Consider the following 144,179-nt stretch of genomic DNA (forward strand, 5'->3'; position numbering starts at 1 on the left):
CTTTTGTCAATGGATAAGATATCATTTCCGAACTAAACATCTTTCACAAGGTAAATGAGAAAATAATAGGCTTTCCACTGATACCAAAATTGCCATTTTTATGGTGAAAAAGTGATGTTGTTGATTGGATCATCTTCTTTTACAGTCCGCTCTTCCAATTGGTTCAATTTTCTTTTGGTTACCCAACCTTTTCTCCTTGTTTTTGCCAAATATATCAATCAAAACCTTATAAATTAATTCTTAAGTCCAAGCTAATTGTTTCTTATGTATCATCCATTCGTAAACACAAATTCTGTTATCTTCTGGCTTTAACACTTTTACTGATTATTTATGGATGAGTTTACCGATGTACCAATGATGCAATGTGAACTTTGATCAGATCCATAACATGGACAATGTTTACAGTCACTTATCATAGTTTCTACAAAAGTAAAGATATGGCTTCATACTGACTGTCTACATAGACTCCTGTCTATACAGAAGTTATTGGGATATCTTTTTGCCATCAAACTAGATTTCAATTTGAACATCCCTAAATGAAAACCAAACTGAAGACTAGTGAAGAGCTTTTTACAAGCTCCATTTAAGAAGTAAGGTGATCAATATCCAAAAAGGAATAAGTTACTAAGTAAATAAATGTATGACATAATAAATAAACAGCTTATTCAAGGGTGCTCTATTTTGAAGAAAACAGTTTCATTGAATCAAATTCAGTAGCAGTAGTCAGAGTCAGCTGTATTAATTACAACTTACATATTCTATCAAAATATTGATAAAATGAAAATGAAAACAAAAACGAAATGGTCTGTTAGCACTGTCTGCTGTTTATACACCATGAGCATGATTTCAAAATTTGAAATGCCTTGCTCACACAGAGAAAGAAATTACCAACTTTGTACTTTTTGAGAAAATGAAAATGAAAATGCACAAATATATTATTTTATGTACCGGTATGTGAAAAACCTTAATATTGCCAATTTTAAATACAATTCGTCGGTCGCAACACATAGTGGCGTAGAGTGATTTTCAAAATTTTCCGTTTCACATAGTGGCGTATAGGTTTAGAGCTAGCTATTATCCTATAATAGTTATTCCTTGTTGACTATTGAAGATATAGTTTAATAGTTTGAACCTTAAACTTCAATTTCAAATTGAATCAGGTCACTGAGAGATAACAGTGGAGGAGTCTCGACCCCGTTACTAGTAGCATATCCTTCAAAATTGTTTTGATCAGAAACGTATTTTGTCCTTCACATACGCCACTATGTGTTGCTGCCGACGAATTACTGTAAAAGTGGAAGTTTTCCCACGTTTATTTTTTCGCGCTTTGGACAATTTTGAACTGTTTCCCTTATTTTTTAAATTTGCGATTCTAAGTTTCCTTACATTGATCTAAACACAAAAGGAATATTGTTATTTTCATGGTAGCAGCTTGGAAAGTGTAAAGCGCAAAAATAAATGTAGTGCAAATATTTCCACTTTTAGTAAACAAAGCAGTTCAAAACTGGTAAAGCGCAAACTATAGAACAAAATGAATACTATCTTACCATCACTGTTGTTTAACTGTGTGAAGTTTCCGTTGAAGGTGACTAGTTCATACTGGACGGGATCAGTGGGTTCATGGGTTCCAATCCGCATGTGACATTGAAATGTGAACTTCTTGGTGAGTACATCTGGATTGCCAATTTTCTCATCTGCTTCAGCTAGAATCTTGTAGATATCGGGTCTGTCATCCTCATGTACCAGTTCATATATTGTCTGGTTGCTTAAATCGGACTGATGATATAAGGAAAAAACAATTTGAAACAATTATTATCTTATATGGATGTAGTCTACAACAAATTGAAATACTGTATTCTCTATAATTAATGCCAGGGTATTGCATTTTACAAAAGAGCTGAATATATGTTTCTGTCATATGGATACTGAATACAAGGCAGTTAGATTTTGCTGCAACTTTCAAATCTTGTATGCTACTACGTCAATATTGGGACCATTGCAAAAAATGACTATGAGTTGTCATTTAGTTATGCGCATAAATAAATTCTGCTTCAAATGATTTTTAGCAATTCGGCATTAACCTATTTTGGAATAATGGTCATTTATTAAGGGGAGTAGTTAACTTTTTTTGATGTGTTTAGTTTGGAAAAACAGTCAAAACCCTTATTTACATATTTTAACAGGCATAAATTCACAGACTTTTTATACAAGTCTAAGCACTCAATATCTTGACTACAGGTTGAAAATGCAAGGTGTTAGCAATTTTCTCCTGAAAATTGACTGAGCATTAAAGTTTTTTTAATTCCAGTTTCAAAACTAAAGAATTAGGATTGAACCTTACAAAACATTAAAACAAACCCTGAGTGATTCATATCACAAGGCCTCTCTCTGCACCCTTAAAAAATCTAATATTTTAAAATCCTAAAAAGTGAGCATTTTAGTGACTATCAAAATGAGCTTACCGGAAGATGTCTTAAGAGTGATGTAATGCTATCTGATGTGTATAAAATGTGGCCTTGTTGTGAGAAGACTATCATGAAACCATCCAATGCCTCCAACATGAGCTGACTGAACTCATCATCTGATAAAAATGACGGTTTCCAATTCTCTTTGATTGTGTTCTTCTCTGACTTAAGTGCCATGTCTGAAAGGGAAAAATGGAAAAAACTAAAATATTTGTTATCTACATCTCATATGGTCTAGCACACAGTTGCACTTGCTTAACCCTAACAGGACGGTATACTACAAAATACTACTTGATATATGCGCTGTTCGTGCATGCAGCCCACGTGGTGTGATGACGCAATCGCCTAAGTGATATATAAACGCAGTTTAAGCTGGCCAGCGAAGCCCAAGACCCGTGGCAAAGTGTCGCCGACCCAGTGCCTGGCATGCGAGGGTCTCGGGTTCAATCCCATCCAGAGCAAACAACTTCTTTCCTTCTTTTCTCTCTTTATTCCTTCCTTCTTTCCTTCCGTCGCCAAAAAGCCCTTAGGCGGTTAGGGTTAGGTTACCACTATCGAAACTCAGTATAGGCTTCCTTAACCCTAACAGGACGGTATACTACAAAATACTACTTGATATATGCGCTGTTCGTGCATGCAGCCCACGTGGTGTGATGACGCAATCGCCCATAAGTGATATATAGGCACGGTTTCGCTGGCCAGCGAAGCCCAAGACCCGTGGCAAAGTGTCGCCGACCCAGTGCCTGGCATGCGAGGGGTCTCGGGTTTGAATCCCACCCAGAGCAAACAACTTCTTTCCTTCTTTTCTCTCTTTATTCCTGAGTGTAACCAAAGCCATTTTTATACCAGGAGATTGAGGAGAATTTAATTATTTACCAAATTAGTACCTAAATATATGTCCTTTCAGTTATTGCAGGTTACTCACTTCTGCATTTGAAGGGGGGAAGCCACATGGCCCAAGAGAGCTGCAGCAAGGTGGTGGGATAATTCGCCAGCGAAGTTACGTAATGTTACCATGTCAACTGGATCACGCGCCTGAGTATTGAACCACGATCGAAACAATCACCCCACAAAGTATATGGCACTCAAAGGCATACCAAAATAGCGTGATCTGGTAACCAAGAGAATTATGTAACTACTTTGATGGCGAATACAAGTCCAGAATGCTCAAACATGACACAGCGCAATCATGCACATAGATGTCGCAACAGCAACAAATATAATGAAAATAAAAATGTGTTCACTATTTGGGATGGAAACATATATCTCCTTTTAATCCCGCATCTTTATTTAGATTTTCATTGTTTTACCACTTTCCATAATTACAGGGCTAAAAGACCAACCCACAGAATTAGAGAAGGAGAACCGGAGAACCTTGATAGTACCGGCATGGAGCAAAAATTGGGGCTATTCGGTTTCGCTCGGAATGCACTCGAGGCAATTGTTGTCATGCATGCGCGACATGGATGATCTGCGCATTTTAAAGACAAACTTGATACGACCCGCTCGCGAGTACCAAGATGCTTCAGATGAGATGCATTTGTCTCCGCGCGGCGCGCACTGTCGGCAAGGACCCAAATACCCCCAATTTTCTCACCATAGCTGATGGCGCGATTGTATGTGGTGGTATAGGGAGTCCCGCTTCTCCTTCTCTAATACCATGTTACAACGCACACGATACACACAACAGTGCAATTCAATATGCACCCAGCTGTACTCTATTTAGAGAATAAAGGTATCATTTTTAGCTGCTGTAGTGCATCTATCGTCTCATATAACACAGGCGCAATCATTATTTCAAGTAAAACAACAAGGCAAAGCCGAATTGTTTTACGCCCATAATAATAATGTCACCCGTGTTATATGAGACGATAGATGCATGACAAACAGCTAAAAACAATAACTCTATTCTCATTCGTAAAAATACTTAAATTCAAAATATTAATCATTTAAAGTATACCAAATTTAAATCAAATTAAATCCTACGTTATACAAGGAATTATTACCAAGGTCTTGGAATTGATCAGTCCTGTTGTTGCTATGCACTTTCGTTGGCTCAAATAGCGCGTATGATTATCGCGTTGACGCGCTGCACCATGTTATATCGTGTCATATCACATGGCTAAGAAATAATAAGATTGCAGGAACTTTCTCAAGTGTTTTTGTCTTAACAGAATGTCTCATAATAACACAGGCAAGAACCAATGAAATTAAAAGAAAATGACATCAGTTTAAGAATGCTTTTTGAAATCTACACAAAAAAGACAAAGTGAAATTGATACACAAACTGCTGTGTTTATAATGCATGTATTCCACCTACAGTCAACAGTCACTGATTCTATCTCACAAATATATTAGCTGCCTTGTATAAAACCGGGGTGATGCATACTACAATTTGAAAACAAAAGCTTATGTTTGGACCTAATCAATTAAAAGGAAATAATCCACTTTTGCATAAGGTAGCTATTGCACTCGATACAATTTAAATCTGATGTAGCGATAATAAATTGTGATAAATGGTCAAATGGAAATGTTCAATCATTTTTGTATTGTCTCTTTTTCAGCAATAGGATTAATAGGAACCTTGTAGACTGGTTCTATTTAGGACAATTTGCGACCAGCTAGCAACCAGCTAACTTTTTGTTAAATCTGCTAAATTCGGTGAATTCGAATTTGGCGTCTGCATTCTCTGCAACCAGTATTTTTTCATTCCAATTACACTTTCTATAATTATTTGTCTGGTCCCATGAATCCCAAAAATGTAAACTTTGTTCACATAAGACCTAAAGTTAAGAAGATATACAGCACAAATAGGTCAATTTGTTTGTTGTACCTGTCAATAGTAATATCAAGGCAACTTTGTTAGTATAGATGAAAAAAATAAAATGTCACTTTACCATTGTGTGCCTTGAGGAAGCTAATTGTGCAGCGAAGCACTGCCGATTTGTCCATCTTGCGATTCTTTGTCGACACCATTGAACACAACTCCTGAATGAGACTGTTGAATTGGTCTCTTCGCTTCTTCTCACTGAGATTTCTTGAAATTCTGAGGACATACAAACATCATAATTGATAAAGATGCAACTTACCCAAAGTTTTAGGTGATATGAAAAGTACTTTATAAACAGGCTTTGAAATAAGCTAGAGTTTCTGAGAGCCATTTCTTGATTTTAAATGTTTGAGGGCCCTCACAAATTTTTGTGGGCCTGAATTTGGACCAGTGGTTTTAACCTATGAACCCCACAAAAAAATGAGAAAAATGGTAAATTTTTTACGGGCCATTTGGGCCCACTGGATGTATCTTTTGCGGGCCCTCACTGATTTTTGGGGGTTGAGGGCCCTCCTTATTTCGAGGCCTGTTTATAAATCATGATGCAAAAATATGAAAAAATGGACTTATTACACTGAACCAGTGTATGAACTGCATTAGGCAGAAAAATTTATTTCTGAGCAGATGAAAGTCACGTTGTGCATGTACAATGTACGGTACCTTGTTATGCATTTACATGTAAGATCCGCACTTTGGTAGTCATGTCATGATTTTGAAAAGAATTCAATTTTTTTTCCACAAATCTGTGGCTGACTTTAAATTATATATATGTGGCTCAATATAAAATTGAGAGATGAAATGCAGAACCACATTGCCTACAGGAATACTTTTAGAACATTGGCCTCATTTTTCTTGACTGGGTCACACATACTACATTGCTCACAACTTACCGCTTTCCATTGCCACCACGCACTTCCTCATCCTGGTCACCCCCATTGTACATCTTATTCAGTAAATTCTCTCGTCTGAAATCATGGAGAAAGAAAACAAAAACAAAAAAACACTCAGCTTTCAATTGCAATGAAAAGAAATTGCATTCTAAGAGATGAGATATATTTGGCATACAATACGTAGCAATATTAATGGATCTGCTTCTAAGAAGCAGAGCCATTCAAGGTAATAAATCACTGACTCTATTGCTTGCTTCGAGGTATCTTCTGGATCAAATTTAAAAGATGATAAAGAAAATTATTTGTGCATTTTCTGTACTTTTTAAGACATAGTCTTGTACAACATGTACAGTGCAACCAGGAGGGTGAGAGTTCATAAGGGCAATGTCGGTACCCCAGGTCACACCATTGTTTGATTATGCTATTTTGTAATTATTAAAGTATGGTCCTTGTTTGTTATAGGGTTCCACCAGATAGTCTATAGCTAGGCTGTCTAATCAACTTTAGAATACATATGTAACTGAAGTACATACATGTAAGCCGTGTTCAGATGCATGGGTTTACACCCGGCGGAAGGTTCGGAGGATGGTCTTGGTAAGCACTAGTCCGCGGAAGGTCGTGGGAAATGTCGGAGTAGTGCCAGTGTGAACGCTAGTTGTGATAAGCTCCTCCGACCTTCCCACGACCGATTTACTCCTGACTTTTGTCAGGAGTAACGCGTAAACATGACCTGGTGGGTCGGAGTAGCTGCCCGTGTGAACAATTATAACATGACCAGTCGGAGTAAGGTGAACTTTCACAATGAGCTGGTGACTTTTTGTTTGCTTTTTGGGAAAGATCACCATTAAGCAAGATGCAAATAGTGCTCAATGCGATATCAATGCACTATTTCATACTTTTTCATCATTCTATTTGCCACTGATGCATGGGCTATAGGCGTGGAGAAATTAGTAAAATGTCGAAAAAAAGAAGAACAAATTGCGGCTGACCAAAAAAAGTAACACACTGTCAGCATCAATTTGTTTTGACCAATAAATAAACAAATTTCGTTTGGGCGTTTCGATGATACCCAACATAGGCCTACTGGAACTCGTGTAACTTGTTGAAAGCAACGACATGAATATGCAGCACTGCCACTTTACTTCCAGAAGTTACTCCGAATATTCAATGGTCCCCTGCGAAGGTCGTGTTAAATTTGTCTGCGAGCCCGTGGTAAAGTTGTAGGAGTAAGCGTGTGTGAACGTGTGTGTGTGAAATTAAGTAAATTCTTTGGAATGCCGGTGTAAATTTACGCCGACTAGTACCCACGTCTGAACATGGCTATATTCTGATAAGTCAAGAAGAAAACATGTACCGTATTCATTCCAATAAGCGCCCATGCCCCAATAAGCGCCCACCCAGAGTATTGTCAATTTGCTATTTAAAGGGGTTCCACTAATGTTGAAGTGGCAGATAGACGTCGATACAGTGAAATAGTTGGGAGATTAGAAGTCCAGTGTAATAGTTACATTTTCTGCATTTATAACGTACATAAATTTGTCTCTAATAAACACCCCTTACGGAAAAATTAGGTAAAAAATAAGCGCCCACCCAAAATGACTTTGTTAAGCGCCCAGTTGGAATAAATACGGTACCTCAAAAGTCATTGTCTTTATGAATATAGAGAATATAGTTTGTTTTAATACTATATTCTATTATAGTACTATATATATTGCTCCTGCTTTGTGTCATCTTTTCAATGAATGTATGTCTAGGGGTGATATCTCCTCTGCTTGTGCCCTTTTTAAGGTCCGGTTTGCCAAAGAATAATATTTCTAGCTATCGCCCAGTTTCATTGACATCAATTCTGTGTAAAACCCTTGAGAGATTGATTTGTAGACGTATTGTTTGTTATCTTGATGAGCATGATATTCTTTCTGACAATCAATTTGGGTTTCGTCATGGAAGCAAATGTTAGCAAAATTGTATCATTTTCCTCAGTGGATCATGTCATTAGTATGCCAAATTCTGCACCTATATTACGCACATGTGTCTATCCTGCAGAAGTCACATCTTTTTCTCTCCATGAAGTTGATACATTATGTGAGTGGTGCAAATTATAGATGCGATGAACAATTTAACGCATAACTGTTCTTTTTTTGGCATACAAATTTTATTTTTGTCATGAAATTTCTCATCTCGATTAACATGTTCAGTGAAACAATATATAGCCTACCCTTCTTCATTCTATTATTATTATTACCCATCCAAAAGACTGATGAACAGGTTGGCTAACACCTTCAAGCTTGTTGCTCAATCTTGCATGCCTCATACAGGTAATGCAATAGGCCAACCAAAAAACACCCCATGCATTAGTACAGCCAAAAAAAAACCCTTTGCCTCAAAGCCGCAGCACACGTTTGTTTTTCTTAACACAATTTTATGCTATGAACACTCAAAAATGACATCTTAATTCAAGATTAAATTTTTAAGAATGTTTTAGAAAAAATTGTTTGTAATATTACCATGGGCTTTGATGCATTTACTAAGTTTTGTTTTGTTTAGCCTTATTGAAAAATTTACATGTTTTATCAATTTTATAATTAGGCCTAAAAAAGAAAATTGTTTGATTGGTGTAACCCGACCGACCTTAGAAATAGGCCCGACGCTAGACTTTTTTATTATTTCTTTTTGCAAAAAATTTTATAAAAATTTATTAAAAAATTCAATTAAAAAAAAGTAACAAAAAGGTTCCAAGGCCTGTATCATACGTAATTTACTGCTTTTAAATGTGTGTAAAAAAAAAAAAATTTTAAATGCCGACCGACCTAGCCTAATTTTTTTAATGTTACGCCAATCAAACAATTTTCTTTTTTAGGTCTTAGAGGAAACTCACAAATTTACTAGCTGGAGTAGCAAAGGCATAAAATAATGTGAGGAATCTATGAAGTCCTGATAATCTTTTGAAATTTTGGAAGAATGTCAGCGAGTACACATGAAATTTCGTCTTCCCACGACAGATGCCCATTGAACTATATACCATTACCCATGAACAGCTCTACTCGGAGTAAAATTTATAAAAAATTCAAATTAATGGGAAATTTTTATATTGTGTTATTTGGACATTACATCAAGGATATGAGCTAAAACAATAAATGAAAAGTCAAATTGCAGATCAAAGAGCCTGAAAAATGGTAAAAACAGGCCGTGGTCAGCACTCCCCATCAGCGAAAATGCAAAGTACATGTACGAGGGGGTATCAAAAAGTTTTAGAAATCGTCCAGAAGTGAAAGAGCTATATCAATGCAATTTTGTCAGTGCAATCACTGGTCCTTATGTACACTATGGTGAAAAAATGGTCTCATAAGTATGTTTACTTTTTTTTACAGGCGACGCTAGATGCTAATAACCTGCTGCCCCAGTTACTGCACATAAACTGCAAGATTGAGAAAATTGAGGCAAGCAGCGTTATTAAGATCCTGCATTTGAAGGGTTGCAGTGCCTAGAAAATCGATGATGAAATGAAGGTTATCTTCGGTGGTGATTGTGATATTGTCACTGTTGCTTTTTGGAAAATGAATTTTTATTTCATCACAGATTTTTTGGGCACTGTAACCCTTAAAATGGAACTTAAAATCATGCTACATGCCTCAATTTTCTCCATTTTGCTGGTTATGCGGTTACATAGGCAGGTACTGACATCTAGCACCTGTAAAAAAAGTAAACATTCTTACGAGACCATTTTTGCATCATAGTGTACATAAGGACCAGTGATTGCACTGACAAAATTTCATTGATATAGCTCTTTCACTTCTGGGCGATTTCTAAAACTTTTTGATACCCCCTCGTACAAGACCCATGGTTAAAAGCGTCATGAAATATTTGCATATCACTCCAGGTCTGTTTTTCAGTGCAGCATGAAATTAAATTGAACAAAACATTTTTAATGTTTTAAAGAAAAACAAATTGTGAACACTCAAAAATGACATCTTATTTCAAGATTAAGTTTTAAAAAATCTATAAAAAAATTGTTTGAAAAACTGCCATGGGCCTGTTTTTCAGTGCAGCATGAAATTAAATTCAACAAAACTTTTTAAATGTTTTACAGAAAAATCAACTGTACAAAAAAGTTAATATTTGTTTTAGTTGCAAGCAGCAGTTTATGCAAATTTGAATAGGTTGGCCTAGACGCAATTCAGTGCAAATATATCGGGCATCAGATTTGCGTTAAATCTGAAGGCTTGCGCAGCAGTTTGCCGCTTAATTTGCAAAATTTATGAAAATAAATCTGTTGCAAAAATTACCACTTTACTGTTAGGCTAATGAAACTTGATCTTGAGTTTAGCGTCCCATTTTTTTTTCAGCTCATAATGAGGCAACTATTTCATTATTCATTATTCATTATTTTCCAGATTTCATTATATTCATAATAAACGGCCTTTTTCTCAATGCAATGCTTATGCGCATCTGTTCATTCTATTTGGGTATCTTGGGTCCCAATATAATGTCAGTAACACACATAACATTCATAAAAATATATCTTGCTTTTTGTTTTTCCAAACTTTAAATCAAGTCTCCAATTTCCACTGACCTCTCCGTATACATTTGAGGATGGGGAAAATGTGGGGGTGACTCATTTATATAATAATAACAACATCATGCAGAACATTATGAAATAATTATTATCGTCACCAATTTGTTAAAAATATACATGTCTTTCAATAGTATCTTCTAGTTAAATTATTTATAACATAAATCCACCTGATGAACATAGGCATAGATCCCGGGGGGATAAATCCCCCCAATATTCTGCTGGGATGGTCCATACAATCATCCCCCCCAATGTTGAAGCCTGTATGTGAGCTTCTGATGAAATTAACCTCATATTTGGCCATTTTAACCTTAAAAAAACCTTCATTCCACTTTTGTACCATATTTCGCCAATTTAGCTTCAATATGCCAAAAAATGTGCGCGCTAAGAAAATTTTCCAACCCCATCCACCTGGGCCACCCCCCCATGTCAAAAAGAAATCTATGCCACTGCTGGTGAAAACATTTGGTCAGGTTCGGTTCAAATCTAGTCTACCCTGGTAACCCAAAGGTATAATTGAAATAATTGGATAGAGCAAGGGTCAAACATTGGTATATTTTCAATGCTCAAATATTTAGATGAATTCTTCTAATAGTTTTTGAAGGCTTAAAATACAAAAGAAAATGGGTTTTAAAAATTTTCAGAACAAATTTTCTTGCTGGTTTAGTAGCAATTTGCACAATAATCAATTATTTTCAGATTTTACATCTCAAATGCGGCACAAAATTCATAACGCGGGCGGCGGACGCTAAACTGATAATCAAGTTTCAAGTGCCTTATAGGGTTTTTTTGCAAGGTCCTGGACTACTAGTGCTTCAGGTTTTTTTTTCCAGAACAATCGGAAAAATGAAAATGAAATATGAACAATTACTACAGGGTTGAACATAAAATGGGCTGGGGGCCACTTGAAATGCTGGCTGACCAGCTGAAAATGACCTCATCTGGCCCAGTGGACCAGTTGTTAAGTCATAATACACATGTCACTTGTATGACCCACCCTATGACCCCCGGGAGTGGTGAGTCACTTTACATAGGTGCGTCGGATTTAACTATACCATGACCCACATGTGCGTCTAAACAATGACTGACATTTGCCGACAATGACCGAGCCCCTGGTCAAAATTGTGGCCTTTTATGTTAAGGATTATGACTGTCCTCATGGCATAAATTTGACTCACCATTTTAGGCATTTAGGTATTTTGACTGACACTGATCGCCTAACCATTGGCGCACCTAGGTAAAGTGACTGACACTGGCGCACCCCTCGGGGTATGTTGTGACGCAAATATTGAGTAAATGACCGGACCCTGCGTCACTAATTGGTTGGTAAATGACCCAACCATGACGCACATCCCCCGGGGGTCCTAGGGTGGGTCATACAAGTGACATGTGTATAACTCTGAATATTGAGTATGACCTTGGCCTTACCAGGTTAACCTCTCCAGTATGACACCTCCTATTCATTGCTATGCAGGCAAGCCTAATGAATATTAAAAACAGGATGTAACACCCAGATAAAAGGTCGATCCCAGATATCCATTTCTGTCAGTACATGTGAGACATTAAAACACCTGTAATAATGATCCAGGGATGCCGACACTTCAAGTCATTCAAGTATCACCAATTGAGCAAATAAATCCAAGCAATAACAAACAAACAAGTATAACCATCCAGCCATTAATTAACATGTAGTTAGTAACTTTTCCAGGGCTGCATTGCTATCTGCTACTTCCTCCTTAAGTCCCCATGGTGCACATTTTGATGCCACTGAATTTCTCAAATCACATCCCCTTACACAGCTTTCAAACAGAAAACGACTGGCAAAGTAGTCATATTGTATACTGAATAGGATGCCATGTGGCCGGTTGCCAATATATAACAGGTTTGCTTGCCTGCCTGCCTGCCTGCGTACAACCGTTACCTAAGCGATCTGTGAGAGGCAGTCTAGCTATATAACATACCTGACCTTATTTCTGCAATAGGGTCACAGCAATTTCTTTATATGAAATGACACTGACTTGGCCTTGGAGCTATCATATTTACTAATCAACATTGTAAACAATTCAATTACCAAGTTCTGGAAAATATTAAAAATAACTTAATCATTAGTTTTTCAAAATGCAGGCAAGGTATCTTTTCCTGATGAAAAAAATTGTGGCTAAGAGACCTGTCCAAAAATGGGATTTTTGCTGCACAATGTAGGCTATATGAAGCTCTATGGAAGGTATTTTCTTTTCTGGCTTCTGCAAAAAACAGGAATATCTTGATAGTGTATTCCTTACAAGTGTGTGTATGGTAGCTTTCATTTTTAACCACACACACAATGCACAAAGATAGAACTCCCATCCATCCATCACCATACAGGTGTGACCACCAATTGACAAATTTTGACACCTGAATTTTTTTGTTGGAAAGTTCACCTTGGAGATGTAAGTAGTCCTGTAGAAAAAAACCCTGAAAATCCACAAAAATGAAGAAAAAGCGTTTCATTTTGAGCTAAAATGCCCCCCAAACGGCTGAAAATATAGCCTATAAAATTGTGAAATTTTGACAAAAAACAATCAGGAATTCCTGATTAATCCTGAAAACTTACTTACTCCCCTGTCAAATTGTTTGAAAACCGGAAAAGCTACAACTATAGGCTTTCCTGTTCTTTTTATGTTGAAAACAGGACACACACCCATCACAATGTCTTTCCATATGCTGGAGTGTCTTTTTAAAACATCAAGTGAATCACAAAAACACAGACTCAAAGGAAGCAAGTACTAGTACTAAAGTGTAGGTTCACAAGCATAGAGGGGCAGAGAGAAGAAACTTATCTGATGATCTAAGGTCATGTGATGGAATATATAAATTGATAGTTCACTGATAAAAGAAGGTGCCATGTCATGGAGCACTTTTCAGGTGAGAAGGAGTAAACTTGAAATGAATGCGATACTGAATTGGTAACCAATGATGCAGACGTTGTAAGACGGTTGAAATATGCTCAAATGTTTTAAAGTCCTTGTGAGCATGCATGCAGCAGCATTTTGAGCCTGTTGAAGTTTAGTTGCCTGTTGAAAATCAGAACCAGGATCAAACCAACATACTTAACATTTCCACATCTAGAGCTTTCCAACTGCACCACATGGAACTAGAGCAAATTTGAGTCCAGGGCAGTTTTGCAATACATAAAGTTGCAACATAGACAGCGTGTGAAATTACTTGACTTCTACAAATGACAATGCTTTTTTACTTCTTGATTAAAATATTCATGAAGAAAACTTTATATGATTATGTCCTACGTAAAGCATCCATCCAGGGCTGTCAAAGTTCCCTAGATAAACCTCAACTGATCAACTCCCCCACATGGGATGAGGGGAATCTAAATCAAACATGAGTCAGCAGGACTACAAAATGAAAAGGATGCATTGCCTGCAAATGTACTATTATTTCTAGCAATATACTTAACCTGTAAGTAAACCAAACATCAGCAAGTAAACTAATAAAATGTGTCTCAACCAGAGGGGCGGTTTTCATGCTTTCATGGCTCATAAAAAATAAATAATAATAATAATATAATTTGCAAAATGACATCAAGTGACCACTAGGGGTGTAAATTGACGGTTATTTGTCTAACCATTTAAATGGACCACAATCCGGTCGGTTAACCATGTAAACGTATGTAAAAAAAATTTCAAACCCACCCAAGCCCAACTAGCCTAACACCCTTGCCCCAACCCCCAAAAGGGAACCCCAAAATCGGACCTGTATTAGCATGTTTAGTAAATGCATTAATAAGTTTCAATTACTTTATTTAGCCTCATCTCATCAAAATGGCAATATTTTTATGGCTAATTATAGGAAGGAGAACCCTTTCACATAATTTTGGAAATTAAAAAAAAAATCCAAAATTCTGAAAATACAAAACAAATAAATTTAAATGCACAAGCTTTTTTCTTTTGGGTAAGAATTATTTTCTTGCATGCAACAGCTTTTTTCTTGCAGGTTAGAAATTTGATAAATAGGTCCATGCATGAATTTTGCATATGATGACCTATTTATCAAATTTCTAACCTGCACAAAATATACTGTTGCATGTAAGAAAATAATTCTTACCCAGAAGCAAAAAGCTTTTTTGGTATGATAAATCCTTGGCGCTGCTTAACCCTTTTGAAGGGTTTTTTTTATTAGAAATATTTTAAGTTATATGAGAGGTTTTTCTTTTATTTTGTTTAGCAATAAAAATAACAATTTCGATGAAATGAAATGAGGGAAAATAAAGTATGTTAATTAAAACATTATTAACACATTCATGTATTTAAAAACATTAAATATATATTTTCAGGTGAAATCAATTTCTCCTTCTCTTTTGGGGTAAGGACAAGGGTTTTGGGTTAGGTTTTTTAGTTTTTTTTATTTACAAAAATGGTTAGCGATTTTTCTAAACGGATACTGCATTTAACGTTTAAACGTAGACACCCTTAGGTCCGTATGCACAAAAGAGTTAGACTGGGTCTAAAGTTAGACCTGGTCTAAGTGGAATTTAATACCAGGAGAAAGGATATTTTTGCTTTACATTTTCTTAAGTTCTTTTGTATTATTTTTGAACTTTGCATTTAAATCTTTAAAATTTGCTAGCTACTTTAGGAAGGAAATAAGAGTAAAGGTCCATTCCTGGTGGAACTAAATTCTGCTTAGTCCAGGTCTAACTTTAGACCCGGTATAACTCTTTTGTGAATACGGACCTTAGTGACCACTAGATGACCTTTGACCTCACACATGTCAATGTACCATGTGTACCTAAGTCATTGTGTGCAAGTCCTATAGAAATACAGCACAGAACGCGGAAACAGCCATTTTGCTTGATAAACGGCAAGTTGCCGTTTTGGTCTGTTTCTACAGAAAATCTACCCGCTTCGTCAACGGCAAAAACCTACTCCAACGAGGTTTCCGTTGGTGTTAAAAAGGTGTTGCAAAAAGGCGTTGGAGGCTGTTTCCACAGAAGTGATAAACGTTTCCATACCGTTTCCATAACGGTATTTGGCTCTGTAGAAGCACGCTCTATGGTGTATTGCCAGTATCCCATTATATGGTGCACTTATTTGATCACCTTCAGAATATTCTACCTGGTCATTCAATCTGAAGGACCTCCTGTCAACCAAACCAAATGTGCAATGATCAATATGCCTTTTGTTTTCAACAGGCAAATCGGACATACACAATGTACTATTTTTTTTTGTTAATGAGCTAAAATGACTGAAAAGGCTCATTAATATTATTTTTGCCAATATTTTGCTAAAAATCAATGTCGTTGTTATGCTGTGAGACATAATCAAAGCATAAGCCAATACAACACTTGAAACTGGTCTTAACAGGAGTTCTATCTATGAATATCAATAATGAATAATGAAAAGTGACCTTGCCCTTATGTATGGTAGGTGACCAATAGGGAACTAATGATCCATTTCCATTCACAAACAACACATCAAATTTGAGTGTCTAAACACTCGATAATTCAATAATTAATTTCTGCTACAATTCAATAAATTTCAAAACAATACTTACTTCTAATGTTCAATTATTTCAATCAAATTTACACTGCTCCAGCATTGATGAAAAGCATCTGCCTGAAGTCATTTAGAGCATTTCTTTATTGCTATCAATTATTTCAACCTAATGCCAGCCCAATAGGGCTGATTCACAGTGGCCTCAGCAGGTCAGTTTGTGTGTAGAATGTGGAGAGAGTACTGTACAATTTATCAACTGCACCTGAACATTTCAGATTTATCTGCATGTGATTACTTTGGTTCAACTTCAAATGTTACTCTTTGGGCAAATTTCTGGACGGGTGGCTTAGCAGTTGGCTTGTCTAGTCTCAAGGCTTAAGAGGTCGTAAGACCAGGCTTAACTGAAAACGTGGTTCCCGAAGCACAGCTACCATAGCCTCGAGGCTTTGTTAGCCTGTGGGCCAGGCTTGTAGGATTAGCCCCAGGCTTCAGTCAAATTTGCATTTCTCGAAATCAGTGCTACTCCTTCCCTCATCACAGCACCGTGACATCACTTGCACACATGCATCGTCTATAGCCAGTGTCTAAAATTTGTACACAGAATTGGGGTCAAAGGTCATTTAGGGGTAATTTCTGGTATTTAACCAAATACCTTAAATCAGCCATCATAGCCATATACTTTCTGCCATGTTGACCATAGTTGGTCACTAGGATCATTGGGTGGTGCCACAAATGTCATGTGATCATTGCGGTTAAAAAGTTCATCCACTTACGGTCAATGTCCCAAAATGTAATTTTCACTAAAATTGACTATGACCACCCCCCATGATAGATTTGCACACAAATATGTCATCCATACAGCAAGAGTCCCTACAAGCCCATTGTGGTTCAATGAACCATGTATAATTGGGCTCATCAGTTCACATTACGTCACAGATTCTCAACGTTGAGAATCTGTGATTACGTGTACTTTAAAACTATCCATTATAGTAAGAATCTACAATGTAGACTGTAAACAATCTTCACAAAGCCTTCCAAGGACATATCTGTGTATTTACCTAGCTGAGCTAGGTCCTGTTTTCCTATCCGATTCTTCTTCTTTCTTTACCAAATACTTTCAAAATGCTGCTCCTCCCGTAAATTACATAGTAGGCCTACAATGTCGTCACCATCATGAACCATGGACTGGTGGTACATATGTCACATGAACAACTCTAGGTCAAAGGTCATAAAAAGATCAACATCACTGGCTAAGGGCCATGCTCTGTGAGCACAATGTCTAGTTTGTATTGTTTTTTTGTTGTTTTATTTTTATGTGTCAGTACAGGATTTCGGACAAGAATTTTGTGCAAAAATTACCCAATGTTGCAAATGTTGGAATAGTAGACAAATAAAAGTCACTGCTATAAACTATTATTCTTCTCTTTTATTGGTTTTGTGTCCAAAATTTGCAAACAAATCTGAAACTTGTGATCGAATACGAATTTTGAGTTTTATTTTCGCCTTTCTTGATTTTCAAAGAGGACTACACGCACGATTTTACTAACACGCACGGCAGCTGTGAGGAGATTCCTATTTAGACAATAATAACTGAGCACCATCTATTTTGAGGTCATTAGGTGAAATCGGAGGGTTTTGTTTTGGGCTGAGGTATTTTCCGCTCCCTCAGAAAAATACTGAGACCAAAATCAAAACCTGACAATTTCACACAATGAACTGAAAAAAGATGGTGCAAAGTTATTATACATTTTGTAGTCATTCATTACTGTCGTATCTGATGTTCTGAACAAATCAAAATGGCATTTTATGTTATTTTATGCCATAAAACGCTGTAAAAATAACCAGTTTTAATTATTGTTATTACCTAGACCGCACAATTAGTGCGCGGTCAGGCAATCAATTTCTTATGATTGGATCACAGGCTTCGCGTATATTAATGAGATTTATGAAGAATCCTTTTTAAACAATGTTTTATTACAACAAGATGAGTAATTACTAAAATAGGGTTGATATTTTCACATGCTCCAGGTCAGTGTCCCTGTCACACTTTTACTGCATGCGGCATGATGTATCAGCCAATGACAAGCATTGATTGTGAATGATTGTCCAGCGGCAAGCGATGACCAGAATTTTAGGGGATGAAATTTGAGGGTCTGCTTGAGTTAAGAATGACAACACATGAAAGTATGACCCCCCCCCCCAGATTCAGCATTAACTGAATTCGATCATTTCGATGGTAGTTGAAGTTTGTAATATTATTATTACACTTCAGAAAAATTAATGTGAGAATGACACCAGATGGCTACATTGTGTGTCAACACTATGGGTGGGTGATTAGCACTAATTAGCACTTGAATTAAACAATTGATGAGATCTTTTGTTACAAATGCTATTTCATTAGTCAAATATGTTATTGATTACAATACCTGAGAATGTTGAGACCCTCTTATGGGATGGGGTATGAACGTTTGGACAGTATTTATTGTGGGCCATTAGAGCACATCAGACATATCGAATTGCATTCTGAGTACGAAGAATGTCCTTCTGATATCAAATAATTTTGATTTTTTGACATTTGCAATATGTAATACTGATACATATTTTATGGCAAATGATTAAAAATTGATATTTTTGATATTTAACAGTACTCGAAGTAAACTTTATAAATCTGATGATCTATACCCCATGATAAAGTCAAAAGACACCAGTGGAATGCTAGACGTATGCAAAAATAAATCAAAACATGTTTCAAAGAAAAATAAATTGATAAAATCATGGGAAAAAACCTGTTGAATTCTGCACCTTGAGAATGTTTTTTTAGCAATTTAGATAAAAGGACATCATACTAATGAAAGGTATTTAACTGTATCCAAAAGGTTCTAACTATTACAATAAATACAAATGAAGTAAAACAGTCAATTCAAGAAAGAAATAAACTTTAATTGATCAAAATTGGTATTTATATTCGAGACAAATTTACCAATGTTAGGGTCCCGAGATGTTGTAGTACAGCTTTTCTGATGCAGCAAATGTATGGCAAGTTTACACAGGACTTCAAATACTACATGTACGTATGTGTATTTCACTGTAATTTGTATCAATGTCTATCAGTCACTTCAACATCAATGGTACCCTTTAGCAAATTGAATACACCCTGGGTGGGCGCTTATTGGGGTACATTGTATGAGCGCGTAATTAGAACGAATACGGTAACAAAAATCAATGTGCTTGTATTGTGTGTAATTATATAGCTAAGCTGACTGACACCTGTCAAACTGGTAGTCTCATCAACAGACTTGCGGATCAAAACAAAGCACCAATTATAGGCCCATCATGCCTCATGTAATGCCCATCAACGCCAATGAATGCCCATCAAGTCATCATGATCATACAAAATAATTCAACTAGGCATCCCGTTTATTTTGTTTACATAACATTCACTGTCACTGGCGTTCAGTTGTATTTATCCGTGATCATCCAAGGTCACAGAAATATATTTTAAGAGTGATGGTGTTCCCAGAAAATTTTCAGATAAATGGAATGATATTCTTGGTACCGTATTCATTTATAAGACAAAGATTGGTTTAACATGTTTAACTGGAAATGTACTCAAGAAGTTAAACTTTGTTGGTTCCAATTCCGTCTTCTGAACAGAATACTATGTACAAATACTCTTCTGGTTAAGGGCTGGGGTATGAACGTTTGGACGGTATTTATTTTGGGACATTAGAGCACATCAGACATATCGAATTGCATTCTGAATACGAAGAATGTCATTCTGATATCAAATAATTTTGATTTTTGAAATTAGCAATTTAATACACATTTTATGGCAAATCATTAAAATTGATATTTTTGATATTTAACAGTACTTGAAGTGAACTTTATAAATCTGATGATTTATACTTAAAGTGTATGTAGGTGGGATGAAAAGCCGACGATCAATTGAAAATTTTGACCTTTCGTATTGAAGATATGGATTTTTTTTCCCAAAACACCAAACAAAATTAGGTCTTTTTGGGAAAAAAATCCATATCTTCAACATGGAAGGTCAAAATTTTCAATTGACCGTCGGCTTTTCCTCCCTGCTACATACACTTTAAGAATATATCATTAGATTTATATAATTCACTTCGAGGACTGTTATATATCAAAAATTTGAAAAATATCAAATTTTTATAATTTGTCATAAAATTTGTATTATATTGTGATTTTCACAAAATGAAAATTATTTCATATCAGAAAGACATGCTTCGTATTCAGAATGCAATTCGATAGGTCTGAGGTGCTCTCATGTCGCACAAAAAATACTGTCGAAACGCAATAAACGCTCATTTTAGATCCCTTAAAATTGGTAGAGCTGATCAATCATTCTAAATGTACATTTTGTACTTTGTAGTGAGGTTGAAGAAATTATTATTCATTAAAGGGATTTTAAATTCACTATTGAATACTGCAAAGATTTCCAAAACTGGATTAAAAGTAATCCATCTTCAAGTGCAGGTTTTTTCCCCATGCTTTTTTCTTTGAAATTTTCACATAAAAACATGTTTTGATTCTTTGTAAATACCTGATAGGATTGTGCGTATCTTTTAACTTGATCATGGGGTATAGCAGTTCTTGAAATTGAAGAAATCAATTAAAATGTTAAAAATCCGATTTAAATCATTATTATGTTTTGTTGAATCCAAGTGTGTAAAAATATTGATCCAAAACATAATAATGATAAAATTGGATGCTTTATGCCCAATATTTATTGGTCTCGCTATGAGTTTTAAAATATACTCATAGCTCGACCAATAAATATGGGCTCAATCGATCCAATTTTATATCAAACAAATTTGATTTTTTTTTATTAAAAAAAAAATCAACAAACCTGCTAGATCGATTGATCACCATCACTGCAGCAATATGATACTGTATGATTCCGAAAAAGATGCCTTTTAAATATGTATGATTATCAGCTGATTAGGCAAAAAAAAAATTGTTTGTTTGTCCACGTCCGACCGACCGTGTACCCTGGTCCCGACCGTGCTTCTTCTTTTCTTTTTTTAATTTGCATTGAATGTGCTAGTAAAACAGTGGTTAGTATAAATTTAAGGGTACTACACCCTCAATAAATTTAGACTCTTTTTGCATTTTCTCAAAAAAGTAATAACACACTGGTAACAAAAGTTCATATATTATAAGGCAAGGTATCCAATTACTACACTGAAATTTCAGTGACCCAAGAGAAGCGGTTCGATACTTATGATAGAAAATGAGGTACCGCTAGGATGTACCTGATTTCCTATCATATTTACTGAACCGCTTGTCTTGAGTCACTGAAATTTCAGTGTAGTAATTGGATTCCTTGCCCCAATAATATACATAACTTTTGTTACCAATGTGTTATTAATTGTTGAGAAAAATGCAAAAATAGTCACAAATTTACCACAGGGGTGTAGTACCCCCTTAAAGAAAGAAAATGTACAGAAAATGAACAGTATAAGTCATGCAGAACCATCTCAAGAGTTAAACCAGTACAGTGCTGTGTGTTTGACTTATTTACCAGTCTTCAAATTGTCAGTTTCAAGTGCAATATCTGTAAAAAAAATTAAAAAAATCCAACCTACCGACCCAACTGTTTCATGTGCCTCTATGGACAAACAAACCTTTTTTTTTTTGCCTTACGGGTGTGTTATAGATTCTGGCCGAGGAGAACGACAGTTGTTTACATTTATGAGAGCATGCACAGCATTTTAAACAATGAAGTGGAGATTTGATTGGCTGATTAAATCATCTACAATCATAACAACAAACTGCTGGTCGTCACAGAGAGGCACTCTTGAAGGGGTTTGAGGGAACACAGAGCTCCGTGTATGTCTCTCATTAAATAGGGCACAGTGGGCGCACAGCCCAGTGACCTAATTTGATTGATCCGATTGTTTTCACCGGCACTTGGTTGTTTTCACCGGCATGACGTAGCTCCGTCCCAGCCTATTGCACTGCGATACATAGTGCCCGGGCCCGTTACAGTATATGACGCACCAAAAGAATCCACCATGTCAAACATAAAATGGATTGGCTAGCATCAGAGCACTGATTTTTAAGCTTCATGAGAAGCCTAAATAGCTAGTTGCAAAATGACATCAGAGTGGCTTATCTTTGACCCACATTCTGATTTCTCAATCTCTTATGCCAGAGGTTTAAAAATAAAATGATCAGATCCCTAACTAATTCTCAAAAGATGTTGAAGGGCCTTAGCTTATTGTATTTGTATTGTTTGTTAATTTATTGTCATGATCATTGTCTAATAAAGATAAATTTTATTTAAAGACAGTGAAGTAAACTGCATTTCGCAAACTAAAATTAATAATTTTTGTCAAACTAATCCTTCACAACATGAGGAAAACTCTTGAGCTTTCATGAATTCTACCTTTTCCTTCTTTCCTAATTGCTGCCCAGCCACCGTTTTTAGTGTGCGCTAGTGACTGTGCGCCCTTATACCAACTCCCGAGTCTGACAGACAGACCGTCGCGTGTAGTTTATGCCGAGCAAAGGGCTGACGCCAAAGCGTTGCCTAGGTACGATACGCGCTTTTTAAACATCCGCAGTAAGCGCCAGAACTTCAGATTATTATCGCTTGCCGCTGCGGCATGGCGTATCAGCCAATGACAGGCCTTGATTGTATCGATCCGTTTGTTACTCAAGAACTCCAGCTTCAAATTTGCACACAATAGTTACGCATTGGATGCTAGAGTACCGTACCGTATGTTACATGTATATCATTTTTCTGTCGGACAGCGTCAACTGACATTTTTGCACCGGATGTTATTTATTGTGTAATATTGAAATCTGGATGAAACTTTAAAGTTAATATTTCGATGAGTCAACTCTATCTTTTGATTTAATTTGCCTAGATTTTGAACAATGGTAAAATTTTGTTGGAGGTGCAATTTCAGCAACATTGTTAAACTTGATTGCCCGTCTTGATTGGCTGAGCTCCTGTGCTAACTGCTTTAAAAATATAGCTTCCATCAGTTTACCCCGCGCTTTACAATGTCAATACTGTAATGCTTCAGCTAATCCGACTAGATTTTGATTGCAATGGTCTCTAGCCTCAAATATGAAGAGCAGTGAGCAAAGCAATCCATTTGCAATCCATTTGTTGTCAAGCAATACATTTGTTTTGTAAACATGAATGCTCAGCCTCATGCGCCACGCTGCTGTTCACACCTAAAACTGTATCACCGATATGACTGGGTGACATGATGCCGATCTAGTGAAGCTGAATTTATACTTGATCGCTTAAATTGCAGAAAAGCGATTCTCACGCATGCTCAGTGTTTACTTCTGTTTTCAGAGCGTCAAACCGATCAATCGTTACAAATTGATTTTGTGAGTTTTTGAAGAAATCTCAACTTTCGAGTGATATCGCTGACACGTGAATGCATCAACCAATCATTTACAACCAACAGGATTTATTATTTTGCTAATTAATTTAACTTTCTCGATTATTAACTTTCGGTAATAAATTCATTCAAACTAAAAGCAATAAATATCAACAGCAATGGACATGATGGATGTTCTTTGTATTTTGGGCATTTAGAACATTTTAATTGTCGTCTGCAATTGCTACCGCCGTGAAAGTACATGTATCTAGAGCTGAAGTTATACTCCATCGAGAAAAGTGTGCTACCTCAATTATCCTGATTGGTTAATGGTACCAATCATGCAATCGATCATCGCTCAGCAGTCAGCAGTGTCCGAAATAAGGAAAATATGGAGGTTGTCCCGAGGACAACTATTTTTAAAGCATAAATTCTGCTTGTCCTCAAAATATTTTGGTTGTCCCCAGAATGTGTCATATTGAAGAGGTAAAATATAGTGTAGGTAACCTAGGCAAACCTTAGTTAACGCATTTACTAGTCAGCGAATTCGCCGAGACCGGGGCCCCAACACAATGCATATTTACATAGAAATTTGAATTTTTTTCGAGAATAGGTGGGTGAAGGAAACCTACATAAATATGTTTTCTATACTTCATTTGACCCAAATATATGATTTTTATGGTGATAATCAAGTCGCATGGAATTTTAGAGGATTTTGATAGCAGTTCCATTAAAAAGCTGCTATCGCCATGAGACTAAGATCTAGAAACACCCCGAAATGCCGTTTTGGGGAATTTTGCTAGCTGAATCTTTTTGATGAAAGTCAATCTTTGACAAGATGTAACTTTGCTACGGAAAGTGCTATGAAAAAAGGTTTTCAGTTTTGGCTTAGTTTACTCAAGGGCTTTAATTTGATATATAAAATGATGCAATTTGATGGCAAATTTGAATTCACCTACATGTAGTATACCTATATAGTGGTTGTCCAGAGGATAAGTAAGTACATACCGTATCTCAATATGGTTGTCCCCCCAGTGATTTTTGGACAAGAGGACAAGAGGATTTAAAGTGCTTATTTCAAACACTGTCGCTCAGCGATGGAGTAGAAATTCAGCTTATTATAGTAGGAATTCCAAATGAGTGAACGCAGCTTTCAGCAGCTGTACTCGATCCAACCGCGATCGTATATCGCGTATTTCAAATTACAACACGAACGTATAACGCACGACCTTGGATACAATGCTAACCAATCACGAGTGCGTTGCCATGGTTGATTCACTTCTGCGTTACTCACGCACAGTCGCTGCACGCCGGGCGCACATCGCGCAAAGTGCATGAGTGTACGCAAAAATTAAATCACGCTATTGAAAGCTGCGTTCATTCAATTGGAATTCCCACTATATAATAGTTATAAATGCAAAAGCGACAAGCGATGCTTCGAAAAACCTGGCGATTGCCCATCGCTTTCCAAAAGCGTTGCATCACAATCGCTCAGCGATTGAGTGAGTATAAATTCACCTTGCTTGACAGTGAATGCCAGTGCCGTACTATTACGCTGACTTTCGTATTCGGCGAGGAGGACGATTTCGACCTCCTGGTTTGTTTTTCAAACAAGAGGTAGACAAAAAACCGTTCCGCTTGTCCAAACACTCAAGTATCAGAAGGATGGTCCACAATAGCGTGATTCACGTAACCTGAATAGGGATTAAAAAGCTGTCACGTGAGAACCATGTGCTTTTATTGTCCAATTTGCCATCAAGATTTCATATGGAAACAGTTCAGACCCAGTACACGATCATGTCAGAAATTAATATTTTGTTCTGGGTCTGATTATTCGGACTAAGTGAATGCCATGAGTGACATAACCATGTAAACTGGACGGCATCGGCAAGAGCCAAGACCGTCCCGTGCGGGAATGAAGGAATCACATTTGAGGGTCTTGTGTACATAGACTAGTGCACAATTACTACAATATAAAGATGACACTGATAGTGCTGATTCGATATTTAATTTATCTCAGTCTTACCTCTGTTTTCTTGCTATTTGTGGTATTCCGCCGAATTTTGGTAAGGAAAGCCGTTTGCCGTAGTTCATATTGGAAGGGCTCAACACCCCTTCAAAAAACAATCCAATACAGAGCAACCTTACGTACTAGACATTTCTTAAGAGTACATATGGTATGCCTTAAATGTTGCTGATACAACAAGCCACAAACATGTCACCTTTTAATGAAAATAAACATCCTACGCTCATATTTCTGACGGCTCTCATACACACACAGATGTTTGTTCGTGTGTAAATCGCCATTGTATGCAAGCCTGTATCCAACAGCCTTCGCATTTAATTTGATTGGACTAATTGATGCGTACAATTTTTGGTTCTACAAAACTTATCCTTCGTAATTTGTAATTTTATTCCTTTTCTAACTTGGGCACCAGCACCCGCAATGTTGCGTAACAAGCTCCCCGGTGGGGGAGGGGGGGGCAACTTCAATATGAAATGAATTATTATAGTGGATAGGCCTAGGTGTAGGGCTGGCACTTTCACAGTAGGGTCATTCGGTGAGAGCAACATACAAAAATAATAATTCTTTTAAAAAAGGAATGGGCACCCAATGTCGAGTGGTGATGTGCTGAAAAGGCTTGAAATGCACCGTGGATACCGGTAACATTTTACTTCTATTTTGTATAAACATTAGGGAGTGTTCAGAAATACTTGGGGGGATGGAAAATGTTTTATTTAATGTCAAAAATGTTTAACCCCCTCTTCGTGGACCCAAAACTTTTTGTCCCGCGGTAATGATTCTTGTAATTTCTTTATAATGGTTTTGTATGTTTTCTTGTAGGCCCTAATATTGGTTTTGTATGTTTTCTTGTAATATTGTGTAATATTTAATTAAATTACACCCTGTATGTCACAGGGCCTCCAAGAATAACAGTGCTCTTACACTGAAGGAGCTACCCTGTATAAAGAAAGTTGAAATAAATAAATCGTTTTTTGTGTTTTTTGCCTAATTTTTAGAAATGGTTTTTAGCGTTACATAATCAGTTATGTTTCATAATAGTTTTTTACTTCTGTACCGGTAGGCTACATTACTAAGGTTTCTGTTTTCATTTTGGTATTTATTTTAGGATGGTAATCATTGCTTGTACATGTATCATGTTTTTAAATGTTTCTTTAATTATGCTATGTGTGTATTTTTAAGGTTTTGATTGTTTTAAAAATGTTTTTGTATTTCTTAAGGTTGTTTTGTACAGCGCTTTGTCCTTTAGTAAAGGCGCTTTATAAATGCCGTTAATAATAATAATAATAATAATACGGTTGCAATTTTCGCATATTTTGGTCAAAAACATTGTGTTTTCGGGCTAAAAAGAAACATGGACATGCCCACATTGGGGGCCCCCAAACTTTTGGGGCCCTGGGCCCATCTGGCCCAATGGTAAATCCGGCCCTGCCTAGGTCAATCAAATTAAAAAATCACCCACCAATAATTGCAACAGAATCCATTTCGCATCTCCCAAAAGCTGAGACCATAGCCTAATACCTAAAGGTACCGTGCGCGTATTGTTTTTTTTTGGGGGGGGGCTTTAGAGGCGCCAGCCCCCGGGAATAAAGCCAGGGGCGGCCAAAATGAAGGGCAGCGGAACTGGGAAGAAGGGCCGGCAAAAACAGGGGCGGCAAAAACGAAGGGGCGGCAAAAAGAATTGGTAAATAAAAAAGGGCGGAAAATATGATAAAGCATAAAAATATTTGAAAAAATGGTATACATACATCAAAATGTGCTGCTTTTTAGGGCGCTAGCGCCTGAAATCCTTTTTTTCTTTTTTTTTTGCTCTTCACTTTTTCAAACGACCGAGAAAAAAAATTGGGTCAATCTTTTCGGGCTGTTGAGGAAGGGGCGGCAAAATAGAATTTTCTTCAGCCCCCGGGGTTGGGGCGGCCACAGTATACGCCACTGGGTACTATTATGGTCTCAGCCCAAAAGCCCAACACAAAAACATATCAAAAGTCCCCCAAAATCAATGGAACAGTGCACAATTTGCATACATCCAAAATGGCCGCTATTATCCAGGGGTGAAATTTCAAATTTGGTCAAATCTTGTAATAAAAAAACCCATATAAGCTCATATACCGTACCAATGTATTCCTCTTATCATTCATAATGATTCAGAAAAAGCATACAACCGAGGCGTATGGGGTCTTCATGGTCTTAGACCTATACGAGAGCTGTGTATGCTGTTTCTTTGATTTTTTAGTTGTACAGGTTTCTCCTCATGAGACCAAGGACACGGCACGCGCCAATTTATTCCGCTTTTGCACCATATTTCATTAGTTTAGCTTCAATATGGCAAATTTTTTCGCGCGCATTTGTACCATAGCTAATTATGTCGGCAAGCTTCGACAAAAGGTGTTCAGTATATTTCCAAGAAATGTTTCCAACCCATCTCCCCCAACCCAATGTCAAAAAGAAATTTACGCCACTGAGTCCCAATATGCCAAATATGCCAAACATGTCTAATTATTTTCAAAGTTTTAATCCCTTTCAGTTTCCTACGAGATGAAGAAATTGTGGTATCACTTAAGGTTTTAGTTGACTTGCCACTAAAGTTGAATTTGTATAGGTGCCTTGGGTGATGAAGTGGCTAATGGTTCGGGATGCAATTGCGAGTATGTAACAAAACATCAATGCAACTGTTCTTATTTTGATTTATTGCCAAAGGAACAATTTGAGACCAGTTGGATTAAAATTGGAGCATATTTCCATTGTAAATGACTGGTGACCCTGAATTTGACCTTCGACCTTTTTGCCTATAACTCAAGAACTGTATGTCGGAGACTGGTCATACCACAAAGACCCGCAAAGACTAGAACCGCGAAATTTGGATATCCAACTAAAATTACCTCGCAGGCCTACAAAGAACCACAAACTGCGAGATATGGATATCCAACAAATTAAAACCACAAACAGCGAAAGACCGCCAACAACCGCAGCTAAATATGGATATCCGACTAAATTGCCCCGCCCCAGGGCTACAAAGAACCACAAGCCGCGAAATTTGCATATCCAACTAGATGTGCTACAGAACCACAAACTGCAAAATATGGATATCCGACAAATTAAATCCACAAGCCGCGAAAGACCGTCAACAAAAACCGCTCAATAGGGATATTCAACTAGCTTACCCCACATAAGGGCTACAAAGAACCCCAAACCGCGAAATTTGATATCCAACTAGATTGCCCCCTCAGGGCTACAAACCACAAACATTGAAATATGGATATCTAACAAGCTTAAACCAGTACAAATTAGCCAGGGCTTGAAGATTACAGAGGTTACTTTCCCTTCCTCAAAGCCATCTTCGATGTGCTGGGCGAGGTTGAGTACTTGGCTCGTAGTGGACTTGTCAGTGTAGCAACCAACTTGCTCTGGGATGAGGAGTTCATCTTGGGAATTGATGGGTCTTTCACGGACTTAGCGCCAGTACAAGCTAGTTCATGTGATTCCTTCAGTGAAGTTGGTGGGTAGACAAGAAGTTGTTATACTACTGCAGGTATAAACCATTCTCGCCGTGTAAGGATTTATTTAAGATTCATTTGTTACAGACTGTGAACAAAGTTTGAACAAAGTATCATGATATTGGTATAGTGATCTTAGTGACTTAACCGTATGAATATATAGGCCTACCTACAGCAAATTGTTAATGACAATGACTTATAATATATACAAGAGAAGATGCAATGATCCTTGACCTTATGCTCACAAACCAAGACTTATTACTAAAAACATGTTCCATTGTCACCAGTTGGCAAGAATGACCATCTGTGTGTCTTCATACTCTGAAAATTTCAGAAAAATAGCATCGCCTCGTTTTTTAAGAAATTGAATTTTTGTTACTAAAATGGTGGTTATAGCGCCCTCAACGGGTACTCTCTCCATAGAACTACATGTGAAGACCAATTATAGAAAAACAGCCCTAAAATAAAAACGGCTGGTTCTTTTCCCAAAAATGTTGTATAATGATGTAGGTTTAACATCTCTATTAGTGCAAGAGGTGTCGTTGCTGTTATTCTAAATTGATTTTTAATGTCCGCCCAGACCAAGGTGAAACACAAAAAGGATATGTATCCGTCCCGTTTCTCGGCCATTACGTGAGTCTGGAGTACCCGTTTCTCGGCCATTTAATACGTGAGTCTGGAGTACGAGTTTTTGGCGTTTGAGCTCACGATCAGGATTGGCATGAAATCTTACAGCCTAGTGATACTCAAGAAAATGCAATGTGTTCTATGAAAAGCTTGAACAGACTGTTGACTTGTGTTTTCCTCTTATATAATCAATAATGCACTCTAATGACAAGTCATGACTTACAGGCCGTGGCACTTCTCAGCGCTTCTCATGCCTTTGCGTCAGGTAACCATGAGCAGTGGCGTAAACTCAGAAATCAGGTTCAACGTGAAATTAAAAAGGTCAAGGAGTCTTACCATGCTAAATAGGATCAGAAATTTACAGAAAACTGAACCCCCAAAATGGCACCAGCAGATAAAAGGTGTTATTAACTCCAGTAAAACTAAGCTCAGCATGGACATCCCAGGTATTGACGATTCTGACTTGAAAGGTAAAGCTAATGCCATCAATGCCAAGTTTGCTCAGGTCTTCTGAGGGTCTTGACTCTTTAAATTTTAGTCATCTGCCTGTTTACGTACCTGCCGAAAAACCTCCTCAGTTGTATCTCTGGGAGGTATTTGCTGAGCTTGGTAAACTGAAGTCGTACAAAGCCGTGGGTCCTGATCAAATTCAACCACGGTTGGTAAAAGAGTTCGCTTATGAACTGAGTGTGCCCCTGACTGATATATTAAATAGTTCTCACGCAGAAGGTAAAGTTCCCAAACAGTGGAAACAAGCAATACTGGTGCCCATTCCTAAGCAACCCCCCCCCCCCCCAACACACACACCCCACACACCCCACACCCCCGCACACTATTGAAAAACTAAGACCAGTGTTACTCACCTCTGTTTTTGCTAAAGTTGCTGAAAGTTTTGTTGCGGGGTGGGTCCTCGATGATATTCAGCATAAAATTGATAAACGCCAATTTGGCAATGTTAAAGGTGTCTCGACATCCCATTACCTTGTTAGCCTTCTTCGCCATCTGCATCAAGTCGCAGAAGGAGGCCACAATGTTGGAACGGTGGTCCCAACGGATATTTCTAAAGTGTTCGACTTGGTCAATCATACCACCCTTCTTGATAATCCGCTTGGGAGTCCGTGGGTCCATCGTTCCATGAATTTGTGATTTCCTCCATGATAGGCAGCAGCGTGTTCGCTTTAATGACACTCTTTCAGCCTATGTTCCACTTCATGGGGGAGTACCTCAGGGCACGAAACTCGGTTCCATTGGTTTTCAGGTTCTCATAACTGATGCTGCTCAACATTCCACTTCTAGTTGTTGGAAATACGTGGATGACCTGACATTTGCAGAGAATGTAAATGGATCACAACCCTCTAGCTTTTTACAATCTGATCTTGATCAGTTTACTGAGTGGTCCAAGGGTAATTTGCTCAAATTAAATCCTTCCAGATGTCAGGCCCTCCAGATTTGCTTCAGCAAAAACAACCCCCAGATCGGCGACTTGAGAATTGGTACAGAACCACTGTCATACGTCACGGAGGCCAAGGTCCTTGGCATTTATCTTCAGCATTCAGAACAACCTCAAGTGGGACAATCAGGTTAATAACGTGCTTTAAAAGCCAATAAGAGGTTGTTTATGCCAGGTCTCTCAAGAGGTTTGGCGTTGATAGTGAAGAGCTGAGTGTCGTTTACAGTGGTTATGAAAGACCGATTCTTGAGTATGCCAATTTTGTGTGGCATTCTATAGCATTTCACTTAAGCAATCCAAAGAACTTGGTCTATCCTAAGAAGAGCCTGTAGAACCATCCTGGGAGGAGATAACATTTCTTATCATGATGCGCTGCTTAGCTGTAAACTTGACTCACTGTCTGATAGGAGGGTGGGGCACTGTCATAGGTATCTGTATCTGTATCGTTACTGCTCAACACTCCTATTTTGCAGTCTTGCAGGTGGAGTAAGCCGAGTAGGACGGTGAGTGCGCATTGATTTGATGATTTAATTTCTTAGGTGCTTGTAAAGTTGTTGTTTGAAATCTTTCTGTTCCTGGATGGATGTGATGCTTTGTGGCAGTTGGTTCCAATCTGTAATTGTCCGAGGAAAGAATGAATATTTAAAACAGTCTTTCTTGGGTTGAAGTCTCTGGTATGTATTGCTGTGAGATGATCTTGAAGTGCGTGTGGTCGGGCGTAAGATGTTTCCTGCCGGGATGGAGAGGAGACCATGAGTTGTAGAAGACGTTAAGGCGGTGTTCCTTCCTTCTGAGAGCGAGGGAGTCCCACTTCAGTGCTGCGATCATGGATGATGGGCTGCTGGTGTAGACATAGTCGTTGTACACAAATCTAGCGCCTCTTCGCTGCACAGCTTCAATTTGACTTATCTGGTCTTTGGTGTAAGCATCCCACACAGCCGAGCTGTACTCCAAGTGGGGCCTAACAAGAGTGTTAAATGCGTTGGCTTTGATTTTTCTTGAGCATGTAGAGATGTTACGCCGTAGAAAACCCAGGGTGCGGTTTGCGGAAGCTGTGATCTTGTTGACATGTTGGTTCCACAAAAGGTTTGCTGAAGGGCTGCCTAAAATGAGCGAACGCAGTCATTAATCCCTCCTACCAGACTTCAAGGCAAGGTTACAATTTTGTCCAATTCTGTGCCAGAACAGAGCGCTTTCGGATGAATCCTATCCCATAATTTTGTTGATCTCTTAAACTAGTAATCTCTTCTTGGGATTGTTGTTCAGTGCCATGAATGCCTTTTTTATAGTCTGGTGCAGCAGTTTTTGTCATTTGATTTTCAATACCTGTGCAATATTTGGTCAAAGTCAATTTTTTTTGTGCAATTTGTTTTTGATGTCTTTTAAAGTATTTAGTGTTCAATAATTTCAATGTTTTTATAATAATATGTCTGTTTGAACTGTAATTTGGCTATTTGGCCACGATATGTGAAAAAATAAAATATCAATGATAATAATGACAAAAAACTTCTCTCTGGTGACAAGTCAAACTGGGCTAAATGGAAATGCCTCAATAGACTGAGAGCTGGTACTGGTCGATGTAAAATAACTCTAAAACATTAGGGATATCTAAGCACCGAAGATTTGACTTGCGTATTTGGAACTGTGCGACAAACTATGGAGCACCTGTTGTAACTTGATGTCCTCTATTGGTGCAAGAATGCAAAGCTGTGGACCATGCAGAGAACAATGATGTACCGCGGTATGTCCCCAGCTCTGGCTGAAACACAATGTGTGTGTGGACACGATAAGAAGGCCACATACAATAAGGGTCAACCACGAATTCCCCCAATTGCAGATTTCAACGCCGCTAAGGATGTTGCAGATAGTATTAACAATCACTTTGTGTCCATCAGAGATGAACTTGTGCGTGTAACTTGCCTAGATCATGTAGATTTAGACTACCAACTATGGACAATCCCATTGTAGTTCCACTGTGGAATGTTTCCAAAAATTTGCTTACGAATTGAGGTCTCCACTTACTGAAATATTGAATACCTCCTATCAGGAGGGAGTAGTACCTCGTCAAAGGAAGGAGGAAAACATAAAGAACATTGCAACTCATCTGCATCTATCAAACTCCCATTTTGACCACATATTAACCTTATGCAACCTTGGAGAAGATAGGTGTCAGAGACACAGATCTTAACTTGTAAATACTGGGGCCTGCCAGGACTTGTTGGAAGTGGGACAACAATTGGCCTTCTCCGATTATGAGGCACTACCCCGCCACTGAATCGGGCTCTGAATGGACTAATAAATATGCAACTGAATCTTTCACTACTTGAGAACTGTTGAGGTATTCCGATGAATAGGGCCTGTTTTTTCTCAGTTACCGACTATACTCATGCAGACTTAGACTATGCCATAGTCGATTTTTGATAAATAAAAATGTTATTAATCATGATGAACGCATTCAGTTGAACTCGAAATTATACTGATATTTAGTACATCAAAATACTAGTATAAAATGGTTATGAAAAAGTTTAGGCTATATAATTATATTTGTGACAGTAAAAGTAAAGTATAGGCCCTACGTAGGCTTATATTATTGAATGCAACATATCATAATGGCATAATTATAATGACACTTCAATACTGAACAATTCTAATTTTAGAATCTGCCAGTTTATTATCCGAAAAACCTTGGAAGCTAACAAACAGAGGGCGTACGGTGACTGAAAAGATCAGTTGTGAAAATCTATCAATTGTGCACTCATTAATTAAATCAGAGTTTTAAGCTTAAATGTAATAGCCAGAGTAGTGCACAATTGGCAAGTGGACTACGGAGAAGTCTAATGCAGACTCTGATAGCTCAAAAAAGATTGATAGCGAAAGTCCACTAACCGCCCCCGGGGGGGGGGGGCACTCGAATTTTTTTTTGGTAGGGGTGTGCCACCGCCAGTTTCGAACTTGAGGTCTAAGGAACTGATCGGCCAGCCAAAAAGGAGGGTCTAGGGAACTGATTGGCCGGTCAAAAAGGGGGGTCTTGGGAACTGATTGACTGGCCAAAAGGGGGGTCTTGGGAACTGATCGGCCGCCAAAATCTGAAAAATCTCGGAAACTAAACCCGCCGGCCAAACCAGGGTTCAATTTTGTTGCGTTTTTGCCACAGATTTTTGAAGGAATCGATTTCACTTTGAATTGTGCATTAAATTATTAATCAGGAAAATCATTAATGCAAAATAGGTCTGGTTTGGCCCATTACGATGGAAACCTCAACAAAGCAAAACAGCATTCAAATCAAAATGACTAGACCCTGTAGACCTACAATCTATGCTATTAGCCGACTGATAATTATAGCAGCATTACAAAAGCCCACCATAAAAACAAACCCACAAGAATTATTTTTTTCAGTGCCGAATACAAAAACATTTAGACTACATTGAACTGTCATGTTTATACCATGAGATGATTGAGTGAAGTGTGCAGAATTTGACAGCCATTCCACTCCCGATTTTACTAGACCAGTAGATCGTAAATTACCTTTTAATTCATTGTTTATGGAGAGCTGCAAGGATGTGTACATAATTATTAAGGTACTTTTCCTCATATTTGGCAATTTTATTCCAAAAAGAGATCTCAAAATCATTTATTTCTAGCTAAATGTTCACCAGCTGGACTCTCGCGATCGGCATTGCTGCAATGTTTATTTATTATCAGTCAACCAGTGTTGCCACTACTAAAGGAGCCCAAAATCCAACCCAAAGTTCACCTTATTCCTTACAATGTGTTTCAATGGGAAGAAATTAATGGAAAATTCCCTTTGAAGTTTTTGGGCTCGCAAAAGTAGCTTTTGGGTCTGCTTTTGGGCTTGAAATAGTAGGACAGAAAACACGTCTCTCAAGATGCCGATGAGAGCGGAAATCGATGATCTGAGGGTCTATGGAACGGCTAGAAAAATTTTGGGGCTTCAGAGCGGGCAAACAATGAATTCAGAGGGTCTAAGGAACGGCCAGTGGCTCTGAAAAAGGGGTCGTCGCCGCGGCACATACCCGTATAGCTGGGAAATGTGAGTGCCCCCCCGGGTAACCGCCCCGCCCGAAACGGACGGCGCGGTAACTGGAAGCCACTGGACTTTCTCGATTCGTCTTTCTTGCGCCATATGAGATACTAGTAGTGATCATAGTGTGAGCTGATAGTCTGGAAAATAAGAAAAAAGGTCATACTCGTTGGACTATGTTGAAGCTTGATGCCATCTCCCGGTGCCATCTGGACCTTCTTTTCGGCAAGCAGGTATGCCATAAATCTTTTAGTGGAAGTGGCTCAATGTGGCAAAACCCAGGGCAAACACATTGCGAACTAAATATGGTGTTAACTTTAATAGCATTTTCATTACCTCTACAGTCGAGTCGTCATCATTAACATATTTTGTAATTACTCGGATCTGCTGATGCTACTGACATACGTATATTTAATTCACTGATAAGATGTTTTTGCTTTAGTTATCATGGTTACATCTTACCTCCCTCTTAACATGTTAACCATATAAACAACATTGTGTAACCACTCAATTTTAGCACCTTCAAAATGTTTTGTTGAACTCAAATGAGATTCTTAATAATGACCTCTGACCCGGACATGCTCATCATAGGAAGTCTACAAGGAAGATGATAATATACGATTGGGTACACAATTTTTCTTATATTTTTGTTTACAACATACATTTCATAAATTTCAGTTCAGCATACTCAAAAACGTAAAAAATTAAAGCTAAGTAACTATTACCATGATTACACATGTATGAGTGTATGAGTATTAATTTGTCATGTTTGTCAGGACAGTTTATATCATGAACTTACATAATAATTAATACAGGCCTATGTAACGGTTGCATAATATTACAACTTCAGTAAATAAGTTTGTCAAATATTTACGGTCTCTTTATCTGTTGTTGAGATATTGGGAACCAGTCCGTACATACCCGCCCAATACAACAGTCTTGATAGTGGAGGAATAGTTGCATGAACTGATTGGTAAATTGACCCAACTTACTACCAAAACGTCTTTCCTGGTACATCGTTCCCCTCCATAAACTTTCTGACATCACCATGGACAGCAGATTGGTACTCGCAGTCACTGTGTTCGTCGTGTGCTGTACATCTTTAGTGGAAGGCTATGGCTCCGGTGCACCTCCTTCAGCCTGCGTGACAATGGTACCAGGACATCTGAATGCAAGCACGTTTGACCCCATTAATCCGTCAAATGATCCTTCACCGTATTCTTTGGACGTTGACAAAATGATGGTCGGGAGAGGAGGAACTGTTCAAGGTAAACAGACTATGAAAAATCATTATTTTGCATTGGCTGCGGAAGTATAGGGGACGAGCATATTCTCTTCCGGTTTCACTGGGCCAATTTTCAATTGCAGATTATTTATTACACATTAATGAAGGGTAAATTGTGGTATTTGGAGGGCTCGTGCGATTAAAATGGTGCAATTAATCATATTTAAGCCCAAAACATGGTGCTCATCACACTTAAAAGAGGATATACAATTATTATTGCTTTATTTTATATTTTTGTTTATTAGGATTTTTTAAGGAGGAGTCCCCTATTGAAAAATGTCTCCTTGGTTAAAATTGTACGATGCATGTGCCATGGGTGGGGTACCTTTTCAGCGATATATCCAGGTATATTGATGGGTGAAGTCCAATGCGCCTAATTGGGCGCATTTGGACAAAAGAGCCGTTTAAAGCACTCGATTTGGGCAGAATCAGTACACATGTATCTGCGGTCATGTATCACACCGCTATTTATCGCCATTTACAAAATAGAGTTGACATTTCTATTCGCTCCTAATCGATAATAAATAGCCTATTGTTAGTAACGACCAAACAGAATAAAAATCCTATATTCTTGAGAGGACAATAAAATAAGCAGTGTCTCACTGTCTCTGTAGAATTTCTGAACAATTAGACCACATGGTGGCAATGAGATAATTTGAAGTAACCGCTCGCGCTCTTTCCTTTTCTATATGAGCATGGGGAATTGGGCTAGCCGAGTTGTGCATGGCGTAGAGTGGTGTATCTGTTATTTGATATTCAGACGATAGATCTTTGAATACCGGGGTTATTTTTGGTTTCTATAAAAACCATTTTGTAAGGCTTGCATCTTCAGTGTGCGTATTGAAAACCAAGCCCGTGGTTTGAAATCAAAAACTGACAAAAAGTAGGATTTTATATATACGTCCTTCAAGCAGACGAGGGGCTGCCGCGCATGCGTAGTGAGGAAGAAACGTACCAGACTCACTGACCTCTACAGAGTTCAGTGATATTCCAGAATCCAGAATATTGTCAACAGTCTTAGTCGGAGGTCCCTCGGCCCATAATATATCTCAAAACTATTAAACAGGTCGGAACAAAATTGCCATGCGTGACTGTTGAAGAACTAGTGGATTCGACCGACTATCATGGGGATTTCTTCCGTGAATATATCGGGGTGATGACACTGTGCGGTTGTTACCAACTGTAGTTGTTGTTATACAGTATTGTTACTACGCCACTAAGCATGCTAATGTATGAAAGCATTTTGGCTAAACGTGTTACAATGTTTTAGTCCATTATCATGGTTTTGTCTTACAGTCACCATTAATGGCGGTACATTCCAAGGATTTATCCTTCAAGCCAGGTTGGCTGATGGTTCCAGCACGGTTCCAGTCGGAACATTTAGTACCACAGTGGAGAACACAAAGACAACAACGTGCACAGCAACTGATGACAGCGTAACTCACGCAAATAAAGAAATCAAGCCAGATGGCACGACTGTTACATGGATGGCACCAAGCGTGGAGTTTGGAGATATCAAGTTTATGTAAGAGAAACTATTACAGATTCGCAAGTTAAAGTTTTGTTGTAATGCATATAAACCGCTTCTTAGGTGACAGCAACTGAATTATCATGAAAGTAATGCAATATAAAATGTGTCTGAATATTTTTATGGAAATTCTGTTGTGTTTATCATCCATAGTACACCGGCATTGAATGCAGACATATATTTCTCTCGTATGTGTTTCTAATTGCCTTTTAAAATGGGAGTCTAATGGGTGCGTCAATTAAAGCCTTAATGTACGATTTTTTCAGAATATACCTTTATTTTTTCAAAACCGATTTTTGGCATATTTGTAATACTTACACATGTTCCAACTTAAATCTATGAGCAAACTGTCAAATTCGCCCTATTTGTAGTAAAACGGGATGACTTTCTGTTGGTCCGACATAATATCATAATTTATGATTATGATAATATGTTTGAATGATCGCAAATCGTAGTCTCCTACGAAGCCAGTTTGGTTACGCTCCCTCCACACGTGGAGGGAGCGTAACTAAAGTGGCTGCGTAGGAGACTAACTCTGAGGCCGCACTCGCCGTCCTAATCCAAAAAGTGCGAGATATTTCGAGTGATGTTTATGATGTTGTTTCTTTGCAAATTTGCAATGTTTTTCGCTTCCAAATGTATTGGGAACTTTCATAATGATTGCATATTAACTATTTTATCATTTTGGAAGAAAAAAGAAAAATCAAAAAATTTAAAAAGTTTAAGGATTTAAGTTGGTGAATTTCCCCCCCAAGGAATTATATTTTGATGTGGCAATCTTGTCCATATTTATGGGTACCAATCATTTTGGTACAGTCTGTACAATGTACATGTATCACATACTATTCAAGGAGGTAAATAACAGGGGCAGTAAATTAAACTTCTTACCCATTTCCCAAAATTGCCCGCCTAGTAAATTATTTTGCCTACAAAAAATTGGACACCCAGCAAACACACCATGTTTTACAAAAAGGGTTTAAATGTCGGGTTATACATGTACAAAGGGTATAAATATTGTTCATAACATTCATAAAACATTTTTGAAAAAGTGATGCAAAACATTCTAACTGAATGTTATTTAACTGTTGAGAAAATATTTTGCAAAAACGTACGAATTCATGATCTTTAGATAACCTGACCTTTAAAATTTAAATATTATTAACACGTTTTTGAATAAACGTTTAAAGAACATTTTTGTGTTTGCTGGGTATCATCATATAAATAGTATTTGCCAATTTTATTTGATTAACGTTCAGTTACCAATTTGAGCAGGAAATTAAAGTGTGGGAAGCTAAAGTAATTATTGAGCAATTTCCACACACAACCTGAAATAATTCACGGAGCCCGTAGAATATGAGATAAATTCTTGAATAATTGGTGTATTAATTTGAAATGAATATCGTCAACTTTACACCAAACCAAGCGTCGTAGGAAAATTCCCTGTCTAAACATTAATAGCGGCCCTAACAAATGGTTTTCACCAGGGTTGTTAATCACAACATGAAGCCCCGGCATGAAGCACATGGGCTCAAAGTCAAGACGTGTTACTTGTTCAGACTCCCTGTTCATGTAGCAGAAATAAACTGGAAAGTAACTTTGTGCTAGAATATGCGTCAAATGTGGTGACAACATTAACAAGTTCGGTAATGACGGAAGACATAATACATAAAGTTCCCTTCAAATGGCACTGTTTTGTTATCAGTATTGAAACAGCTAAACTTCGCCAAAATTTTGAATTGCCCTCATGATTGCTACTATATGAGTGCTTATTATACAACATTGTACAATGTACCGAGTATGACATGGGGCTTAATCATTGTTTTTAAATAACCGTACTAAAACATACTTTTCTTTACAAATATGGAGGGGAAATTACAAAAACTTTATGGGTAAAATAACACTTTGTTTCAGTTTCTATAGTGGATATATTAAAAAAAAAAGTCCATTGAGTTATTCCAGAAAATAAATGCGCATCCCATATAGAGGAGTAACTTTTCAATAAAAAATAGAAGTGTCTAAATTTCCAAGTTTTCTTTCTGAAAACTGCTGGAATTCAAGCTGCCAATGTTACTGGAAAAAGCTTGGAAATAGAAGTAAGTGAATGATAAAACAATCACGGAAATGTGAAAAGGTGAAGAGCTATAGGGGCACAAGATTTATCAATTACTTTCTGACCTTTGGGAAGTTTGGGGAGATATTTGGGCTCAAATCTTTAGTATTGAATATAGTTCAACCTTTGTAGCCCATTTGCTAGAGACAAGTTCCATTGAGAAGCTCCAAAGTGCCAATTGTGACAAACTGAATAAACTGCGCCTTGGCATACAATAATTATTATTTTGCAACTCTTGTCGCAAAATTCTTAATTAGATTGACATAGCCCTAATATGTAGAACCCTGTATATATAGTTCTATTGTGGAACGTAGGGAAACTTTGTAAATGAGCTTAGTTACCAAACATAATCTTTGCGATTTTCAAGTGTCTTATAATCATCTGTGTTTGTTTGTATATTTCAGGGTGACTATGGCAGAAAATCATGATGTATTTTGGGTTGGCCAAGAATCATCTACTGTTTCATACGACTCAACAGGTAATCACTTATCAAGGATGAAATTAGAAGAAGTTAGATTAAGGGTGGGAAACTTTTGGTCCTCATAACTGCTAAATATTTGGTCGATATTTAGAATGACAAAGACTTGATGAATTCATCTGTGAAGTCACATTTTGGTCCAAATGCTCATTTTTGGAGAAAATTAAAATTAAAAGTTTTCATTTATTTTTAAAACCTAGATAAAAATATCTAGGAGAGACCGGATTTTTTTATTTTTTTTGAATTTTGACCAAAATTGAGAAATTTGCACCCAAAAAAATCATAAAAAGCCTCATTTTCGCCCAAATTTCAAATATTTTTGGTGAATAATAGATATTTAAAGTGTTTGACAAATAATTCTTACAAAAACAGAATTGCTACTACGATACAAGTTAATTTGTTGTATGTCACTTGCATTTTGTTCAGGAGCAATATTATTGCACGGCATTTGTTTGTTTGATTTTTGTTGTTGAAATAAAGAAAGAATAAAGAATATTTTCATGAAAAAAAATACAAAAAAATTACAACAATACCATGAGGCATAAATAGATAAATATCAACCATAAATATAAAAAAGCACACCCCCCCCCCACACACACACACCACACACCCCCAGCGGGTACATTGAAGTTGTATCAACGTTGAAAGGACGTTGGAGTCACGGTGTATTTGCAAATTGACATCAACGTTGATACAACGTTAAATCAAACGTCGAAATTACTAGTATACTGAACCTGTACCCATTGCCAATGTCTGGCTAATGGTCTTGTTCCTTGAGTACGAATGTCTAGTTTTTTGTTTGTTTGTTGTGGGTGTGTTTGTTAGTTACCGTGATTATTGAGATTGTGAGCCTTATGCATTGTGCAGATACTGGCCAAAGCATTGTGCATACATATGCAAGTGGCGTCAGTGTGCTATGTTATTTGTGGAAGACATTTGGATGACCTTTGATCACGAATTGGTTGATCTATAGACGAATCCATTTTCACGCATTCCTACACCTCAATGGCAGCCATAGCTGGGTCCCCCCTTAGGTCTATCCCACCTAAAATGTGAAATGATGTGGCCTTGGTGGGGATATTAAACTGCATTCCATCACCCGTGTTACACGTACACAAAAGAATGATGAAAGTTTACAACACAATACAATTCAACATCGATTTTTAAGCGGATTTAATCCACCCAATTGGGCAGTAACAACATCAGGTGCAGACGGGACCCAGTAATGGCCGACGGAATTCTGACCATCACTTGGCTCGATGGATTCGTTTATAGTGACCAAATTTGATATTAAATTGGCAATATTTTATGAGTACGGTTTTTGCGATTGACAGAAGAAAAAAGAAAGAGCACGGCAAAAACAGGCCCTTAATTGGTCAAGTGCTACTTGGGTATTAAGTGAAAGTAGACGAATCCAATTTCACGCATTCCTACACCTCAATGGTAGTCCCCATTGAGTCCATCCCACCTAAAAATGTGAAATGATACGGCCTTGGCGGGGATTTTAAACTGCATTTCATCACCCGAGTTATACGTACGTAGACAATAGAATGATGACAGTTTACAACACAATACAACATAACATGTTTAAGCGGATTTAATCCACCCAATTGGGCAGTCACTACACCAGTTTGGTAGCTTTTGGTGCGGCGCTAGACCCAGTAAATGGCCGAATGAATTCTGGCCATCACATGGCTCGTTGGATTCGTGTATACGCATTTTGCATTTGGTAGTTTTCAGTGGGGTTTTCAGACCACCTACACGGAATTCCTAGAGTGTTATTCTTGTTGAGGGGCTAGTTGTGCAATAATTAGCTGTCCCCGGGACCGCGGCGGCCAAATTTCAAAATTACCTGCCAAAATATGCTCTCCCCTCTCGACCTGCCAAAATCCCACTGCCAAAAAATTGCTTGCCTCCTACTTCGACCTATTTTGCATTATTAGAATGTTTCCGTACTGTTTTCCTAACAATTTTAGAGCATACGGAATAAAAGAGTGTGATGGGGTGCGGTGGTAATGGATTGTGTGGCGTTGGTGTCGTTTTGTAGGAGTAGGCTAGGGAATTATAGGAATGATGATTGGTTAGGATTAAATGCCAGGGGTTGTGTAATATTTACATCTATATTCACATCTTGTTCACAGCGCCCACAGATGAACCTGAACCAACCACACAAAGTGGTGAGTAAACTTTAGTTATGTTATTATCATTGTTTCATTCTCGTCATTATCAGCTACTTTCTCCATATTTTGATATGTTATTGTTATCAAAACCACCATGAATACTAATAAGACCATCGTACATGTATCATCATCTAGAAATCGTACATGTAGATAGCCGACGAATCCCACATTACCTGTCCCGTTAACTGCTTGATCATTTTAGCTTGAAATTGTTCCAATTTGTTCCAGTTAATCCTGGCATGAATGCAAAAACACCAATTACCACCATCATTTTCACTCGTCGATGTCGTCATCGTTGTCATCGTCAGCACAATAATAAAAACAACGACAAGGACCAAGACGATCATCTACAATGATCAATGACATTTTGCTATTGTTCTAACAGGATGTGTGTAATTGGTTTACTTCTTCTTTTCCCTTTTCAGCCACCTGGATTGCACCAAGTCTTTCAGCGATGATGAGCCTCCTTGTAGCCGTTTTTGCTCTATATTTCTAATTTTATTGGACTTAAAGGCCAAAAAAGGTTTGGCTCAGCTTCGTTTAACCAAAAACCCAAGCCTTTTTTACGGCCGCGAAGTGACCAATTGTAATTTATAATAAAAACCAAAAGAAGAAACAACCATGAAAAAGAAGAAGCAAAAATGAGACTTTTAAAAGCTATTCGCGAGCAGGCAGCTGAAACAAACCTTTTATGCAATAGCTTCGTAACTCGGATTCCAGGTGTATGATGACAGAAGGACATTGTTTATAACAGCGATCGGCATCAACAGGAAAACATGAACTTAGTTCGTGCGTTAAGGGATCTGGAATGAGCGTTTCGACAGTATTTTTTGTGGGACATGAGAGCACATCAGACATATCGAATTGCATTCTGAATACGAAGAATGTCTTTCTGATATCAAATAATTTTCATTTTTGAAATTCACGATATAATACAAATTTTATGACATATTATTAAAATTTGATATTTTTCACATTTTTGATATATAACAGTCCTCGACGTAAATTGTATAAATCTAATGATATATTCTTAAAGCGTATGTAACTGGGAGGAAAAGCCGACGATCAATTGAAAATTTTGACTTTTCATATTGCAGATATGGATTTTTTCCCCAAAATACCAATTTTTTGGTGTTTTGGGAACAAAAATCCATATCTTCAATACGAAAGGTCAACATTTTCAATTGATCGTCGGCTTTTCATCCCACCTACATACACTTTAAGTACATATTATCAGATTTATAAAGTTTACTTCGAGTACTGTTAAATATCAAAAATATCAAATTTTCATCATTTGCCATAAAATGTGTATTACATGGCGAATTTCAAAAATCTAAATTATTTGATATCAGAAGGACATTCTTCGTATTCAGAATGCAATTCGATATGTCTGATGTGCTCTAATGTCCCACAATAAATACTGTCCAAACGTTCATACCCCACCCCTTAAAACATCACCCGTCGCAGGAAAAAAGTTAAAATTAGGCGGAACTAGGATTCGAACCCTAAACTATAAAAAAAACAAAAAAACACTCAAACCACTACCACCAAGGGGTGAGCTAGAGAAAGTGTAATCCTTGATATTATATTTGCCGAAATAAATGTTATTATCACGATTTCGACATGTACGTCGCGGGTATGTTTACATGGATTCGTGGGCCTAGGTCGTAAGTAGTAAGTAAGTATGCGGGATACACATACAGACTGTCCGCACTGAATACAATAATTTACCAAGAAAACATGTACCGGTTCAAAAAATATAGGCAATAATTTAGGATTGTGGAGACAATGAAGGTACAGATATAGATTATTGCTTATTCATTTGTTACACTCATGTCCGTTATATCTTGCCAGGGATATCTTGGCTTTTAAAATAAGTTACCAATCATTAACATATTCGCTGCCGTAGTTCACCTTAACCATTGGTTACTGGTTCATGCCATAGGCTTTGTGTTGTGATCATTTCGATCAGTGGTTCGTAACAAAGAAAGCGTGAGCCAGTTGACCTAGCAACGGTCATATTCTAACGTGCACTACGCCAGCGAATTTGCCCTTCCGTCGTTTTATCTTTTCTGTTTCGGTTTCGGTTTCAGTTTTCGGTTTCGGATCTCATTGTTATTTTTTAAGTGTTAGCATGGTACGTGTGAACAATCCTTTTACTCTAGTCTTTTGTTGCCTACAGAAAAGTTGAACGAAGATAATTTCTGTTTTCGGTTTCGGGAGTTATGTTAATTTTTGACATGCAAATGTGAGATGAGAGGGTTGGTGCTTATCTAGACAAAAGAAGTGTCTAAATTTTACGGTCGTAAATTCGCGATAAATTGTACGGCTTCAATACGTGGATTTAGGGTTTCTCTACCGGAAGTCAATTTGTGCCGAAATTCCTTCCCACAATGCAAATGCGTATTGCCTAACAAAGAATATTGATTAACCTCCGAACTGTATCTATTGTTGTGCAAAACGCTTATTGCATTGTGGGAAGGAATTTCGCACAAATTGACTTCTGGTAGAAAACCTAAATCCAAGTGTATTGACTTGCGTTGAGTGTATAGATACTTCCGCCTAGGCGGGAGTGGCTCGTGAAAATAGCCCAGCGTAGAAATATACATTAATCACTAGTAATCAGTGTTGCCAAGAATTACATACATTTATACTTGTTCGTACAATCGCGTAAAAATCGGTCATATGATTATGTAGAGATGAAACGGGGAATTATTTTCGTCCCAAATACACCTTAAAACTTGGCAATATGCAACACCAAAGAAGTGTGTTGAAGTGAAACTAATTGGATTTCTTTCATTGGAATTGGTAATCTGATAATTGCTTCAGGCAAAATTGCCAGACTCAAATATATTTTAAATGTATATTATATGTCATTCATTGACCAGCGAAAGGGGCGATATACCACTAAAAACACCGATCTTCCACACACTGTGGGTGTTCCATAATCTTGTCTTATCCAGCCTTTATTAACAACAGGCATCTACCTCTATTGAAATAAGCTGATTGGTACTTAACAATGAATTCAAGGAACAGATCAACTCACATAATCCCTTGCATTTTCGTTTCTGAGCAATAGAGCTCTCGAAGCAGAAAAGATAAAACGACAGTTATTCACAAACACGAACTGCATGGCGTTTCCCAGCAAAATATAGTTTTGCATATACAAAGCTGCATATTTTGCAGAAGTTTGTACTTTTGAATATATGCAAAACCACATACTTTGGTAAAAGTAGTATGTAATTTTGAAAGTATGTGGTTTTGCACACAGCACCGGGACACAAAAAATGGTCGAAGTTGAGTCGTGTTTTTATTGAGACACCCTGTTGCTTGTCCAGTTATCTGCATGATTACTTTTGTTGAGCTTTACTTAATTTAAAGTAATTGCCTCAATTACATAATAATATTTGCCTCAAATAATAATATTATCATGATTATTACAACTTGCATAATCCCCAGCCAATCCACAGATATTGGAACAATTATTTCTGTGCCGGGCAATTAACCCGTCCAATCAACTAGACATTTACGACCTTCGTACTTCGGACACTGTTGATATTGGATACCTCTAAGTACATCCCGGGGGGACCACTTGTATTTCAAGTTGTATATCAGACGGGTACACACGGAAGCTCAAGGACTTTCAAAAAGTACTCGAAGTATTTTTCATCAATGTAAAATCATGGGCCCAAAGCGAGTACTACGCCGGTGTTACTACCCCTAAAAGCAAGTATTTTACTGTTATGAGTCGCGCTGAAACCACGCAAAAACCATGAAAACCGTCGCAGTGCAATCAGTTTGAGGCCTGAAGAAAAAAGATTTTGATGAGCACATTTTCATATGGAATTTACCTTCATGTCAACTGAATTTGTCGGCATATTGGTGCCGAGTTTACCCTTTCGAGTGTAAACATCTGTGCGATGAGTCCTCTTTCCCCCACTTTTTTTTTGATACCCTGAACGAGACACTCTCCTGGCCTTCGTGAAAAAAAGGAACCTTTTTACTTGTTTTTCAACTTGAAACGAGTGCCCCCCGGGGAAATAAGTATACACGCCCAATACGTATACAAGCCTCAGCGATAGCGGCAGAATATCTGTTGCAGTAACTGATTGGCATATCACTGCTTCAACTTCATTCCTATTGTTTCTGCATCGTTAAACTACATGTTCTGATATCATCATGGACAGCAAACTGATACTCACTGCCCTTGTATTTGTCGTGTGCCATACATCTTCAGTAGAAGGCTATGGCACCGGTGCACCACCTGCAGCCTGTGTTACAATGGTACCAGGACATCTGAATTCAACCACGTCTGACCCCATTAATCCATCAGATGATCCTTCACCGTATTCTTTGGACGTTGACATAGAGATGGTAGGGAAAGGAGGAACTGTTCAAGGTAAATAAACTATTAAAATTTTGCGATTTATTCCGTATTCTTTACCATGTTTACGTGATAAAGATTTATTATGATAGAAGAATCAGGTTACTGGGGGTGGTATTTGGATTATGGTCGGGTACCTATGCTCGATCCGAAAAAAGCGAGGCTAAGTCATTATAGGATTTTCTATGTTTTGAAATTTCAGCTTCAATTTGCTTTTTGCTGAACCATAGCCTATATTAGTGTATGTTACTTACTAACTTACTTACTATCGACCTTTTAATCTGAAATAAACATATCTTTAAATGCCACGAAGGTATGAACCCCAAAGTGGTGTCAAATGAAAGAGGAAGAAGTAAAGAATATAATAAAAAATATTTTCCCACCCGGGGGTGGCACTCATAATAAGCACTGGGTCAATATTCATATATCAAAATGCCAAAAAGGTATGTACCCCGAATGGTGTCAAATGAAAGAGAACAAAGTAAAGAATATCATAAAAAAATACTTCCCCACCGAGGATCAGACTCCTCATATATTTTGGGTCCTTTTCATATCTTGAAACGCCAAGATGGTATGACCCCCGAATGAAAGAGAAAGAAGCAAAGAATGTATTACATTTATTTTCCCCACGGGGAGTGACACTCCTCACAAGACCCGGGTCAATATTCCTATTTGGGTCCTTTTCCATATCTCGAAATCCCAAGAAGATATGACACCCGAGTGGTGTCAAATGAAAGAGAAAGAAAGAATATAATAAAAGTAATTTTCCTACCGGGGTGGCACTCCTCGTTAGACCTGGGTTAATATTCATATTGTGGGTCCTTTTCATATCTTGAAATGTCAAGAAGATATGACCCCGCGTGGGTCAAATGAAAAAGATATCCACCGCGGGGTGATACTCTTCATAAGACTGGTAAATATTCCTATTTTGGGTCTCTGTCTCGAAATGACAAGAAGGTGTGACCCCCGGATGACAGTGGTATACCACAATATAGTACCGAAGCCACATGGTTCAGCTATGGCATGTATGGTGCGGTACCCGCTCTAGTTATTTGAAAGAACTCGGACATTCGGTCCTCATTTTATGATTCACAGATGTGGACAAGATAACGCAAAAAGGATACCGCTTGTAATATTTCTTATATTTTCCTATATTAAAGGAGTATTTCGTGATCCTAGCATCCTCTATTTATGTCATTTTTCATAAGATATCCACGAAAAAAACCTATTCCCAAAATTTCAGTTGATTTCGATTTTGCGTTCGCGAGTTATGCATGATTATGTGTATTACACTGCTCCATAGACAATGCGTTGTAATTTCGTTTTGGTGCACCAGAACGAAGTTCAAATTTCACGATATCTTTGCTAAACGAATTAATCTGCAAAAAATATTTTGTAAATAAACATTATGTAGCCAGAGGTTTCCAGTGATGTAAAAATCTCAACTTTTTTTGAGAAAAGTGTGTGGATGAGGCTGTGGATCACGAAATGCCCTTTGTTTCTTTTGTATTAAATTGTTTTTTATAGGGGGATATTTTGACAAATTCATATTAAACTGGTTATTAAACCTGTTTTACTGAAGAAAATATGGTTTTTATTTATCTTCTTTATTATTACAAATAGCTACGCCAATTTGCATTTCTAAACTTTATCTAAAACGTATGTTTTAGCAAATAAAAACCTTGCGCGCAACTTTTTCAGTAACGCCCTAATGTATTATTGCATTGAAATGTATTGATATGTTTGTTTGGACAAGAACAATAAATAAATAAGACGCATTTGCACACTTTTCCCCCTCAAAATGCGATATTTTGCTGAATCAAATGAGTCTACTGCCAAATCCGAATGTTATAAAAAAATCCGTTATATGCGTTTCTAGACATAATCATAAACATATACACCAGATTTGAACAGAATTGAACAAACAGAATTGAAAGCTGCGTGCAAATTTACCCCCCCCCCCCCCCGCAAAAATAACACGGCTGCCGTTTCCATGATTTTTTTGGTGAAAATGAAAAGTTTCATCAGGGTACGCAATCTGACTAAATTTGAAGTTATTCGGATGATTGGTTTGGAAAATCACCTTTACAAGTTCAGTGTCCCGTTAAGACTATTTTTCATTGCTATATTTTAAGTAGGACATTTTCTATTAATCAATAAACTGGGGACAGTAACAAGGTGACAGCTTAGGTCAGAAAAACTATGACAACTTGGGTCATCTTTGGGCCTACGCCCTCTTACAGACTAGAGAGGACACTTGAAATGTGCAGCTTATACTTGTAGTTTTAAGTTTTGGCCATTTAACATGTTAATCTAAGTCTGACCAATGTTTTAGTCCATTATTTGCACATTTTTCATGTCTTACAGTCACCATTAAAGGCAGTACCTTTCGAGGATTTCTCCTTCAAGCCAGGTTGGCTGATGGTTCAAGCACGGACCCTGTCGGAACATTTAGTACCTCAGTGGAGAACACAAAGACAACAACGTGCACAGCAACTGATGACAGCGTAACTCATGCAAATACAGAAATCAAGCCAGATGGCACGACTGTTACATGGATGGCACCAAGCATGGAGTTTGGGGATATCAAGTTTATGTAAGAGAAACGATAAGCAAGTTGAAGTTTCGTTTATACACATATTTAAATCTAACATTTTACTTTTAACACAGATTTTTAGGGGCAAGAGCGAATGAATTATCATGAAACTATGCTGTGTAATATGTATCTGAACAAAGGTGTCTGATATTATAATGAATTATTATGAAAATATGCAGTGTAAGATGTATCTGATTCTGAACAAAGATGTCTGGTTTACTTGTTTGTTATATTTCAGGGCGACTGTGGCAGAAAATCATGATGTATTTTGGGTTGGCCATGAATCATCTACTGTTTCATACGACCCAACAGGTAATCACTTCGATATCAATTTTTCTTCTGGAGAAATTGTGCCACATTTTGTTTGTTTGTTTATTTGTTTGTTTGTTTTTTGCTATTATTGTTAATGTATCTAGTAAAATTGTTTCTTAAAATTTGTGTAGAAATAAACAAATTAAAAACTGACTTTGCCTGTCATTTGAGGCCTGCCAAAAATAAAATAAAACAAAACTAGACATTAATTATGTGTTCACAGAGCACGACTCTGTAGATTAATGGTTATCCAGCGGGCACAGCGACGTTTATCATCAAAATCATCGTTGAAATCGCGTTGTACTTGCAAATTGACAACAACGTTGATACATACAGCGACGAAATCATAACCTGTATTAGCTCATGATAAATTATGACATAAGGCCAGTCTAGTGACTAGGATACAAACCATGTACAAACCCCCTGATCACCACAGATCCTGCCAGCTGAGGCTCTGGCTAACAAGGGCAGGGTAAGGGTCGTGCTCTCTGAGGTGTTTTTGTTTGAAAATTCTTGCCCCTCCTCGGCCTATTTTGCATGTTATAACGTTTCCGCATTTTAAAGCGTACGGAATAAAAGGGAGTGAGCGGCGTTGGTGTTGTTCTGTTGGGAAATATGGATATGATTGCCTAGGATTAAAGGCCACTGGTTGATATTAACAATTATTATATTAATAATATTTATATCTACATTGACATCTTCTTCGCAGAACCTACAGCAGAACCTGAACCAACTACACAAAGTGGTGAGTAAAATTAGTTTTGTTAGGCCTATTATTAATGCCTCATTATCAACTATGTGTCCACATTATGATATCTTATTGTGGTCAAACCATATTTGAAGTGTGTGAAAATATTGGATCCAAAACATAATAATGATGAAGTTGGTAGTACGCGCAATATTTAATATATCAAAATTTCCGACGGACAAGACCACTGTAAAAACTCAAGAGGAATCAAGAACATGATCCGTGTCCCCAGACGGAAATCCCGTGGTGGCCCATCCCCCAATGTTATGAAAATCATTGTTCCTGACCTATTTAACCAATTAAATTTAACCGAGGATTTAAACGAAATGCAAATTTTCATGCGCATCTGTTCCGTTAAATATTCATATATCTTAGCTTGAAATGTGTTTCAAGAAAGTTAATCTGAGACAAAAATACCGAACTTTCTCTCCGCAACATCAGGACTTGTGTAATTGGTTTCTTCTTCTTTTCCCTTTTCAGCCACCTGGATTGTACCAAGTCTTTCAGTGATGATGAGTCTTCTTGTAGCCGCTGTGGCGCTTTATTACTAATTTTATTGGACTTAAAAGGCCAAACCCCTTAGCTATTTTTACTGCAGCGAAGCGGCAAAATTTTATTTTCCCAACGATTAAAAACCCATTATATGAACAACTGGAAACATAAAAAAAAGAAGCTAAAATGCGAATTTTCAAACCAACGCTCGTGCAGACAGCTGAAACCAGAGAAGATGAAACCGTAACCTTTTATGGCTTCGTAACTCGGATTGCAGGTGTTAGATTGCAGAAGCATGTTTATACTACAGCATCAGCATTTAGGAAATAATGAACTTAAAATGCGCGGCAAAAATCACCCGCAGCGCAGGGAATAACGTTTAAATGAGGCGACCTGAGATTCGAACACAAGACCTTCGGGTCTCCATGGTCTGGAAACGTACATACCCGAACCACTGCCACGAATGGCGAAGGAGTGAGCTGGTGAATAGTCCGGCTGCAAACTATTGTATTATTGGGTTAGATGGTTTTGCCAGTTAAAGTGTTTTTCCTTTGCTGATTATTACTCTATAGGTCAACATCAGTAGGACCCAATTAGCAATGACCTATTTTGATGCGTTCCCTAGGCAACAAGTCATTCTAGGTGGTTTAAACAATTCTTTTATTTGAGTTGTTGTACAGAAAGAACCATTTGACACCATTTTCATCAACATTAGAGCATTTTTCTATTTTAACCCCAGTGGAGTTCTCTATTTAACCTTTGACCTTTTTGCTCGAGAGGAATAATTTGACATAGGTTTGGGCAAAATTGAACAAGTTTTCAATTTTGACTCCTGTATAAATTTTGACCTTGGATATATCGAATTGCCCAGGGGTGACAATTGTACACCCACCCCTCGGAACTACCCCTAGACCAATAATCCGCAAACAAAAACACTTTATCTGGCAAAACCATCCTACTTTGGTCTGCCACCGGACTATATGTATGAATCGATTTACAAACTAAAGCCAATAGTACTTTGAGAAAGAATAGGCCCTACCTGAAAAAAAATATTTGTTGCTCTAGTAACTAACCTAGTGACCTAAGTGTTTGGTCATGTCAAGAATTTTTTCTGGGGCATTATGTCGAGGTTGCACACTTTAACATACACGTATCCTTAATGCTGTTGAAATTTTACAAGGCTCTCTCCGATTTCTATGAAATCCATAGCGCCATAAGGCGAACGTTTACGGTATATATCATTGGAATTACGACGATTTGAATTATCAATTACGACTTTGCCTGTTTACACTATGATACGAATTAAGGGGGGGGGGGGCTGAAGTAGTATTGTGGTGAAATAAGGGTAGGGTAGGTGCAGGTAATATGGGACAGCAGGTAATATGGGACACCTGTTTTCATTTTAACAAAAAGTAGCTTAGAGAAGGTAAACACTTTAAGTTGATTTGTTAAGTGTTTAGAGACATCAATTGTGCTTCTAGAAATGCAGTTTTGGAGTCTGTGTATCAAACTCTTGGAAATCAATGCCAAAAAGAGTGAAATTGCCCAAAAATTATGTCGTTTTTTTGGCCTGATATAAAATCAATGACGTCACATTTTATGATTGTGTATCCAAAAACTCTGGTACTGAGGGGGCATTTGTCATTTTTTATGATCTTTAGGTGATGGGTTAAGCTTATCAGCAGGTAAAATTCCACTGACAAGTGGCACTTTCCTTTTATAAATGATTATTTTCTCTGATTTTCGACTGAATGGGTGCAGGTAATATGGGACACATAGGAAATTGTGTGCATTGTCAATGCGAAAAGCAAAACTATTTAGAAAATTGAATTTTCTTGTAGAAATTTGCATTTAACATTCAAAATCATGTAACAAAAATGTTTTTAGAACAAAAGAGTGATTTTCTGAACTTTTTGATTTTCACCATAGAGATAACACAGTGTCCCATATTACCTGCACATGCAGGTAATATGGGACACTTGACGATGACGTCATTTTGACGTCATAGCGTCCAAACAAACATAAAAACAAGGTAACATTGCCTGTTTTATTAATCTTAAAGGACAGGTTGTTCATCATAACAATCTCTTGTGGGCATATCTTCTTTAGTTTTTATGCAAATAAGCTAAACGTCCTTAATGGTCCCATATTACCTGCAGGTACCCTATTTCAGAAAAAAAATACCAAAGAACGACCGAGCAGTGTCGCACAACCGTGACGACAGCATGTGAAAATCCAACATGGCTGCCGTTACCATGGCAACCGTTATAACGACGATCATCTCGCCACATAAATAATCGTCAAATAAAGTTTCCGAGTCAAGGAAGTTTACTTTTTTGAATTATATTGTAATAATCTCAAGACATTGCAGAGCATAGTGCAGTTACGTCCACGGCAAATTCACCGTGACCTTTCCAGCTATAAACCCGCTTATTGAAGATTTAACCGATGTATGCAGTACTAAACCATTATATAGTAATCTATTGTCGAATGCAAATGTATTACCACCTGATAATATTAATCCAATGAGCGACCGAATTGTCCGCTACGGACGACTAATCCAATCGATAATGATGCTATTGACATGTACGAGCGGAGCTCCACTGACCGAGCTTTGGGGTATTTTTCACTGGTTTGCAGCTGTTTGCTGTCATTTACTCATCAAGGCGGACCACCGTTATTATAAGGACTATGCAAATTATTTAAAGATTGACATGTAGAGAATAAGCCATATACTTGATTGACAGAAAGTACTAAATTTGTACCTATGACGGTTTTATGACACCAATCTTCCAAATACGACTAAGCTATGGCTGCCCGGTGAAGCAAAATGTGCATTGGAATAACACGGCGAGTTTGTATATATGGTAGGATTTCTTTTTAATAAAAAATTTATGTTCCCCCGTTATTAAAGCTTATACCGGGTTGAAGATTCAGATATTTGGAAAAGAATAAGGAATTGAAACATAGAGCAAGTACTAAAATCATAGCTTTTATACTTTTTGATATATGATGCTAACTAGTTCATCCCCTATAGCTACAACACAGCGCTACCAGTAGGGTTCAATTGCCTATTGTGAGTGCCCCCGTGTTGTGTGCATGCATGTAGGCAACAATAACTGCATGATGCACGGTTTTCGTTCGTATATTGATTCGGAAGGTGAACGATTTGCCCAACACATTATACATTGCATAATATGCAATTAACTACACCATAATCCCATCGAAATTGTAAATAAATTCAGGGGCGTAGCAAGAGCCTTGGGGCCCATGGACAAGGAACAGTGTGGGGCCCTTAACATCTCCTTTATCAGCCATATCTTTAACCCATATAATAATAAGTTGTCGTCAAAAATGCTTTTAAAAATACCCACTGTTTCAAAGCTGAAACGTCATTGCACAGCCGGACAGTATTTATTGTGGGACATGAGAGTACATCAGACATATCGAATTGCATTCTGAATAAGAAGAATGTCCTTCTGACATCAAATAATTTTTTGATTTTTTGAAACTCGCAATGTAATACACATTTTATTGCAAATGATTAAAAATTGATATTTTTGATATTTAACAGTACTCAAAGTAAACTTTCGTATTGAAGATGTGGATTTTTTCCCAAAACACTAAAAAATATTAGGTCTTTTTGGGACAAAAATCCATATCTTCAATATGAAACGTCAAAATTTTCAATTGATCGTCGGCTTTTCCTCACAGCTACTTAGACTTTAAGAATATATCATTAGATTTTTAAAATTTACTTCGATGACTGTTATATATCAAAAATGTGTTATATCGTGAATTTCAACAAATGAAAATTATTTGATACTTTCGAAAAATACTGTCGAAACGCTCAAAACACAAAACAAAAACTTTTGGAATATTTTTTGTTTGTTCTGATGTACCAAAAAAAAAGAGGGGTGGGGAAGAGGAAAAAAGGTAACTTGTTGCCTCACTTGCATTGAAAAAATATTATTACAACTTACATAAATCAGTCATGAACTTGACATTTACGACCTTCGTACTTCGGACTGCTGTAAGAATAATGTGCCACCCAATGATGTACTGATAGCATGATAAGCGCAGGAATATAATAATAAGCCTAGCTGAAACCACTTATTATTGGAATACCATTGCTTTCCCGAGATTGGTTTTTGCTCCATTGTTTCTGCATCTTTAAATTATATTTTCTGACATCACCATGGACAGCAGATTGGTACTCGCAGTCCTAGTATTTGTCGTGTGTCATACATCTTTAGTAGAAGGCTTTAGCTCCGGTGCACCTCTTTCAGCCTGTGTCACAATGACACCTGCGCATCTGTATAATTCTAATGCGAGCCGCCCTATTGATCCAGAAGATGGTCCTTCGCCTTATTCTTTGCAGGTAGATAAATTGATGGTCAGGAAAGGAGGAAATGTTCAAGGTAAAGAGACTAGCAATAAAATATGTGACCCGGCAGCACAAATGAGCCGTAAATTCCCTAAATTGTTTTCTAAGTTACGGTGTAAAATGTGTACGAAGGTCATATTCATCGGTAACTTGAGCTTGCCCGACATCCGTCTTATTTCGATAGTAAAAAACTAATCAATAATCCTATTGCTGAAGTGGATAATAAGCTTCTACCTTAGATGGCTATAGAACTTTTAATAGCTCTGGTCTTTGTTTGCTTATATTGCTAAATCCTGTTCAAGTGGTGGGTTACCAGGCATTGTATTTTGTACAGGTGTGCATAACCAATAATTAACAATGCGAGAACTGGGGATGATTTGAAATGACCACCAATTATGACTGTTTGATATTTATTGCCAACAATGTGGAAAAAGAGACACATGTAAAAAACGTAAAAAGCTATAATTTTGTTGAAGGAGCAAAGTTTAACAGACCATAACCCCGCTTCTGGATATCGTTTGAAGTCAAATGATATACCATTTTTAAGTTTATGATGTTTATTTTTAAACACGAAATAAAACAAAATTGACCGGGGAGGAATTTACGGCTCATTCGCCGTGGACGGTCACATATGGGAAAGTAAAAGAAAACTATATACAAAAAGGGGAAGTAAAGGGGGAACTAAAGACTGTGACAATTATTCAATTGCAATAAGTTATCAAGCAATATCGCTTTTTAGAAAAAAATAAAAGAGATCATGACAACAATGTTATAAATGTTATACCACAGATATTGGAACACACCAATATCTGTGGTTATACGCAGTCAGTGGAATCATTAACATTTTGGCTAACAGAGAAAACTTAACTTGGTTTCTTTACTAGTTTGGGCTCAAACGCTAAATCGCGCAGAAAACGAGTTGGACCACTTTTGACATTTTCGCGCGTCAAGCATGCATCGCATACAATTGACTTTCATGATTAGCAATTGCATTTTTGCTTTAAAGAAAAAAATAGGAGTCATAAAATGTGATATCAGTAATAGGCTAATAGAAAAACTGTACTTGATTTATTTTCTTGTTCAGGTTCTAACGCTATACCCGATTTTACTTAATCGCTCGAGTTGGGCCACTTTTGCCATGTTCGCACGTTTGTACCCAGTAAAATGGACTTTCATGCTAATATCGTCAAAGATTTCAGAACAAAAGCAATTGTTTTTCATGTTTTCTTTCACTTAATTGACATTAGTAAATAAATAGGCTATTTAAGGGATGGGGTATGAACGTTTGGGCAGTATTTTTTGTGGGAGATGAGGGCACACCAGAGGTATCGAATTGCATTCTGAATACGAAGAATGTCCTTCTGATATCAAGTAATTTTGATTTTTTGAAATTTGCAATATAATACACATTTTATGGTAAATAATTAAAAATTGATATTTTTGATATTTAACAGTCCTCGAAGTAAATTTTATAAACCTGATGATATGTTCTTAAAGTGTATGTAGCTGGGAAGAAAGGCCGACGATCAATTGAAAATGTTGACGTTTCGTATTGAAGATATGGATTTTATTCACAAAAACACACAAAAAAATAGGTCTTTTGGGGGAAAAAATCCATATCTACAATAAGAAAGGTCAACATTTTCAATTGATCGTCGGCATTTCCTCCCAGCTACATACACTTTAAGAATATATCATTATATTTATAAAATTTACTTCGAGGACTGTTATATCAAAAATGTGAAAAATATCAAAATTTTATAATTTGTCATAAAATTAGTATTATATCGTGAATTTCAAAAAATGAAAATTATTTGATATCAGAAAGACATTCTTCGTATTCAGAATGCGATTCGATATGTCTGATGTGCTCTCACGTCCCACAAAAAATACTGTCGAAACGCTCAAAACGCTCATTTCAGATCCCTTAATATGATACTTATTTCAACATGATCAATTAAAATACCGCTTCAAATGCCGCATTTACTCATGGTTCATGATTGAACTCAATTCAGTCACGTTTGCTACACAAAGATACGAAAGTGGTCCAAGCTGTTGTTAGAACTATTGGCCATATCTTCGCTTGTCGACCACCGATTTTATTGAAACAAAGCTTATAGTACTAAGGAAATGACCTTGACGATGAAGTAAAACTCAATCCAATTTATAAGCGACATATTTTGCTTAATACTATTTTCAATTGTATACCATTTATTTTTACAACCTGTTATGCAAAAAGGGGAGAGGTAAAATGGGGAACTATTTGCAAAAATGGGGGAAAGAAAAAGGGGGAAACTACAGGGTGTCCCCAAAAAAAGAGGCCCCTCATTGCGCCCCATTTTTCTCCTATTTCTGAAAATTTAATCAAATATATTTTGGTACGTAAAAAAACCTTGCACCGTTAGTTTTAATAAACCAAAACAATTTTATCAATCGGTTCACAACTTTTGAAGATATGCTCTTTTAAAGAAATGTACCCGTTTTTCACTCTGTCCACGGAGAAGGTTTGGCTACTTCAAAGATTGAAAAGGTACACATACCATGCATGAATATCAAACATTCCTCAATGATAACTTTATAAAATAACTTAATTTATGGAATGGGCTTTACCGGTGGGTTTATGGGCAATGGATTTTGTTAATAGTGTCATTAATTTGTGGGTAAAATGGATGCCGAATGGGACTTCTTTTGCTTTACTTGCAATTACTTATTTTGTCTTGGTTATTTATGCCTTTTGTTTTATTATGTTTTTTACTTTCTTACTTTGTTGTTTCTTGATTTCTTTTTTTATTTACAACATGAGTCATTTCCCTTTTTAGGATAAACGGTAGCCCTAAAAGGCTGTTTGGTTTGTCTTTGGTTCTTCTGAACTGAGTTTACTGTGCTGCTCTGCCCTCTACCTGGTGACCTCCTTGGCGAATAAAAGGTTTTAGCCCCGGTCCTCATTGCATCAATTGCATTGCGCAACATCCTTTTGCGCCGTCAGTAATACGTTTGCGAAGATCTTAGATTTTGCCACAAAGGAAAAAAGGTGGTGTGAGGTCTGGTGATCGTGCAGGCCACTCCACAGCATGAGCCATCCCAACAACTCTGTTTGCTATCCGTGGACAGAGTGAAAAACGGGTACTTTTATTCAAAAGGGCATATCTTCAAACGTTGTGAGCCGATTGAAATAATTGTTTTGGTTTATTAAAGCTAACAATTTAAGGTTTCTTTACATATCAAAATATAATCAACTTTTCAGAAATAGGAGAAAAAGAGGGCGCAATGAGGGGCCTCTTTTTTTTGGGACACCCTGTATTTGGAAAAGTAAAAAAGGGAAAGCAAAAAGGGGAAACTATTTGCAAAAAGGGTTAAATATTTTGCAAAAAGGGGGATTAAAAGGGGAACTTCTATAAATCCAGGAAATTAATAATAAAATGGGGAATTTTGCAGAGATCGGACACCGTATTATTCGTGAAATAATTACGCCAATGTTTATGACATCATAAATATTTGTAATTTTACAGAGACAATCAAAGATTAATTTATTTTAAACATGGCGTGTTGCCAACACACATAATAATTTGGCGTGTTGAAAAGAGAGCATGTATCCGGAGGACAAAATAAGAGACTTAGACTTGAAATCTGCAGGTTGCAGTATATAAAAGTTGTAGTTATAAATTATTCTTCAAAACAAGCTCAATCAGGGCTATTTGGCTACTTAACATGTTAATCGAAGTCTGACCAATTTAGTCCATATTTGCATGTTTTTGTCTTACAGTCACGATAAATGGTGGTTCCTTCCAAGGGTTTCTTCTTCAAGCCAGGTTGGCTGATGGTTCCAGCACGGTCCCTGTCGGAACATTTAGTACCATAGTAGAGGAGACAAAGATAACAACATGCACAGCAGCTGCTGACAGCGTAACTCATTCATCTAAAACAAACAAAACAGATGGTATGACTGTTACATGGATGGCACCAAACATGGAGTTTGGAGATATCAAGTTTGTGTAAGAGAAACGATTCGCAAGTTTCGTTTATGTATATATAAATATTATTTAAACCTTACTTGGGTGACCGACCATTTAATTCGCCGAGCACTTGTTTGCCCACTTGCTTAGGCATATATGTATTTAGTCCTCATGTATCTGCATAGTGAAATAAACTGAAACTGAAACGTATTTTTATTACACATATTTGCAGGTGCAAGAGCACATTAGAGAATGAATTTGGAGAATAAACACTCGCTGAGCAGCAAGACATTCCCTCTAAGCTTTTAATCCGATAAGCTGATTATCTATTTGTTTTCATGAATTGGAAGACATTCTTTGATGTATTACTGAGCTCAATCATCAGAAATTACCGGAGCGTGAGCCACCCAGGCTGGTGGCTCAGCATAGTATTTTATTAACAGAAGGGTTTCTCCAAATTCGTTTCCTAATGAAATGCGTTATCATGACATTATGCTGTGCAATTTATTATGTGTCTGAACAAAGCCTGGTGTTTGAATATTTTTATGTAGTTCTGGGGTGTATCATTCACTTTGCACGGCATTCCATAATGACGCGTAATGGAGGGGGGCGTCAATTTCTTAAAATCGTACATTGGCGAACATAAAATGCTGCATTTTGATGTAGCAATCTTATCCGACTTTAAACCATGTTTGACGAAATAAAAAGACCCGAAATTACACCAATTTTGGGGAAATTTTCCCAAATTTTGCTAAAAGACACTAACAAATTGACATTTTTTTCGATAAAAAACCTAATATTAAAGAACCGTGTTTTTTTTCAGATTTCCGGAAATCAATAATTTGAATATCTCAGTAATGGCAAAAGATATGAATGTCAAGCACTCTCCAAATTATGAAACCATTTCAAGAGGGGCCATTTAACCTTTTGGAATGGCAAGATGGGGCCAGAATTTGGAACGTTCGGTGAAGAGCTATAATGGTAGGCCCTACGGGATTTATCAATTACTGTCAGACCTTAGGTTCAAATCTTTCGTATTGATATATATAGTAATTTAACTTTTGTAGCCCATTTGACATATAGACAGTGAAGAGCTCAAAAGCGACAAACTGAAAAAAAACCCAGCATAAATATTTTGTCTCATGTCGCATTAGGAAACGAATTTGGAGAAACCCTTCTGTTAATAAAATACTATGCTGAGCCACCAGCCTGGGTGGCTCACGCTCCGGTAATTTCTGATGATTGAGCTCAGTAATACATCAAAGAATGTCTTCCAATTCATGAAAACAAATAGATAATCAGCTTATCGGAATAACTTTTGTAGCCCATTTGACATATAGACAGTGAAGAGCTCAAAAGCGACAAACTGAAAAAAAACCCAGCATAAATATTTTGTCTCATGTCGTTAAATTCTGAATTTTATTGGCAGGGTGTCGATCATGAACAAAAGAGAGTGGAATAAGTTACCTGTAAATATTAGACAATCTTCATCTATGTTAAAAAAACCGGTTAAAACTTATTTGTTCCCTAGGCCCTCAGCCTGCATATTAAATACCGCTATTACAGGCCTGAGCGATGCATGAAAATACGACTAAGACATACTGCAGTTACTGTTCATTTTCCTATACACAATACACACTGCTCTCACCATTGATGTTTGACCTCTACAAACAGTGTATGTTAGAGGTATAGGGCATTGCCTATATAGTTAACGTCACTGTGTGAAAAATAACCGGCCAATATTTTTTGTACTTTCTAAAATTCTAGAAAATATAGTTTTGTGACATGTCCTAAATTTTTAGCTTATTTAGATGTTTGAAAATATTCGCACTTTGGTGTTTTAGTAAGGAAGGGCACGGCATGGCCTGCAAAATTCCCTGTGTAAATCGAATGCAACTTTTAGTGACTATCACTCACTTGTGGACTGCTCTCTCTTCCGAAGGGCATTAAAGCTAAACCACTTGACGGATATTTTTTTGTACTTGCTGTCAATCACGAATAATGTATACATTACATGTAGGCTAAAAACTGAGTAGGTGGGGCATCTGCAAATGTTCGTACCTCCCTGATATGTAAATGACAGATAACAACAAAAACAAATCCCATATCTGTCCATAACTTTGGTCAGTGGAGCGAGTCAGGGGATTTCAAGTGGGTGATTATTATATTATTGATTGCCAAATGCCATATGTGCGCATAAATGCAGTCCACCATTTAATGTGGAGGATGGACTAGACTTTATCGATTGATTTTGCTGGAGTAATTTCTTGTTAACCAGGTTTAAGCACTGCAAAGGTCGAATGCAAGTTTGCTGTGCAGCATAACTGCACTATGAACTATTTGTTTGTGTTAAAATCACTGTTATAGCCACAAAAGTACATTTTGGGTTTTTTTGCTCCGAAATGGTATATTTTCTCTCATTATATGACATTTTTGTTGTAATATTTACCAAAATTCATCCGCACGGCATCGGTGTTTAGTAAATATTCGCCCTACCTGATTGTAACTTAGTAGCTTCGAAGGCGCACTGTCATCTTAAGGTAATTTTAAGGCAGTGTTTACTATTCAGTACGTTAAAACAAGAAAAGTCTCAGGTCAACCTATATCCGTATATAATTATTATGTTTTTGATCATTTGGCATCTAAATCATCTAGTTTCACCTGATATTGGTAGATTGTGCGGTGCTCTGTAGATATTGGCGTATTCTGAATAAAATGGGGTAACTTCGGTCAATTTTTGGAGTTTTTAAACCACTGCTTCCCAACAATACCAGTAATATTGTATTGTGAACCTGGATTCACTTGATAGCTCTATTGTTACTGTAGAACATGGAATAAATTACGGGAAGATTTGTTATTTATTGAGCTGGGTTACCAAACATAACTTAAATTTAAACTGCCATTTTGATGTGTTTTTCTTTTGTTTATTTCAGGGCGACTGTGGCAGAAAAGCATTGCGTATTTTGGGTCGGCCATGAATCATCTACTGTTTCTTACGATCCAACAGGTAAATCAGCTGGGGTAATATCAAAGGTGACATTAGATTTTATAATTAAAAAAAACTATTTACATGCGCGTATTTTAGGGTGGCTTTGGGGTGGGTAAAGGTAAAAATATTAATAATATAATTAATATTTACATTTATATACATTGACATCTTATTTACAGAGCCTACGGCAGAACCTGAACCAACCACTCAAAGTGGTGAGTAACCTTAAATTTGGTTATTATCATTGCTTCACCATCAGCTGTTATTTCCACATGAACTCAGTGCATGGAGTAGGCACCAGAAATTTGTGAGGCAACATCGAAAAATGTGCCTATAATTGTGGCATTTTTGTCTAAAACATTTGGATTTTCTGTGATTTTTAATGCTTATTTGGGGAAAGGAAGGGGGAGAGAAGCCTGGGTATAGGGGTGTGTGTGTGGGAGGGGGGGGGGTACCATGCCTCGTCCAGTGGCGCCAACGCCAATCGGCACTATCGTTATCCCTGGCCTCGTTAATGTCGCCATCGTCATCACAATAAAACCAACGACGAGAACAAAGACGATGATGACATCTACAACGACATTTTGCTATGTTTCTAACAGGACGTGTATTCTTCTTCTCTCTTTTCAGCCATCTGGATTGTACCAAGTCTTTCAGCGATGATGAGTCTCCTTATAGCCGTCTTTGCTATTTATTACTAATGTTATTTTATTTGACTTTAAAGGCCAATAAAGGTTTGCTTCACTTCCTTTGGTTATAAACCCTAAAAAGAGACGTGCCGAACTTTTAGCACCCCCCACTTCCCGAAAAAATAAAAAAACTGTCAAATAAAATTTAAATATTTATAATTTGTTTAAATTGTTTGAATAAAGGTGATTGAATAATAGATAGCTTATATCTTAATATATAACTTATATTTTAAAACTTAAACTTGACAAATAAATTACCATAATTAATTCTGTTACCTTCATAGTGATATTCCTATTCTTATTTTTACGTAATCAGCATAGAGAAAAAATTAGAATATCATTGATATATTTATTATCATTTATATATTATATCAATAAAAGCGGTCCAAGAATTCACCCTTGGGGTACACCACAACTGAATTTTAAAACTTTAACTTTACCAATTTAATAATATAAATATTCCTATCACCTTCCAATGATTTTCTTACTCTTATTGCATAAGCAGCGGAGAGGATAAATTGGAACGTCCTTGATGTAATTATTATTATTATAGTCTATATAACATAAATAATAGGAGTTCAAGAATTTACCCTTGGGGTACACCACAACTTATATTTAAAACTTGAATATTACAAATTTAATAACGTAATTAATAATATATATAGAAAGCAAAATTAAACTTCTTGAATTTTTTCAGATGTTGGCGTAATATCATCGTATGCTGATGATGTTGTTTTGCCTGTCGCTCACATAATCTCCAACGTCACAAGACATCCTTCTCACTCGCATTTTAATGTGGGGCATTCCACGAAGCTTATCAACAGCCTTCCTTCGGGCTATCACCAATGTAATTGACTTCCACGTTTGGTATGAACCTTACATTATGGTACATGTCACCATCCTGTTGGATTATATGAAATATTTAGTCCCTATAGCTACAATGATTAGTAGTAACTTCTATTTCATGATGGCAAAGTACAATACTCCTGGGTGAAGGAGCAAAATTATTGTAAGGAGAATTTCCAGTGAAGCGATTGGTCTTTGTTAAAGAAATGGTTGAAGGCATTCGCGGGCATTACGACAAAGTTCCAAAATTGTATCTTTATGATCCGCTATCCTTTGAAAGTTTTTGAAATCTATGTATAAGAGTCTCAATTGGCCTCTGCGGGGTGATATTGATCTGGACAACGCCCCCGAGACAATAATACCATCAAGTTATTTCTACAAAGAAATGGTAGAATTTGTTGATCATGTCAAACAATTCTGGGCTGGAAACCATTAATTATTGAGGCAGATGACTTGCAGTCTATTCCAGTTGGTATGGTGAAAGCATTCTGCGATAGAGTAGGTATACCTTATGATGAGTGTATTATCAATTGGCGGGGTGATGTGTCATTTCATAACTGGATGGCACCGAAAGAATTGGTACATGTGTTCAAGACATCTGGTGTACATAAGAAGTCAACCAAGAAGTCAAGTAGCGACTTCAGTTCACTTACACAATTGCCATCGCGCTCTGCCCTACCAGATGATGTTTTGAAATTAGCAGACACTAGTATGAAATATTACATAATGCAGTCATGTCTACAGTAGAATTATACCACGACCTTTGCAGGACTTAAACCGCATTAGAAGCTATTAAGCCTAGATAACACTCATTGAGATCAGCTCAACTATGTTAAATCAGATCTTCTCTGGTTAAATCCACACTACACATGTTTCTGTGCGGTATTGCAATGAGCTGGTATTATAGTTTCAGTTGGGTAACCGATTATAAAGCAAACGCAAGGTAACAATACTCTGTGGGCCTTTGTTTACGAAATGAGGCAATAGTGTGCATATTGTTAACCAGCATTCTTGAAAATGAGAAACATAATGGTTGTAGACTTAACACGGTTTGGAAATAATGTCTTCATATTTTTTGGTGTTATCTGTCGTTTACATATCCTTCCTAAAACACCAAAGTGCGAATATTTCCAAACACCTAAATTAGCTAAAAATTTAGGACATGTTACAAAACTATATTTTCTAGAATTTCAGAGAATACTTTAAATATTGGCCGGTTATTTTTCACACAGTGACATTAACTAGGCAATGTCATATTACCTATAACATACACTAAAACTCCAAAGTGCGAATATTTCCAAACATCTAAATTAGCTAAAAATTTAGGACATGTTACAAAACTATATTTTCTAGAATTTCAGAGAATACTTTAAATATTGGCCGGTTATTTTTCACACAGTGACGTTAACTAGGCAATGTCATATTACCTATAACATACACTAAAACACCAAAGTGCGAATATTTCCAAACATCTAAATTAGCTAAAATTTAGGACATGTTACAAAACTATATTTTCTAGAATTTCAGAGAATACTTTAAATATTGGCAGGTTATTTTTCACACAGTGACGTTAACTAGGCAATGGTATATACTTCTAACATACACTATTTGTAGAGGTCACATCTCAATGATGAGAGCTCTGTGTATTGTGTATAGGAAAACGGACAGTAACTGCAGTATGATGAGATATTAGAGAGATTGTTATTTCCAAACGTAGGTATCGGACGTACGTTGATCTATTCAAAACCACTCTCGAAGCGAGGTCACGTATTTAGCCAGTTTTGAAGATTTTCCACGTGCGAAATAAACGAAGATACGTCGTTGAAAATGCACAAAATGTGTCTATTTCACAATATGTTAAAGACAGTCAATGATAATGAACATACGAAGGAAAGTCTAATTACTATTATGATCCTTTTTGTTTGTAACAAATCATTATAATAAAGGTACAGCGATGTGTTGAAAATCGCCTAAATTTATACGCGATGTCCATACGCAGAGATTGCCCATTGAAATGTGTGTGATACTTTGCGTACAAAAAAATGACATTGCGATTTCCCCATTTTGGATTCCAACGTAGTATAAAACGCAGATGCTACGTTGAAATATGCTGATTTTACCTCATGTCGAAGTTCATGCAACGCGCCCAATTTTCAGGACGAAAAAGTCTCATTTTGAAAGTACAGTCATGATATATGGATGTAGTGATCTTTAATCTACCAAAATATATGTTTTTGGGCAACTATAATATTTGGGGAGCACAAAAATACAATTAAGTTTAAGCAGCATGTTAAGTCAAAATTTTAGTCAAAATCAAAAGCGGGCTGTTTGAATTAGGCAGAGACTCAGTAGCCTGCGCTTACTGTTAATTTTTCAATCACTATGCTCTCTATCGACCTAGATTAGATTAGATCAGATTTAAAGTCTTTATTCCAGCCGACTTGTTCTCCTTCATGACGAATGGGCACAATCCAGTTTGGAACAGAGACTAGCAATATTTAACACCGTATTAACGTACGTAAAAACGTACGGTCCACGTGCTGCGTTTGGAACATCGCAATCTCTCTATTGTATGCTCAAAGACTTGTAATTTGACATGAGTGAACTATGAAAACATAATGATCTGTTTTCATGTTTGATGTAAAAATTTAGTCAATACCTTCCCATGTCTACGTTTTATTAGCACATTGGACACACAACAATTTGGTTTATACAAAACAAAATAATTTGAATCGACGTTCTTGCACAAACTCTTTCAGATTGTGAAGATCATCTTTCAGATAGCTATTTTCTACTTCCAGCAGTCAGGACAGGGTTGCACGTGTACCCATTGGTACATTCTCATTCATTATCACAGAAGGAAGAAATAAAACCAAGCCTTATGGGTGATAAAATGAATAGAAAATCATGATATCACAAGTGGCGATCATATTTTGTGATTTCATTCCGCTAATATAATTATACAAACTTATACAAAATTATACAAACAGAATCAGTTCTGCTCCACTGAAACAAAATTCATCTTTAATCATACATTATTGAATATTACTGAGAGATAAAGTGAGAGAAAAGAAGAGGATAAAGGCAAGATAAACTTAAGCTTTACTAAGTGCTACATGCACATGTGCAACCTTAATTTTTTTCCAGTATTTGCAATTGATTTATTATTCCGGTAAAATACAAGAATCATTTTAAATAGTTTGTTTCCATAGACCTGATATTAACTATATGACACCAACAACACAAATCTACTTGTGATGGAAACATTTGAATAAATAAATAATGGATTTGATCAAAACGCTTCCATTTTTAGTGCATTGAAGTAATGGCAAGCCATTTGTGTTAATTGACTTCAATGGTAAAACCTCACAAAGGCTAGCAAAGAAATTTTTATTGCAACATATCCAATAGTCACGCTTTATGAAGTTAAGACGTTTCGATACCCAACTGGTCTGGTCATGGTCTTGATTACGTATGAGTGATTCCATACGTGATCAAGAGACCAGAACAATTGGGTCTCGAAACGTCGTAGTTCCATAAAATGTGAGTATATAGATATGTTTCAAGAAATTTTCTTTGATAATACGGTATACATTAACTATCCTGATGACTCTCTTCAAGAATCTAACAAATGTTTAATACTATCTCGTGTGTCAATAATGGTCTATGGTTATACGCTGCCTGTTTTTATAATGAACCCTTTAAAAAGCACGCAAATAATTTTTTTTTCTATGCTACACATTAAATATTTCCTATATTTACCCCCTGTAATTTAAAAGAAATCTGACAATTATTGTCCAACTGACCAACTAATAAAATGACTTTACCCGGACAAATGAAAATTATTTTTCAACTTCTAAAATTCTAAAATGGTGAAAATTAGAATATTTTAAACATTTATTACTATCTAGCGAAGATGACATTGATTGAATTTAGATAGCATTTAGTAATTTTGTCAATTGCTATCTACGGAAGATAGCATTTAGTGATTTTGTCAATTGCTATCTACTGAAGATAGCATTTAGTGATTTTGTCAATTGCTATCTACTGAAGATATCGTTTAGTGATTTTGTCAGTTGCTATCTACTGATGATAGCATTAATTTGAGTGATTTTGTCAATTGCTATCTGCTGAAGATAGCATTTAGTGAATTTGTCAATTGCTATCTACTGATGATAGCATTTAGTGATTTTTGTCAATTGCTGTCTACTGATGATAGCATTTAGTGAATTTGTCAATTGCTATCTACTGAAGGTAACATTTAGTAAATTTGTCAATTGCTATCTACTGATGATAGCATTTAATGATTTTGTTAATTGCTATCTACTGAAGATAGCAGTTGGTGAATTTTGTCAATTGCTGTCTACTGATGATAGCATTTAGTGACTTTGTCAATTGATATCTACTAAAGATAGCATTTAGTGAATTTAGTCAATTGCTGTCTACTGGTGATGACATTTAGTGAATTTTGTCAATTGATATCTACTGAAGATAGCGTTTAGTGATTTTGTTAATTGACATCTACTGAAGATATCATTTAGTGATTTTGTCAATTGACATCTACCGAAGATAGCATTTAGTGATTTTTGTCAATTGCTGTCTACTGATGATAGCATTTAGTGACTTTGTCAATTGCTATCTACTGAAGATAGCATTTAGTGAATTTGTCAATTGCTATCTACTGATGATAGCATTTAGTGACTTTGTCAATTGCTATCTACTGATGATAGCATTTAGTGACTTTGTCAATTGCTATCTACTGAAGATAGCATTTAGTGACTTTGTCAATTGCTATCTACTGATGATAGCATTTAGTGACTTTGTCAATTGCTATCTACTGAAGATAGCATTTAGTGAATTTGGTCAATTGCTGTCTACTGGTGATGACATTTAGTGAATTTTGTCAATTGCTATCTACTGAAGATAGAATTTAGTGAATTTTGTCAATTGCTATCTACCGAAGTTAGCATTTAGTGCTGTCTACTGAAGATAGAATTTAGTGAATTTTGTCAATTGCTATCTACCGAAGTTAGCATTTAGTGCTGTCTACTGGTGATGACATTTAGTGAATTTTGTCAATTGCCTTTGAGTCCATTATTGAGTCCAATAGAATTAGTAATAAATAACAAAGGCGGCTATAAGGAGACTCATCATCGCTGAAAGACTTGGTACAATCCAGGTGGCTGAAAAGGGAAAAGAAGAATATACAAGTCCTGTTAGAAATATAGCAAAATGTCATTGTATAATGTCATCGTCGTCTTTGTCCTTGTCGTTGTTTTCATTGTGATGACGATGACAACGATGACGACATCGACGAGTGATAACGATAGTGCAGGGTATTAGTGTTTACTACAGTGGCAATGCCACTTGACGGGCATAGCGTATATATCAGGCTTCCTCCCCCTCCTTTCCCCCAATAAGCACAAAAATCCCCACCGTTATGTAACAATGACCAAATTTAGGCAAATTTTCTGATTTTGCCCTCACAAATTCCATGTATGAGTTGATGTCGTGTAACAAAAAATGTATGCCATGGTGTTGGTGGTTTAGTGTTGGGTGTTGTGGAGGCGGTGTATCCGATATCAAGATAATGATATGGTTATGATGATTTGGACAACAATAAAGATAATATCAAAATGTGGAAATAAAAGCTGGTGAAGCAATTATCATAATATCATATAATATAACTAAGTTTACTCACCACTTTGTGTGGTTGGTTCAGGTTCTGTTGTGGGTTCTGTGAACAAGATGTAAATAGAAGTAAATATATTATCAATATTCCCATGCAACCCCTGACCTTAATCCTAACCAAATCATATTCCCAATTGATTCCCTACAAAGACCCCCACCGTATTGCAGATGTCAATAACAAATCTGATGTGCTGGTTATAAGTTTATAAGAATAATAGTTCGACATTTGGACATTTTTTCTCGGCAGCTCTTTTCCACAGCGGCAGCGAAACTGTCACAGTGTTTTCCGTTGCATAAAAAAATCGAGAAGATCAAATCTCCCGACAAACCTAATCATATTTTGAGCGGGAAATTGCAGCGGAGAACCAAATGTTGCGGCGAGCAAGCGGAATCGCTGCGGCTGTCAAAACGGAAAACGCACTGTAAACAAGTCGGACTTTTACTAGCTTTTAGCATGTTGAGGCTTTTGTGCAGCAAACACCACCGCTGCGTAGGCCTACTCCCCTACACATCCATGACATCTAAACCCCAGATACATCCACCAACACCCCCCCCCCTACACACAACGCCACACACCCCATTGGTCGGTGACGAAAACAACAACAAACGAAAAAGGTTTCATAATGATGAATGTGTAGGCCTACGTCCCGAAGTGTTTTCATGAATATTTACAGTGTTCTAAAGTAAAAATAACAAAAGCTGATATTGACTTACTTCCGGGAGTTGTGGTCTCCTCTGGTGGTTTGGTAAATTAAAAAAAAATATGAATAATATTTTAGTTTTACATACTGCGGCTGTTATTGTAAGAAAATATTATGATAATATTATAATATTATTTTTATCCCATGTTACTGCAACATAAATAAGTTGTTTACATTATTTAACTGTTTAAAAATCGATGTTTTTTGGAACAATGAGAAGAAAAACCTCGTTTACATATATGAATGTTCAAACGTTTTGTGAGTCTTCTGTTTAACATGACTTGCCAGAAGACATGTCTTATATTAAGACAAAATCATGAGTCAGACAGAAGTGTTCTATTGTTGCACACATATGCCAAAGATTGCCACGACACAAATTGTAATGTTCAAATTTCTTACCTCCATCTGTGTATTCCAATGTATCTGATTTTATTCCTACCCAAAATGCATCATGGTTCTTGGCCACTGTGGCTCTATATAACATAATACATAGATATTATTAGCATGACTTTTTATACATTTGTGTGGAATATTTATATAAATTTTACAGAAACATCAAAAAATGCGAAATACCAATACAAACAACTCAATGGTGGAAACAGATAAGACACAACTCGAAGATAATTATTTTGTTGAAGATCGAAAAAAAAAAAAAAATGCTCCAATTCTACCTAACAGCTCCTAACGACTCGTCACCCAAAGTCCCTTGCCCGTTATCTCCAAATAAGGAGAATACAATATTTAGTGTCCTATCGTGCTTCAGAGTTCAGACCCATCACGTTGAACATACTGAACGAGTGGCAGGCAATCTTGGAAATATTCTTTGACCATGCGATCAATGGATACTCATCTCTGGAGCTCTATGTGTTCTATGGAGCAGATTGTGTGGAACATTTTCTTGCATTATATGGGAAGCTGTGATTTCGATGCGCATCTATCCTATCCAGCATGTCCAGTAGGTAGTAACCACGGACCATATTCCTTGCATTTTTAACTTATACGACCAAGGAACCTACCCCCATCTAAGATCCCTGATCTTGCAGCACATTTTAAGAAATTCAAGGGAACATAAGTACTGTATAATACTAACATGAAATAAAAATCGCCAAATTTGTGACTCGGTGCTGTCCACGTCAATGTTGTGCCATTAGGTTTATCTCTTGGGTCTTTATGTGTCACACTATCGCTAGTAGCATTACAATCACGAGGTTGCAGCAAATATGGGATTAACGTAAACTGACCAATCGGAGTTGTGGTGTCTTTTACTCGAGCTTGGAGAAGAAAACCTTGGAAGAGTTCGCCATAGATCGTTACTGTAAATGAGCAATAGATAAATAAAAATTAAACCGGGGAGCTGATCCTGGCTGCAATGGCTGTTGATAATGATAGGCTGATTAGGTTCTGCGTCTGTATAGAGATGGATCCCTGGATGATACCAAAAATATTGTATACAAGGTAGGCCTATGTATGTCTTTTAAAAGAGGCATGAATTATTTTTGTAAATATAATTTGAATTTTATTGCCTAGTGGTCAGCGGCTTTTTGTAAAGTACAATGGTCTTAAAATTGCGCTATATATGTGTTCGTCCTCTGTTTCCTTTCTTCTCAAACTTTCTTCCCATTGCATTGTCTCTGTTTTGTTCACATATATCTAGTCATCGCCGGGTTGGGGTAGGGCAGTCTTGTAATAAGACTAGTAGAGTTGCACCCTATTCGGCAATCGCTCCCATCGCTTCGTGAATGGCGATGACTAGATATATGTGAACAAAACCGTAATTGTACCAAGCGATGTTCTCTGTTATTTATACAAAACAAACGAAATAGAAAACCTACATCTAAGACACGTTATGATGAGCCGGTTCCCATTAAGCACTACGACACGTCTCTAACAAGACATTTTTAAACGTCAAGACACAAAGTCATGTATCCACACAGACACGACTAAAATATATACCTAAGACGTGTCAACTGAGTTACGTCTTGCTTTTGTATGCTTTTTGTTAGACATGGACGCGACTTGCTGGAAGACATGTTTTAATTGATATAGATCTGTGTGTCTTAGTTTGTCTGCAACGAAGACACAATGTTTCTATATATATATATATTTATGCCTGTATCTTACCCTCAATCGGATCTCCTTGTCCCACCATAGATGTGTTGACCGCTATAGTGTATGGTGGTTCATCTTGTCGTGGTTCAATAGGGGTTGTGTGATTCCACCAATGGCCGGGCGTTAAACTCGTACATACCTTCAATGGTGCTCCAGAACTTAAACTGTGCACGGATAGCGTGAAGGATACTAGTGTAAGAGAAACTGATATAATCGTAAACTTTAGGGCTGACATTACGATATCGGATTAATTATTTTCATTAGAAAAACAAGAAATACGGGATATTTCCCCGGGGATATTTCCAGGCCTTAACGGTGTAGTGGTTAACAAGTCAACGAACTAGTTGCAGAAAATAATTATATTTAGACAACACCGGACCTTAGACAATTAAAGCAACCGATTGATCTTTGAACCGGGAAAACGTATTTTGATAAATTTAGATCTTTTGGGAGAGACCGTGTTGTGAGGCCGTAATTATTAAGAGACCGATAAATATTACACCAGAAGGGATAAGGGATTACGGGAACAAGATTTATTTCCAAAGGGGAAAAGCGCATATTTTTAGCGGGGAACGCGAAAGTTAAAATGAAGAAACTTGAGAAATCAGTGAACAAAGAATTTGTGGCGCTAGCGCGAAGGGGTATCGCAAAATTATTGCCGTAAATTGTTATTCTCCATTCTTCTTCACATAAATATTGATTTAGGCCTACCTTTACCTTAAAATGATATTGGATATGAAGTTGGACTTGGGCCGTTGGGCTTAGTCCCCAAAATATAATTAGATAGACATGTCCTATTGTCCTTACATGTGAAACTGAACTAATACAGCAAATATGTTTTTTGTCGTCTGCAAACAAGGTAATTTTTGGGTTCTACCTGTGTCAATTGCAACCAGCATCAGCAACAGCATCAGCAACGGCACTTATATAGCAGAGATTATCAGGAACATGAAGGAAAGATTAATAAAGAAAAATGCAAAATATGGCTGGTATTTAAAAAACAAAACAATAATTTTTTTTAAAACTTATTTTAGAGATTATCAGGAACATGAAGGAAAAAAAAAATAAACAAATGTAATTTGCAGCAAAACATGGCTGATATTTAAAAAGAAAAACCCAAAAAAACCCAACAACAACGTGATTCAATACGCAAGAAACCCGCCGTATGCCCAATTGCTATCTTCAGTAAATAGTCAAAATAATAATCGTAAAAAATCATTAAACATAAAGAAAAAAAAGAGGTATTAATAATTTCTTTGTATGCCCTAAATGCTATCTTCAGAAGATTGCAAGCAAAGCATAAAGTAAAACATGCAAAATAATAATGTTCCAAAAAACATTGCCTAACACGCGTTCTAGATGATGATTCAGTATGGCAAATCCGAGGCAAAACGGCTTTAATTGGCCACGCTTAGAAAAAATAGCCAATAGGCCGAAGTGCAAACCTACAAAGAAATGTTAAAATGACGAAGCTGACCAAAATTTAAAACGGCACTTATGTAGCAGAGATTATCAGGAACATGAAGGAAAAAATAATAAACAAAAATGAAAAACATGGCTGGTATTTAAAAACAAAAAAAAACCACAAAAAAAAACCCCAAAAAACCCCCAAAAAAACAAAAACAAAACAAGAATGGTGATTCAATACGCAAGAAATTACCTTTTGTCTTATATAAACCCGCCGTAGGCCTAATTGCTATCTTCAGTAAATAGTCAAATTAATAATAATAAAAAATCATTAAACATAAAGAAAAAATAGAGATATTAATAATTTTATTTGTAGGCCCTAAATGCTATCTTCAGAAGATTGCAAGCAAAACAAAAAGCATGCAAAATTACAATGTTCCAAATAACATTGCCTAACAGGCGTTCTAGATGATTCAGTACGCAAAATCCCGGGGCAAAACGGCTATAATTGGCCGCGCGCTTAGAAAAAAAATAGCCAATAGGCCCAATGCAAAGCTATAAACATGATAAAGAAATGTTAAAATGACAAAGCTGACCAAATTTAAAACGGCACTTATATAGCAGAGACAATCAGGGACATGAAGGAAAAAATAACAAACAAAAATGCAAAACATGGCTGGTATTAAAAAAAACACCCAAAAACAGTGTTCAAAAGACATTGCGAATAACTCACTGTGTCTGTTACTGTAATCGCTATCCCCAGAATCAACTGCTATCGTAATTAGGTTAACTATGTTTTCTGTATTTTGACAGCTTCACTCAAAGGCCCATTCAGTGATCCCAGCAAAAATGTTGTCATTAGGTATTTTTGAAATGTAAAATTTGGCCAAAAAAAATGAGGAAAACAGCAGTATTGACAAAGTTGAAAGCCCCGTTTAAATACATTTAACGAATTTCTCTACTTAGGTAGTGATATTAAAATTTCATGCAAAATGTCCTATTTTGTCTGTAATACACACGGCTTTTGGCTTAACCACTAGCAGATTATATGTGACCCGTTCTAACAAAACCAAGAACAAATCGCATTTTTGACATTTCATGATTTGAATAATAAAACGCAAGCACTAGACAATATGCTTTAAACTGATACCAAAGTTATATGAATAGCATCAATACTGTTCAAGATATAGATAATTTTGTAACTGGTACCTTGATATTTTTGCCAAATTGCTATTCTTAGTAAGTAGCCCAGTTAGTTTCCTGCCTTACACAGGATTGAATAGAGATTATCATAGTTCAACTGTTATTTATTGATTTAATAAACCTCTTTTTAATAAGTACTTTCAAAGATTTGAAAGACCACTTAGTCCCATAGTCAAATTTTATCTTGAAATTAAGAATTCCAAAATTTGATTTTTTTTTATGGGAATGCTATCTTTTTTAAGGCATATAACTCAAAAACAGGTCTGGCGACTTGTTCTGGGTTTCGTTGGAGCTGGTCACATATTTCCACATACATCTACTAATAAAGGTGTACAAAAACCTGAATTTGGATGCTTTTTATGATTTTCCTAATGAGCAAATCGCTGACTGGGCCTTTGAGCGATAAAAGAACTGCTAGACCTACTGTTATTATACCTTCACTTTGATGTTACATTTTGTCTTTTATCAGATTGCTTTCACATTTGCCATTTGTTTGCTTCATTAGTACATCTGCTTGATTCCAAAAATGTGCAAATCTGAATTTTGAGGAATTGTATTGTGTTTTGGTTTGGAAAGCAAAGGACAAACTCTGTAAGTGCACAATGTGTACTACATATCAATACGGGTATTGTGCATGCTATTGCAAAAATCACACAAAAAGAAATGTGGTTTACATGGGTAACTTTATAATATAATTTGGATTTAAGTTTCTCCTCACACAGCAGGAATGATAGCTAGTGAAAAACATTCCACTTACTGTCCAGGATCCAGCATTATCAGTGGTTGACCTGCTGACTTATTAGCTCAGTTGGTAGAGCATTGGACTAGTAAACCAAAGGTCCCAGGTAGATCCTAGAAGGCCATTAAAAGTTTTTTGTTGCCACACCAGCATTTTTGTTAACAGCATGCACTGCATAATCTTTGTCCAATAGTTGCAAATGCATATTAAGTTTACATTCTCCCCTTCCACATATTTCAATGTTGTGAGGCTATATAAAGAAATGGTTAAATTGTCCAAATCATCATTGCAATAGGGGAGGTAGAAGTATGTTGAGCAATGAATTCTCTGATGTGGCAACATTTTCTGCCAGGATTGTACCTGACAACAATGTAAACTTCAAATAAGACAATTTTTCACTTAAATATCTTAAACAATTTCAGTGCTTTATTAATTGACCTTTGATGTATTATTCATATTACTTGAAGCACCAAGTATATCCAACCTACAGTACAGTTGAAGAAATGATACAAAGCAAAGATATATCCATTTAATTAACTAATTGGTCAAATATAAAGAGAATAATAAGAAAATATTGTGATCCTTATGATCATATTATGAAACCACAGCAGCTAAAGGGAGTATGCATTGCAGTCTATCTGCTTGTTCCATAGCAAATGTATACAAAATATATACAAGAGCCGCTTAGATATTGAGAGCTATGGATAGTTTCACAATACTTTGGAGATCATATTTTTTCAAACAAAAGTCTAACCTCCCCTGATATAAGCGAGTACTTGAAAGTTGAAGTGAGGATTTTGCGTACACTTTCTATGGCATGTGCAGTTCTACTATGGTACTGCTGAGCATGATGGGATACACCTATCAGCTGCTGTGTTTTGAAACATTTGCCATTGAAATTTCTAAGTAGCGTGTCAATTTCAAGTCAGCATTACAGGGCACATGATGGTGGAATTATCTTTAAAAAAAATGTTTCAAAGAACACAGCACCTACATACACTTTGATCAGCTCAAAATCGGCGGGCCTTATAGCATCACAGATTAATATCTATATATTTTATTTCTAGAATTGTCTTGTGACATCTTGCCAGAAACATCTCAAATTATCATTCAAGTCCAATATGTTGTTTATTTGCGTTAACAAGCACAACAGAGACCAGACGGGTCAACTATGACACTTTTAATGTGGGTCTACTTTTCGGCGTAGTGATAAAAGCCTAACAATTTCTGCCGATTATGAGCTGATCAAACTGTAGACCAGTTTTGGATTTCCCATAATGTTTTGTACAAGAATTAAGACTTCATCATCAAACACCAGTGCTGCATTTACTTTACATGCTAGACACTATGCCACAATTAGGGACTGTACAATTCAATTATCCAGCACCCACACTGTCCTTTTAAAATGCCAGTCTTAGTTAATGCCAACACAAAGCATTTGTGATAATCGTCTATTTACACCAATACAATAGCCTGCATGCCACATGCTACACAAAAACTTTCAATCCCTTCATGAGTTAATGAAAACTTAAACACAAGTTGGTCCCTGAAGGATTTTTGCAAGTAAAAATATATCAAAGTATAGAAATATAAAATAATATGTGACACTATTATAAATTGGTTCATTTGGCAAAAATCAGTTCACCTTTTTTTTCCATTAAATACTTTGGCCCAGTCCTGAAAATGAAAATCACATAAATTAGCACTGTCAGTTCCTTAGATGCCAAGCAATCTGAACATAGTATTCATGATCATGTCACATAACGTATTCTCGTTTTTTTTTTCTAACAATAATCATTATTTACAAATCAAGAAATAAAATATATTTATTCCAAACAGTACCCAGTACTTTATTGCACAGGTTGTGAAATTAAGAGTGGAGGGGAATATATGTGACACAATCTAGTCCATATTGAGGCCAAAGGGGGCATTTTTGAAAATTGAATTACAATAAGTATTACCTTGTACAAACAATAAGCCTATCATATACTGAAAACACCAAAGGTCTAGCATACTTGGTTCTAAATTTTGTGATGTCTACTTGCTTATGTATTTGATTGTTTTTTACTCCATATTTCTGCCTTTATCGCAATTTCAAATTTGCTGCCTTTGGCCTGCCATAGACCAGATCGTGTCACATAATAGAAAACAATTGTTATTAAATTGTTAAACATTATTTAAAAATATCTTCATCAGTGACTTGTCTTTCCCGCATTAGATCCATTATGTGAGATCCAAGCATGCATGAAGAGCAAACTGATCCAATTCTACCAGCTGAATGCTTGTGAGTAATGAATCAGCTGGAGAAATTATCATATTATTTTTTGATATATCCAGGCGACTAGTTGAGAGCCAGGAATCATGATTCGTTGAGAGCCAGGAATCCATCCAAATCTCCTAATAAGTTGTTAAATTTCATTTTCTTGTTTGTATTTTGATAAATACCATTACCAAATACCATCACTGTATTTATGTATAAATAAACTCATTACGCATGATTGTTATTAATTACAGTCATATGCAAACAATCATGGTCTCAATTCTTTGAATGAATACTAAATCACTGTCAATGATTCTGAATGGTTTTGGCCCTCTGATATTCCCAATTGAATGCATTAGTCTGCTGCTGGTTCTTCTCATTGTAAGAGATCATCTGGCAGGCTCTCTAGTTTAATGCTCAGCAACATCTGAGCTAGACCTTTGCCCTAAAAATGAGGAAAGAAAAGAACATGGCAAAGTGTCAAACCTGATTTTGTAGGGAGATTTTTCAATCAACTAACAATGCAATAAAAACAAATGAATACAAGTAAAAGCAAGCAATACATTAAATATAATTAAATCAAAAGAAATAGTTCAAATCTTTTTTAATAAGACAAGAAAAAATTGATGCAGGCATCTGTTACTCTTATCATTTGCATACTTTGCAATACCTTCATTTATCATAATCAATATAGGAGACTATTGTCTAAAGTACAAGTATAGGCAGAAACCAAATGCACATAACACCTTCTGGAATGAGCCAAGCTCATTTGGAGACCTCATTGGTGCAAAGCGACGCCTGACCAACTCCCCTAATCTGTTTCCCCATTTTAAAAGCCCCATCAATGCAAGAAACTCAATTGACATAGTTGTGTAAATATACAGTTCTAAATGGCCCGCTGACTCAAAAAGTATATGGAGCTCATTGGTTGATCAAGCCAAGTGTTCTGGCTCTTGAGCTCTCATATATAAAATTGTGAGGTTGTACTGATCATCTTCCAAAGATGTGAGATGTAAGAGTGATGTTAACTTTTGTGTTCAGAGAAATCAAGTTTCCTCAAGAGTTTCTGTTATTCAGGGGTTTGAGAGGCCACAGAACAAATATGTTGAAAATTTAAAGGCTGAAAACAGTGTGAAATTGGGGTAAAAATGCCAAATATGGGTTGGAAAAAAACATGTAAATTTTGCCAAAAAAGGAGGAAATCAGCTGAAAAGAGGAACTCTCACAACCCTGTATATTGTTGACAGGTTTTGTGTATGCACATCACTTTCACATTCTGTGTCTCCCAATTGATTTGGTCAATTTTACCTGAGGATCACTCCTTAATGAGGCCACACCACCACCACCTAGAGCATGTGTTAATACAAAATTGAAGCCATGGATTCCAGGTAGTTCATATCTGTGTACAAAGAAATTATAGAAAATGGAAAATAGCCAGGGTAAACATGATGGTTCAACTGTTTTAAAATAAATCAGTCATTCATATGACAACATTGATACATAAGACATTGTATCCTTGAAGTGTCTCAAGATCTATTAGAAATCTTTATGGCACTACCGAATGACTTTAGGGTAGGAATCTTATAAAATCTTATCAAATTATGTTTCAATGAATAGATTCTTAATCTGTTAAATGTTTCAATACTTTTCATACTAAGTGACAGTTTCAGAGTGGCCCGATATTGAAGTTTTACAGGCCAGACATTGGTTACCTCTCTGGCTTGAAATATCATGACACAATTGACCAAAATTTGAAATAAGCACCTTCCTTTTGGCTGGTTTCAGATTTGTGCATTCATAATCCCAGCACAGTAATATCAGTATGGTCAGTTGGATGATTTGCAATTTTACCTCCTTGGAAATGTTGCCCCATATGCCACTAGAAGTTACAATATAGGGCTATTCCAGATGAAATCCATACACCCCTTTGGAAGACATGTCCTTAATCTACCACAGACTGGAGTATAGATTTCAAACAAATTCACCCATTCAAGTAACTCCATTTACAATTCATACTCCCTACAGGTGTGGAAGATTAAGGTCAAATCTTCCATAGGGGTGTATGGATTTCAACAGGAATAGCCCAACTCTGTTGATTTACCTTGTAACTTGTGAGTTATCTTCCAGTATATGTTGTAAGTATTTCCTGACCACATCTTCTGTGAGGGCATTCCTGATATAAGGCACATAAGAGGGATGTCTTGCCACAACACCTACACAAAGAAGAATACAATACTTGGAAATTATTGTCACAAAGAGAGGAACAAAATATATCTACATGTCCAGTTTGAATCTATTGTATTGCATATGATAATAGTTTTTGAAACAGAGTTTACCTATTGTTAGGTTAGACTTGCTAGACACAAGGTACATTGATGGGATTGGATGCATCAAACATCTCAATTGTGAAAAACGGCATAAACCTATAGTAGGAATTCCAATTGAATGAATGCAGCTTTCAACAGCTGTACTCGATCCAACCCCAACCGTATATTGCATATTTCAAACTACAATGCGAACACACGACCTTGGATACAATGCTAACCAATCACGAGTGTGTTGGCATGGTTGATTCACTTCTGTGTTACTCACGCAGTCGCATATCGCGCAGTGTATGCCAAAACTTGTCACGCTATTGAAAGCTGTGTTGAGTGCGTTCATTCAATTGGAATTCCCACTATAGTTTTAACATGTGTTATGACTTCTTTATTTTGTTAAATTGCCAATTTGATTGGCAGCTCTCTACTGTGTTCTTAGATTAAACAGGAATAAATTACAAAAACCTTTTTATTAATGGGGCAAATACCTCTTTTTTTAATGGGGCAAATTACCAAGCACTTAAACTGTGCCATTGTATGCAAATTGAATGATGGCTCTTTCCGTTGCATATTTTGTTTAAATTTTACGATACAATAATGAGATGTGACTACAGGAAGCATTTCAAGGATAAGATCTTATTAAAAGAGAATTGTTAAATAATATGTGACATGTCAATTGAGAAAGCTTATAGTCCAATAAATTCCCATAACCATTGTGCAAATCATGTTAAATTTAGCCATATTTGGCAGAGATACAGTACTTATAGCACTTATCATTATAGGCTAAGTACTATTCATCTGCGAAATATGACAACTTTAACATGATTTGCACAATTGTAGTGCATGTAAACTGAAATCAATTGCACTATTATCAAGGCTGATGACTTACAAAAGTGATTTTAATACAAATGTGAGATATCAATTGAGAAAACTTTCAAGATAAATGACTTATGAAACGAATTGTTTTATAAACTTCTCCATTCCCTATAATTTAAGATCGTTTTGGTTTGTAGGGTTGCATGGGTACTGGTCTATTAGACCATTTTGTTTCTTAACACACCAGTACACTCACCTATATTAGATGTGTCGGCTTTATCACCACTTCTGGCATAGGCTAACTGTTCTAATGTGTAGCTACTATTTCCTGACTTAACAGCAGAATCTGACTCAGAGATAGAGGGCGCTTCTTCATTAACAATCTGTCCACTAGGTGATGAGGTAGTTGGTATAAGTTGTTCATTATCATCCATGTGAACTTTGACCTTGAGCATCAGGTGTGAAGTAATGAAATAAAAGGAAAAAATACATAAAAATTACATAGTTACATAGTTGTAACAATATAAAATATCTTCAAAATAATATGCCAAATAAAAACAGGCATTAGGCAACAGGGGGAAAGCCTGTTCAACATGCTGAATTGACCCTTTGTGTTTTGTTTTTAAGTTTGCATATAAAATCAGCTGCTTTTTGGCAACAATTTATTGAATTTTGGCTGAAAGAACATGAGTGAAGGGAGTAAAAAAAAGTCACAATTTTTTACAGATTTTTTGTGATTTTAAAAGTTTTTTAAGCATCATTTCCAAAAAGAAGAAGAAAAAGTGCATTCACCCATTTGTATGATGAGAAAATGTTAACAAATAATTACCCAACATTTGAAAAACATTTAAGCTTAACCAGTATTTAAAAGGGCATTTCGTGATCAACAGCATCATCCCCCCTCCCACTTTTCTCAAAAAAAGGTGAGATTTTTATATCACTGGAAACCTCTGGCTACATAATGTTTATGTACACAAAATTTCTTGCAGATTAATTCGTTGTGAAATTTGAATTTCGTTCTGGTATACCAGAACAAAATTACAACACATTATCTATGGAGCAGTGTAATACACAAAATAATGTATAACTCGCAAATGCAAAATTAGAATCAACTCAAATTTTGGGAATAAGCTTTTTTTGTGGATATCTACTGAAAAATGTCATAAAAAGAGGATGCTAGGATCACGAAATACTCCTTTAATTGTACACAAAAATTTAATTGTTTTTGCAATTTCAATAATGAGGTGGTCAGATACTGACAAGCAGTCATTTTTAGATAGAGCCAAGGCCCAGACCAGTTCAACCTCTTGCAAATATTGATACCAGAAAGTGTAGAAGTCAAGAAAATAAAATAAAACACAAGTCACTTTCAGGAATTACAAGCTTAAATACATATGTAATTACAAACTAACCCTTCCATTAACACAGACAAAGTTTTGAGAATGTCATAAGTATCTCCATTTACATAAAAGGAGCACTTTGTGAGCCACAATCTCAACCAAAATCTTACCCTTAAAAGATTAAGAATTTTATATCTTCAGAAACCTAGGACTACAAAATGTCCGTGTGCATGTCTTTCTTGCAGATTCGGTCGTTTTACAAAGATGTCGTCTAATTTGTATTTTCCGGCTGTTTAATGTTACAACACAATTGCCAATGGGGTGCTGTGATATGTAATTATGCCTTTAATGTCAACTGAAAATACCCCTTTAAAAGTATTGCTTACGGTACTTATAATAATAAAAAGGAATACTTACTTCAACATTAGATTTGGGATACAGGAATGAGAAGAGTTTGAAGATAGGTGATACACGAGGGCGCCCTCCAACAATGCCACATAAGCCAGGCGCTGAAATCACAACACAAACAAGTATTATGAGGAATCCATTACAGTTACTATTTTCTCCAAAACAATCAAATGAGTGTGTTCAAGTGAACTGTATGTTAAAATACTCTACTCACCAGACAGGGTCTAATTCTGCATAAAACCGGGCAACGTTATTTCTATAGATCTGCTGCGCATTCAAATTGCATTGTATTGCATCGTAATTTCATTTGTGTCTATGCTAATTATGTTTACACAACATGAACTCACGTGTTTTCAAGCAAATTCGCCGATAATAGATGAATCGGAATGTTACAAAAGTACAGATCGCATTCAGCTTACTTCATATGAGATGATCTTGGGAAAAATACGGCATAATTTGTCTTGGTGCTTGCGGAATGCCATGCAGTAAAATATTAAAACGTTGCGGCAATTCATGATTGACAACTAGCAATCGGCGTGTCCTTCGTATCCTCCGCTGTCAATTTCTTATCCACTCACTAATCCTCACAAAAGCTTTGTGTTGATTACGTAATGTGTGGAGGCAAATTGCAATAAGTACAATGAAATAATGAGTAGGGCGGGCTCCGAGGCGGGTTTCTTCTTCATCTTACGTAACAGTATTGTTCTCCAAAAAAACCCGGAAGCTTGTCGTTTGGAGCTCTAGCTGAAATACAGCAAGAAAATGTAAGATAGTAAATGTAAACCTGTATTTTAGCTAGAGTATCTCGAGCTACTACTCACCCACTGCTGCTGTGGTTAGGAACAATCTATAATACCTTGAGAACAGCTAAAGTGTCACATGTTTATATACCCAACTGTGTTCAGGATCTTGCTCTATGTCAAAATACCTAACTTAACATAACATGCCAAAACTAGCATTGTGCTTTCATTGATTAGAACACAAAAGTGCAACTTTTTAGTTTGTTTCTTCATTAGGTTTTAGATCACTGTTTCTTTAATTCTCAACCAATTTCAGCAAATAGGATCTTCAGAGCTAAAGAGTACAGGTATTAGCTGCTTGTTTTAATTTTGACATATTTGTCTTTATATAGGATATGTAGAGGTGAAATACAACTGGTACCTTAATTTTTTGCCTTACTGTACGTTGTGGACACAGGTCAAGTATATAGGCCTGTGAGTGTTTTAAGTCGGCTGAGTGCTACGTAAGCTTGTCCTGCTTGAAATATGCTAGGCCCTATTGATATGACTGCATTTGAAAGTGATAACCCGTGCATTTTGTGTACTGTAGTTGCCCAACATGGTATGAGTGGAAATTGGATTCTATTTATATATCTTCCTCTCTTGGGTGTATTTTTTGATTGGTACGCTGCAGTTTTGATTTGGGTCATGGAAGCCTTTGCCTACACCAAAATCGTCAAATTTAACAAGGATTTCTACAAGATCGTCTTTTTCAAATTTTAGTTGTTGAACAGTGCCCATTGCTATTTTGACTAGACCTTCTGTGAGTAGATTCCGAAGTAGCATGACACGAGTCCCAATTGAAATATGTAAAGCATGTAGTAGTCCCCCAGCATTTCTATCATCTTTGTGTTTGCTTTCGTTTGGAACTTGTCCTCCTGGGTTGATGTCAAAGGATGAATAGTTATGAGTTGCAGTTTGGGTATGAAAGTTCAAGCATAGTTCACTTTGTTGCCTCATGTTGTGCTGACGGACCTCTTCATGGGTTGGAAATATATGGAAAAATGATTTCATTCGTATATAATCAGATGTACAAGTGTGAAGGCGTGATTTCAGAAGTTGTATGCCTGATTGCCTGTTCCTTTATAATTCCCAAGCAGATGTTATTTAGTGTACGAATGAACATGTTATTGCCAGACTGCCAGTGGTTTACATGTAAAAAATGTGGTGTAAATAGAGGCCATAAAATTTTGCCAAAAGTCTCCAAAAAGAATGATGTTGTATCCTCCAAATGGAATATTTTTATTGGCTATACTACATAGGCGTTTATGTATTATGTGAAAAGTGTTTGTGATCAGCTGACATAGGCATGGGTGATTATTGAAATTTTGTCTATTACAATGGTATGTATACCTGTAAATTTTTGACGTAATGTTTTTAGCAATGTGTGTGAGAGTTCATTGTACTATAGTTCTAAGTAAGAACGATTTTCCGGTTCCTGCTCCTCCAGTACAAAACATTTTAAGTTGAAGTGGTGTTTTTAAAATGATTCACGATAACATTTTGCTCTTTTCCTGATGGTTTTGTCTTGAAATGGTGTTAGCAACTTGAAACGTGGTAGTGTTCTTGATGTAGTTTCATTATTGCGCTCATTGCACACGACAAACCACAAAGCAAATCTGTGCAAGGAATAGTTTTTGGGAAGAAACGTTTTGCTTTCCCAGACTGAGAAAGACATTGTGGGATATGTTAATCTCTTGGGAGAAAATTTGAAATATTTTTTCTAGAAAATTCTCATGTTTTCCTGGACTGATTCCATTGTATGATTCCATTGGTCATGTCAATCTGTTCTGACTAGACCTATAATATATCCCATGTGGAGTGCACTACTAATGGTTAATGCCAAGTTTAAATACATTCAATTTAACTCACCCATGCCAGTTCCAGCTGGAGCTATCTCCCTAGAGAAGAGCTCAAGTGCCTTACGTTGCTTGTGTTCTACAGACATCCAAACTACAGTTTCTCTAGCTTCAGCACACACTGGGTTTGCATGAGGTCCATATGTACTCTCTGTACCTAACATCTGAAAACATATTTAAGGTGTGAATCTACATCTACCTGGATTATTATAACCACTTTCACAATGTGGTAAGGCTCTATATTTGGCTTGGTGCTAGAAGCTATCAAGCATGCATTGACAGTGGACACTGATTAGACAATAATAACTGCGCACCATCTATTTTGAGGTCATTGTGTGAAATCGGAGGGTTTTGTTTTGGGCTGAGGTATTTTTCCGAAAAATACCGAGGCCCAAAACAAATCCCGACAATTTCACACAATGACCTCAAAATAGATGGTGCAAAGTTATTATTGTCATTCATTACCGTTGTATCTAATATTTTGAACAAATCAAAATGGCATTTTATGTTATTTTATGCCATAAAACGCTGTTAAATATAACCAGTTTTAATCATTGTTGTAACCTACCCTACAAAAAAATCAACCAGGCGAATATAACATTCGCGCCGACAACAAGAGCTACCAATCACAGAAGCGCGACGGCATCGCGTAGGCGTGTGCGTTGCCATAACGTGTAGCTTATACACGCACGCGCGCGCAGAAGTCATTGTTGCGCGTCCGAGTCATTATGAGTTATTAATGACCTCGCAATTAGTGCGCGGTCAGGCAATCAATTTCTTTTGATTGGATTACAGGCTTCGCGTATATTAATGAGGTTATGAATAGTATTTCAATACTGACAAGTACCTTTATTTCTTAGGTGCACCATATAGAAATATATAATTTGCAATTGTAGATTATAATGCAAGAGATAATGTTTCTGAATTGGGTGACACTTCATAAATGACCACTGAGACGAAAGACTCAATCATAGATACGGATCGATTGGCTCGACAATCTGGAAATGGAAGAATACACAGATTCACTTTCTGATCAAGTGTAATTCAGGTTTACTGTATCCATAGACCCTGGGTCTAAGCTGTACCTTACTGATCAGCACAATATAGGAAGATATTAAATTCATCATCAAATTTTGACAGAAAGTCCAACAAGACAAGAAAACAATAGCTTGTCTTTTCTGGGTTTTAATTTAATAAGTAATATTTTTTCACAAAAATTACCTGGAGATGTGTTCTAGAAAAGTCTTCAAATCCAAGTACTTTAAACATTCTACTGCATCTGTGAACAATAAATGAACATGAAATGCAAAGTTGATGATTTCTGCTTGTTGTTAAGTGAACCTTGGAACTATAATAAGAGTAAAGTTGTCTCAATGCCATAAGCAGGGTTCCAGCTACACAGAATTTTGGTGTGTTTAAGCACAGTAACATCATGAGGGACTCCATATTTTTCAAATTTTGAAAATTATTGGGTCCACCTGGACCCCATCATTTGAGACTAAAATGTGATAACCATGTCAGAATTTGTGTCCAAAGACCACAAAAATTGTTTGGGACTCCAAAGTTGTCAAAATTTGCAGAATATTTGGACCTGGTGGGATCCCTGGCCAAAAGGTCATAGTGGTGGTTAAGGTATTTGAATGCAGGAGGTCCCACATTCAATCCCTGGTGGGGCAAAATTCACATTCAATTATCCGTTCACTCCACTACTGCATTTGAAATGTGGGGCAGGTGCAGCGGATGACAAAGACCTGACAGACAGTTCCTACCAGGGTAATGCCATGCTATTTGTACACTTTACACTGTCCCTGGACATCACGTGAGAGCAGTGTTTCAACGCTGAATGATCTCCAAAGGTTAAATAACCTGTTAAAAATTAATAATAATAAAAATATCTGACATCCCCGACCTTTCACTCCAAGATCACATAATCATTTATGTATAAAAATCTACTTGCCCACGCCCACCCCACCCCCAAAAATATTAATACATTTGCCACACTGTGCATTCTGATTCTTCTTCTCTATTTCTGTGGTATTTCTCAGTCAAACTATCAAGTTTACATACCTTTTGAAAATACTCTCTGCTGTTTTTTGTCCTTTCAAGGCAGCTTTTACTCCACCAATATTACACACAGCTGTACAACGGAATCCATCAGCAAAAGTACCACTAACCTAAGAGCAGGAGATATAACAAATTCATCAATTGATCAGTTTGTGCCTGATTTCATGAACAAGTCACTACATAGGTTCAGGATGTTGTTACACAATCAACCCATATTGCTATGCAACTACAGAGTATTATGTAAGAGTCCCTTAAATATTGATAGCTATGGATAGATTCACAATGCTTTAGGGGTGATATTTTGTCAAACGAAAGTCTGTGCACCCCTGATTTAAGCTGATAGTTAAAAGCTGAAGTGTGGGATTTTTTGTACATCTTCTAAGACAAGTGCAGTTCTATTATGGTACCGCAAAGCATAATGGGATAGATCTTTCAGCTGCTGTGCTAAGATTCAAGTGCATTACTTGGATAAATATCAACATTCAGTCACAGCAACATCATCGGTAAGAACACAATCAACACTACACAACTTGCATGCATCAAATAACACTGTGCACAATATGCAGAGGATTTACTACGCTGTACGCAACTGTTGAAAGTAAATAAGTGATGGATACTGTAAAAATGCAGATTTATGTATCACCTGGGTTTGCATTCATGATCCAGCTTGAGGCTCTACAGCACACGTCTGCTGATGCAACTGGTGACACAACTGTCCCAGTTCCCTTAGGTGGCACCCATTTATTTCTTACCTTGAACTCATCACTTGGTGGTGTACCCTTAGCTCCACTTACATGCACTTGGTTTTCTGAAAATAGAACATGTGTAAAATATCAAAAGTATGAATAAACAAATGTCTGTTTAGGAGCTTTAAAACAACATGAATTGCTTAAAACCAATTATCACTTTTAAAAACTACTACAAAGTTGGCCCATTGACTGAAATGGTTGAATAATCACTGAAACTGAAGATATGTATAAAATTTCAAAAGACAAAAACCAGTTTGTTTGCATGTAATAGTGTCAAAATTCCGAATAAACGATTGCAGACCATCTACTCATCACAGCTATTTCTGGTTCCCTGCACCATATTAGTTATAGGCAAAGGTTTGGAGAAATCATGTCTTTGCTGTTACAAAGAGAAACAAGTACATTTTTTTGGGAGTACATGTGGACATAGGCCTATGGCAGGCCTTCTCAACCAGTTTTTATTTGAAGTGCCAACTGGAAAATTTTAGTGAGCTTGAAGTTCCAACATATCAAGGGAGGACTTTGCGAGGTAAAGCGTATACATAGCGGGTAAGGTGCAGTGGTGCTAAAGGGGGTTTATTACAGGTCCAGATTGGGTATTTTCAATGCGTTTTTGTTCAAGATTTATATGAAAAAATTATTAAAATTACCGTGCGCCACTTCGACTGACTCCAAGCGACACAAGTGGTGCGTGTGCCATCAGTTGAGAAGGCCTGGCTATGATGTGCACAGACAATATGAAAAATAACTGTATACAATTATAATGAAAGACAGAGTTAAAAAGAATTTATCGCATCTGACGTCACTGTCAATTACGATCCTTGATTGGTTTACACATGTTAATAGTGCTTAAAAGGAAGGCCGATTTATCTGGTACCGATCGGAGAAAAGGAATAGCAGAAAATGGCGAAAAATTACGTACTTTTACAAGGCAAAAAGCAACTTTTCTAGGCATTTTTGACATGGTGCCTTCGCGAAAGAAAGTTTTTGACTATAAAGACCTAACTTTTGAGATGGTTTGTATGTTTGAAGGTGCAAAATTAACAATAAGGGGCCCGGTTATACCGCCGCGTTCAGCAAGTCATCATCACAACACTTGTAAACAAACCGTGCTCGAGTTTGATTGATAGATGATGTCAGATGCGATAAATTCTTTTTATCTCTGTCTTTCATTATAATTGTGCTCCTGTGCACTAAATTAATTTACCTGCCACTTGATTCAAGTTAACCTGACTGAAATCACATGTGACATCTGGTAACATATACTTCCTTGGATCACCAATTTCATATACTATTTGCTCAGCAACTGTTGCCGTGGAAACAAGGCCTCCTGTTTTTGGTGGTTTAGTAACAATAAATTGTCCATCGGATGTGCATTCTACTATTGGGAATCCCATGTTGTCCCTGGATAGTAAACAAACATACACATTTTAATAAGAAGGTGAAACCGAGTTCCAGCTGTTTTTAAAAGAAAAAACCTGAGATATAATGGATAGCAAATAACTTGTCTTCAAAATTAATTAGGTAAACCCAAATATGGAAACCTCCAAAAGTATGCTAATTTAGAGTTCAACGAATAAGAATACGATTCGCTACCTCCAAAATTAAGCAAATGAGTTGAAGGAGGTTACGTGAACATGTACACTAATTCTCATCTAGCTTTCTAAAAGATCTTTGGGTTAGGATTAGGATTAATGTTAGGGACAGGGCCAGAATTAGGATTAGAGGGTTAGGTTTAAGGTTAGGATTAGGGCTTAGGTTATGGGTTAGAGTTAGGGGGAAGTTTAGGGTTAGGGGAAAGATTAGGGTTTATAATACTTTTGAGTTTTCAGGCTAATGACCCTTTGGACCATCAACTTAAGCAAAAAGTGGATTGAAAGGTGACAGTTAACAGGTGAAAATGACAAAAGTCCATAGATACTAATAAGGGAATAGCACCAATTAGGTTATATATGCTAATTTTGTATGATATATATCTTTATAAATGTTCAACTACATACCAGCCATTTACTTGTTCCCAGTCAGTAAATACTCCCCCTGTTGCTTGGGCTCCACATTCAACTATATGGCCAGCAAGACTCCCGGCAGCCAGCAAATCATAATCACTAGGTTTCCAACCAAACTAGATGTTATAACAAGGAAATAAGAGAAGGTAAAAATTCTCATGTTAGAACTTATTCAGGGTTATCAAATTATGTCCGACTTGAAAGAAAAGGATTTGTGAGCAACATTTAAAACTTGACATCAGTGACATACTATAGACCCGGGAGTGGGGACATAACTGACCAATCTTTCAAATGTGCGTTTTTGTCTGTTTTTAATTAACTCCATTTGAGCATTAAAATTGCAATATTTTGCATGCATTTGGCCTGTTAAATTAATTCTGGGAGCAGGTTAGCTTGAAAATTTTCTAGAATGTTTAATATTGTATATTCTAATTAATAGTGCATTCATGCTTGTAATATTATCAACGACTTGGGATTTTTAATGTAATGTGATTTTTAATAAAATGTTATTATTATTAAACAGATCAAATTTAATTTAACCAATGAATTTGAGTATATATAGTTTCATAAAACAGCAACAAAACCAATACCTCATGCATCAGAGGACCCAATACAACAGCACTGTCCACCAATCTTCCTGTGACTACAATATCAGCTCCTTGATTCAAAGCTTCAAGTACTGGTGTTGCCCTGGTAAGATAATATGAGATGAGATAGGAGAAGTCAGTTATTTCAGTTTTGTGATGTTTAGTCCCGGGGGGGGGGGTGTCACTCCCATTGTGGCCTGTAGTGTACACCATCCGCGATAATGAAAACGCGTAAAAAGGGTAGTTTTTCGTGGGTAGGCACGATACGCGCGTAACGCGTTTAGGGTGTCAAAAACATGAAATATTGGAAAAAAGGTAGCAAAATTGCAATTGCTAATACGCGGAAATGAAATTTAGGGTATGAAATTTGATGCAAGGCATAAAATCCCTGTTTAGGGTATCATTTTAGTCAAGGGTTAAATCCTTGTTTAGGGTGCTTTACAAAAGTTGATTATCGCGGATGGTGTAGATGCCACATTGGGAGTGACCCCCCTGGGTGTTTAGTCTCATTATGCAAACAGAGTATTGCATAATAATAAATCATACCTTATTTATTTTGAGGATGATACAGAAGAATTGGACCATAATATTTCAAAATCATTTGATCTTGTAACATAAAGAGTAATTATCCAAATTCATGGTCAGAAAATTTGGCCAAACCAGTATTGTTTGGCTCAAAACAAACAAGCAAACTGTATAAATAGACTGAGGAGCTTCTCTCTTAGCTGACTCTAGATCTATAGTTTATCATCTTACCCCAGATAAGCATTCATACTGATTAACCCTTGAGGTGCTTCTCTGCCAGAGTCTAGATCTCTCACACCTGATTGCAGTATCTCATCTTTCTGTATTTATAAGTAAATAAAATTAAAATAAATGAAAATCAGAAGCGGAAAATAAATGGAAATCTAGTTGCACTGCTTTCTTTGTACTGTTTCTTTACATACTGTTCAGTCTGTCCATATAGAAGTACAAAGTAAATAGACCTTGGAAACTGGAGGTATGAGAATAATTATTTCAGTGCAATGCTTCTTTGGCGCGCCAACTGCTGCGCGAGTACTTGCCGAGCGCACCACGCTCTTTATGCGTCGCATCGCGTTCGTGTGTGACGCAAAGCATCGACCCCCGATGCCCCAGATTTGGTTTGTACTTCCATGTGGACAGACTGTAAATTATTATTGAAATTAAATGAACGAAATGTGGTTAAAAAAAACTGTACAATTTCTAACAAAATGTGTTTTGCCTGTGGGAAACAAACTTATTTTATGGCTTGGAAGTAATTGAATAGCTGAGTTGATATTTGTACAGATATTGTTCATATTTTAATGTGTTATAATCATGGAAGTAACTTGTTTAAACTTGGATTTTTGGTCTGGGTGTAAAGTGTAAATCCTACCTTCTGTATGAGATTATCTCCTGTTACCATGGCAACTTTCAAGTCATCAATCCCAGACTTCTTTGCAGCTTCCTGTAATGCTAGCACACATGCTGACGGATTGAGGCCTCCAGCATTGCTAACAACACGGATGCCTTTCTTCTTTATGTCCTTTAGTAGGGGTGCCATGGCAGCTTGGACAAAATCTGGTGCATAGCCCATATTCTGTGTGAAGAATTAAAGTTGATATGTTATACTTTTTGTGGTACCGGTACAAAAGATGTTGATCCATCTTGAATTAACTAATAGCTTTTCCAAAATGTGCTCATGACCCACTCCACTTAATAATATGGAACGATTGCCGAATAGGGTGCAACTCTGCTAGTCTTCTTACAAGACTGCCCTACCCCAACCCTAACCCTAAACTCCGTAAATGCGAGGACTGGACTCAAGTCTAGCAAGTTGCACCCTATTCAGTAATTGTACCAATTTATTATTTACGCTCTACATGTGTATATTATAAAAATTCCGAATCAGAGAAATCACCATTTTTTAGGAATTTAGGGTAGGCCTAGATATTATTTTGTACTGTAAAACTTGTTTCCCCATTTACTAAATTTGTTGTGGGCAGTGGAAGACAACCAAACAACTTTTTTTTCACCTAATGACAGGGTTCGCAGGTTTTTGCCGCAGGTGGAAAAAACCGTGGTTTTAACCGCGGTTTTTTTCCACTTGGCAAAAACAGTTTTTGCCGGCAAAATGGCAAAAACTAAAAACTGATAAATGTTTCACTTTTTTCATCTCAAAACAAATTATTAAGTCACAAAATAATTTCCTAGATTTCATACAGCAAGATTTGGTAATTATAAGTAACATTTTAAGAAATTAAATGTATGGATTTTCATTGCTCACTGGTGCACTTAGCATGCTTAGTGCATAAGTGTCATATCAAATTCAAAATGTTTTCATTTTAAGGACTTGATAAGACAAAAAAATGTGTTTTAAATGATTACTGTTACTGTTTATGAGCTTTCTGTGTTACTTTTTAATACTTGACTGACTACTAGTATATGTGAGTTTTTGCCAGTTTTTGCCACTTTTCCGGCAAAAACAGGTTTTTGCCGGCAAAAACCGAACCCTGCCAAATGATGTCTGAATTACATCACTTTGAACAGTAATGGTAGAATAATAAATCACTAAATCTGGATTGGTTTGGTCCCATTATGGCCGGATTTTCACTTATCCAGCCAGTGCTTTATTGTGGCGGATTTTTATTTATAAAAGCCAATGTTTGGTCCCATCATGGCTGGATGGTCACTTATTCAGCCAATGTTTGGTCCCATCATGGCCAGATTTTAAAAGGTGAGGTTGGACTGTAACTTCTGGATGTGTTGAACTTTCCATTTTTGTAAAATATAAAAAAACCAAAACATACACGGTCACGTTTGATCCAATTGTATTATTGATATCACTTACTGGTGCCTTTTGTTGAGCTGCTACTAGGAGTGACATTGTGATCTCAGCCAAGTAATCAAACACAAGGTAGTCTATATTGCCTTGATGTACAAGTTGAGGAGCTGCAAATAGACAAAAAAAGTGTAATGCCTATGAAATACCGATGTAGTACCATGCATAACTACACTGTCACCTACAGAGTACTAGCTGTGCCTGGATAAGAATGCTCACCTCAAAACAGATAAAAATAGGCTCTGAAGGTGACAGTGCTAGTGTTCTATCAATGAGCTATAATTCCTCCTTTACAGGGCTAGAGATGAAAGAATTCTTGATTTGAATTAACACCATGGTATATTGCTGATAGCGATTGATAGGTAAAAGTGATCAGTGTTGTTAATTTACCGGTAAATTAAAAATGGTGGTAAATTACCGGTAAATTTGACCCCTCCGTAATGACTTTTGACCTCGGTTGACCTCGATTTTATTTTGGGCATACATTCCCCTCGTATCAAGAATTCCACCCACCAAGTTTGAGCCCGATTGGACAAAGTTTGAAATCTGACCCCTCCGTAATGGCTGTTGACCTCAATTTTATTTCGGGCATACATTCCCCTCGTATCAAGGATTCCACCCACCAAGTTTGAGCCCGATCGGACAAAATTTTGACCTTTGACCTTGACCTCCGATGACCAGACAAAGGACATGCTTTTCCCGATACCTATCCATATCCGAAATATCAGATCGATGCGTTAAAGCGCGGCGAAACGCATAGCCGGACAGACAGACACACACACTTCGCTCATTATTTTAGTATAGTAGATTCACTAAAGGGTCACAAAAATGTTGTCACAGAGATTATCAGTCTCCTTATCATTCGGTTTATGTCGTGCTGTTTCTGATAGTGGCACATACAGAGCGGGGATGAGACTAACCTGTATTTTTGGGTTCATTTTATTATCTTTTGAGACCTTTTCATTCCCAGCATGCATCATGTTTGCCCATCAATCTCGATCAGCAATGTACCTAATGCAACCTATAATCAGAAAATGGGTTGGATGGAATGGCTGCGAGCTCACTGATGATGCGATATTATAATGACTTTGCTGTGCACATGTCTTTTACGAAAAGTTTGACACTGAAGATCTTCTAGCATTTTGGTGATACAAGATTCGGTCAAGTACAAGTACGGTACATGTAAACTTTATAAATCTAATGATATGTCATTGTCAAGTGTACATAGTTGAGAGGAAAAGCCATCCATCATATGAAAATTTTGACCTTTCGTATTGAAGATGTACATTTTTTTCCACAAAAAGACTTTTTTAGGTGTTTGGGGGAGTCTATGTATCTTCAAAATTTTCATATGAATATGGACAGCTTTTTATCCCAGCTACATACACTTACCGGTTCCATTTTTATTTAGGGAATGTTAAACTGAATTTATATAGTCGATCGCAAAAAAAAGCGATTCTCGCGTCTCGTGCATGTTCATTCATTCATTCATTCATTCATTTATTTCCATATATAAAAATATACAACTACATCAAAAATAAAGAAACACAATATGGTGGAAAAGGCAGGAAGGCCAATAAGGCCTGAGAATTGCCTTTCCCTTACGAAAAAACAAAACAAAGATTATGAAATCAACAAAAATAAATAAAAATGACTAACAGACATGACAAATTACAGTGCTCGAGAATGGCCTAATTGTACTTAGCGATAAGTTTTTGTTTAAGGTGTTTGCGGAAATGTTTTATGGACTTTGAGTCTTTAATTTTTTTATCTAGAGAGTTCCAAAGTATGGGCCCGCTCATTCGAATGGAATGGTCGGAAAAAAACTCTTTTATTTTTTGTTAACTGGAGATCATTATTTCGTCTTGTCTGGTAGTCATGGATGTCAGAACGTTTTGTAAAATACTCATTAAATGAATTGGGTAACTCATGTATGGAATTCTTGTACATAAATACACCAAGTTCAAGAGAATACATATCTTCTATATTTAAAATGTTGTATTTGGCAAATAAAGGTCTGGTATGACTTCTATAATGACTATTAGAAATTGTTCTTATTGCCCATTTTTGGAGTTTGGTCAGTTTATCTAAATAAAGTTTACATGTATTCCCCCAGATTAGAATTCCATAATTGAGGTACGGCAAAATAAAAGTACAATATAAGGTATATAATATTCGATCAGGAATAAAGTGTTTTAATTTGTTCATGATACCAATATTTCTCGACAAAGTTTTGGAAACGCAGTCAATATGACATTTCAGGTGAGGTTTTCATCTATTAAGACACCTAAAAATTTGGTATGTTTCACTCGGTCCAATAGTGTGTTGTTTAGGGCGATGTTTAAATCTTGCTGCACTTTGACTGATGTCATATGAGGCGTTCCTAATAACATATAATTTGTTTTGCTTGCATTTACTGATAACTTGTTTGCTCTAAACCAATTGCTTACTTCTTTCAATTCAGCATTCACGACATTTGTTTGATTCTCAATATTTTCATGCGAGTAAAGGATAGTGGTATCATCAGCAAATAGTATAAAATCCAGAATATTAGAGGTACTAGTGATATCATTAACATATAATATAAAAATAGTGGACCTAATATTGATCCTTGCGGAACACCACATACAATATCTTTAAGTTGTGAGTCACACGTGTTGTAGGATACATATTGCTTTCTATTACTTAGATAATTTGTAAACCATTCCAATACCACACCACGAAATCCATAATGCTCTAATTTATGAAGAAGTATTTTGTGGTCAATTGTATCAAACGCTTTTGATAAGTCTAAGAAAATTCCAATAGTTGCTTTATTTTTGTCCACTGCTGTATTAATTTTATCCACCAGCTGTAATATAGCCATATAGGTAGAGTGGTTGGATCGAAATCCAAATTGTTTGTCATTAAGGATTTCGTGAGTATCTATATAGTTAACACATTTATCAAATACAAGTCTTTCTAAAATCTTTGAAAAACATGGTAAAAGTGACACTGGTCTATAATTGGAGAAGACTTCAGCTTCTTGTTTTTGTATATTGGTATAACCTTAGCTATTTTTAGTTTTTCAGGAACAATACCTGTTGAGATTGACATATTAAATATGCTTGTAAGAGGTTTTACGATTTCATTAGCTACTCTTTTTATAATGAAATTTCCTATGTTATCATTACCAGCACTTTTATTTTGGTTAAATTTATCAATAATTTTTATAATATCCATTTCCACAATTGGGCTCATGTACATGCTACTAAATCTTGGATCATGAAGGTAATCATAATATTTTTTGTCGGAATCTTGAATACTGGATGCAAGTTCCGGGCCTACATTTACAAAAAAATCATTAAATTGATTTGATATATCGTCAGAGTTTGTATATATGTTGCCATGACCATCCTTAAATTTATTCTGGGAAGATTTCTGCTTTCCTCGTCCAAGAATATTATTTATTGTATTCCATGTTTGCTTCATATTATTCTTGCTATGTTCGAATTTCAAGAAATAATATTTTCTTTTAGCTTTACGTATAAGCATGTTTAATACATTTTTATAAGTTTTAAATTTTTGAAGTCTATTTTGACTTGGGGAGTGAAGATATTGTTTGTATAATTTATTTTTCTTATTGATACTTTTTAGTAGGCCTTTTGTGATCCAGGGAGACATTGGTTCCTTCTTTCTATTATTAGTGCATTTCTTAAGTGGTACGCATTCGTTATATAACTTATCAAAAGTTTCTAGGAACTTATTGTAATCATCATCTACATTGTTGTTATCAAGAACTTCCTGCCACTTAACTTCTGATAACCTCTTTTTAAATTTTGCAATATTATCGTCAGTGTGATTCCTTTTGTAAGAAATTCTTTTAGAATTATTAGATGGACTAGTTTGGGTATTACGAGTTGTTAACACAGTTGGTAAATGATCAGTTATATCGGTAACTATTATGGAGGATTTAATAATATTTTCATCATTGGTTAAAATATTATCAATTATTGTTGCAGTAGTTTCAGTAATCCGTGTTGGTTTGTATATCGTAGGTAATAAGGAATAGGAATAAATGAGTTCAAGATAATCATGAGTAGGTCTATGGGTATCTACCTTTAAAAGGTCAATGTTAAAATCTCCCATGATATAAACTGATTTTTTTCTGTTTTCAGTTTCTTAAAGACGGGCTCAATATCTGTCATGAAGTCATCAATAGACGTATGTGCTCTATATACAACTCCGACTACAATGTTCTTAGCATTATTACATTCAATTTCAATAAAACAGGATTCGTAATTACAGTTTGCAATACAAAGATCTTTTCGTAGTTTATAATTAATTTTGTCAGATACATACATGCATACGCCACCTTTCTCTCTTGCAATTCTATTTGTATATTCTACTTTATACCCAGATATGTTATAAAAGTCATTTGGTTTGTCTTTAAGGTGAGTTTCTGATATCCCAATTACACTAAAGTCATTTTTCAATATATTAATGCATTCTTTGAGCTTTTCGAAATTTTTTGATAGGCTTCTAATATTAACATTTAGGAAACTAAATTTGCCAATACTAGAATTAGAATCTGAGGAAAAATGTTCAGGGGTAACATATGAGCATTCATGACTCCTTTCCGTATCATCATTTACTACATCGTTATATCTTTTTTCCGTTGAATTACAATCAAATCGTATAGGATTAAAAACCATTTTATCATATTTTTTTAGGTCTACCTCAGTAACATTAAATTGAGGATTCTCGTTTAAGTCATTTGCATCTTCTTCAAAATCAGAATCAGGAATAGTGTTGTTTGAGCACTTTGAGCACACCCACTCCTTAGGATTTAGACATTTTAGTTGTTTTGGCTTGAGTTTTGTACATTTTTTGTGCACATATCCCGTACACATTTGGCATGATATATCTTTGTGGCATTTTTTTACTATTTTCGAGCACACAACACAGACATCACGAGTATTTAAATTAGAAACAGACATAGAAAAATATATAAATATACACAAATATAAATAGATTAAAAAATCAAAGGTTTATATAAAATGAAATAATGAGGATTGCTAGTGTGCGGATTATAAGGTTAAGCCGATTTTGAGGCGTTGCCACCGCAGCCATTATATTAAACATATTCAAGTAGTAAATTGTATGAAGTTTTTAACGGGTTACTTGAGCTTCTTCTACTATTGATTTTGCTTCACGAAGTTGTAGATCACTTTTATTGAAATAAGCGCAAAGCTTGTCAACAAATTATTAACGAATCGAACATGTATCGATATATAATCAAGTTAACAATTACATTTGTGAGACATATTTTATTATACAGTTCTACATGCATGATGATTGTATTGCTTTTCAAATATGAAAACAAAATGGCGTGCTTGCCAGTTTTCCAATCTGAAAATAATATGATGTACAGAGTTCATTTGAAAAAAAAGAACTATGTACAACTTTAAGTCACTCTCTCATTATAAATACATTAACATAAGCATAGTTTGTTTAAGTTTTTACATGAAACCTCTGTATGTACGTATACTATGAGTCAATTAGACCTCATAAATCACGAATGGATTTTTTACTGAACAATTTAATATATACATCAACAAGAGTATCTATATACATAAGATATTTTTCTGTTAAAGTTTCATTTCTAATTCAGACATAATTTTTTTTATTATTATTATTATTCATGGTTTATTCAAACACACTCGCAGCTAAAAGCTGAATTGCTGTGAAGCTCACATATAAAAATATACAATATACAACATGCAATAAATATGATATTAAAGAACAAAATTGTAACACACATTAGACCGAATGGGCCAAACTCCCTCTCTGCAACCAAATCCCAAGGTGGAAAAGTCTTCTTATAAAAGAGAGGACAAAAGACCCCAGGAAAAGTTTGCAAAGAGGGGGCCTAGTCCCCGGACAAAAACATATACCAATGAGCTGGTAATACAATCTAAAGCATAAATAAACACAAGAGCAATATTGCACATAAGTTAAAATTACAATGTTCAAATGACATATACCATAGCATATAATTATTAAGCATTATTTAACAGGTTGACCATGTAAGGAATTGGGCTGTCACGGTATCTATTTGTGCGCCACCTAGGAAGAGTAAGTTTGTGTCCATTTCTAAGCTCACGGCCATGCATTTTCACCCTTTCTTCAGGGAGCCATTCACGAAAAGAATCGGATTCCATGAGTTTTTGAGCAAATTCAAGACAAATTTTTTCTCTTCTTTGTGCGAGTCTCTCAAGTGCGCAAGTTTGGAGCGCCTCCTCATAAGATGACTGTCTGGTCAGACCTAAAATAATTCTACACGCTGCTTTTGGATGCGTTCAATTGCAAGAGATTGCTCCTTGTGATACCACCGTGCCATATTGGCACGACATACTCAACAGTGGCCTAACATAACCTACATAAACAGAAATCATGTCTCTAACGGGAAGGTTGAACCGTTTAAGCGTAGTGAGCATATATAACCTGCTAGATGCTCGCTTTATAACATCTCTTATGTATGTGTCCCATTTGAGATCAGAGCTGATCTGGATACCTAAGATTTTGACAACATTGACTTCAGCCAGTTGTTGGTTGGCTATAGTAAGAGGAGATGGGCTCTCTTGTTGTTGTGAAAAACAAACAGTCATTGACATACATTTTTTTGCATTAAGAGACATGTTGTTGTTGTCTGACCAAGTAACAAACCTGTGTAAGTCCTCCTGTATGACACTTTCTTTGCCTATTTGTGAATTTTCTACAATGGTGAGGTCATCAACATATTTCAGCGCCCGTAACATGAGAGTCCTGTGCATTAACTGCATCATTTACCAGACATAGAAATGCTGCAGGACCCACAAGTGTACCCTGTGGGACACCTCCGTTTAATTGCTTCCAGTCAGATGTGACATTTTGTACCTCACACATTGAGATCTACAAGATAGAAAATCACAAATCCAAGGAATCAGTTCAGATCTCGCACCCATTTGGAGCATTTTTGAAATGACAACGTTATGGTCCACCCTATCATAAGCCTTACTGAAGTCAGTGATCACAATTCGGCTCAAATTCTTGGGCTTATCTGCATGTATGTGAAGGTTATCAAGTAACTTTGCTAGATAATGTGTTGTGGAGCGCCCTTTCCTGTTGCCAAACTGGTTACTGTCAAGAATTGGCTCAATGTCTTGCATGAGCCAGTCAGTTATGAATGATTCAGCGGTTTTCGCAAAATGATCCGTGAGCGAGACTGGCCGCAGTTTATCCCAGGTTGGATGCGCAGTCTTGGGTATCGGGACTACTATAGCTTTCTTCCACTGGTGGGGCACAATACCGCACTTAAAAGAGGAGTTCAAGATGATGGCCAAGGGAGAGCTCAACTCATAAGCGAATTCACGTATAATGGATGCCGGTATACCATCGGGACCGCTAGCTTTCTTGGCACCAATCTTACGCAACTTGTTAAACACATCCCATTCACTGATTGTAGGCAATAGAGGTGTGGGTCTGAAGGATGGAAGAGTCTCAAACTGTAAAGGAGTCAAATCCTTGCCTATCGACACAAAGTGGCTATTAATACTGTCAGCAACCATTTTAGGTTTTGACGCGTCAACACCAGGGGGAGGTTGAATCATTGGCTGATTCTTATTGTGTGTAGTCATGATTTTGATTTGACGATACCATGCAGACTGCAGAGGGATTTGACTTCTTGAGTCTTTGGACTCGGCCATGATAGAACTCATGTTTTGCCTTAATTATTGCTCTCGTCACTTTATTGCGGTAGAATCTCCACAGCGGGGGGTTATTGGGGTTAAAAGCTGCTTGTCGCTTCGAATGAGTTCTTTAACAGCGGGGTCATCCAAGGCTTATCCTTGACATGAAGATTGATCACTTTGGTTGGAAAGTACTCATCTAATGCTTTCTGAAGAGTCTTGTAAAAAGCATTGCACTTCTCAACTGTTCCTTCAGGCTCCGTAACCTCTGTCCACGAGTGATTAGAAACCCAACGTCCAAACTCGCGAATTCCTGAGTCCTTGATGGGTCTAACACAGCGTCTAGATGTTGCGTTGGGACTAGATTTGGAACTTGCAAGGGGAGGCCAAACAACTCCTGAGTGATCACTCTTACCAAGCGGTGAAATGGCGGTAGGTAGTGAATCGAAAAATTAGTCAGAATTTTATCAAGGGTAGCACGACCTCTGGTGGGTACCTCCACAATTTGTTTCAGATCATTGTTCTTGCAAAAAGCACTTATGTCTAAGCGGTTAAGATCTCCTAAAATGCAGAAACCTGCATCAGGGTGTTTAATGCGTGTTTGATCTAGTCCGGCCTGAAGATGATCAAGCATTTGGGAAGCTTGCTTTTTATCCGGAAAATATGCACAACAGTATATCAATGTAGATACTTGCGTGGAAGTCTTGTTGGTTTGACTTCAATCCAAAGTACTTCTAAATTGTCTGGATTGTCAATTGGCATGACAGTGGCATTTAAATTTTCATTGATGTACATAGCGACTCCGCTATTATAAGTGCCTGTCAGCTATCTTCCTGATCTCCTCGACAGTTGAAACTTTGTATTTGATTTTCTTGCCCCCGTCTTCCACCAGAATTGTGCATACCCCATTCCATGTCCACACTGATTTAGCTTTTTCAACGTGTTTTGCCATGTCTCTGGCCTCATTGTATATTGTTTGGTTTGTTTTTGTGAGGATTTCATGTATTCCAATTCCTGTGCCCTTCAGTGATTTTCGTGATGAGATAACCTTTTGCCTAATGACATTTCTTGTGAACTTGACCTCAATTGGTCTCGGGGCTGCTGTGTTTTGCTGTTGTTTAGGATTTTGCAATCTCCTGGCATAGTCTATATCTTCTTCACGTTTCTACTCCCGTTTTTTGGGCTATGTTTTTGACTACTTCCACCACGTCCTCTGGTATGATCTTGTCTGTCTCTGGGTCTTTCTTGACAGGTGACTCGGGACGCCTGTTATCCGAATGGAATTAAGAAAGGACTGTTGTTCTAAATAGTTCATACCTTGGTGGTTGAGTAGAGTATTGTTTATAGATGTGCTACAGTTCTTATTAGAGTTCTCTCGCAGCTTTTCATGTGATTTTTCAAGCTTCTCGTGTTCTACACGCGCATCGTGCAATTCTCCTTTCAACTTCTCAATCTTCTCATTGTAGTCTGCTTTCATCGCTTCCATCTTTTCATTGGTTTCAGCCTTTATTACATCCATTTTGTCACTTAAGATTTTGAGTTTCTCGTCTAAGGATTCTGATAACAGTGACTTCAACATTGTTCGAAATTGATCGCTTACAACAAGTGCATCAACAACACTCTTGGCAAGTTTGTTAGTTTCCATTTTACTTACTGTCAAGTTACTTAGTAAATTCCAATGTCAATTCCTTCAAATTAGTAAGAGCAGTGTACAATAATTGATAATATAAATAGTCAACGACAGTAGTACAGTAGTAGTATGCAATATTAATGATAAACAGCCGCAGTGGCAAGCCCCATCAGCTCATCGATTTGCTATTATCCGCTACATGTTTTAGCAGAGTCGTGAAAACACGTCTTCTCTCATTGAAATCGCAAAAAAAAAAAAAAAAGCTCAGTGACAGTGTTTACTTACATTTCCAGAGCGTCGAGCCGATCAATCAATTCAAATCGGTGAGGCAAAAATCTATTTTTCATGGGAATGTTACATGTAGGTATGCCAGGCAAACCTTAGTTAACACATTTGCTAGTCAGCAAAATTTTTTTCAAGAACAGGTCAGTCAAGGAAACCTACATAAATATGTTTTCTATACTTCACTTGACCTAAATATATGATTTTTTATGGTGATGAGACACTCACACATGGAATTTTAGAGGGATTTTGATAGCAGTTTCATTAAAAAAAGCTGCTATCATCATGAGACTAAGATCTAGAAACACCCCCGTAATGCTGTTTTGGGGAATTTTGCTAGCAGAATCTTTTTGATGAAAGTCGATCTTTGAAAAGATGTAACTTTGCCACGGAAAGTGCTATGTCGACAAAAAGGTTTTCAGTTTTGGCTTTCTTTACTCAAGGGCTTTAATTTGATATATAAATGATGCAGTTTGATGGCAAATTTAAATTCACCTGGCATACCTATTACATAACATGCCAACATCTTGAACATGTCTCTAAAATTAAATTTAAGCTTACCTGACACGGCCGTATCTCCCCAGAATCCCGATGCACAGCCGATCCTGACTGTCTTGCCTTTGGCTTCTGATGAATGGTACCTTAACCATGATGTCAATGCAGCAGAGGTAGGCGCACACAACCTTCCTCTGGTCAGAGACGTCTTCAAAGAATTTGCACAACGAAGTACCGAAGCCATAATTTTGGATTTTGCTGGCTGTATCACGAGCTGTGGATAGTTTGTTGTCGGGTCAAAGTTCAATCCAATCAATTACCGGGGTAGCCACTTTCTATAAATTTTGGTCAAAAATCTTATCCGCTCAGCTCAGTTTGAAAATGAATAGTGTACCACTCAATAAAGTTAAATTCATCATTTAAAAAAAAAAGAAACACCAGAAAAACATTAAAATAACATAAATGCATTCTATTGTAGCAATTTATACTTTCCGGAAGTGAATGAAATCACCCAAAGTTTAAACAGGCGAGCACCCTGTGATTTTCTAGTACCCTCGATTCTCGATGTAAACAAAAGTCACAATGATCATGATGATTCAGCACAAAAAGTCATATTTCTGAAGCAATAAAAAGAAACAGCAAATGACATTGCAAATCATTGATGGTCCAGTTTGGGCACCAGCAGAACAGACATTTGACAAACCCAAGATAATAATTTGGAGCAGGTAAGCTTAGTCATGATATTATACTGTAGCTCTTTGAGTCTTGATCAGAGAGCCCTCGCAGTACCTTTAAGATCCAGAGATCCCCAAGTAAAATAAACCCAAGCGAGTGACTAGTTAGTATTAGTAAAGAAAATGTATATATATATAGGCCAATCCATTCTGTAAAAAATTAATACCACTCCCATGCATCACCCAGCAGTGCATGTATTTGCACAGAGCTTGCCGAAGGCAAGCTTCACTATAGGCAATGATAGGCAAGTCACCAACAAGTAAAGTAGGACCACTATGCAGTAAAGATCACTGTCTACCTGAGATATTGGTCTACCCCACCCACCAACCGAGAAAGTCCACTGACCGACGCACCAGCGGAGGTTTAGGCCTACTATAGTGTCAGAGGGCATATGGCATGGTGTTTTCATTTTTTCTTTCAATTGGATGGAAAATAGGTTGGCTTTGGAGCAAAGCTAATTATACTGTTTTTGGGCAGGCTAGAATTTATAAATATGGTATTATTATTTAAAAAAGTATTATAGGGGGCCTACTCATAGTAGTACTAGTAGTACCGATACTGAGACAGTGGAAATTTCAATTCAATTGAATGAATGCAGCCTGACATGCGTACTGCGCGATGTATGCCAGCGTGTGCGACTACTGTGCAATGTGTGCATGTGGGGGTGTGCTTGCGCGTGAGTAACGTTGAAGCGAATCCAACCATGCCTACGCACTCTTGATTGGTTTAGTATTCATGTATTGTAATTTGTAATTTTGTATCGAGGTATCCAAGACCAAGGTCGTGCGGTTGCGTTGTAGTTTGAAATATGTGATATATATTATAATAGTTGTCCACGTCCAACTTAGTTTCGTCAGCACAGACATTGACTGTTTATATCATACTGACATTTTTTTAAACGGAATACTACTCTTCACTAAGTTGGACAATAAGCTGTCCTGAAACACGTAGCGGAAGATTGTGATGGTCCCCAGTAAGTTTATCCGCACAGCATGCTAGGAGATTCGGGAGCCAACATGACACAGCGCACTGCGCGCGAGTTTTGTTGTCGCACCCATTGAAATTGTGCGGGGGGCACTCGCTATCGGGGAAATGTACGTACATTGTAACCATTCCCCACCGTAGCACAATAGACACCCATATGATAAAGGAAGCGAAGGTGGGGTGTTCCTCACTAGTGATATATGATTGCTATGCACAATGTATAGGCTATTAATTTTGGGCTAAAATAGTGATTAGTGTACAATTAAAAATAATTTGAACTTCAAAATTATCATAGACACAGGATAAAAATTATGCCCAACGGGAATTGTTTATGTCTTTGCCCCCTCAGACAAATGACCTGATACACCACTGAACATGAAAAATACACTAAAATCGTGTACAATTTAAAATAATTTGAACTTCAAAAATTATCATAGACCACAGATTATAGACACAGAAAATGATGCCCAACAGAGGAATTGTTTGTGTCTTTGCCCCCTCAGACAACTGACCTGATACACCACTGAACATGTAAAAAACTTTTTTTTTTCTTTCATATTTTATTCCCTGTACTTGGGTTTGATGGGGGGAAAAAACATACAAAATAAACCATCAAACCCTACACACATAAACAAGCAAGATACATACATGTAATCAGTAAAGCACTTTATAATATAAAGGAAACAAACTTTAACTATAGACTGTATTCATAAAATATAATTACAAATCAAGAGTTTCATAATTCATACAACATACAATGTACATGTACCTTGCAACAAAATAACACAACACATAAAAAAACCCAAAAAATAATTATTAAAAGTGCAGTTCCTGAAGTAATAAAGTAAAAGGTTACAGCTCCAAAATCAAATTATCAAAGGCTCCCATTTTTTCGTGTGCTTAGCAAACTTATTATTTCTAATAGCAATAAACCTCTCTGACTTCTCAAAAGTTTTTACCCACGATGTAAACACAAAAATGCTCAAAGGCTTTTCCTCGACCCGCACCTATAAATGTAGCGCTTGGCCAAAAGAATAATTAAATTTTGAAACAATCAAATTCCTCGTTAAAAAACCAAAACAAACTATTTTGAAAGTAAGATTTATGAAAAGATGAAGATCATTTTTTATCCAGGAAATAATTTCCTTCCAGAAAAGGTTGGAGAAATTGCAATCCCACATCAGATGTTTAGTGGTTTCAATACTTGTCTTACAAAAGCTGCACAAATTTGTTTCTTTTAATCCTATCTTGTAAAGAAAATTGTTTGTCGCTAAAATATTATGAAATCTAAATTGAAAGTATCTTGTGTATGTGTCGATACTGCTAGTAAAAGCCATAGTATATATCTCATTCCAATTTTCAATAGGTACTGGTACAACAAAATCATTTACCCTGGCATTCCAATATGCCTGAGATGTGGGGCATGCCTGCTGTCTTAGCTTTTCATAAATTTGCAAACTCTTTGTGTACATTCCAAAGTTCAGTCAACAGACAGTCACTCGTCTCATTATCATTCATTGCAAAAAACCTGCACTGTGCATTCTGGGTGCTCCTAATTATACCATAATACTGAATAAAATTACACTTCACATTGGGATGCTTTTTTTTTAAAACCCTCAAAAGTCATAAATTGATTATTTTCAATTAAATCTGATAACAAGTTCACACCATTTAAACTCCAACTACGGTAATAAACACACTTCCGGTTCACCTTAATTTTAGAATTAAACCAAATAACTTTGTTTGTAACATCATATTCTGCACGCAATTTGAACCAGCCTTCCAAAATATTTTTCAGAAAGTCATTACTTGTGTGCCAATTAAAATCAGAAATCTTAGATGGCTCGCACTGCCATAACCAGTTACTTGTTCCAGACCCACCAATTTTTTCAAGTTCTCTAGCAAAAAGTAATTTCCACTTGCCATTATTATCTGGGTTCATGAACCTTTTAACCCAAGATATTTTAACTGCCTCTTTGAAAAGAAAAATATTAGTCATGTTCAAACCACCATCTTCAATTTTATTATACATTGTTTCTCTTTTGATCTTATCTTGTTTACCATTCCAAATAAATTTAAAAAATAGTTTCTCAACTCTCTTAAGAAAAGCATCAGGGGGGGGGGTAGGTAACACTGAAAGAAGGTAAGTAAGCTGGGACATTGCAAGCGACTTAATAATGGCAACTTTGCCAATTGGGGTGAGACCCCTTTGTGACCAAATATTCAAAACTGTGTTCATTTTATGCAATTGACTTTCATAGTTTAAATTAAACATTTCTTGTTTATCCAAAGAAATGTTCACACCAAGAAATTTTATTGGGCCTTTGGTCCAAGTAAATTTTGTGCCAGGAATCAAGATATCGTCTTCATTCTTTGAAGAACCAATTTTTAAAATGGAAGATTTTGAATAATTAACAACCAAACCGGAGATTTTGCCAAATTTTTTGATGGTCTCAACTGAACTCAGAAGGGAGTTTTTAGATCCGTCCAAAATTAAGGTAGTATCATCTGCGAATTGGGTTAATTTGACAGAAACAGAATATTTTATTTCAATCCCTTTTATATTATCATTTTTACGAATGGCAATTGCAAGAATTTCCGCACAAAGAACATGTAAAAAACTTGGACCCCCAAAAGTATATATTTTTTACAAAGAACACACTGTCGCTACCCGAGGTCACTACCCATATGTTCAGACGAACCTATTTGCACCTTTCCTATGTTTTTTATGTAAATTTATTTCTGTACAGTGCACATTATTTGTTCCTTTACAGGCATACTAAACATCTTCTACTCATTGTCATTCTCTTGCAAATTGGCGCATCATTTCAAGAAGAAACACAGAAAGTGACATCTGAAGAATTTGACCCTATCCATCAAAAGAAGTTTGAATTTGGAAGCATTGGCAAGATAAATAACACCACCATGTCATTGTCTAGACATGTTGCAAAGAGCGTGCTGAGTCGTGAACAAGCAGAAGGTGTGGGTGCACGAGTAAGAAGGAGCGTGGGAAGACCGGAGGTAAGTCAAGTTGCATTGTACATATGTATGAAGAGATAAAAACTTGAGGTGAGGGAAAGTTGAGAGAAAGCTAAGGAAGAGTGGGGGTGCTATAATTGAAGACCAAATTAAAAAGACCAGTTTGCGTATGATGTCTTGTCAACTAGCCCAAAAATGCCGTACTGCGCAGGTCAGCAACCATTCACACTGTGTCTTTGCCCTGACGTCAGATGCAAATCTAGTCTTTTTAATTCGGTCTTCAATTATAGAGAGTGTGGAAGCACAAGAGGTAAGTCAAGTTGTATTAATGCAGAGGTAAAAACTTGGGGTAGGGTGTAGACTGAGAGGGGGAGACTTGAACTAGTGAAAATTGTGGCTGCCAGAGTATACAATATGTAAAGTGTGTGGAGACTCAAGATGTACCTGGCCTGGGGAGTTTTAATAGAGAGTTGTAAAAAGTGTCAGATGTGGTTTCTAGAAGAAGGAGGAGTGTAGGAAGACCTGATGTAGGTTAAGTCAAGTGTAGAGTAAAAATCTGGGGCTTTAGGTAGGGAGGGTGGTGTGAGAGAAGGGTTGGACATTACTCCATGATTTTAGGTACACATATGTAAAGCTGTACAATATAATTATTCTCTCACTTCAGATTTTTTATAGTTTCATTCCAAACTGTCTATATGTGTTCTTTTTCTCTTCACGCCATATCTCCACTGTTCGATTTTGATAAAGTTGCACCGAAAGACCCCTTTTTCACTTGGTGTAACCCAAAGATCCTTAAATTATTACCAAACTCAATTTAAAGGACCAAGTATTTTGGGAAATTCAAAACTTTTTGCATTTCAAACACCTCCGTTGATCTTTTGTCAAATTTTGTCCATATTAGGTCACATGCCCATCACATGCAGCCCAAATCCTCTGGTTATGAGTCCATACTGCTAGGCCACAATGCTCTCTAGTCTCTACTTTACCTTTATATGGTGGTTCATATTTGAATGGCAATATTAATTTTGGGGAATTAAAGTTATATAATTGACTTGAAAATTTAGAAGGATTGGACATTACTCCATGATTTTAGGTACACATGTGTAAAGCTGTACAATACATGTATATTATTCTCACCTTTTTTTTTTTATTCCAAACTGTATATGAAGAGCTTTGTTTCAAAACCCCTTACATCCACTTCAGAAATTTTGAGAAAACATTAATAAATCATCAAAAAAATCATTGATATAAGGGGGTCTGCAACAAAAGCAGTTTTTGGCGGGATGCCTGGGTAGGATGAGCATCCCGCCAAAAACTGCTTTTGTTGCAAACCCCCTTATGATTTTTTGATGATTTTTGATGTTTTCTTAACATTGCTCAAGTGGATGTAAGGGGTTTTGAAACAAAGCTCTTCATATGTTCTTTTTCTCTTCACGCCATATCTCCAATGTTCGATTTTGACAAAGTTGCACCAAAAGACCCTTTTCACTTGGTGTAACCCAAAGATCCCTAAATCATTACCAAACTCAATTTAAAGGACCAAGTATTTGGCGAAATTCAAAACTTTTTGCATTTCAAAACAAAAATATAATGCCAACAAGGATTACAAAACTCATAAATTTTATTTAAGAAAAAGTATTGGACACAGAGCAGATAAGAAAAAAACAAAAGAAATATTGACATTTTATACATACACGCTATGTAACAGCGCGCGTGATTGGTCGAGAGCCGGGCATAAACAGTGTTTATGCCCGGTGTCCCGGATGTTAGATCGCCGGGTAGGAAAAGTGCAGGAAAATCGTGCATTTTAGTAACTTTTTGTTATTATTTTGATGAAATAAGAATCACAAAATGTTCTGGTATGTATGAACGGGCAAGCGGCCCCTCGGGCATAAACAACCGTTTAGTCATGAAAATATATGAATGAACCCCTAATTTACACCCTATATCATCTCATGTTATGGCTTCTGCCACAAATTCACATTAAAAAATGTTCTACCTCATTTCCTCACATTGGATTTTGAACTCTCACAGCAAGTTTCTTTTAAAATGGCAATTGCTCCCCTTGGTAATTAGTTGTAGACAAGCTGAAAGTAGAGTTATTCATTTGTGTTTCATTCTCCCAAGACCAGTTTTATGACATTTTGGCTTACAGCATTGGACAGACTTTGCAAGCTTGATTTTGAGATTCTTGTTTTTGTCATGATCTGCTTCCTATAATCCTTCATCTTTATCTGTTATTTACATTGTAGCTGAAGAATCTTGATCCATTCCTGATGTTAGATGAATTCCGTGTCAGAAAGCCTGCTGGCTTTCCAGACCACCCACATCGAGGGTTTGAGACTGTGAGTAACATTTCTCTTTACTTTAATATTCAATTATAGTTACGAAATCTTGACCCGTTTCTACTACTTGATGAAGGAAAAATGAAGAAACCAGCTGGCTTTCCTGATCATCCACATAGAGGCTTTGAAACGGTGAGAGTACTGCTAAATGTGTGGTGACTCTTCTAAATGGAAAGAAAAAGTAGCAAATCTGTGATGTCAATTCTTAGTCTATCCTTCATGTAAACATACAAGAAATTAGCCTATAGAAGACTTCATTGAGGGATTAGGCAGCTTTATTCTGTAAAACCTTTCCCTTGTACGTTGAAGTTTTATGAGCATTAACATTTTATAGGGACAAGAATTTTGTTGTACATCAAGAATATCAGTGGTCTACTAAAATCTTGGATTCCAACCAGGGACTTTCAATTTAGTAGTATGAAGCTTTACCAACTTTCAGCTGATAAAGTGACAATGATATTTCTGTCTAGAAATTTAATGCTAGGCCAGTAACTTGAATGCAAGAAAGTTGTATTAAAGTGCTTTGTCATTATCAATGCACTTATGTATGACCTTCCTGTTTTTAACTTACAAATTGTTATGTTACAAATGTCTCTTTACATCTGCAAATGAAGTAAACTCATCGGCAAATTAGTTAATCTAAATCACTGATTTCATTTTGTACATGTACATGTATGTACATCTATTTATTTCTTGCAGGTAACATATATGTTGAAAGGAGCAACCACACATGAAGATTTTGCTGGTCATGCTGGTACTATTGGACCTGGAGACCTTCAGGTATTTTATGTAATATTTTAAATAATTCTTAAAGGCAATGTCAGTGATCCTGAAAGGCCAGCATTAAAATGCCTACTAATTTATAGGGGCCGTGTCAGCCCTCGAATTAACCCATGACACTTGCCGTGCCCTCTAATGAAGTTGCCGTCGGTGCCCCAGCCCTGCCCCTTCATTATAAAATCATCTATCTATGTTTGTGTGTGTTTTCTTCACTTTTGAGAAATTGCCTTGGTGCCCGCCTCATATTTTCAACAGTTGCCATGATGCCCTCTTGAAATATTACAAACTGCCGTGCTGCCTTGCCTTTTCAGTGAAAATCCAAGGCAATTATCAACTTGCGCTAAAAAAGTTGCTGTGCCCCTTCAGATCCTTAATTCGAGGGCTGGGCCGTGTATACGCAAGTTATTTGAATAAAGTCATCAGAAAGAAATAAAACAGCAGTTCAATTTAATTGCATGTTGCATTTAGTGTCGACAATCCACCTTCACAAAAAAAACACCAATGTTTTTGTCAAATGCAGCCCAAATCCTCTGGTTATGAGTCAGAGTCCATACTGCTAGGCCACCATGCTCTCTACTTTGAAATATACTGGACATCTTTATATGGTGGTTCATAACTTTTGAATGGCAATGTTAATGTTTTTGGTACTAAAGTTATATAATTGACTGTAATGAAAAAAAAAGTAGAAAAATGCCCTTTTCATGTGATCCTTCTTTTATTTTGTGTACAGTGGATGACAGCTGGACGAGGTATTGTTCACTCTGAGATGCCAGATGGTGATGAGGAAGGACATGGTCTTCAACTCTGGGTGAATCTAGCTAAAGAACACAAGATGGTACCGCCAGAATACCAGGAACTACTGAGTAAAAATATACCGGTTGTTGAACAGGATGGGATCAGGGTGAGAGTCATTGCTGGAGAGGCACTTGGAAAAAAGGTAAGATAAAATAGGGAATTATAAATTATTTTTAATAGGACAGTGGAATTGCTACTTCTGTGAACACTTACGTATATAAGCTCACTCCCAAGTGGGAAATTTAAGCTTACAACACACCTACAGAGGAGCCTCTGTGTGTTTTCCTGACAGGAGTGTTAACTAGAGCAGCACTAGGCATTTTTTTTTGGGGGGGGCAACATTGCAGAGTTGCTCCACTGACCAGCTCCCAGTATTTCGCAGTGAAAATGTGTAAATTTAGTACTAAAAGATGCCCAAAGGAAGATGTACATTACAAATTTCATCAATGTTGTTGTGGTATTCCCTTCCCTGGTCCATATGCCGCTGATGGTAATTACTCTATCCATGGTTTAACATAACCAATTTGGTTGACTATATGTAGCTTAATATAGTTGGTGAGGGTCAGAAGTTGTAGAAAAACAGGGGTTCTAGTCCCTGCATAGGCAGGTATGTCCGGAGTGTATTCTCTGGTTTATCTGCCTATGCATGTTATGTTTCCATTGGAATGTCATATTTAATTGTGCTTGTGTGTGATTTGTGGTTCTTCTTTCCCCTGTATATTGACATAACTTGCAATGTTTGTAATGTTTCTATGTTCCAGTGTATGATGCGTAAACCTCTTCCCTTGTTTATTGTACTTCTCATACGCAGTGTTCATTTATTTTTTCAGTCTGTAGTAAGAACAAGAACACCCACTGCATATCTAGACTTCACACTTCAGAAAGGAGCCACGTTAAAGCAGCCTATCCCCGCAGGGTTCACAGCCTTTGCATACATACTGTCAGGGAAGGCTACATTTGGTATTGGAGATAAGGAATCTGTAGGCATGCCACACCATACATTGGTATTGTCAAATGAAGGGGATCATATTAATGTGGAAAATAAGGTAAGATTCATAAAGTTAACTCTCAAAGTATTTACTTTGAAAGATCAGAATAAATATATGAAAAACTGCTCAAAGTAAATTTGTATTTACTATTTTGATGAGACTAATTTGTGTATGTTTTTCATTTGTTCCCTCCCAAAAATGAAGGTTAGAACATTGATCAAGTCAAAAAAATAATATTGTCATTGAAAAATATTGGCTATTTATTTGTGCTCTACACCACCAATTCAAGTTCATATTCTTTTATGTGTGGAAAGATACAGAAGAATTTGTCATTTTCTCATGGTTAAAACTCCCTCAAAACACCATTTTGCCTAAAGAAGGATAATCAGCAATTTTTGGTAGTTGACCTGCTTGATTTTTTGCAATGGTGCATCAAAAACTATATAAATCATGCCAATCTTACAAGGACAGCGCCTCCTATGTTCTGATGTCATTGGTGAATTAAGCCAAAAACATGCCTACAATTTCAATCTTGCTTATGCTTGGATATTAAGAAAAACATCACAAAGCACAGCTATAACAAACTAAGTGTGGTTCTGTGATTGAAGACACAATGTTTTCCCAGCTAGATTGGCTGGACCTGATTGAAAACAAAAACAAAAACATGCAGTGATTTATAGTGCGCTACACACAGGCACAACACCTAGACGTTGATCCACAAGCCTCAGCACACTTTACTTTGATTTAGTGATATGATCTCTGGTGGTGGTTGACTGGGTGAATTTTGGCTATTAAAGCAGTCTTCACTCACTACCAACTTGCACAAGAAGCTATTTTTTTGGATCATGTAATCAGGGCATAGGAAAAATATTTCCTGTCTGGGAACTTAAACTATGTTGCTTTAAATTTTCTGTGAAATTGTGAGCGCCTTGTCGCTCGCCTTATAACGGTTGGGGTCCAGGGGCTCAAAAAGCCTAAAAAGCTCATGGATTTTAGACTTTTAAAAGTAAGAAATCGCCATTCTGAGGCTCTAATTCAGACATGAGAGTGGGCTTTGATAAAACTCTGAAATATTATCCATGTGGGTCGAGGAGGCAGAGCCCCTGCGGGGTCTAGGGGGCAGAGCCGCGAGCCCAGGCGATTTTAGCAGATTTAGCACCCCAAAAGAGGCCATTTGTGACATAAAAAATGCATATATCTAAGTAATTCTTGGCCTGTTTCAGACGTTTTTGAAAAAAATGCTTCCTTCATCCTAAAAAAGTGGTTTTAAATGTTCAGTTTCCTATACTTTTGTACATGAGAGGCATTCTTCAAAGTTTTTTCTTTGCCTAATAACATGGCCTACATGGCTGAAATTGATATATATAATGCACAATATAAAAACGATGATTCATAAAATTTTTGACACCCCCCTCTTCGGGTATGTGGGAGGGGGCCCCCATGCGGGGGGAGGGCCTACTAATGTGCATGAAGAATGCATTATATGATAAAAGTAATGTGTAAAATACGCTACATTTTACAAGTAATTATAGCATAAATTTTAATAACATGTTTTTCCTGGCCTTACACAAACTCTAACCCATCTCACAAACCTTACTATAAATATAACCCAACCAAGCCTAACACCCTTGCCTAACCCCCAAAAGAGAATTAGGGGTGAACTTGATTTCACCCCAAAATCGGACCTACATGTATATAGCATGTTTAGTATTATTAAATGCATGAATATATCAAGTTTCTATTACTTTAGTTTATTTAGCCTCATCTCATCAAAATAGCTATTTTGAAAGGAGAAAGCTTTCACATAATTTTGGAAATTTAAAAAAAAATCTAAAATTCTGAAAATACAAAAAATACATTCAAGTGCATAAGCTTTTTTCTTCTGGGTAAGAATTTGTTTTCCTTGCTTTTTTCTTGCAGGTTAGAAATTTGATAAGTAGGTCCATGCATGCATTTTGTATATGATGACCTATTTATCAAATTTCTACCCTGCAATAACAAAGCTGTTGCATGAAAGAAAAAAGTTCTTACCCAGAAGAAAAAAGCTTTTGCACTTAAATGTATTTTTTTTGTATTTCCAGAATTTTAGAAATTTTTCAAATTTCCAAAATTATGTGAAAGGTTTCTCTTTTATTTTGTTAGCAATAAAAATAACAATTTCCATGAAAATTGAAATAAGGCAAATTTAAAGTAATTAAAACGTTATAAACACATTCATGCAATGCATTTAAAAACATTAAATATAGGTCAGATTTTCTGTCATTTTCAGGTGAAATCAATTTCTACCCTAATTCTATATTCGCAATAAAGGCGCCGCCAGCGGTTTGCGATATAATCGTGATGTATCATGGGAAAAGGTCGACATCAAGTCCGCATAATACTGAATATTACCATGCTATTACATAGGAACACGTGACAATATTTTTTAGTTTGTCAAAATAAAGGTGTTACACGCGAATCGATACTCAATGTGATTTGAAATGTGCACAATTAATTTTTTCTCTATCGATTTGCGTGTAATACCGTTATATTGACAAACTAAAAATATTGTCACGTGTTCCTATGTAATAGCATGGTAATATTCAGATTAAGGCGCTGACTTGATGTCGACCTTTTCCCATGATACATCACGATTTTCCCATGATACATCACGATTACATCGCAAACTGGCGCGCCTTTTATTGCGAATAGCGAGAATTCCCTTTTGGGAGTAAGGGCAAGGGTTTTGGGTTATGTTTAAGGTTAGTTGGGCTTGGGTGGTTTGAATACATGCAGTAAGGTTTCTGGGTGTGTAGAAAAATATTTCAAAAAAACTTTCAAAAAAAAAAAAGAAAAAAAAGATTTTTTTTTTTCCAAATTTTTTTTTTTTCAAATTTTTTTCTGTGACCTCAATTTTTTTTCTGGGAACGGCGCGGCCGCGTTACCGCGGATTTCGAGGGCCTGCATGTAATACCTATTTCATTTCTTGTACATCCTCTTTTTTCAGGATGATGAGCCATGTCATTTTGTGCTGATATCTGGCAAACCCATTGGTGAACCTATTGTGCAATATGGTAAGCGTTATTAAAGATGTGTACTGTTGAGGTCATAGCTGTTCGATTTTTGTCTTCTTTTGTACATGTGTGTCAGATTAATATAAGTGAGTGGGAGAGCAGTGAAGTGAGCGAGTTATTCAGTCAGCATGAGTGAGTGAGCAATGAAGTGAGTTATTCAGTCAGCTTGAGTGAATGAGCAAGCAGTGAAGTGAGTCAGTAAATTAGTCATGAGTGAGTGAGTAGTGAACTGAGTCCGTTAATCATTCAGTAAGAGTCTGTCAATCCAAGTGATTGGGTGAGTGAGCAATGAATATGAATCAATCAGTCAATCTTGAGTGAGCAGTGAAGTGAGTCAGTCAATCAATCAGTCAGTGTGACTGAGTCAATCATTGAGTTAGCGAATTAATAATAATCATATATCTTTTGTGTACATTTCAGGCCCATTTGTAATGAATACTGAAGAAGAAATCCAACAAGCTATAAGTGACTTCAGACAAGGCAAAAATGGATTTGAGAAAGCAAAGAATTGGAGATCCAAATCAGGGAATAAATTTTAAATTATGTACTTTGTCGTTGTCATGACTGTGTACAGCCAAATACCAGATGACTATAAACTCCCGTAATACTGTAATATGGGGCTGTGCAATAATTATGCCCCCCTGGTGCAAACATTTCAAAATGGCCCATCAAAAAATGCTTGCCCAATCTTTGCATACTTCTTGGCAGGCCAAAAATTACTTGGGCCCCCAGCCTGCCAAAATACCCCCCCCCCCTCTTTTTGCACATGCCAAATTTTTGCGACTCCAATTTACAAACCTTAATGATTTAGATATATAATGCGAGCGCAACGAGCTGGAAAATGTGCATATTTAAGCGGTCTATACTGTTTTCCCAAGCCTTTTTAAAGCTTTTTATTTAAAAGATACCCCATGAATGTGTACCTTTTGACCTACTAAAAATCGCTTGCCCTCCTTTTGTCTGTGCCCCCCCCTCCTTTTTGACCACCCCCTGGGGACAGATAATAATTGCACAGTCCGTAACATGTGAGGTGTCCAACACAATTTGCCAAGCCCGGGAAGAAACTGTGACAAAAACAACTTTGCATTGGGGAAAAAATGTTATTATTAATAATACAAAGGGACAGTTTATAATTACCTTGGGTTTGTCACTATCAGAAAATCAAAAGCAATATGTAAAGGGCTGTTTTTATGGTATGTAATCCTTTGAGGCCTGTATCTTGAATATGGTCTGCAGGTCACAAATTTTAACCATGTGAATATAAATATAATAGTTTGTATAAATGGTGTCAAAAAGATATTTATTAGGGAACAAACCAAAAGATCAATGACATCTTATAAACGTAACTATGAAACTAGTTTCATTTATAGGACATCATCGATCTTTTGGTTTGTTCCCTTACAGGTAAAAAGATTTATTATATTTATTAACTTATTAAGGCCATCTTAATTTAAATTCACCACACAAAATCTCACTTCTGAAAAGTGAATTAAAATTTAAAAATAATCCAAGTTGTAAATCTCAATCAAATTCTTCATCTTGAACACAGTGACTATGTGTGCATACTCTGGTGTATTGTTGAAAAACTCAGTTTGATTAAAAAAAACAGAAAAAAAAACATGCATTCCGCATTAGGGTTTTCAACTTGGGAAGGGCTTTGAGACAAACTATTAAATTAAGATGGCCTAAGATGGTTGACAGGCTAGCATATTATTTAAATATATTTCTGACCAAAAAATATGCAATACAACAGGATTAAAATGTTTATTATCATTAAGTGTAATGAATACATCTATACATATCTTATTTTATTCATGAATAGTGTGCCTTTTTCTGCTGCCAAACCTTTCAGAAATAGCTGCAAAATTTAATGTGATAAGTTCCAAAGTCCCCCTGACATTTTAATTTTAAGAATTTTAAAATAAGTGTTTACTAAATTAAAGCAAATTATAAAATTAATTCAGTAATTTTGTTTGACACAACTGGTCCAATTTACAATACATGTGTTCTACAAAATACTGCAAACAACTTATCTGTGCGTGCATGCATCCCACGGATGTGATGACGCAATCACCAAGTGATATATATTTAGGCACACTTTCATTGGCCCGGCCAGCGAAAGACCTGTGGCGAAGTATCGGTGAACTAGTGCTGGGCATGCGAGGGGTCTCGGGTTCAAATTCCACCCAGAGCAAACAACTTCTTTGTTTGTTTTCTCTCTTTATTCCTTCCTTCTTTCCCTTCGCCAAAAAGCCCTTTAAGCATTAGGATTAAGTAAGAAGGGCAACTTTCAAAACTGCATTTTTTCTTTCATAATGAGCCATTGTGACAGAACGCAGCGATGTGTAACATTGTAAATTGGACCAAGTGTATTTACAAAAATATGCTATCAATAATTTTCTAATTTCGAAGTTATTTTGAAGTCTTGTGGGGAACTTATTGCCCCTTTTGCACGAAACCTTCCCCACTACTTGCATATATTCCTATCAACTCAAAATTCAAGCTCATACATGATTGGTTAGTTTACTTCTAAATGACGGGGGTCTTCGTCAAAATGGCAGGTCGAGTTGCAAATGTGTGCAAGAATTAATATCTCCGGTACAGTGGAAACTCATTAACACAAGCACTTTTAACGAAAAACTAGTGCCACAAACTAAAATCAGTGGCTCTGTTAACTTTGTGTTCCGCTGTATTAGAAATTATTTTGATTAAAAGTGTAGGTTGGAGCATAGATTTTAAATACAAAATCTATGGTTGGGAGGTACAGTTGCATGCATCATTTATATGTTAATAAATGTGGATCACTTGTTCAGACATGCCAACTAGTACGGTTTCACTGTATTTTGTACGGTAAAACGTGAAAAATACGGTAGTACGGTCACCCCCAAAAAAATACGGTATTCCAGAATTTTGACCAAAATAATAAAATGTTGTGTCTTAAAAAGATAAACAGCTGCAAGATTAGACTACCGACTGAATTACTGGCATCATTTGACCACTTTCTTGGTCTGTTAAAGTGGTTGCTAACATCGTTTTTCTCTCGACGATGATGCATGCACATTAAAAAATTATTATTTAAGATGCTTTCCGAAATAATTTTCTTCTGACTTGCAGATTTTTCATGCACATTAATATTTGTTATTAACCACCTAATGCTATGTCTTCTGAAGGTATTTAGTTAACTATTTAGCTCTTTTGGTGCAAAAGAATAAGCATACAAAAAGGTTTCCGACCTCCTTTTACTTCCGACTTTCGCACCATGCATGCACATTAAAGAAATATTTAATAGGCCTACAAGATGGTTTCGAAATAATTTTCTTCCGACTTGCAGATTTTTCATGCACATTAATATTTTTTATTAACCACCTAATGCTATGTCCAGGCATGAGAATTTTCAGTTTAAAAACTGAATTCAGTTTTTTTTATAGTCAAAATTTCCGCAACTTTATTTAATTTCAGCCTGTTTTTGGTACTTTTTGCCCAATTTCACGTGCATTTTCAGTTTTTTTTAGGAAAGTGCAGTCTCATGCCTGTATGTCTTCTGAAGGTATTTAGTAAACTATTTAGCTCTATTGGTGCAAAAGAATAAGCCTACAAGAAGGTTTCCGACCTCCTTTTACTTCCGACTTTCGCACGATGCATGCACATTAAAGAAATATTTATAGGCCTAGACAAGATGGTTTCCGAAATAATTTTCTCCTGACTTGCGGATTTTTCATGCACATTGATATTTTTTATTAAGCATCTTCATCTAACTGCTACACATGCTATGTCTTCTGGAGGTATTTAGTTAACTATTTATATAGGTCTGCAAAAGAATAAGCCTGCAAGATGCTTTCCGACTTTGTTTTCTCAATGGTGCACGTAGTGGCACATTAATATTTTTAATATTTTTTTAAACCATGCATAATCAACTGCTAGCTACTGCTATACCCAGTACAGTCTTCTAATTGACATTGGCATTAAACTGTTTAATTTTTTTTTTTTTTTGAAAACATGAACAAACCCCGATGTTGATGTTAGGCCTACTGACTGATACTACAATGATGATGATTCAGATGATGATTCAGATGATGATGATGATGATCAATGATTTTCTGAACTTGAAAGTTTTAACAAAGCATGCTTCTAACAACATTAGAAGTAACAAAACCCAATGTTTCCAAAAATATATCAATTTGTTTGGTCTACATACTTTATCTAATTTCGTGAGGTCAAAGGTCACATACAAGGTCAAAGGTCGACGGAGGTCACCAAATCTTTTAATAATTAATTTTCAACTGTGCATCACATATTCCGAAAATCAGCTTGATCAATCATGTAATTAAGGAAATATGACGACTTTAAGATGGCCCCTTTCCATGTAAAGTATAGCAAAGTAGCACTTTCAATGAGTGATAACTCATAAAGGAAGCATCTTTCTGCATTGATTTTTTACTTTGATGGAATGGTTCTTTGGTATTGCTTAATGTGATTGCAAATTAAGTAAGGTGGGCCCCTGGACCACGTCCGTTCGTGCTTGGTCACACAAGTGCTCCCTCGCAATTATGTGTTCTACTTTCGGGGTTTCTGGGGTTGGCAGGTATACAAAAGGTACATATTTAAAAAAATACGGTTTTAGGGTGCAAAATACGGATTTTTGTTCTTCTGAGTACGGAAATCTGGATTTCAAAGTTGGCATGTCTGCTTGTTTGGAGTGAAATTGTTCACAATAATGCACACATATTGAAATGCTGATGCATCTAATGCACAGGAGTGCATTACACACATCAACATCTCAGTACAAGTGCATTATTTTGTACAATATCTTGAGCAACAAGTGATACAGATTTATTAAACTTTAGACTAAAATCCTGTGATTTTTACTCTTGACAGTCAATCCCTGTCCATACTTATTTTGAAACCAGAGAAAAATACATACATAGTTGGACCATGTACATTCAACTTTGACCCAAAAGTCTATTTTCCTACTGTGTTGTTTACCTTGGTGTATTTATTTTTTACAATGTGAAATAAAGTATCTATGAAATATAATTGACTCTTGAATCTTGAATCTTGTTTTTCTTGCTTGTATTTCCAGTCATACATTTAATGCTACTCATAAACACATCAAAAGAAATAAGTCCCCCTCTGAAAATTTCGTCATAACATCGAAAAGTAAAACTTTGTACCAATAAAACTTACTTAGAAATAATTATATGATTGATTACTAAGTTTTTTGTGAACATAGAAGATGTCCATGACTTCATGGCTGAATGAACCCAAATTGAAGACAAAAACTGCCCTTTCCAAAAGTCACAAAGTAGGCCTATGCTTGTTAACTGCAAGGGCCTATGCTTGTTAACTGCAAGGCGTATTGGGACAAGGAATGGAACTGGCCATCTTACAACTCACTGTGCTGAACTCTGCACCAAGGGGATTTGCCTGGCTGAGTGATCAAGAATCTATGCACATTACAGTAAATGTTCACTTGGTGATGATTTTAAACTGCACTCAAACACATGGGGTTTTCCATTAGTAACAAGCCATGAATCAACTTTTGTGACAAGCATAGGCCTACTTTGTGACTTTTGAAAAGGGCAGTTTTTGCCTTCAATTTAGGCTCATTCAGCCCTGAAGTCATGGAAATCTCTCATTTTCACACAACACTTAGTAAATAGTCATATAATTATTTCAAAGTTAGTTTTATTGGTACAAAACGAAACCTTACAATGTTATGACGACATGTTCAGAGGGGGACTTATTTGATGTGTTTAGATTATAAGTTCTGTGACAGAGACCGGTTACAATTTCCAGATAAGCATTGATGTATGTCAGGGGCTTCAAACCGCCCCTCTAGAGCAACAAGTGTCACAATGAGTGACACAATTTGGGTGTTTAGGAAATTGAGATAATTGAGTACAATACAAATCTGTTCATTCAAACATATTCCTCATTTGCATTTTTCAGAAATCCAGGGCATAGGAAAAATATTTCTGGTCTGGGAACTTAAACTAAGTTGCTTTAAATTTTCTGTGAAATTCGCGAGCGCCCTGTCGCTCGCCCTTAACGGTTGGGGTCCAGGGGCTCAAAAAGCCTAAAAAGGTCATGGACTGTAGACTTTTTAAAGTAAGAAATCACCGTACCATTCTGAGGCTGTAATTCAGGCATGAGAGTGGGCTTTGATAAAAAAAAACCTCTGAAATATTATCCATGTGGGTCGAGGAGGCAGAGCCCCTGCAGGCAGGGGTCGAGCCCAGGCGATTTCAGCAGATTTAGCACCCCAAAAGAGGTCATTTGTGACATAAAAATGCATATATCTATGTTAAAGTAATTCTTGGCCTGTTTCAGACGTTTTTGAAAAAAATGCTTCCTTCATCCTAAAAAAGTAGTTTTAAATGTTCAGTTTCCTATACTTTTGTACATGAGAGGCATTCAAAGTTTTTTTTTGCCTAATAACATGGCCTACATGGCTGAAATTGATATATATAATGCACAATATAAAAACGATGATTCATAAAAATTTTGACACCCCCCTCTTTGGGTATGTGGGAGGGGCCCCCATGCAGGGGGGTACTAATGTGCATGAAGAATGCATTGTATGATAAGAGTAATGTGTAAAATACGCTACATTTTATGCTCTACAATACAACAATGAACAAGAGTTGAGTGTTGGACTTCCTCATCTTCAGAATTATCTTGTGGGATTCATTTCCGACATGGTCAAGTAATTATAGCATAACTTTTAATAACATGTTTTTCCTGGCCTTACACAAACTCTAACCCATCTCACAAACCTTACTATAAATATACAAACCCAAGCAAGCCTAACACCCTTGCCCAACCCCCAAAAGAGAATTTGGGGTGAATCGGACTACATGTAGCATGTTTAGCAGCGTTCGAAATTTTGGTTGTCCGGTTGCCCGGGACAACTAAAAAAATCGCCGGACAACCAAAAATACTGATTCGGTTGTCCGACGGACAACCATAAATCTAGCCAAAAGTCACATTTGTAGGCCTACGGACAACCAAAAACTTAGACGGACAACCAGAAATTGTAATCTGGTTGTCCGTGGGACAACCATTTATTTTTCCTAAATTCGAACACTGATGTTTAGTATTATAAAATGCATGAATATATAAAGTTTCAATTACTTTATTAAGTTTATTTAGCCTCATCTCATCAAAATAGCTATTTTTATGGCTTATTACCGGAAGGAGAAAGCTTTCACATAATTTTGGAAATTTAAAAAAAAATCTAAAATTCTGAAAATACAAAAAAAATACATTTAAGTGCATAAGCTTTTTTCTTCTGGGTAAGAATTTTTTTCTTGCATGCAACAGCCTTTTTCTTGCAGGTTAGAAATTTGATAAATAGGTCCATGCATGCATTTTGTATATAAATGTATTTTTTTTGTATTTCCAGAATTTTAGAAATTTTTTCAAATTTCCAAAATTATGTGAAAGGTTTCTCTTTTATTTTGTTAGCAATAAAAATAACAATTTGCATGAAAATTGAAATGAGGCAAATTTAAAGTAATTACAACGTTATAAACACATTCATGCAATGCATTTAAAAACATTATAGGTCAGATTTTCTGTCATTTTCAGGTGAAATCAATTTCTACCCTAATTCCCTTTTTTGGGGTAAGGGCAAGGGTTTTGGGTTATGTTAAAGGTTAGTTGGGCTTGGGTGGTTTGAATAAACGCAGTAAGGTTTGTGGGTGTGTAGGAAAACATTTCAAAAAAAAAAAAAAAAATTGATTTTTTTTTTTTTTCCAATTTTTTTTCTGTGACCTCCAATTTTTTTTTTTTTTCTGGGAGCAGCTGCTGCAGCGCTATCATGGATTTCGAGGGCCTGGAAATCATTTCACATTTTGAGGGGCACAATTGGCCACAGCGCTGGCTTCTTTCTGTCATAGTTCCTATCAAATTGTAGTTGTATAGCTGTCTCCATTCCATGGATAGCTGCAGCATGTCTCCCATATAGTTCCTGTAATGAAGTATACAAGTGGAAGGACATGGTTATTAGCAAGTACAGTGCACTATGAATAGGGAAGATGGGTTAATGCAATTTTTGACAATTTTCATTTAGACTGGAGGCACATGACCCATGCCTCTCAGCTCTACATTGATCAATCAAATTAACCATATATTATCAATGTTATTGATAATCTATGAATTAACATGTTTGACCAGCAAGCATTTCCTTTGGTTAAATCAAATCTGGACACTTGCAGACTACAATGTACTCTTGTCAAGGGTTAAACTGTAGCTCATAATAGTGAATCAAATTTTCCCTCGAGTCATGCACATGTAATGCAAATCTTTGGGAATCAAACCAATTTTTTGCTTGCAATTAGCTTAAAGAAGAATTAAAACTTTGCGATGGCTTCAAAATCCAACGACTGGTTTACAGCTGGTACTACAGCAGTTCCAACAATCTGACATGGTTTCCATTCAAAATAATAGAACGGGGTCAAGCCACCTGTTCTGTAAGGTACCAACAGTCGACTGGCAGTTTGATTTTGAAGCCATTCCTTGAAAAGAATCTTTGCAAGAATTGAATGGATACTTTCAACTGAGCACCGTACCATGCAGTACTCATGTCCTACTATTATATACATGCTGGCATGTACCAGAGTTTACCATGGATGGGCAAGTTGGACAACACTCAAGGGCAGGTCCATTTTGAGAAATTTTGACCGAAGGTTTAGGTGGTGACCATTATTCTAAAGTTGACGCTGTGTATATGTCCCAACAGGAAAACACCCGGAAGACATCGGATTGTAATATACTTGGAATAAAGATAGTTTAGCAGGGTTGTAGCCCTGGTGGTCAGCAGTAACCAGTACTCAGCCTGACCGACTGGCACTCAAGGGAATTATGGGTCTTGCCGACCAGCACTAAAATGACAAATTGTCCTCAAAACAGTTGTCAAATGCCATTACTGTCAAGTAATTGGCATTCTGATTCAATTTTCTCTTAATTTTAGCCGGCACTCAAATTTGGCTAGCTACAACCCTGTTAACTAACTTCTATACTACTTTTAAATTTGCTTACCGGGAGGAGTGCTTTTGTGGAACTTCCATATCCTCTTTGGATGTTGTCAGCTCTGATGTTTTCTTTGAATCAAGAGCTGACAATATCTAAAGTTGATGATGCAGAAGTTCAGTGACAGCACCCCTAGTAAGTGAATTTAAAAGTAGCGTATCTATTTATAACATGCTGGACTTGACGATACCTACCTTCATCTCTACAATCCTTCTAACACCGGGTCTCTCTTTAGGAGCACTTGTTTGTACCTGAATATCTTCTTGGCTATCACTAGATGATAATTCAATCTCATCAGTTTTATCCCCCATATCATCATCCAATCTACTCGCAACATCTTTCCCACTTTTGTTGTAACCTTTGCCACGTTGGCCCTTATCTTTAGCTTTGTCTCTTTCACGACGAAATTCTTCAGATTTTGCAAAGAATGCTTTCATTTCCTCACTGACTTCAAGTTCAAAGTGGTCCTCTTCACCGGTACCTTCACTCCATTCCATTGCCACATCACTATTATCCTGTACTGTTCTTCGTGGATTTGATCCATGTTTTGATTTTCTGGCAGATTTTCTGTGAGATGTCCTATGAACATTTTGTCTCAAAGGATTAGTGTGGTGAGCTTGTGTGTGCATGTTGTGATGGGACCAGTAGTTTTGCTCATATCCATGGGGTATTCTGGATCTGTAAGCAAGATAAAACAATACAAATCTAGTTCATTTATCCAATTCAGTACAATGTATGTTCTATACAGTACAGACACATCCAACTGACAGGATATATTTATTAATTATGTGAAGCGAGCCGTGGTTGATTTCAGCCTAGATGTATACAATCACCACCACTATGCAAATCAGTAGAATGGGTAACATTTTAAGGGGGTACTACACCCCTGGCCAATTTTGTGCCTATTTTTGCATTTTGTCCAAAAATTATAGCACATTGGTGACAAGTAAGATGTATATTATAGGGGCAAGGACTACAACTACTGTACTGACAATTCAGCAACTCAAAGCAAGCAGTTATTGATTTATTGATCAAATATTGGTTTTCCCTCATTTTTGATTGTAACTCCACAACTGTTGTCTGTTCTGAAATAAAATTTCCAGTGCAGTAGTTGCAGTCCTTGCCCCTATAATATACATATCTTATTTGTTCCCAGTGCTATAATTTTTTAGAAAAATACAAAAATATGCACAAAATTGGGCAAGGGTGTAGTACCCCCTTAAGGGAATTTCCATAACAACAAAACTGGCCAAGCTCATTTAGTGTATCCATTTCAGTGTGATAATGAATGAATAATGACTTCCCAGATAATGAATGGCCAATGATTTTCAGAGATGTTTCAGAGTGGGTAAACAGTGGTCATTTACATATACCGGAATTCTGTGTTACATTGTATTTCAGTGATGCTGTCCATCTATTATGTAATTTTCAGTGCGGATTTCAAAATTTCAGTGTGATTTTTAATTTCATATAAATTACTGTACTAACCTGACTTGGTAGTGATTTGAAATTGCTCCACTATTACTGTTGTCAAGTTGTGACTGGCAGTTATGGTTCCATTGTGACACACAATCAGTCATCCATCTCTGCATATCCTGATAATGACGCCAGAAACGAGAGTACTTTGCATCAGACATCCAAGGCTCCATTGGTGCTTCCAATGGGTGATTCCCAGTTGGGCCTTGGCTTTTTGTGGTTGTGCCTTCCTCTTGCATTTCATCAACTGTGCACATAAAATACCGGTAATGGTAATTACATGAAATGTGAATGGTAATATTTTTTATTACTGTATAGGTTTTATTTGTCAAATTATGTGAACTTCTAGTTTTGCTAAATTAATTTAGGAAAGGAGTAAAAGCGTACAAAATTATAGCATTATAAAGAATATATTTTTGGTTTTAAAAGCGAAGACCAGACTCCAGACTGGACAAAGACAGTCAGGCACCAAGTTTCCCTGAAGCCCTGTAACTTTTGAATTTTTGATAATTCTTCTTAATGCAACATTGGATCCTCTTGAAACAACCATCATTTATTGTTATGTGACTGTTTATTACATAAAATCAACAAATTGTGAGGATCCTATATTGCATTTTGATGAGGCACTCATGTCCATAATCACTGGAAACTGATTGGTACGCGTATCCAGGATCTTTTCTTGTGGAGGGGATGTTAAGCCATCGATCCCGTGTACAGAGAGCCACACCTGTATACCTCACAGCCAGTTTTGAACTTGAGTGGCTGTTAACCTTCGACTTTATCAACGACAAGCGGTTAAAGATAGCATTGCGTCCTATTATTATTGCATTGGATAATAGAGGATTAATTGACGACCACAACACTTTCTGTCAAGTCCAAAGAGCTTATTAAAATCTTTTTGATGTGCAATTGATGACTCGTTTAATAAAGCCCTCGGGCATAAACAATCGTTTAGTCATGAAAATATATGAATGAAAATCAAATCAGGTCGAGACCCTCTGATCATAAACAACGTTTATTCCCGGTAAGAAAAATGAAGGAAAATCAAGTACCGGTATTTAAATGTTACTTGTTATTTTTATTATTATTTTGATGAAATAAGAATCACAAAATGTTCTGGTACCGGTATGTATAATTGCTGATTGTGAGAAAACGTTTACTTGCTCAGTCCATCGTGTTACACGACGCACACAAACATCGCGTACATCACTCGCTCTTTGCATAAATAGCTTGCGAGCATAGGCACGTATATCTTACTCGCGAGCGTCCATCAGATCTAGCGCGGCTTGTTTATGGCCTGAAAGCCGGGCATAAATGTTGTTTATGCCCGCCATATCGACCAATCATGCATGCTGCTAATGTGTTTATAGTTAGCTATGTATGAACAACCATTTGTCATGAAAATATGAATTAGACTTTAGAGGTTCATTCATATATATTTTCATAACTAAACGGTTGTTTATGCCCCCGTTTAGTCTGAAAATTTTTTCATATCATACCAGAACATTTTGTGATTCTTATTTCATCAAAATAATAACAAAAAATAATAAGTAACATTATTAATTTAAAATACGGGATTTTCCTTCATTTCTCTTACCCCGCGATCACATGATCCGGGACACCGATGCCCGGCTCTCGACCAATCACACACGCTGTTATATAGCGAGTATGTATGAACCCCTATTCATACATACGCGCTATATACCGTAACGGCGCGTGTGATTGGACGAGAGCCGGGCATAAACAATGTTTATGCCCGGTGGCCCGGATGTGCGGCCACAGGGTAGGAAAAACGAAGGAAATTTGTGGTTTTTAATGATGTTAATTGTTATTTTTGTTATTATTTTTGATGAAATAAGAATCACAAAATGTTCTGGTATGTATGAACGGGTTCATTCATATATTTTCATGACTAAGCGGTTGTTTATGCCCTCGGACCATAAGCGCCCCACGGGCATAAACAACCGTTTAGTCATGAAAATAAATAAATAAAATCTTCCCATCTTCTCTGAAAAACAACAAACCTACACTACAGTAATATATACATAATGATGGACACAGGCACAGGACTGGCATAATATTAATACATGAATAAGAAATTTCATATACAAATCCATGTGGAAATGTTACTTTCATGCTTTCTTATTCCATTCCATAACAGAAGAATAAAGTAGGCCTATTGTTTGCACTTGAATTAAACTTACCTACGTTGTGTTTTCCTGTCTAATTTCTGGTTATTTTGGGGGTGAAAAAGTTCATTCACAAACATGCAAATCAAAATAAAATTTTCCTACCAAACACCGGATAATGACAGCTTGTATTCTATCTAGCGCCCCCTAATTGATTGTTTTGATAGGCTCTTTAACCAACTAGCAAATTATCGCTTTTCGTACAATGATATTTAATAGCATGATAATAAAGTCAGACAGTGATGTGTAAGCCACTGCAATTAGCGTCGATTTGCTAGCGCGGTTGTCAAGTAGCAGGTGCCTGCAGATTTCTTGCAGTAGTATCCTCACTAATTTGGCACATTCCTGCCTCACAGAGATATTGATTCTACATTCAGACACTTCTGTCAAGTGATTGAAAGACCGAGATTGCTCTGGTAAGTTTTACTATGGTTAGATCTTTGTATAAGGAGTTGTTTTTGACCCTCTTGATTTTGACTTTCATGCATGCAGCCTGTGCATGTGTGCATACTTTTCTAGCCTTTGGCTTATATCCAGGCTGGACACATCACACTATGTCACTACCGTGTGATGTGTCCAGTTCGTCGCCGAACTTACATATAAGATGGAGAGCTTAGCATAACGGCCTGCCTATTTACGCTTCCTGAAAACACTCTTGCACATAACATACAAAATTCTGTTGGTCCGTGTCACGTCACTTCCGGTTGATGATGTTCGAGTGAAAACAAGTCCCTGATTCGATTTTTGTTGATGATTTCTGTCATTGGTGTTATGTAAATTTCGATCGCAAATAGTCAGTGGAATCAAACAACCGTTTCTAAGTCTTCAGAGTGAAAGAAACTTACTTGATTTACCGTTTATATACTGACAAACTTAAAATTAAATTCCATGGTTGAGTGTTGTTTTTTCCGAAATTGAATGCCACTCCAGCAACATCGCTATGTAGCCTCCTTCACAGCCGGTTTCTGTTGTTCACAACAAACCGTGAGCCACATGCAGTTTGGGCCCGAGACTAGAGATAGCCCGGATGTTGGACCGACAGAATAGGTATGTGAGCATTCCTTACCTGAGCATGCGCAATATTCAGCCTCTCTCAGCATAGGGGAAATCGCGCACCAGCGCCATTTTGGAAATTCATTACCGTAATAAATTTTACGGCGATGTTTTTGAAAATATTTTTTTGGGAATTAGATCGAGTTAGAAACAGTTCCAAAGCTTACAAGGCCAAGTCAAAAGGTTAAACTTGATCATAACCCGGAAGAGGTCAGATGATTCGCACGTGGTCGCGGCAAATTTTGGCGACTTTTTAGTGGGTTTGAAAGTGACGATTTCGATCTAATTTTTTTCGGAAATTACTCTCCAAATATCTAAATAACGGAATTGAGCGGTAAGTTAAATGGAGCACGCGGTGAATAAAGGTAGTTTTTTGTACATAAAAATGTTTGGTTTGATGAGATTGGATGGATGCCTTGCGCAAAAAGTGAGTGAACTGGGGACTTTGTGTAGTACGCAATTGGCGACTTTTGCCAGTGAGTGAACATGTTTAACCCGGCATGCTTTGCGTATAAAGCTCATGCTGTGAATGCTGGGATAGATTCTCATTCTGTGCCGACTATGAGTCGGGGGAAGAAGCAAATTTGGACCTTTCCTATTCCTATCCCATCATGCATAGCGCTAGCAGATTTTTGCTATGATAGATGCTGAATGACTGGGGTGGGCACATCGGGTATGATGGCCGGGGGGACACAGGCCGTTTTTGGCCATTTTCCTATTTGATTTTCTAAATGTTCAAATTGATGGGGGGCGTGCTCCTATGACGCTTCGTCATGGGGGGTAACTTGAGCAGGAGTGACCCCATTCTGATGATCAAGTGAACTGGCCCTCGAGTTTCCGCAATGATCGTTGGAATAGGGAGCATGCGCCAGCCAGTGCTCCAAAGGGTGCCTGCTCAAAGACAAAACTTAAAGCTGGGGGAAGGGGTAGGGGGTTCATACTTGAGCAGGAGTGACCCCATTCTGATGATCAAGTGAACTGGCCCTCGAGTTTCCGCAATGATCTTGAATAGGGAGCATGCACCAGCCAGTGCTCCAAAGGGTGCCTGCTCAAAGACAAAACTTAAGCTGGGGGAAGGGGAAGGGGGTTCATACTTGAGCAGGAGTGACCCCATTCTGATGATCAAGTGAACTGGCCCTCGAGTTTCCAAGCAATGATCTTGGAATAGGGAGCATGCGCCAGCCAGTGCTCCAAAGGGTGCCTGCTCAAAGACAAAACTTAAAGCTGGGGGAAGGGGCAGGGGGGTTCATACTTGAGCAGGAGTGACCCCATTCTGATGATCAAGTGAACTGGCCCTCGAGTTTCCGCAATGATCTTCGGAATAGGGAGCATGCGCCAGCCAGTGCTCCAAAGGGTGCCTGCTCAAAGACAAAACTTAAGCTGGGGGAAGGGGGCAATGGGGTTCATACTTGAGCAGGAGTGACCCCATTCTGATGATCAAGTGAACTGGCCCTTGAGTTTCCGCAATGGTCTTCGGAATAGGGAGCATGCGCCAGCCAGTGCTCCAAAGGGTGCCTGCTCAAAAACATTTTCCTGGGGGAGGGGGGGGGTGAATGCATCAGCTAGTGCTTATAATAATTATTACCCCCCTTGTATCAGTGAAAAGGTGTACTGGGTGGGTAGTATAGAAACCGTGAGTTTTCAATGACAAAACAAAATAAGACACTTGAACACAAATTTCAGTTTTTCTTTATTTTTGCATGATGTTGGCCCTCTCTGTGGTTTCCCCAGGGACTGCCTTTTGAGGAGAGCGAGAGCAATCACTCTCTACTGCTCTTTAATTTAATGCTCTCCTGCAAATTCCAAAAGACAGTCCCTGGTTACCATCCTCTGTCAAAGCTGGAATCTGCATCAGAAAACAGAAATAAAACAAAATGTTACTCATACATGTTGATTTGTATATTTATAGGGGGATATCATCTTCTGCGGAAGGGGGCTCCCAAATTTACAAAAGTCAGCATCAATAAAATTATGACCCCCTATTTCGGCAACAAAATTTTATGACCCCCTCCCCCACCACCCACTGATACACCTTAGGGCCTATGTACCCCATGAAGAGGCTAAAATTGTATTCAGTCTTTTTGAATAAGATAAACACACTATCTGTGGTCATCTTGAGACTGCCTACATTTTGGTCATCAAAATTGTATGACCCCCTATTTTTCTTTCCAAAAAAAGGACACCGACCCCTGTGTATATTTGGGACCCCCCCTTCCAAGGAAAATGATCCAGGCCCTTATGTTCACATCAATACAAATTCAATCAATCTAGGATTACATTTACAGTTCAGTACCGGTAAATGACAAGTGCTTGTTTCTTAAAATTGTGTACTCACAATGCACAGTTTAGGCCTATATAAGCATTTTAATATGTGCATGCACAAAAAGTTTGTACAGGAAATTGGCTGAAAAATTGAGACATTCAAATTAGCATATCTCCGCAACCACATGTCGTATGACATTCATTTGTGCCTCATCAGTTTTCTTTCATTTAGCTCTTTAATATGAGATTACTTTGATGAGAATCAAAAAAAGTTCAAATTTTTTTGTATTATACCTATACAAAACCACAAATTCACTAACTTCAACTTGCACTACCGACACCATGAAAAATATTTTAATTATTACCGATCCTTCAGAATACTTGCAAATATTGGCAGTTTCATAAAATCCTGCTGCTGAAAATCGTAAATTCCACAATCTTCTGTCAGATCCAGGTCAGTAATCACAGGTGGGCGAATCTACCAGCGTGACAAGACCAGAGATAATAAAAAAGGATGAGAGGCCACGCCGCATAAATAGCTAGCCTGATTGGCAAGCGTCGCCAGCCAGATCTTCTACTATACGGTCGTGTATGATGAGTAGAGACCATAGAGCCCTATATAGGGCTCTGTGGAAGAAACGGTTCCTAATTTTGAAGCCATGGATAATATTAATATATTCATTTATACGAGAACCATATTTTTGTACCAATCACAGAACAGAATTTCACTTACTCACAGCTGTCAATCATTCTTGTGAAACGTAAGCTCCGCCTAGTATCAAGGTCTTCTTCTGCGCATTGGTTGTGCGCATTAACTAGCCTCCAGCACAAATCCTGTGCACACGATCAGGTTGGATGGGCGGTTTACGCCTGGTTTACACAACAGGAACTGCGATGCATCCTAAACTGGATCGCTTCCGTGTATTCGCATTGCATGGTGGGTAATCGCCTGCCAATTTGCGTAGCTCCACGCTCACAACAGTTTAAAATCAACACAGGTAAATCCATATAAAAATTAACATGGACACAAAATTGACATAGCTTATGTAATTTAAATAATAAAATAATAAAATGTAATATTATCATGATAGATGCACGCTTTATTAAAACTTGAAAAAGATTATTAAGTCCAATAATTTGTTTGTGTTAGCTTGCACGAGTCACAAAATGGCGACCCATCACGCATTTTCTGCATGTGCCGACATTAGTAACTCATAGTGACTGTCCTCAAACTAGCGCCAGTGTGTCTCAGGCCTGATAACGACCCCAGGTAATTTTATGCAGAAAGTTTTCTTAACAGCTGCAGGTGACAATTAAACAATGAACACGGCTTGTTTATGTACATGCGTGGGGAGGCTTGTACGTCAGCTGACGTGTTTTGGACATGTTCCGGCGTAAAAAGTGTCGTTTTTCGTCAAGAAAATACCAGCGATGACCAGTTTTTTGTGGCCTATTTGATTTACAGGTATGTCGGTTCGTCATAGGGTAGAAATGATAGCTGTACAATTTGTATAACATACAGTTTAACATAGGCCTAAACATTTATGGGCACAAATCGACCTTCCGTATTATGCACAAGTATGTGGAAGTGGCAGGCATACCTTTGGCTACATGGATCGAATCCATGGGTTCCTACAGTCACCCATGGAAAACAGTGTACTGAATAGCTGTACACCATGTCCATATTGGCCAAGGGATGGTTTGTTTACATGGCAATGAATAATTCCTTCAGAATAGGCAATACAGATTCCAAACACATAAAACTTACCTCATATCAGTTTTAGTTGCCCCCAGTGCCGTACTATTACGCTGACTTTCGTATTCGGCGAGGAGGACGATTTCGACCTCCTGGTTTGTTTACAAACAGAGAGGTAGACAAAAACCGTTCCGCTTGTCCAAACACTCAAGTATCAGAAGGATGGTCCACAATAGTGTGATTCACGTAACCTGAATAGGGATTAAAAAGCTGTCACGTGTGAGAACCATGTGCTTCTATTGTCCAATTTGCCATCAAGATTTCATATGGAAACAGTTCAGACCCAGTACACGATCATGTCAGAAATTAATATTTTGTTCTGGGTCTGATTATTCGGACTAAGTTGCCCCTAATAACTCCAAATGAAATTGACATGACAATTAATTCTATTTGCTCAATTTCATACCAAAATCAAGGAAAACATGGTTTTGTTATTGCAAAATATAAAGATGAAAATCAGAAAGGTTATATCTGGTCATTTGCAGTAGGCCACTTCAGGTAATCAATATTGGTACTTGAATTGCACGACTCAGTGACTTTCTGCTCATTGTAATGTAAGAGTGATAGTGTTGTAAACTTGATTGCATAACATTAAAATTGCCAATTGATATCCTTTGTATTTGAGTTGTCTGATGATTGCACAAAATGTCAACAAAACATGCTACTGCAGAACTCTATGCCTGTATGTGTGTGTCTGAGGGCCGATCTGAGGGCTGATGACACACATTCGATGGGTGTAGCCTTTGGCAGTGTATGGTTGTTCTATTTTGTGCACATAAATGTAGGCCTATATCAATTAATGTATATTTTGTACAATTGAACAGTTATCGTTTCTACCATAGGCCCTATGACTAATCCGAATAATCAGACCCAGAACAAAATATTAATTTCTGACATGATCCTGTTCTGGGTCTGAACTGTTTCCATATGAAATCTTGATGGCAAATTGGACAATAGAAGCACATGGTTCTACGTGACAGCTTTTTAATCCCTATTCATGTTACGTGAATCACGCTATTGTGGACCATCCTTCTCATACTTGAGTGTTTGGACAAGCGGAACAGTCTTTTGTCTACCTCGCTGTTTGTAAACAAACCAGGAGGTCGAAATCGTCCTCCTCGCCGAATACGAAAGTCAGCGTAATAGTACGGCACTACCGTATGACTTCCTTCCTTCCTTCCAATACTGTCATGACTGTGCAGCTCTCATTTGGTCAAGAATAAACGCACAACGGATGACGTTTGGAAGTACTAGTTACCTGTTTTAGTGTTATCAAAGAGTCGAGTGTCCGCATAAAACTGGTTTTTTAAAAATGTTTGATGTAGAAAACTAAGTATTTTTGTAAGGATATTCACGCAGGAAAAGGCCGAAAACCTTACCTCGATCATAAAATCCACCCGATGCATGTGATAAACAACTCATTAAATCCATTGTGTAAATGTCAGTGATTGTCTCCCTGTATTGTTATTCCACCTGTGAAAGTAGTTGTCAAGGTGAATTTATACTCGATCGCTGAATCACCATTAGGTTGTTAAGAATCAAGCACGCTGACTGGCTTAGCAATTGTGCAAGAAGTTTTCTAAACTAATCAAGTTTGACGTACGGTACCGTACTTCAGGCCTTCACGTTTAAAATTTGGTAGATCTCCATGATCAATCACACTCCTGGTTTTGTTGAGGATCTCGATTGAGCTCCTCAAAATCACTCTCCTGTGATTTTTGAAGAGCTCAATTTGGAATCCAACAGGGGATTATAAATGTTACGTACCGGTACCAAATCGGTCATGTCGGTGGTTTTTAACAGTCATAGTATGCAAGCAGCCCTCGAATTAAGGATCTGAAGGGGCACGGCAACTTTTTTAGGGCAAGTTGATAATTGCCTTGTATTTCCACTGAAAAGGCAAGGCAGCACGGAAATTTGTAATATTTCAAAAGGGCATCAAGGCAACTGTTGAAAATTTGAGAAGGGCACCAAGGCAATTTTTCAAAAGCGAATAGATGCATTGCTGTCAGCTGAATTCGACACCAAAGTAAAATTCGACTCTCAACTTTACACTAAAACTAACCTGCTTGCTCAAAAAACCTGCTTAAATAACACAAAGCAATCAAAAATCAACAGTTGAATTTACTTAAATTTTATGATCCCTAGTTCTGAGCTGCAAAACTGACTCAAACAGCTGTAACTTTAGAAATAATATTGATCAAATTCGCCGATAAAAACTATTTCGTGCAAAACATATCTAGAGATGGGCTCACATGTACAAGATAAGACGATACCGGAAGGGGGATCGCCATCGGTTTGCAATGGGAAGTCAATGTTTGCTAATCGAGAGATCAATAATTGATTTGCCCAGCGCTCGGATTTTCCCTGCTCGTGCGGAAGCTTTAATAGTTACTAACAGCGTTTCTGATTGGTCGATAGTAGGCTGAAGGTATTTCTCTGACCAATCGAGAAAATGAAGTCAGATTTCTAGCAACCAGATAATGTATAAAAGCTGATGTGATAGGAGGAACCAAAGGAAATATCTTCAGATGCTACATCAATGATCAAACTGTAACAATTACTTGCTATGACAGTACGCGCAATATTTCTGTACAAGGACATCTACATGATCATTGGATAGACACTGTGCTAACAAAAATCAAGATCAAACATGAAACTCTCAACAACTCAATGGACAGTTCGAACATACATCGATTTGTGTACAGCCATTAGCATCAACACCCCAGACTGGCAGTACTTCATTACCATGCTTTGATTTGAATGCGCCAACAAGTATGATTTCTGATATTGACAATGTATTTGTTAAAGATGTTGGAGTACAGACAGCAGATCGCCCTGTCTTTGTGAATGTTGGAACCCAAACCCATCCTACAGCGCCAAAGCCAGCACCAAGACTTTCTTTGTCACAAACTGTGAAACCATCGCCCATCCCTGCCCCAAGGACATTTCCGTGTGTTAAACCAAAACCCATCCCTGCACCTAGGACACTTGTGCATGTACCTGTAGCTACTATCCCCACAAGCAACCGATTTGATACTCTGGAAGTTGAGGATTGTGTTCCTCTGCCTATCCCTACCATTGTCACTACAAGGAAGTCGAATTCGCCTTTGAAACATATCAAGAAATCGCGGACACTTATTAATTGTACAACTGACAGCATACCATCTCACGTTGAACCTACTGCAGCTAAGGCACCATCACCTAGACAGTCTAAGAGAAAGATTCTGATTATTGGAGACTCTATTCCAAAGCACCTTGTAGGCCGCAGAATGACTTCACGTTGTATTATTAGGAACCGATGCATCCCTGGAAGCAAACTAGGACTATGGAATAAACTTGCCCCTGCTATTATTGAAGAAGAGAACCCGGACTTTATTATTATTCATTGTGCAACGAATCGACCTGTCCAGATGTTATGTGAATGAGTGCCTTTCTATGTATGATACCCTTTTGTCAACTATTTTTGCATTCAGACCTACTATTCGCATTGCTATCTCTTCATTGACTATCCAAAGGAACAAACGACATTGTGCGTGGATAAAGGAATTTAACGCGAGACTTTATGACATGTGTTATACCAAGAACTTGAATTTCATAGACAATAGGAATATCACTTTGGATCATCATATTGCAACAACTGACGGATTACATTTATCACGATTAGGAACGCAACTTCTTCAAGAGAACTATTTGTCTTGTCTCAGTAGTGTATTTCACCAGGATTTTTGTGTTGTAACATCTCATTGGAGGAGCAGGTAAAGGATAGAACTGATAAAGAAACTCTAAATATGCAAACTGTGAGTGATAAAAGTAAAAAAAGAACTGTAACTTTAAAAACTGTAGAGAATGCCAAAATTTGTAAGAAAACTGAAAATGATTTTTGTGGTGAGTGTGTAAGAAAAATCTTACAAAATGATCTTTATGTAACTTGTAATAATTGTACACTTGATTTTCACTTTAGATGTGTTGATGACAATGATGTTAAGCAAAATAATTATTGGTATTGTAAGAATTGTTTTCACAAACTTGCTAATGATGAACTTCCTCTTAATGAGGGTTTTATTGATTTAAAGTGTAAGATTAGGAAGGGTCTTAAAATAGCTCATTTAAATATCCAGGGTTTAATCCACAAAGTTGATGAGGTTAACTTCCTTTTGAATGACAATGCTATTGATGTGTTATGTATTAATGAGACTTGGTTAGATAAGGATGTTGATGACTCAGAAGTAGAAATAGATGGTTACAATACTTATAGACTTGATAGACAAAATGGTAAAATACGGGTGGAGTTTTATGTTATATTAAAAACAGTATTTTGTCAAAACAAAATGAGGATTTATATGATAATGATATTGAAGGTATTTTTATTGAACTTAATTTAACCAATACAAAGCCTATTTTAGTTGGCAGTATTTATCGCCCACCAGACTGTACTGTTGATTTTCTTGATAATCTTGATAATATATTTAAGAAATGTAATGATTTATATGATGATGTATATATTTTAGGAGACTTTAATTTAGATCAGGTTAAAATTGGTAATTTAAGAAAAGTGACAAGGTTGGCAAACAATTCTAATATGAAACAAATTATAACAGATTATACAAGAATAACCGAAACTAGTAAAACAAAAATTGACTTAATATTTGTATCAAAACCAGAACTTATAATCTCATCTGGTGTTCATAGTTTAGGTCTTAGTGATCATTCATTAATATATGCTGTAAGAAAATGTAATAAGTTGAAACTTCCACCAAAAATGGTAAGATCCAGGTGTTTCAAAAACTTCAATGAAGTAGATTATATTGATACAATCAAAAATATTGATTGGGGTAGAATATGTAATATAAATGATGTCAATGAAGCACTTAATGAATGGCAGTCTTCATTCAATGCTGCCTGTGACAAGCATGCACCATTTAAGGAAAAGAAAGTTAAAGGTTGTTTACCTGAATGGGTTAACAGTGAATTTTTGAGACTAAGTAAAGATAGGGACTACTATTTTTCAAAAGCACATAAGACAAATAATGCTGAAGATTGGACTAAAGCAAAGTCTCTTAGAAATAAAGTAAACAATATGAAATATTCACTGAAAAAGAGTTATTGTAACGAGGCTATAAATAACAACATAAATAATAGTAAAAATCTTTGGAAAGCAATTAAGAAAATTATACCAAACAAAACATCAAGTATACCTACAGCAGTTGTTAAAAAGAATGGTAATTACTCAGGTAACAAAAAGGATATGGCAAATGAGTTCAATGAGTTTTTCACTTCTATAGGTAATGAACTTGGGAGTAAATTTAATAATAACAATGATAATTATGTATGCACTTGTAATACTGTATGTTCTCATCAAAATCATAGTGTAAACAAATTTAGTTTTAGAGCAATATCTAATGAATTTGTTCTTAAACAAATAAGCAAAATGCAAATTGTAAATCATCAGGATTAGATCCATTCAATGTAAGGTTATTAAAGTTGGCTGCACCTTTCATCTCAAAATGCCTTGTTCATATTTGCAACCTGTCTTTGAATGGGTCTACTTTTCCTGATGCATGGAAGAAGGCTAAAGTAACTCCAATATTTAAATCGGGTGATAAAACTAATGTTAGTAACTATAGACCTATCTCTGTATTACCAATTGTATCAAAGATCATTGAAAGAGCTGTTCATGATCAATTATATGAATATATGAGTAATGTAGGACTATTATCAAATGCTCAATCGGGATTTCGTCCAATCATTCCACAACAACAACCCTTCTAGATGTTCAAGATTACATTTTAAAGAATATGGATACAGGTTATGCTACAGGCGTTTTATTTATAGACTTAAAGAAAGCATTTGATACTGTAAATCATGATATTCTGATTGGGAAACTTAAACAATATGGGGTATGTGGGGATGAATTATTATGGTTTAAATCATACTTAAACAACAGAGAACAAACTGTTAATGTTAACTCAACTTTTTCTGACTTTAGGCCAATTGATATTGGTATTCCTCAAGGTTCAATTTTAGGTCCTTTACTGTTTATAATTTTTGTTAACTGTTTACCTAATGCTGTGTCTGAATGTAAAACTGTAATGTATGCAGATGATACCTCTTTAATGTGTAAAGCTAAAAATGAATCTGATCTTAAAATTCAAATGGAGTCATGTCTAAGTAGGGTAGCTGAATGGTTCAAAGTAAACAAACTCACTTTAAATGTTGAAAAGACTAAGTTTATGATCTTTGGTACAAACAAAATGCTTGAAAAGTTCAACAATGTACATTTAATATATAACAACAATGATATTGAAAGAGTAGATGAGTTTAAATATCTAGGTGTGAAATTTGATAGCAAGCTGTCCTGGTCAGCTCATGTCGATAATGTTAGTAAAACTATTTCCAAAAGAACTGGCATAATAAAACGTATAAAATATTTCCTTCCATACAAAACCACTGTAATGTTATCCAATGCTCTTGTTATTCCCCACTTTGATTATGGAAGCATGGTCTGGTCAAATTTTAGTGTAGAGTACCATAATAGGCTTCAGGTACTTCATAATAATTTAGCTATAGAATAATTCTCTCAGCAGATATAAGGACACCAACTAATGATTTAATGAGTACATTGCAGTGGGTTAAACTTGATCAAAGATGGCATAATACTCTATTAATGACTGTTTTCAAATGTTTAAAGAATGAATATCCATCATACTTATCTTCTCAATTTGATTTTGTTCATGATAACCATAATCATATAACTAGAAATCATACTTCTAATACATTGATTGTACCAAAATTTAAATCAAATTCAGGTCAACGTACGTTTCACGTCAGGGCAGCCTATGCATGGAATTCTTTGCCACCGACAGTAAGAGCTCAGATGGAAAATATGACTTTAGGCCAATTTCAATCAAAAATTAAAGAAATTTAGGCCTGTCTTTATCTATATTTTATTCATTTACTTGCTTGATTTTTGTATATAAATATAATTATTGTATTTATGTATTTTGAATCATGGTATTTATAATTATCTTGTAGTTGATGATACCATTATACTTATTTGTAATATATTGTAAATACATTGTAAATACTGTAATGACACTTTGTAAATATTGTGTATCGTAATATATTTTGTTGCTATATAACATGTACATGTATCAATGAGGGCCTGCTTGAAAAGCAGTGCTTGTCACTGAAGCAGTATAACCCTCAATAAAGAAAGAATAAATAATAATAATAATAATAATAATAGGCTGAATATGTAAGCTTACGTAGGGGTAATGAATATTAATTGACAACAAACTATTGTGTATACTGTGATTGATAGCTGGGTTACGATCAATTATGTGGTTACTATGCTCAAAATAGCGATCGTGTTCAAGATTTTCGATTTAATTTTCCACAACTTTTTTGGGTTTTAACCAGTACTTGTTAATGATTTTATAATGAAGGGCAAGGCTGGCGGCTAGGGCACCCACGGCAACTTCATTTACATTTGTAGGGGCACGGCAAGTGACTGCCGTCGGTAAAGGACATATTTTGAGGGCATTGCGGCAATGGGGGTGGGCACCCACGGCAATATGCCGTCGGTGCAGTGGGTTAATTCGAGGGCTGTATGCAAGTTGATAATACTGCTCATTTAGAAATTCCTAAATGCCTTGCGATTTCTCTTTCAGATATTATTACCAAAACAGGGAACAATTTGTCCTTTAAGTTTAAATCTCACTTGTTTTAACAATGTTTAATGCACTGTAGAATTCAGAATTTCCAGGGCGACATCTTCAAAACATGCACGCAAATCGAAAACAAAATGGTCGTATGCGATCTCCGACCCATGCCTCCGAGCACTACCTATCGTTCTAGTGGAGAAACAAACTTTGCACTTGTATTTTCGGAACGATGATATGACCCAATGACCTGACATGATTTAATTGTTATTGTTTCTCAGGTCGATTGCCACACTATTTCGTTCGCAGAGCCTTTACTAGCATGTTGTTTCAATAGATCGTTATTCAGAGTGATTGATGTGATAGAGGTTTTGGAGTAATTTATTTTTGACATTTTGTTTGAAATGATTGTAATTCCAAATAAGGAGCGCTGTTATTTATGCTCCCGACTATGCTTTGAGGTGTCAGTAGGAGCGCCTGTGCGATCGCGCTCCTCAAAAATAAAGGACTGGTACTTCGCTGGCGGGGTCCATTAATTGTTTTTTTCCACTACGGAAGAAGTCCGTCGCATTCATTAATTGGTTTACGATTGCTGAAAATGCTTTATAAATGCAACCAATCACAAAACGGATTATGGCGCATGTCGGAATTCAGTACCGTACATACGGTCCATTGCGTGGGAATAGCTTTTCTGCAAAATGACCGAGTGCTATAATTCAGCTTCAGAATGTTGAACAGACTTTTTCAGTAGCAGAACTATCAGTACGGTACCTACTAGAGGGAAACAAAAACACGGTCTGAGAAATGATTTCATAAAAAAGGTTGTTTACCGGCTCTGCTTCTTCCCCCGGACATTGAGAGAGTGGAATGAGTTGCCCAATGAGGTAGCTGGAGCGCCCTCAATCAACGCCTTCAAGCAGCAGCTTCAAACACTACCAATCCATCCCAGAGCAGCACGTTAGATACCAATCCATTTCAGCACAGCACATGCACAGCTAGTGACTGACCGATCAGGTCCCTATCTGAATCGGCCGATTGGCCGATCAATTCCCTCTTTGATCTGCCGATTCGATCACCGATTACCAATTCCCCAATTGTAAACAATGGCTGCCATCGCCATGAGTAAATTTCACCTGTATGTTGAAAGGGTACTTGTACGCAAAGTATTACCATAATTATGTATGCTCTGAGCACAAAAATACACTCCCGTGCTCATTTACAATACTTAATTTGACCATGATTATTCTAAGTTCAATTTACCTTTTCCCCCTGATATCCGAGTCCGTCGAATCATTCGACGCCCCATTTTAATATTATGTTTACGCTCAAAGTCAGTATTGAGTTTTGCAGACGCACGTAGCTCTCTCCAATCTGACACGCACGTGTGTAACCCGGAAGTGTTGAGTTTTGCACGCGGCCCGTAGCTCTCTCCAATCTGACACGCACGTGTGTAACCCGGAAGTGTTGAGTTTTGCACACGGCCCGTAGCTCTCTCCAGTCTGACACGCACATGTGTAACCCGGAAGTAAGAACTACAATTGTACATGTGCATGCGGGGAATTACCTGATTATCTCAGCTGCGTGCCTGAATCACGGTATGATTATATGTGTATCGCCTACAAAGCTTGTTCTTTTGCTAAATTTCGCTTGATTTTTAAACTAGACTAATTCAAAGAAATATACCAATAAATGAATACTTGTTAAGCTTCAACAATTACTTTCATGATATTGGGTGATCGGTGCATTACATCGGCGGATGAAGGAAAAATCGGCCGATGCAGATCACTACCGATAAGCTAATAATCGGCCTGATCGGGAAGCTACCGATCTGATCGGTCAGTCTCTATGCACAGCACTTAGAT

The 144,179-nt window shown here is 36.8% G+C and overlaps 8 protein-coding genes across 12 annotated transcripts in view; 4 read left to right on the top strand and 4 right to left on the bottom strand.

The window, feature by feature from the left end:
- LOC140161346 (uncharacterized) overlaps positions 1-25,917 on the bottom strand; it is a 47,856-nt gene extending 21,939 nt beyond the window's left edge. For both annotated transcript variants that reach the window (XM_072184830.1, XM_072184829.1), the window contains exons 1-5: positions 25,644-25,917; positions 6,186-6,260; positions 5,363-5,511; positions 2,463-2,644; positions 1,548-1,776 (exon numbers count right to left, since the gene is read on the bottom strand). In XM_072184830.1, the coding sequence (XP_072040931.1) occupies positions 1,548-1,776; positions 2,463-2,644; positions 5,363-5,511; positions 6,186-6,260; positions 25,644-25,711 (703 nt within the window). In that variant the 5' untranslated portion in view covers positions 25,712-25,917. The remainder of the gene's footprint in view (positions 1-1,547; positions 1,777-2,462; positions 2,645-5,362; positions 5,512-6,185; positions 6,261-25,643) is intronic.
- A 10,218-nt stretch (positions 25,918-36,135) lies between these two features.
- Positions 36,136-43,717, top strand: LOC140160398 (putative defense protein 3). The gene is made up of 5 exons (XM_072183634.1): positions 36,136-36,521; positions 37,835-38,063; positions 40,581-40,654; positions 42,796-42,831; positions 43,260-43,717. Exons 1-5 carry the CDS (start codon positions 36,302-36,304, stop codon positions 43,328-43,330), a joined length of 630 nt encoding a protein of 209 aa, XP_072039735.1. The 5' UTR covers positions 36,136-36,301; the 3' UTR covers positions 43,331-43,717.
- A 3,296-nt stretch (positions 43,718-47,013) lies between these two features.
- LOC140160229 (putative defense protein 3) lies at positions 47,014-51,425 on the top strand. Its single transcript, XM_072183505.1, has 5 exons — positions 47,014-47,233; positions 49,586-49,814; positions 50,053-50,126; positions 50,836-50,871; positions 51,355-51,425. The coding sequence occupies exons 1-5, from the start codon at positions 47,014-47,016 to the stop codon at positions 51,423-51,425; spliced, it is 630 nt and encodes a 209-aa protein (XP_072039606.1).
- A 4,139-nt stretch (positions 51,426-55,564) lies between these two features.
- Positions 55,565-63,396, top strand: LOC140160230 (putative defense protein 3). The gene is made up of 5 exons (XM_072183506.1): positions 55,565-55,787; positions 59,517-59,745; positions 62,640-62,713; positions 62,875-62,910; positions 63,326-63,396. Exons 1-5 carry the CDS (start codon positions 55,565-55,567, stop codon positions 63,394-63,396), a joined length of 633 nt encoding a protein of 210 aa, XP_072039607.1.
- Positions 63,397-69,279: 5,883 nt separating this feature from the next.
- On the bottom strand, positions 69,280-72,966 carry LOC140160231 (putative defense protein 3). Its single transcript, XM_072183507.1, has 6 exons — positions 72,744-72,966; positions 71,713-71,935; positions 71,022-71,095; positions 70,636-70,656; positions 69,932-69,967; positions 69,280-69,413 (listed from the first exon to the last, which is right to left on the bottom strand). Exons 1-6 carry the CDS (start codon positions 72,964-72,966, stop codon positions 69,343-69,345), a joined length of 648 nt encoding a protein of 215 aa, XP_072039608.1. The 3' UTR covers positions 69,280-69,342.
- A 4,429-nt stretch (positions 72,967-77,395) lies between these two features.
- On the bottom strand, positions 77,396-104,518 carry LOC140161347 (uncharacterized). Its single transcript, XM_072184831.1, has 16 exons — positions 104,291-104,518; positions 94,118-94,218; positions 92,663-92,866; positions 92,023-92,111; positions 91,270-91,369; positions 90,674-90,795; positions 89,881-90,077; positions 88,677-88,732; positions 87,928-88,034; positions 87,082-87,139; positions 85,874-86,024; positions 83,232-83,323; positions 81,731-81,920; positions 80,442-80,553; positions 79,649-79,739; positions 77,396-78,785 (listed from the first exon to the last, which is right to left on the bottom strand). The coding sequence occupies exons 1-16, from the start codon at positions 104,466-104,468 to the stop codon at positions 78,717-78,719; spliced, it is 1,917 nt and encodes a 638-aa protein (XP_072040932.1). The 5' UTR covers positions 104,469-104,518; the 3' UTR covers positions 77,396-78,716.
- Positions 104,519-104,809: 291 nt separating this feature from the next.
- LOC140161348 (pirin-like) lies at positions 104,810-118,189 on the top strand. Of its 4 annotated transcripts, none has more exons than XM_072184832.1 (8): positions 104,810-104,949; positions 108,718-108,964; positions 111,175-111,267; positions 111,967-112,047; positions 112,778-112,984; positions 113,673-113,888; positions 116,818-116,884; positions 117,305-118,189. In XM_072184832.1, the coding sequence occupies exons 1-8, from the start codon at positions 104,867-104,869 to the stop codon at positions 117,421-117,423; spliced, it is 1,113 nt and encodes a 370-aa protein (XP_072040933.1). In that variant the 5' UTR covers positions 104,810-104,866; the 3' UTR covers positions 117,424-118,189. The 4 variants fall into 4 exon arrangements, with proteins under 4 accessions (XP_072040933.1, XP_072040934.1, XP_072040935.1 ...); XM_072184833.1 differs by lacking the exon at positions 111,175-111,267 and adding an exon at positions 111,307-111,399; XM_072184834.1 differs by having other exon boundaries at positions 104,823-104,949; positions 108,777-108,964.
- Positions 118,190-124,723: 6,534 nt separating this feature from the next.
- LOC140160399 (gem-associated protein 8-like) lies at positions 124,724-129,674 on the bottom strand. The gene is made up of 4 exons (XM_072183635.1): positions 129,598-129,674; positions 127,406-127,640; positions 126,112-126,595; positions 124,724-124,856 (listed from the first exon to the last, which is right to left on the bottom strand). Exons 2-4 carry the CDS (start codon positions 127,630-127,632, stop codon positions 124,734-124,736), a joined length of 834 nt encoding a protein of 277 aa, XP_072039736.1. The 5' UTR covers positions 127,633-127,640; positions 129,598-129,674; the 3' UTR covers positions 124,724-124,733.
- Positions 129,675-144,179: the final 14,505 nt, after the last annotated feature.

Source organism: Amphiura filiformis, chromosome 9, assembly GCF_039555335.1.
Source record: "Amphiura filiformis chromosome 9, Afil_fr2py, whole genome shotgun sequence".
In the NCBI taxonomy this organism is placed as follows: Eukaryota; Metazoa; Echinodermata; class Ophiuroidea; order Amphilepidida; family Amphiuridae; genus Amphiura; species Amphiura filiformis.

Bases quoted from the DNA above. Each gene is read 5' to 3' on its own strand.
- LOC140160230 (XM_072183506.1), top strand. From the start codon at position 55,565: ATGGACAGCAGATTGGTACTCGCAGTCCTAGTATTTGTCGTGTGTCAT. The intron at 59,746-62,639 runs GTAAGAGAAACG...TGTTTATTTCAG, and splicing joins TTTGGAGATATCAAGTTTGT to GGCGACTGTGGCAGAAAAGC. The intron at 62,714-62,874 runs GTAAATCAGCTG...TCTTATTTACAG, and splicing joins TGTTTCTTACGATCCAACAG to AGCCTACGGCAGAACCTGAA.
- LOC140160231 (XM_072183507.1), bottom strand. From the start codon at position 72,966: ATGTCAGCCCTAAAGTTTACGATTATATCAGTTTCTCTTACACTAGTA. The intron at 70,657-71,021 runs GTAAGAAATTTG...CCAAACCACCAG, and splicing joins ATTGGAATACACAGATGGAG to AGGAGACCACAACTCCCGGA. The intron at 69,414-69,931 runs GTGAGTAAACTT...TTCCCTTTTCAG, and splicing joins TGAACCAACCACACAAAGTG to CCACCTGGATTGTACCAAGT.
- LOC140161347 (XM_072184831.1), bottom strand. From the start codon at position 104,468: ATGGCTTCGGTACTTCGTTGTGCAAATTCTTTGAAGACGTCTCTGACC. The intron at 92,112-92,662 runs GTAGGATTTACA...TTATAAATACAG, and splicing joins GAGATAATCTCATACAGAAG to AAAGATGAGATACTGCAATC. The intron at 83,324-85,873 runs GTGAGTTAAATT...TTGTGATTTCAG, and splicing joins TCCAGCTGGAACTGGCATGG to CGCCTGGCTTATGTGGCATT.
- LOC140161348 (XM_072184832.1), top strand. From the start codon at position 104,867: ATGACATTGCAAATCATTGATGGTCCAGTTTGGGCACCAGCAGAACAG. The intron at 113,889-116,817 runs GTAAGATTCATA...CTCTTTTTTCAG, and splicing joins ATATTAATGTGGAAAATAAG to GATGATGAGCCATGTCATTT. The intron at 116,885-117,304 runs GTAAGCGTTATT...TGTACATTTCAG, and splicing joins TGAACCTATTGTGCAATATG to GCCCATTTGTAATGAATACT.
- LOC140160399 (XM_072183635.1), bottom strand. From the start codon at position 127,632: ATGCAAGAGGAAGGCACAACCACAAAAAGCCAAGGCCCAACTGGGAAT. The intron at 126,596-127,405 runs GTTAGTACAGTA...TCTTGCTTACAG, and splicing joins TCAAATCACTACCAAGTCAG to ATCCAGAATACCCCATGGAT. The intron at 124,857-126,111 runs GTAGGTATCGTC...ACTTCATTACAG, and splicing joins GAAGGATTGTAGAGATGAAG to GAACTATATGGGAGACATGC.
- LOC140160398 (XM_072183634.1), top strand. From the start codon at position 36,302: ATGGACAGCAGATTGGTACTCGCAGTCACTGTGTTCGTCGTGTGCTGT. The intron at 36,522-37,834 runs GTAAACAGACTA...TTTGTCTTACAG, and splicing joins GAGAGGAGGAACTGTTCAAG to TCACCATTAATGGCGGTACA. The intron at 40,655-42,795 runs GTAATCACTTAT...TCTTGTTCACAG, and splicing joins TGTTTCATACGACTCAACAG to CGCCCACAGATGAACCTGAA.
- LOC140160229 (XM_072183505.1), top strand. From the start codon at position 47,014: ATGGACAGCAAACTGATACTCACTGCCCTTGTATTTGTCGTGTGCCAT. The intron at 47,234-49,585 runs GTAAATAAACTA...CATGTCTTACAG, and splicing joins GAAAGGAGGAACTGTTCAAG to TCACCATTAAAGGCAGTACC. The intron at 50,127-50,835 runs GTAATCACTTCG...TCTTCTTCGCAG, and splicing joins TGTTTCATACGACCCAACAG to AACCTACAGCAGAACCTGAA.